The sequence below is a fragment of the Haliotis cracherodii genome, unplaced genomic scaffold (genome assembly GCF_022045235.1).
Source record: "Haliotis cracherodii isolate W230 unplaced genomic scaffold, xgHalCrac1.p SCAF_12, whole genome shotgun sequence".
Lineage (NCBI taxonomy): Eukaryota > Metazoa > Mollusca > Gastropoda > Lepetellida > Haliotidae > Haliotis > Haliotis cracherodii.
In genome coordinates this window covers 5,590,459-5,729,008 of record NW_027266267.1, presented here as the reverse complement: position 1 = coordinate 5,729,008, position 138,550 = coordinate 5,590,459, and the positions used below count along the sequence as shown (strand labels likewise).

The window sequence follows — 138,550 nt, the reverse complement described above, 5'->3', positions numbered from 1 at the left end:
CGAGTCAGCGAACTTGACCACCCGATCCCGTGAGGTACCTGTTACGACAACTGTTGATAAGCACGTTGGTGTTTCTTAATTCACTCATTTCAATAAAACGCCAGAAACTGCTATCCTAGAGGTGTAGGTACAAAAAAACTAACGGTGTCACAGTGTCACGAATCTAAATTTCTCGTTATTTCTGTTATTTTCTCGAAATTTAGATTTGTTCTCTTTGTTTTGAGATTACTCTCGTTGCTTCGATTATTTTCTCGTTATTTCGTCATTACATCACTGTCTGATAGTCTGTGTTATATCACTGTATGATGGTCTGTGTTATATCACTGTATGATGGTCTGTGTTATATCACTGTAAGATGGTCTGTGTTATATCACTGAATGATGGTCTGTGTTATATCACTGTATGATGGTTTGTGTTATATACCTGTATAATGGTCTGTGTTATATCACTGTATGATGGTCTGTGTTATATCACTGTATGATGGTCTGTGTTATATCACTGTATGGTGGTTTCTGCTATATCACTGTATGATGGTCTGTGTTATATCACTGTATGATGGTCTGTGTTATATCACTGTATGGTGGTCTGTGTTGATATCACTGTATGATGGTCTTTGTTATATCAGTGTACGATGGTTTGTGTTATATCACTGTATGATGGTCTGTGTTATATCACTGTATGATGGTCTGTGTTATATCAGTGTATGATGGTCTGTGTTATACCACTGTATGATGATGTGTGTTATATCACTGTATGATGGTCTGTGTTATATCAGTTTGCAATGGTTTGTGTTATATCACTGTATGATGATCTGTGTTATGTCACTGTATGATGGTATGTGTTATGTCACTGAATGATGGTCTGTGTTATATCAGTGTATGGTGGATTGTGCTATATCACTGTACGATGGTCTATGTTATATCACTGTATGATGGTCTGTGTTATATCATTTTGCAATGGTTTGTGTTATATCACTGTATGATGATCTGTGTTATGTCACTGTATGATGGTATGTGTTATGTCACTGAATGATGGTCTGTGTTATAGCAGTGTATGGTGGATTGTGCTATATCACTGTACGATGGTCTATGTTATATCACTGTATGATGGTCTGTGTTATATCATTTTGCAATGGTTTGTGTTATATCACTGTATGATGATCTGTGTTATGTCACTGTATGATGGTATGTGTTATGTCACTGAATGATGGTCTGTGTTATAGCAGTGTATGGTGGATTGTGCTATATCACTGTACGATGGTCTATGTTATATCACTGTATGATTGTCTGTGTTATATCACTGTATGATGGTCTGTGTTATATCACTGTATGATGGTCTATGTTATATCACTGTTTGATGGTCTGTGTTATATCACTGTATGATGGTCTGTGTTATATCACTGTATGGTTGTTTGTGTTATATCACTGTATGATGGTCTGTGTTATATCAATGTATGATGGTCTGTGTTATATCACTGTTTAATGGTCTGTGTTATACCACTGTATGATGGTCTGTGTTATATCACTGTATGATGGTCTGTGTTACATCAGTGTGCGATGGTCTGTGTTATATCACTGTATGATGGTATGTGTTATATCACTGTATAATGGTATGTCTTATATCATTGTATGATGGTATGTGTTATATGACTGTATGATGGTCTATGTTATATCACTGTATGATGGTATGTCTTATATCACAATATGATAGTATGTGTTATATCACTGTATGATGGTCTCTGTTATATCACTGTATGATGTTATGTCTTATATCACTGTATGATGGTATGTCTTATATCACTGTATGATGGGATGTTTTATATCACTGTATGATGGTCTATGTTATATCACTGCACGATTGTGTGTTTTATGTCACTCTAGGATGGTATTTGTTTTTCCATAAACTCAAGATTTCAAGTTTTTTCTTGTTGTAATTTCAATTATTTTCTCGTTATTTCGATTATTTTCTCGAAATTTAGTTTTTTTCTCTGTGTTTTGAGTGTATTCTCGTTGCTTCGATTATTTTCTCGTTTTTACAAGTTTATTTCAAAAACTCGAAATTTCGAGCGGCAATATGAGAGTCAGCAGTCAGCAATATTCCAGCATTGTCACAGCCTGTTAATAATCGAGTCTAGGTCACTGAAACCTTTCATGTAATTTAAGTGAATATGACCTTGGAATATTGACGTATCTCAAAACCTAGAAATACACGTGAAGATCCGGGTTAGAACATGTCTTCAGTAACCCATGCTTGTCACAAAAGCGACTTACGGGATCGGGTGGTCAGGCTCGGTGACTTGGTTGATGCAAGTCCAAAGGGATGGGGTTGTCAGGTTCTGTGACTGTATGAATGAATGAAGTGATTGTTTTTTAAACCTTATGTACATACATACTTACTTACAGTATAACAAATACCATCATACAGTGATATAACACAAACCATCATACAGTGAAATAGCAAACACCATCCTACAGTGATATAACAGAGACCATCATACAGTGATCTAACAAATACCATCATCAAGTCATATAACGCATACCATCATAAAGTGATATCACACAGACCATCACACAGTGACATAAAACATACAATCGTGCAGTGATATAACACAGACCATCATACAGTGATATACTACATACCATCATACAGTCATGTAACACAGACCATCATACAGTGATATTATACATACAATCATACAGTGATATAACACATAACATCATACAGTGATATAACACAAACCACCATACAGTGATATAACACAGACCATCATACAGTGATATAACACATACCATCATAGAGTGATATAACACATAACATCATACTGTGATATAACACATAACATCAGACAGTGATATAACACAGACCATCATACAGTGATATAACACAGACCATCATACAGTAATATAACACAGGCCATCTTACAGTGATCTAACAAATACCATCATACAGTCATATAACACACAGACCATCATAGAGCCATAGAACACAGACCATCATAGAGTGATATAACAAATACCATCATCAAGTCATATAACGCATACCATCATACAGTGATATAACACATACCAACATACAGTGAAATAGCAAATACCATCCTACAGTGAAATAACAAAGACCATCATACAGTGATATAACAAAGACCATCATACAATGACGTAAAACATACAATCGTGCAGTGATATAACACAGATCATCAAACAGTGATAAAACACATACCATCATACAGTGATTTAACACATACCACCATACACTGACATAACACAAACCATAATAGAGTAATATAACAGTGACCATCATACAGTGATAGAACCCATACCATCATACACTGACAAAAACACATACCATCATACAGTGATATAAACACATATCATCATACAGTGATATAACACATACCATCATACAGTGATATAACAAAGACCATCATACAGTGATATAACATAGACCATCATACAGTGATATATCACATACCATCATACAGTGATATAACAAAGACCATCATACAGTGGTATAACATAGATCATCATACAGTGATATAACACAGGCCATCATACAGTGATATAACACAGACCATCATACAGTGGTATAACACATACAATCATACAGTGATATAACACATATCATCAAACAGTGATATAACACAAACCACCATACAGTGATATAACACATATCATCAAACAGTGATATAACACAAACCACCATACAGTGATATAACACATACCATCATACAGTGATGTAACACATACCATCATGCAGTGATATAACACAGACCATCATACAGTGATATAACACAGACAATCATACAGTGATATAACAAAAACCACCATACAGTGATATAACACAGACCATCATACACTGATATAACACAAACCACCATACAGTGATATAACACATACCATCATACAGTGATATAACACAAACCACCATATAGTGATATAACACATACCATCATACAGTGATATAACACAGACCATCATACAGTGATATAACACAAACCACCATACAGTGATATAACACAGACCATCATACAGTGATATAACGCATACCATCATACAGTGATATAACACAGACCATCATACAGTGAAATAACACATACCATCATACATATGGTATGAGTATAGCCCCAACACAACCTGTTGACTTCCTTTTAACGTTAGTTCCACATTCACAAGGCAAAATAAAGATATATGACCCTATGTGGAGTTACTATCGCTTCATGCCGTTTGTTATTCTCTTGAAAATGCTTCGTTAACAACTGTAAATTTCTCATTTCACTCGTCAATTGAGACTGTTCTTTTCGCAAAGCACCATTTGTCTAACTTGACCAGTGTATTCTTTCGCTTCCAACAGCGCTCTTGTAGTTTTCAAGAATATTTTTGGTTAAAGTTGATTTTGTATATAACCATATTTATTTGTATGATACAGAACTTTCGTGACCCAAAGTATTTTTTGTTACTTTTGTTGGTATTTCTTTTAAAGATTTTACAAACATGAAATTACTTTTAAGTCGCAAGTACAAGGGGTGGTGAACCGCCCTTGTGTTTTATGTTGGAAGAATTTACGTTGGAAGAAGTGTTTTGCTTGTGTTGGGTCCGACTTGGCCCGGGCCGTCAAAATCAACTCTAAACATACACATGTTTCTTCAAATTGTTTACATCTATAGATTATTGTTATATCTACCTATATACTACTTTATAATGTCACGGTACATCGTATTTAAAGAAAACAAGGGGCTCAAAGTGAAGCATTTTTACTGTATTTTCTTAAGAAAATCCAAGTCAGAAGTGTTCGGTCCGACTTGGCCCGGGCTGTCAAAATCAACTTAAACCTCACAGATGTATCATCAAATGGATCCACATCTTTCGATTAGTATTATATCTACCTAAATACCACTTTATAGTGTCTCAGATAGCTGTACTTAAGGTAAACAAGGGGCTCAACACATACCATCATGCAGTGATATAACACAGACCATCATACAGTGATATAACACAAACCACCATACAGTGATATAACACAGACCATCATACAGTAATATAACACAAACCACCATATAGTGATATAACACATAACATCATACAGTGATATAACACAGACCATCATACAGTGATATAACACATACCATCATACAGTGATATAACACAGACCATCATACAGTGATATAACACAAACCACCATACAGTGATATAACACAGACCATCATACAGTGATATAACGCATACCATCATACAGTGATATAACACAGACCATCATACAGTGAAATAACACATACCATCATACATATGGTATGAGTATAGCCCCAACACAACCTGTTGACTTCCTTTTAACGTTAGTTCCACATTCACAAGGCAAAATAAAGATATATGACCCTATGTGGAGTTACTATCGCTTCATGCCGTTTGTTATTCTCTTGAAAATGCTTCGTTAACAACTGTAAATTTCTCATTTCACTCGTCAATTGAGACTGTTCTTTTCGCAAAGCACCATTTGTCTAACTTGACCAGTGTATTCTTTCGCTTCCAAAAGCGCTCTTGTAGTTTTCAAGAATATTTTTGGTTAAAGTTGATTTTGTATATAACCATATTTATTTGTATGATACAGAACTTTCGTGACCCAAAGTATTTTTTGTTACTTTTGTTGGTATTTCTTTTAAAGATTTTACAAACATGAAATTACTTTTAAGTCGCAAGTACAAGGGGTGGTGAACCGCCCTTGTGTTTTATGTTGGAAGAATTTACGTTGGAAGAAGTGTTTTGCTTGTGTTGGGTCCGACTTGGCCCGGGCCGTCAAAATCAACTCTAAACATACACATGTTTCTTCAAATTGTTTACATCTATAGATTATTGTTATATCTACCTATATACCACTTTATAATGTCACGGTACATCGTATTTAAAGAAAACAAGGGGCTCAAAGTGAAGCATTTTTACTGTATTTTCTTAAGAAAATCCAAGTCAGAAGTGTTCGGTCCGACTTGGCCCGGGCTGTCAAAATCAACTTAAACCTCACAGATGTATCATCAAATGGATCCACATCTTTCGATTAGTATTATATCTACCTAAATACCACTTTATAGTGTCTCAGATAGCTGTACTTAAGGTAAACAAGGGGCTCAACACATACCATCATGCAGTGATATAACACAGACCATCATACAGTGATATAACACAAACCACCATACAGTGATATAACACAGACCATCATACAGTGATATAACACAAACCACCATATAGTGATATAACACATAACATCATACAGTGATATAACACAGACCATCATACAGTGATATAACACATACCATCATACAGTGATATAACACAGACCATCATACAGTGATATAACACAAACCACCGTACAGTGATATAACACAGACCATCATACAGTGATATAACGCATACCATCATACAGTGATATAACACAGACCATCATACAGTGAAATAACACATACCATCATACATATGGTATGAGTATAGCCCCAACACAACCTGTTGACTTCCTTTTAACGTTAGTTCCACATTCACAAGGCAAAATAAAGATATATGATCCTATGTGGAGTTACTATCGCTTCATGCCGTTTGTTATTCTCTTGAAAATGCTTCGTTAACAACTGTAAATTTCTCATTTCACTCGTCAATTGAGACTGTTCTTTTCGCAAAGCACCATTTGTCTGACTTGACCAGTGTATTCTTTCGCTTCCAACAGCGCTCTTGTAGTTTTCAAGAATATTTTTGGTTAAAGTTGATTTTGTATATAACCATATTTATTTGTATGATACAGAACTTTCGTGACCCAAAGTATTTTTGTTACTTTTGTTGGTATTTCTTTTAAAGATTTTACAAACATGAAATTACTTTTAAGTCGCAAGTACAAGGGGTGGTGAACCGCCCCTGTGTTTTATGTTGGAAGAATTTACGTTTCAAGGTTTGACATTTGTGATGATATGAATTTATTCTTCCGTTAGACAACTTCACAAAAAGTAAATAATAAATAGGACATTCCATGTGTCAAGTGAATGTTTCATGTTTCTCTCATCTCGTGAGTGGGAAAAAGGAGATAATTTCACGAGTGCGTACACTTTCCCCCCTGCCCCCATCACTCGGTGATTGGAACATGGTATTTCACTCGACACGTGAAATATCCTCTATATATCCATTTCACACTTTTTACCAAGCAAACAAGCAGGCTTGAACAATACAATAGTAGCATTACATTAATAGATAAAACTACATGAAAATAAAAGGACAAATAGATAGTTAGAACGTTGTTCGTCCACTAGTATGATACTTGCTTCTAGGTACACGCAAGGTCTTTGGTTGATGATGGCAGGTGATAAGTGATGAATCACGAGACTTTAGAGCAAATGTTAAAGACTTAGGAAGTCAAAATCGGTGTTGATTATTCTCGGTATGCGTCACCACACACGGATAAGTAACTAGTTTAGTTCACATGCCGTCAATTCCATAAGTGATATAGGCCTTATGAATCACGGCATGCTGGGAGACATGGCACAGTCCAAGGGGGTCAAAATCCGTTATATTTACACGATGTGTGAACATATGAGTAATAAGTACAGACACTGGGGATGCGGACTCAAGGCGATAGTTGGCTAAGGTATCTAAAGATGTTGCCAAGGATTGGTTAAAGAAACAAGCACAATGGCAAATAAACTTCCCTTCCCCATGATATATACAGAGGAAAAGGTTTGATATTTCCATAACAAATACAGTTCATCAGACCGAACTCTTGTTTCTTCTGCATGATAAGGTTAGACGTAAAACATATAAATATATTTTCAGTGTAGTATATGCAGCTAGTCGGTACAAAGAGGCTGAACCGTTAACATCAAACGATGCAACTGAAGTAGCTAATGCACTGGGCCGTCCAGACCTAGGTCTGTCTAGGGCATCTATCCCCATACACTTGTGATATGCAGTACTTTTTCTGTGTTCATCTGGGCCCCTATCACGTTCAACTGGCTCTCACTAATATACAAACGGCATCAAAAGCCGGGATTGCCTAAAAGTCGGGCCGGGCCGGGCCAAGACGGGCCAAAGTGTTATTGGCTAATTACTTCATTATCGGCGATCATACTTACATATAATTGATGCAACATACACACATGACACTACTGAACAATCACCAATCCAAAACGTGCAGCATAATTAAGTAATTCGGAGTAAATCACTTAAAAACTAGAAAGTGGAGCTATGTGTTAGCGTCGCTGATCGAGGTAACATGTAAAAGAGCAATCGTTAAACGAAATAAGATTTGACACGTTTCAAATACTTCTAGCTATCGTGATACGAATTTCCATCTGTCGGCATAGCGTTTATATTATAGGAACGTACTATATATAGAGGATTAACCACTGTGTTCGGTTGTTACCGAAAAATCTACACACGAGTGATTAATCTGCCACGATTAGAACGAGTCGGTAACAACCGAACACAGTGGTTGATCCTTTTTCTCCCATAACAATACGCCATAAAATGTCGAGCTCGTAGTTGAAGATTTCCTGTGTTCAGTAACCACTCGGGATTCCCCCGAGCCTCGTTTTCAAATGTGCCCAGTAATACAACTGCACCGAAAACAAGTAAATAGGCTCTAGCGACGACAACCCACAGGAGTCTTCCCGTGACAGGCAAGGCATGCGCACTTGTTTGCATTCATGTTACGGGCTTTGTTAATTATTAAAAGATGATGGAGTAACGTTTTGAGAATTATTAATGTGACTTGATATCTATAAATGGGTTTGGATTAGAGTCTACCCGGACAATAACTATTTGTATTCATCTCGTCGCGACTATCAGTCCCAATGCGCAACACTAAATAGGTCCACCTTTGAGTGTATGTAAACACGTCATACGTTTATTTGTCCGCTGGAAACTAATGTTATAAACCCAAATAAGAGGAAATTAAATTATTTTTGATATTAAGTGTATTATCCTAATGTAGAATAAACCAAAATTAAAATCATCATAACAATATATTTAAATTTAGATTTGTATAATTACTTTGAAATTTAAGATGTTCAAATATTATGTGTCATCTATTAAACTAACTGTAATCAGATTGTTCCTAATTTTGGAATATATACTATACATTGCTATCAGAATGACAGTAAGTGAATGATGTGGATGTTTACCAAAATATTAAACTTCAATTTCTTTATCATGTTTGTTAACATCTGTGAATGTAATAGTGAAAAGTTGCCAATCTGAGGCCCATGTTTTTATAATATTGGATATTACTTTAATAATGTTTCTAAAGTGCGTAATTTTACCTTTAAGGGATGATGGTTCATAGTTTTCACCGTTACTTTTCCTGGCATCCATAAAAAACTTGCAAAGGTGACTGTTATGTCTGTGTGGAGGGATGGATTGAAGGGGTCTTGTTTCACCTCTTTTTTTCTCTAACCACTTGGCAAGTGTTGTCATGTTTGAATTAGTTTTCTTGCGGTGTTCTTATTTTCTTGTGCCTTGATGAATTGCTGTATTTCCTCCTGGCTACATGACATCCAGTTGTTGAACTCTTCATCAAACTCATCATCTGAACCATCTAGTCTAACATCTACAAATAAACAGCATGAGATTTAATAACAGTTATTCATCGATTTATGTGTGTATATTTTATTGTATATATTCATACTTGTGGTAAGTCATGGTTAGGTACTCGGCAAGCCTCGTTCCTATGGCTAAGTTCTCGGCAAGCCTCGAACCCAACCAAAATAACAAATTTTTCAGAATTTCCAAAAAAAAATTATATCATAATTTTACCTCTGAAAGGAGAACTCTCTCTTGATCTTTTCTTTGACCCATTCCTTTCTTTCGCTCGTGAGTTTCTACCTAAAATAATGATATGAAATTATTTTTTCACTGCTCCCTATAAGAAATCAAAATAGTTAAGAAAAAATATAAATACATACATTACTTTCTTGAGTTTTCAGAGATCAAGGTACTTATAACTTAATACATTCAAGTTTAAATGTGGTAATGTTGTTGTTTTTTTATTAAAAAAATGAGCTTCATAATTTTCCTGAAATTGTATGTTTCAATTATTGAAGTCTTCAAGGTAAAAAAACCCCAAATAAATATAGGCCCAAATAGATGAATTATATTGATCTGGATAAACTCTACCTGTTGTAAGGGGAGACAACTGCTGTGGTTGCAGTACACCCTGGTCGTGCGCTGTACGGTCCGGCAAAGTATGATCGTTTCCTTCATTAAAATGAAGTATTGCGTTAGATACAAATTATTTGAGTCTTTATTTTCTTGAAATATGAAGTTTATGTCTCTATTATTGTCAAATAACTATGAAATATGCTTTGGACGCTGGGTTACACAAACGATCGATCGGCTCCATATCAACACTTCGTTTATAACGTGATATTGCTTATGTGTTTGATGGTTAATTATTTAAAATACCAAAAGCAATATGGTAGTTTATTAGTATTTTTACATAAATTAATTAAGTATTTCATTAGCTGTTTTATTATCATTGAAAACGCCCAGTGAAGAATCTACCGGAATGGCTCACCTGGTCCCGTAATATCGAAGCGGTATCTTGCTTCGGTCACCGTCTTCCCATTCTGCGACTTAATCTCGTACATCGGGAAGCCGAAATTCTCAGATACATCTCCGCATATCACACCCCTTCCTCCTCCACAAATTTTCACTTGATCACCAACTTTCGGTGATTGAAACATCGTCACTAAGGTGGGGCCTAATGTTTTGACAGTTGAGTATTTCCTGCACCAGACGACCTCGGGAATCCCCGATTCGAAAATAGTGCCGGAATTTATTTTTAGACAGCCAATCAAAACACGATGACACAGCTCTCCACTCTCAGCCAGCCAATCAGATTGCGTAAATAAAAATAAACCACTACGAATAAACATTACATCTATAGATTAGTGTTATATCTACATAGACACCACTTTATAATGTCACAGATCGCAGTATTTACAGAAAACAAGGGGCTCAACGTGAAGCCCTTTTCCCTCTACATTCTCAACATATTCTCTATCAGAAGTGTTTAGCTTGTGTTGGGTCCGACTTGGCCCGGGCTGTCAAAATCAACTTAAACCTCACAGATGTATAATCAAATGGATCCACATCTTTCGATTAGTATTACATCTACCTAAATAGAAAACAAGGGGCTCAACGTGAAGCCCTTTTCCCTTCTACATTCTCAACATAGTGTCTATCAGAAGTGTTTGGCTTGTGTTGGGTCCGACTTGGCCCGGGCCGTCAAAATCAACTTTAAACACACAGATGTATCTTCAAATGTGTTTACATCTATAGATTAGTGTTAAATCTACCTATATACCACTTTATAATGTCACGGTACATCGTATTTAAAGAAAACAAGGGGCTCAAAGTGAGGCATTTTTACTGTATTTTCTTAAGAAATTCCATGTCAGAAGTGTTTGGTCCGACTTGGCCCGGGCTGTCAAAATCAACTTAAACCTCACAGATGTATCATCAAATGGATCCACATCTTTCGATTAGTATTGTATCTACCTAAAAACCACTTTATAGTGTCTCAGTTTGCTGTATTTAAAGAAAACAAGGGGCTCAAAGTGAAGCCCTTTTCCCTTCTACATTCTCAACATAGTCTCTATCAGAAGTGTTTGGCTTGTGTTGGGTCCGACTTGGGCCGGGCCGTCAAAATCAACTTTAAACACACAGATGTATCTTCAAATGTGTTTACATCTATAGATTAGTGTTATACCTACCTATATACCACTTTATAATGTCACGGTACATCGTATTTAAAGAAAACAAGGGGCTCAAAGTGAGGCATTTTTACTGTATTTTCTTAAGAAAATCCATGTCAGAAGTGATTGGTCCGACTTGGCCCGGGCTGTCAAAATCAACTTAAACCTCACAGATGTATCATCAAATGGATCCACATCTTTCGATTAGTATTATATCTACCTAAATACCACTTTATAGTGTCTCAGATCGCTGTACTTAAAGAAAACAAGGGGCTCAAAGTGAAGCCCTTTTCCCTCAACATTCTCAACATAGTCTCTATCAGAAGTGTTTGGCTTGTATTGGGTCCGACTTGGGCCGGGCCGTCAAAATCAACTTTAAACACACAGATGTATTTTCAAATGTGTTTACATCTATAGATTAGTGTTATATCTACCTATATACCACTTTATAATGTCACGGTACATCGTATTTAAAGAAAACAAGGGGCTCAAAGTGAAGCATTTTTACTGTATTTTCTTAAGAAAATCCAAGTCAGAAGTGTTCGGTGCCACTTGGTCCGGGCTGTCAAAATCATCTTAAACCTCACAGATGTATCATCAAATGGATCCACATCTTTCGATTAGTATTATATCTACCTAAATACAACTTTATAGTGTCTCAGATCGCTGTACTTAAAGAAAACAAGGGGCTCAAAGTGAAGCCCTTTTCCCTCAACATTCTCAACATAGTCTCTATCAGAAGTGTTTGGCTTTTGTTGGGTCCAACTTGGCCCGGGCCGTCAAAATCAACTTTAAACACACAGATGTATCTTCAAATGTGTTTACATCTATAGATTAGTGTTATATCTACCTATGTACCACTTTATAATGTCACGGTACATCGTATTTAAAGAAAACAAGGGGCTCAAAATGAAGCATTTTTACTGTATTTTCTTAAGAAAATCCAAGTCAGAAGTGTTTGGTCCGACTTGGCCCGGGCTGTCAAAATCAACTTAAACCTCACAGATGTATCATCAAATGGATCCACATCTTTCGATTAGTATTATATCTACCTAAATACCACTTTATAGTGTCTCAGATCGCTGTACTTAAAGAAAACAAGGGGCTCAAAGTGAAGCCCTTTTCTACCACTAAAAACTCAGGACAGCTAATTAAGGGCAAATGGTTGATTGATTACGCAACACCTACTTGATTGCAATTAAGCAAGGGGCAATTAAGCAAGCTGGTACAGGTGTAATTTGGATTAATACCACACATAACGTGCTTATACGGACGCAATGAGAAGGATCGATGAGACACAAGACTTGAAGTAAGGAAAAAACGTTTCTCCAGTATAATCGAAAAATCAAATTAGCGTATTGTGAGACGATGCTTGGACTGTAAAACCAAACATTAATGTTATCAACTCAAGTTCGGGTGCAGGAAGTGTTTTTCTTGAAAAAAAGATGTACATGTACATATGTTAAAGAAAACAAGGGGCTCAAAGTGAAGCCCTTTTCCCTTCTACATTCTCAACATAGTCTCTATCAGAAGTGTTTGGCTTGTGTTGGGTCCGACTTGGCCCGGGCCGTCAAAATCAACTTTAAACACACAGATGTATCTTCAAATGTGTTTACATCTATAGATTAGTGTTATATCTACCTATATACCACTTTATAATGTCACGGTACATCGTATTTAAAGAAAACAAGGGGCTCAAAGTGAAGCATTTTTACTGTATTTTCTTAAGAAAATCCAAGTCAGAAGTGTTCGGTCCCACTTGGCCCGGGCTGTCAAAATCAACTTAAACCTCACAGATGTATCATCAAATGGATCCACATCTTTCGATTAGTATTATATCTACCTAAATACCACTTTATAGTGTCTCAGATCGCTGTACTTAAAGAAAACAAGGGGCTCAAAGTGAAGCCCTTTTCCCTCTACATTCTCAACATAGTCTCTATCAGAAGTGTTTGGCTTGTGTTGGGTCCGACTTGGCACGGGCCGTCAAAATCAACAGATGTATCGAATGTATTTACATGTATACAAAGTGAAGCACTTTTTCGCATACGCTCACTCTCAAAGTAGTGGTTGTTTCGCCTTAGCCAAAATTCACCCTAACCTTATAGATTTAAACGTTGTATATGTCATTTTAAGTGTAACCTTTTGATTGAAATCCTATTCTTTTGTAAAGGAAAATAACTTACACGTTTAGAGTCCTCCCAATCGTAAATCCTTGGCAGAAAACGAATGACAAGGTAGACGTTACCCATAAAATTGTGTCTACCTTGTCATCCGTGAACTTCAACAAAGAGAAAACGAATGCGTTGATGTACAAATGTTTCAACTGTTAGATGAATGGACATAACACATCGTTCGATCATTGTAGTGGTCAGTTTACTGACCAGGTGTGTTGACATTTGTCATCAGCAGGTTGTCAGTTACTGACCAGACCAGACCACACCACGTGTGTTTGTGTCTACGTAAACATACCAATTGTGTTTTTAGATCACAGACCCCTTCGTATGAAATTAGTCCTTTATAATTGAAAGAAACGCCGGAAAGGATTATTCCAAATAATTAGATACTGGCAGGTTGCGTAGACGGGCCGTAGTTGTTGGCATCTAATTGTGTCACTATTAGTACGATGTATGTACTACATGCCATTCCACTTCCCGTTATTAGTTATACAATATTTATAATTCAAAAATAAGTGAGTAAATGCTTTTGACTTCCCCATTCTCGAGATTAATCTAAGCTTGTATACCTTGTTTGATCTCATTGTAGTGTAAGTTTTGCAGCTATGTGGCTGAATAAATTGTAACTTAAGCTGTTTATTCCAACAACAGATAACGTGTGTTGAAGTCTTGGCATGTTTATATGGTGTCATAAGCTATGATCTTTAGTCAAACGTGTTTTGAACTTGTAAGAAATGTAGAAAAACACTATTTCAAGATCAACATATGTTCCTTTTTTATGTTGATTCAGAAAACGCATCATTCATATTCATATTTATAGTAATGTGAATTTTAAACATGTGTTTTTAACGTTCTCAATTATGTTTTGCCATTTTACGCAATATTTGTTCAAACATCAGGTGTAGACACTTAAGTTTCTTTCCCGAACGCAAATTACAATCTCAGAAGATAACTAAACTGTAATTATGAATATACCGATGCGGGTTGAGAATGCATTTACAAAACTGATTCACATGTACTCATAGAACAAACGCATAATATTTCCAATTGAGAATTATTCATAACGTAGTACTGGTAAACACATGTGAACACATCTCAATGATGAAGATTATCGTGAACTGTTAGTATTTGTACTTACATCTGAGGTACCACTTAGGTACCAGGTTTTCGTACCTTAACATATGTACATGTACATCTTTTTTTTCAAGAAAAACACTTCCTGCACCCGAACTTGAGTTGATAACATTAATGTTTGGTTTCACAGTTCAAGCATCGTCTCACAATACGCTAATTTGATTATTCGATTATACTGGAGAAACGTTTTTGCCTTACTTCAAGTCTTGTGTCTCATCGATCCTTCTCATTGCGTCCGTATATGCACGTTAAGTGTGGAATTAATCCAAATTACACCTGTACCAAGCTTGCTTAATTCCAATCAAGTAGGTGTTGCGTAATCAATCAACCATTTGCCCTTAATTAGCTGTCCTGAGTTTTTAGTGTTAGAAAAGGGCTTCACTTTGAGCCCCTTGTTTTCTTTAAGTACAGCGATCTGAGACACTATAAAGTGGTATTTAGGTAGATATAACAATAATCTATAGATGTAAACACATTTGAAGAAACATGTGTATGTGTAAAGTTGATTTTGACGGCCCGGGCCAAGTCGGACCCAACACATGCAAAACACTTCTGATAGAGACTATGTTGAGAATGTAGAGGGAAAAGGGCTTCACTTTGAGCCCCTTGTTTTCTTTAATTACAGCGATCTGAGACACTATAGAGTGGTATTTAGGTAGATATAATACTAATCGAAAGATGTGGATCCATTTGATGATACATCTGTGAGGTTTAAGTTGATTTTGACAGCCCGGGCCAAGTCGGACCAAACACTTCTGACTTGGATTTTCTTAAGAAAATACAGTAAAAATGCTTTACTTTGAGCCCCTTGTTTTCTTTAAATACGATGTACCGTGACATTATAAAGTGGTATATAGGTAGATATAACAGCAATCTATAGATGTAAACACATTTGAAGATACATCTGTGTGTTTAAAGTTGATTTTGACGGCCCGGGCCAAGTCGGACCCAACACAAGCAAAACACTTCTGATAGAGACTATGTTGAGAATGTAGAGTGAAAAAGGCTTCACTTTGAGCTCTGTGTTTTCTTAAACTACTGAAATATGAGACAATAAAGTGGTATATAATTAGACGTAATACTAGTCTTTAGATATAAAGAATGTTAGGAACTTTAGAAGTGGACAGTTATTAACACGTGTCGTGTCAGTCCTTTGACTTTCGCGAATATCCACTTCGAGGAAACATCCTGTGTTGGTTTTACACGAATTAGTAAAGGTTAATTACCTTAACACGTTAATTAATGAAAGAAGAGTAGTCAAAACACTGCCGTTTCCTGCCCAGGACATCCCACCCCTACACGCTAAGGTCGGTGAGAAGCATTCTAATCAAAGAATACACACAGTCAAGACACGGACTTTTCTACGAGACTCACGGTAGGTAGTCATAATCATCAGTTTATTACATTGTTGAAGGTGCATTTTTATTCAAACTCAATTAAATAAGCAAAACTATACATTTGTGGACATTTGAGATCTGCCTAGATATGCGCGTTTCGTTTTATTATTCTGCAATCCATTTTTAGTATTACTCGCTGGCCCGGCCCGGCCCGACTTTTCTTGGCCCGACTTTTATGCAATCCCTCAAAAGCCCAAATACACTTGCAATGAATTATTCAGACAATGTACTACAATCACCAGTTCTCTTTGTTATGGTCAATAGTTGAAAGTTAGTCAGGCTTAGAACTTTTTGACCAGCTCTCGTATTATATATAAGGATTTATATCCTGCATTCGATGAAATATCTGATAAGATGCATACTGTTGATGGATTTTGATTACAACAAATAAGTGAAATTAAACAGCAGCAGGAGAAGGAATTTGGTTCTCGAATTGAATCATAGAACACTTGATGGAAATGATACTGGTCTTTCAGTTCCTAGCATGGGTCTTTGTGGTGTTAGTTTATTATCAACTTTAATCATTGCACCTTCTTACTTGGCATGGAAGTACCAGCATGAGTCTCTGACGTTGAAGGAACAGTTCTTACATATATTTCTCGCCGGATGCAAAAGAAAACATTAAAACATGGTGTTATTCATGTGCTGGCTTAATAAAAGTTAAATATCATTGAGGATCATATCTCAACAGGCCAAGCTAATGATAAGACATCTGAGGAAGAGTTGTTGTCAGAACTTACCAAATACAACACCATGAAGCAGGAGATTCAATGAAATTATCGTAAGACCAGTGGATTTAGTGAAGATGATAAAAACAAGGGCACACAACAAGCACACCAAGACTTCCCTGTCAAAACGAGAGATTAGGAATGATAAAAGGCGTCATCTTGATAAATATCGGTGTCATACATGACGATCCAATGATCATCATCACATAATTAATAAAACTAACTGGACTTGCTATAGGAGCATTGTCCGGAGCTTGGAAGAGGCAAATTTGCTCCTTAAGTTGACTATACATGCATATAACATTGAGGCAAAAGTTTAATTGGCTCTGTCATAGCATCATCTAATATTTATCATTTCGTCTCACTGTTTCAGATGTCATCTACGCATGTGGAAACCTTGTGTGAAAATGCTGCAAATCCTAATGACGACAAACACCTCAAGTGGAACAGATTACAATGGAACACATGTAATACAACTACACCCATGGAATGCATAAATAGAGAATCTCACCCGAGTGTCTTTTGATATCAAATATATCAACACGAGTTGATAAAAGTGGCAAAAATCCTCGGGAAGCCTCGGAATTTTTCCATTTTTATCAACTCGTGTTAATATATTTGATATCAAAAGACACTCGGGTGAGATTTTATTTATCATCCAACATCATTTTTTCAACTTTTTCGGTTTGTAGACAGTAATTAGCAGTGTCTTCAGTGTAAAAAATATTGCAAACAGCTTCAGTAGCAGAGCCATTAGTGATGTCATTTGATTGTGACGTCATGGTAACCAGTGATGTCACAGTGGTCTGCAAAGCATTGTGATGTAATTTGATGTAATCAGTGGATTGTCTTGATCTCATCCAAGCGATATCTCCTGTGGGAGCCAGTTTTGGATGATAAACACAGATAAACTAAATGGCACTTTTATATTGTGAACACAGATATTGACCAGGCTGTTAATATTCTAATGATGTGTTTCAGCAATGTGGTGAACGTTTCAAGAAAGGGGGACAATGTTCACTTGCATTGAAACAGATGTTGGTGGAATGATGGCTGTTGAGATCTAAAAAATGAAAATAAAATTTAAACCAGTTCCAAAATAACTATAGAAATTCTGACAGATTTTTGTGTGAAAGCAGGAAACAGACATATAGATTGCTGAAAGAGTAGATACCGTTTTAATTACGAGTCTATTTTAATACGTATCTAACGAGGATGAGTGGCTAGTGATAATCACTGAGTCAAATAAATAAGGGCGAGGATTACCCTTCCAGCCTGTCGTGGGCGATTATGGTTCTCATGTAACATAGGATATAGTTCATAAGACCATTCAAGAACTATGTAGATGTTGATAAAGATGCCAGTTATAATATGAAACAGAAGAAGTTACGACCCTTCTTTTGCATTATTGTAAAGCGCCTCATCCTCATTCGACCCGTGAAGATCCGAGGTAGAATAGGTCTTCAGCAACCCCTGCTTGCCGTAAAAGGCGACTATGCTTGTCGTAAAAGGCGACTAACGGGATCAGGTTCGCTGACTTTGTTGATGAATGTCATGATCCAATTGCGTGGATCGATGCTCATGATGTAAATCAGTGGATTGTCTGGTCCAGACTCGATTATTTACAGACCACCGTCATATAGCTGGAATATTGCTGAGTGCGGCGTAAAACAACAAACCAAGCCAAAAAAATCTTCCTCATTCAACTCTGTAAGGTTAGCTTCCCAGGTAAAGTTTCCTTGAAGAGGAAAAATACATCAATCAGTCTGACCCAAACAATCGAAACATTTCAAAAAGAAATACAAAAACCAATTTCTCCTTTTCCCATACATACTTAATCAAGACACAACACCATTAACATGTGTGATACAAGGGCGATTTATTTGCGTAAAGTAAAGGACAAAGATATTCATTTATACACATTTGTACATACATGGTCAGCAATCTGCTATGAATATCTATATTTTGCTGAAGCCCGACACGTAAAAGAAGATATAAAAACTTTTATAAGAACACCCTGGAACTGTGTTCCCTCAACGGATGCAGCAGCAACTACTGGAGGGTATACAGTATACTCATGTCATGTATATGCAAATCCAAACAGAAATACTAACAATTCATGAACATCATGTTACAAATGAATTTTATAATTTATTATATACAGTGCAACTCGCATAGTATATGCAGTATTGTCAAAGCTCTTCAGCTTAGTATATATGGTCTTATTTTGAAGATATGTGATTTAAGGGCTCTGCAGCAGAATGATAGTTTTAACAAATGTACAAATTACACACCACGCATAAAGCAACACTGTGTTATAAAGGCCCGCCGGCCAAGCAATATCATTGCACCCAACAATGCACACTTTCACGATAAAACATCGCTGTATTATAAAGGCCCGCCGGCCAAAAACTATCATTGCATCCAACAATGCACACTTTCACAATAAAACAACACTCAAATGAGCATTCCATTTCCACGATTATCTGCAGCACATGAAATCAATGTCATAAAATGAACCCCCAAATGAGCATTCCAGTTCCACGATTATCTGCAACACATGAAATCAATAAATCATAAAATGAAGAACAATTTATATATATATATATATATATATATATATATATATATATATATATATATATATATATATATATATATATATATATATATATATATATATATATATACATGTTCATCTAATAAATATAAGAAACAAGTGTGAGGCCGTGCATGCACAGTGAGCGAGAGAGAACAATTCAAAATTGTACTACCCCTAATATACCCCCTCAATCATGCCACCTTGGGGTACAAAATCACCTTGATTGACATTCCTCTGGGAGAAAATAATTTCTATGTTATTCAAACGAGCGAAATATTATTTCTCCTTATCCCCTACAAACTTAATCAAGACACAAGACCATTAACATGGGAATACGCTGTGTGATACACGGCCGTGATGTACAAAGAAAGTTATAGGCTTAAGGAAAGTGATACTTTCATTCTGTTATCAATACTGTAGCAGGCCTGGGTCCGGCGCCCACAGACCAAAGACACTACGGTGTTCGTCAATGGCCACTATTTATTTGCAGAAATTGTGAATGTGATGTAAAAGAAAACCACCCTGATACAATCAGGTATACAATATAGCACATATAAAACAATATACATATCATAAACACAGATATATACATACAATTCATATGCCTACTAGTATGATGAGATACAGTACATAGTTTTGTTGTAGTGAGTGAGTGAGTATGGTTTTACGCCGCTTTTAGCAATATTCCAGCAATATCACGGCGGGGGACACCAGAAATGGGCTTCACACATTGTACCCATGTCAGGAATCGAACCCGGGTCTTCGGCGTGACGAGCGGACGCTTTAACCACTAGGCTACCCGACCGCCCCTAGTATTGTTGTAAAAGCACAGGGAAGAATAGATTTATGTACATGTTAATTAGAAAAGTAGTCTGTCTTGGTATATGATCAAGTGCCTACACTAGAAAACGACATGTTAACGACAGGTAAACCTACCAGGTGTGTGGGCCTGGGTTGATATCACACCTGGGGACGATGCCGGGCTAAGTTACTGCACAGTAGTGCAAAACTCGTCTGCAGAGGAAATAACAATACCCAATAGTAATACTATTAAATGCCACAAGCATTCATGCATTCATACATTTATGTTTACTTTCATTCATTCATTTATGCATGCTTGCTCAGCCTTATCTTTTATATCACAAATAAACTCTATTACTTCTAAAACTACTAATCTTACTTAATGCTTATGCATGTTTTAAAGAATGTAGGATACTTATTTGGTTGCTAAACTCAATAATAAATATAGCTGCGGGCAGCGATGCGGGCTCTATGATTTCTAGAAGCACTGAGTCATTCGGTTTCAGCCTACTTGAATCCACTTTATAATACAGTGCATAACAGTATTGCATAATGTAATTAATAATTTGATATTTCACTGACTTCTTTGATAGACATTTAGAAGTTGGAGTACTAAGTAAGGATAAGAATTTATGGATGAACAACTTCTTTATTACAATTAAGAGTGACGTTTCGGTGTAGGTTCTATCACAGTTATCAAACAAGTGATATACAGAGTGTGGTTGACAAGTATCTATACAAGTAGGAGGCAATGTTTATGCAGTAGAGTAAATATTGTTATACTGGAGTAGAGAAGCCTGTTATGTACACACAAGGGTAGTGATGACAATCGTTGGTGAAATCAGTGACAGAAACAAAGGATGAAGCCAGTAATCTAAACAACGGGATTATGGCGGATTGGGGCCTTTGATGAGTTGATAGTACGCCGAGGGATATGAAAATCAAAATCAAATATGGCCGCAACTAATAACTATCCCATCAAATATATCAATGTTTGATGTGTTATGCACGGAGACAAATCTCAGAAAGTTTGTAGCATTTCATGTGGGGGATTCAGAGTCGTATGCTTTTGAAGACCTGTGTACCCCAAACACACTGTGAAAACCCTGAATCCAAAATGGTTGCCAAACCACGTGGCCAATGGCCAAAGTTAAAGAACAAAAGATGTCGGTTTCAGAGCAACAGGGCAAAATACATCTCATGCCAATAGTGAGTGAGTGAGTGCGTATGGTTTTACGCCGCTTTTAGCAATATTCCAGCAATATCACGGCGGGGGACACCAGAAATGGGCTTCACACATTGTACCCATGTCAGGAATCGAACCCGGGTTTTCGGCGTGACGAGCCCCTCATACCAATAAATCATTTAGTTTCAGTCAATTTGAATCCACTTTATAAATGCAGTGCACATGAGTATGCTATAGTGTAATTTATTACTTGATATGTCATTAGTCCGTTTTGACAAAATTGGTGGGAGCCAGAGCATCCTTGAATGTTATGAACCCATTCCAGTCCTTGTTCATATTTGAATCCTCAAATGGATTCTTTGTACCAATGCCGTCAAATAAGGACGCCGCTAGGTAATTGACGTGTACAAGGGTGTCCCAGGGCATATAGCCCTAATAATAAATCGAACGATTACAATAGGACAATATGAACACAATAATAATCTAGACGATCCCAATCTACATACACACACGAAATTTGGTCAAAATCGGACCAGTAGTTTCCGAGTTACAAGTGTTCAAAGGTCTGCTATTCAGAGGTCTGCTGTACGGCAGGGTGGCAGGCCGGTTGGCAGGCCGGGTGGCAGGGGGTCAAATAGTACGGGAGCGTAGCTCCCTTGTCCATTGAGCTACAGTCAAACGGATTAGTGTTCTGACTTCGCCAGGACCCGGGTTTCTGTCGCATTGCTTAGATAAAGTGCTGAACCTGTTTCCGACCTCGTCCATGTTCGAATCCCCAATTGGTTTGGTTGTACCGATGCCGTCAAAAGTAAGGAAACGCTTGCAAAACACATCCTCTACGAAATGGACGTGTCCTAGAACGTCCCGGGACGCTTGCTGACGGGGTTAACCTCTTTGATCATGTGGACAAGGCGTCCGACCTCTGATCAGGAGGTCCGTGGTTCGAATCCCATCACGGGACTCGGAAATGTTATGGCTGCTACATACAATGTTGCAAATACAAATAAATGAATAAAATCCTAAATTCAACAATAAAATACTCACCTTCACCATCCAAGAATCTGCCCGGCATTATATTGAAAGAGGCAACACCCAGAAAGTGATGCTTGATAGTGCAAAAGCTTTTGACACAGTCTGGCATGACGGCCTGCTATGGAAATTCATGAATTGGATATCCCAGGCCCAATATGGAGATTGTTGTCCCACTGTTTTGATGGCATGAAGAGCTGTATCCTTGTGAACAATGTTACATCTTACTGGTTTGAACTAAAAAAGAGGGTTAGACAGGGGAGCGTTCTTGCTGCAAAACTCTACCTCGTCTACATAAACATCCTGCTAGAGAATCTTTCATCCTCCAAGAAAGGGACAACGGCACTCGATGTCCACGTGGCAAGCCCAACACAAGCAGATGACATCACATTGCTAAGTCCTCTAACCTCCAACCTTCAGACAATGGTGCACACATGTGAACAATATAGCGCCAAGTGGCGCTTTACCTTCTCTGCCTCAAAGAGCAACATAATCTCCTTCAAGAAGTCTTCACCCCAGCCTACAACAATCATCCTCTACGGCAGAGAGATCCAGAATGTGCCTGAGCTAAAACATCTTGGTATAGAGCTTTATGAATCATTTAATTCGTGGAACAGGACAATAGCAGCTTGCTCGAAAATGAAGTCTACAGCATTCGCATTAATCAAATCAGGCTATCACACTAATGCACTGAGTCCCCTCACCAGTCTCAAGTTGTTTCAGACAATATGCCTACCTAAAGCATTGTATGGATGCGAGTTGTGGTCAGATTTGACAAAGAGGGAGCTGCTAGCAATTGAACGCTCACAAAGACTAGCAATAAAGATGGCACAAGGACTTCCCAAACATATCAGAACTGACCTATGTAACTCTCTTTTTGGGAACCTTACCTGCAGAAGCAGCAATTGATAAAAAGAAGCTGTTGTTCTTTGGAAAGCTTTGTCATACAAACCACACTAATATATCCCACAGCGTCTTCATAACCCGCCTCTTCTGCTACAAGAACAGCTGCAGTCCAGTTTCACTTGGATTCATCCCAGATGTCTATCGACTCGTGAAGAAGTACGGACTAAAAGAATATCTTGAAATGTTCATAGACTCTGGAAGTTTTGTGAGTTACATCTCCTGGAAGAAGATCGCCACAGAAGCTATCTTCACTTATGAAAAATAGCAGTGGGCCTATAGAATAGCTGCTGAACCAGACCTAAAACACTTCCAAAGAATCCATCCTGAAATTCAGCCTCACTTTGCATGGCAGATTGCCAAACTATTTCCCTTGATGAAGCCCCTCTGCAGACTAATTGTGAATCTGTGTGCCTGCTGGAGACCAGGGAAAGAAAAGGGCACCTGTGTCTTGTGTAATGCTGACATCAGTGACCCACTGGTCCACAGTGTGTGCTCGTGTGTGTACCGCACACATATACGTGACAGTCTCTGGGTGGACATTATAGACTGTAGTCCTGTAGAAGTGAGCGTCAGTCTCCACACTAAAAATGACACTGATCTTGTGTGTTCTCTGCTCTCGTGCAGACCTCCACTTCCTCTGCCAGAAGAAGATACAATAAACTATGCAAAGACTGTAATACAGCACTTTTCAGCATTCGCATCAACTCCTGAACTTTAAAATAACATGTATATTGTCCCCTAAATATTTTTTTCAATATTTTGCCCTGCATATTGTACTCTCCTTTGGAGGAATGAAAAGCTTATATATATGTGGAGTGACCACAGTCCTTAGGTGTCCAGCATACAGCATGGCTGAGTACCCAAGCTGGCCATATAGACAAAAGGCTTGAGTAGGGAGAGGGCTGGGGTTATTGTATTAGTTCACGGGGTGTGACATTCACAAATAAACCATGCAGTAAGCACGCTTAGTAAGAGTGTTGTGACTGATAGTTTATTGTTTAAAGTAGTTTGATCAATAAAATAAAATGACTACAACTGCATTTAATTATGTACATGAATTTTACTTAAAAGGTAAAATACAAGAAATATTCAAAATATGTAAATGCCACAATCTTTGATGTAACTCTCTTTAGCGTCTTCGCTTCTCCAACGGCCACATCGTTTCAACATACGATCTGGTATACCATTATTTGCAGCTGCAGTAGCACCACCACTGCGTAAGCTATGCAGACCATACTTCTTGATGTTGTCAACAAAGGGAGTTAAAGCATCAATAAATAGTTCCCTTATCCTGGTATAAGACAGTGGAGCATTGTCTTTTCTAAGAACATAGCCTGAACGACATTTGCTTACATTCCTGAATATGTACTGATCACAATCTGGATGAATAGATGCATCTTGTAAATATCTCTCCACACAAGCTACTGGACGCAGCTTGGAATCTGTCCTACTAATAACAAGCCATGTGCCATCCCTGTATATATCCGTCTTTGACTTTTCAATAAAAACGACCGTGTGTGACATATAAAACAAAATGTCAGATCGAGATATATGAATTAAATCTGCAGAATTTACAAATCCGTCGAAAGCTAATAAACACATACATATTATTCCCAGATCCATTAAAGATGTATTGATAATTTATTAATCATACAAACGGTCATGTATATCAACTGTGAGTGGCTCTTTTTTAACCACTGGCTTAGACAATTTGCGCCTAGCTCCTTCCAGAACATTCTTGACAAGGCTATTTTCAGTGGTACTCTCTAGTCCAATGCTACAATGAGCATGCCTTAAACTATAAAATGCCGTTAACACTGGTCACTCTGTTGCACAACAGACAACAGATAAACAGCACAATGCAAATGTGAAACGGGCAACTGATCACACATATTATTAGCTTATTGCCCACCTTTTCCAAGCAGCAATTCCATTGCTGTATTTTTTATAAGTAAAATATGCCCTGGACCATGCCAACAAACCTGGTAGCTGTCCAGCTAACTGGCGCACATTCAAAGGGAGTTCATCAAGTTCATCACTACACAACAAAATATTACCTAAAATCAACATAAAGTGCAATCATATCAAAATGCAAATCGTGTTCACCGAATAAACCACCTTTGATTCTGCTTGCAACATAAGCTTCTTTGGCCCTAGGCAAATATATTTGATGTTTGATTTGCAAAATACGCTCAGAATTCACATATAACAGTGGCCAAAAGCACGCTGAATGCCACTCTGGGACGACCAACGTTCCAACTGCATGACACTCTGCCACGTGTTTGATTACTCGCGGTATCAAACAAATAGGGGGAACAACCCAACTAATTGTACCTCTCAAGTTAACAGTGAAACGGTCCACTGCCTGGCATCCAGGATTACTGAAACGAGAGTTAAACTGGACAACTTTTGTGTTATAATATGAGGCCAGCCTATCAACTTGATGGGGTCCCCATTTCTCATCTAGTTCCTGAAAAATATTTTTTGAAATACCCCAATTATCGTAATCAATTAGCTTGCTAAGATAGTCAGATTACATGTTCTCTTAGCGAGGAATCTACTGGAGATGGAGCTCAACACTGTTATGTAAACATAGATCAAAGATCTGCAAAGCAAGCGATTGTAAATGGAGCTTCATACTACCTTTCTCAATAATACATACAACATTTTGATTGTCAGTAAACCATTTGACTCTCTGGTGACCTAGGGTTGTAACAAAGCTTTGGAGAGCCAGAAACACAGATTTCAGCTCTCTACATGTAGAGCTGCGATTGGTTCATCTCGGGACCACTGTCCGTGGGATACTACAGAGTTTACATCCACGCAGTATCCACCATAACCACTTCGGCTTGCATCCGAATACACCAATCTTTTTTGTCAATGCGGTTTGCAAAATCGTTCTGGAAATATACCTATGTATATTGCGACGCAAAAATGTCAACTGCTTGATGCTAGTATCTGACAAGTATATACGACTGTTCCATGATGAAGCAGCAACAATATTATTCTTGTCATGAGTTGTACAACTGGTCGAATCACTAATTTCATAGAAATTAATTGACCAACAAATTGATGCTACAGATCTAACCGATACACGTTTAGTCTTGTATTGTCACAGTTTAGTAATAGCTTGTTTGACCTTGTCAACCGTCCTGAGAGGTACAGTCATAGTCATGGAAGTAGTAGGGATACCAAAACCAAGCTATTCAAGAGATTGCAACGGTAGCCAAAGTGATTTCTCAACTTAAGGAACAAAGCCTGAAGAAAGCAGATCTCTCTTTATATCACACCCAGCTGTCTGCGCTCCAATATCCGTAGATACAGATAGAATGCCGTCGTCTAGGAAGGTAACTTATCTTATGGCCATCAAACCTCCACTTTTTGACTAGCTTTCTCATGCCTTTTGTAAAAACATATAGAGCAGACGTCAAACCAAAAGACAAAACCAAGAATTTGTAGTAGTATATTCTACCTGCTTCGTTAGACCATCCAAAACCCAGAAAATTAGTATGAGATGGAATTATGTCTATATGATGGTATGCTGAGTGGATATCAAATTTTATCAACCAATCATCCGTATTAATATATGCTAATGCAGTCTTCCAATCTTTATATTTAATACTCTGCTTGAAGTATCAAGGATTAAACATCTTTTTTCCTGACAACTGTACTGAAACAGACAAAGGACTAACAACACTAGGGGGAGCAACACATTGGCACACCAGGTCCTTCTTCAACAACTCACCAATAGCCTGCGAGACAAAATCTCTGTGTTTAATAGCAGACTTGTTATTCTTATTATGCAATTTAGTAGGAGTCGTAATAAACGGAATATCCATTAGCAATCCAATCAATAACACATTGAGATCCACTTATCTCACGCCAGTACTGTATATTACTTTTGAGACGGCCCCTGACTAAGATTTCAGTTGTACCTTGTTCATACTCAAAAAAACTTATCTGTGAACTTGCTATCATTGATGACAAAGTTATCATTGAAATACTTAACTGACAAATCTGGACGAGAACTACTGGCGTTGCTGACTTGAGGCAACCTGTCCGCCGGCTGTCGCCCCTTGACCTGTTCCGAAGTAAGGGCAGTCTTTCTAAAGTGAGAGAATTCACCGCATGCAAAACAGGCCCCAGATCTTTGCCCTTTTCCACGAAAAAGCTGGTTTGTGATTGGCTGCATATGATGTAACGTTGAACCAGGTTGAAGAGCAACTTGCACTGGATGGGTGACAGTCGCCGAACGTCTTGATCTATTTGTAGAGTACGGCGCTTGCCTGGCACGTTTCTGTTTGAGTTTTCGGACAGCTTTGCTTTCAGCTCTGTTGATACGTTTGTCGTCATCAGAATCATCCGCCAGCTCATGAGAAACATAGTTCTTAACCGTTTCCCACCCGAGAGAAATATTACAAAATAATACAATTGCTCTTAAATTAAATTAAATAATTGATCTTAAATGTTCTGACAGAGCACATTGCGCTTCAACCATTTTGCAACCTTTAATTCCTTTTGTTTCTTTTGTCCTTTCCTCCATTGTTTAGCAATGTCTGCAAACACTTCGGAGATACCACTTCCAGTCTTGGCTGATACTTCATGAAGGGTGCAGCAAGTCTCTTCACGCACAAAATCAGAAAAATGGTGTTGCTGTTCCAACCATTGGCTGGACTTGAGATCAGCCTTAGTTCCAGCAAACACAATGGTAACTGGACCTCTCGTTTCAATAATGTCTTTCTGCAGGGCAATGGCTTTCTCAAAGGACACGATATCATTCATGGCGTACACCAACAAAAATGCATCGCAAATCTGAAGAGCTTTCCTTCTTGCTGCATCAAAGCAGTATACACCTGAGGTGTCCCAGATGTCTAGATCAATTGTTTCCCCTGCAACCTCCAATGATGTGTTGTGTATCTCTCCGACCTTTACAACATATCTGTTCAGAAAGATCTGTTGAAGGTACTGGTTGATAATCGACGTCTTTCCGCATGCTGCACTTCCCATGACCGCCACTCTCAGGCAGTGTTCTTCCCCTTCAGCTCGTCTTGACTTAAAGTGAAACATGTTACTTGCAGCGATATCACATAGAGTGAATGTGACTTATGAAAGATGTTTCACGGAATTTTATAGCAATTTTCATGTATTTATCACACCTTCAATTATTATGCTGCTATGCATACTGACACCTCACCTAAACTGACGTCAAGAAACATTCTGTCAATCAATGTCCTTAATGCTAGTCCTTTTTATCAGATTCCAGCAATGGAGCATTTTATCCGAAACCGATTTTGATGCACGGCGTTGCAATATAAGTGTATATCATAGACTTAGAGAAGACCAATTCTAACCCAGATCTTGATGTGGATCCAGAAAGGATGACTCATCACACAGTCAGCTATATTTGTAACAGTGTCCGATATCTTGACATTACAAAATTGTACCTTTGAAATTTCATGGCCATGTCATCAAAGCAATGCATTCAATAACATAACCTGTATTGAGAACGTATATGTAACCAAGCAACAGTCAGTGGAATGTTAAACGCTTTTGTTTTAAATATTGCAGCAATGTCACTGTGGAGGACAATAGGAAAGAGCTTCACGCAGATTAACCATCTCGGGAATCGAACCCAAGTCAACGGGACGATAGGTTGACATTAAGTGTCATATTGTTCCTCCAAAACGATTTCAACAGTCATAAAAAGAATTAGTTTGTCAATCGGATTTTTCAAATCACAATAACAACCTCAGACCAGATGAGTTTTAAAGAATCCCCATGGCATTAACCCTGCTTGTCTCACATACTTTTCACAATGAAGTAACCCACTCTGAAATTCCTTGGCACACACCATGACAAAGATTTCAAAATTGTAATCCAAATTATTAGCATGTGGCGAATCAAAAGGCGAATTATCAAAATTTAGGTTTTGTACAAATATTTGAAAGTGGTGTTTCAATAATAGACAAAGATATGCATTTAACTCGGTTTCAGGGCTTAAAAGCTAAAGGCAAACTGGATTTATATCATCAGTTGAAGTCATAACATGCTGTCTTTTAATGTCATTGATAGCTACGAGTGACTGTAGGATCACATGGCTTATAGCAATATTCAGCTTGGGCCACGGTTGGGGAGACCATTATACCTGAGATGGTTTTATAAAGACGGGGCCTTGGATGAAGTTATCAGCTATAAATATTTGGGAGTTTATATTTCTAATAAATTATCTTGATCTCCTTTCAATACAAGCAGAAACATCAGCCACAAAAAGAAAACAATTTGGAATGCTAAAAAACCTTAGATTTATCGATAGTGTAAACCTCAAGATGTTCTTTAAAAATCTTTAACACAAAAATAAATGTATATATTTACATATATTTGCACAACTTAAAGTTACATAACATTGGCTGAAATTACTAATGATACCAAGTTGTGGCTATCCAAGAATCTCTTTAATATAATCTCGAAAGAATGTAGACTGTATAAAATGTAGATGCTCCAAATCTCGGTCACTTCTATACGTGTTGTTAGGTTTAGGGACGCGTGTCCATGCGTGTTTTATACCTCTACTATCCACACCATTTTAGAACAAATGTGACAGTCTGATCTGATCCTACAGTAATCGCTGGTGTTCATTCTCTAACCAAACCAGTGTATATAGCTCACTTCACGTGGCAGTTCTAATAGTGATAATTCTAATGATTATGCTACAGCCTGCATATGAATCACGCCACTCTGGGGGACTACCACATGTCCCCCAGAGTGGCGTGATTCATATGCTGGGGGACATGTGGTAGTCCCCCAGAGTGTATACATTCTCACGTGTCACACACCACGTTGTCACATTGAGTGAGTTGTTTTTTCATTGCTTCGATTTTTCAAAAGCATACTTTCTCTTTTTCTTAAGTAATATTCCAGCAACTTCATTTGTCTAAATTTCATAACTAAAAAGAGCCGTAAGCACAAGCGCACATGTTCTTTTCTACGAACATTTCAAACTGCGTCATACACAGACCCCTTCGTATGAAATTAGTCCTTTATAATTGAAAGAAACGCCGGAAAGGATTATTCCAAATAATTAGATACTGGCAGGTTGCATAGACGGGCCGTAGTTGTTGGCATCTAATTGTGTCACTATTAGTACGATGTATGTACTACATGCCATTCCACTTCCCGTTATTAGTTATACAATATTTATAATTCCCATATAAGTGAGTGAATGCTTTTGACTTCCCCATTCTCGAGATTAATCTAAGCTTGTATACCTTGTTTGATCTCATTGTAGTGTAAGTTTTGCAGCTATATGGCTGAATAAATTGTAACTTAAGCTGTTTATTCCTACAACAGATAAAGTGTGTTGAAATCTTGGCATGTTTATATGGTGTCATAAGCTATGATCTTTAGTCAAACGTGTTTTGAATTTGTAAGAAATGTAGAAAAACACTATTTCAAGACTCACATATATGTTCCTTTTTTATGTTGATTCAGAAAACGCAACATTCATATTCATATTTTTTGTAATGTGAATTTTAAACATGTGTTTTTAACGTTCTCAATTATGTTTTGCCATTTTACGCAATATTTGTTCAAACAACAGGTGTAGACACTTGCGGTTTCTTTGCCGAACGCAAATTATAATCTCAGAAGATAACTAAACTGTAATTATGAATATACAGATGCAGGTTGAGAATGCATTTACAAAACTGATTCACATTTACTCACATGAACAAATGTACATGAACAAACGCATCATATTTCCAATTGAGAATTATTCATAACGTACTACTGGTTAACACATGTGAACACATCTCAATGATGAAGATTATCGTGAACTGTTAGTATTTGTACTTACATCTGATGTTCCACTTAGGGACCAGGTTTTCGTACCTTAACATATGTACATGTACATCTTTTTTTTCAAGAAAAACACTTCCTGCACCAGAACTTGAGTTGATAACATTAATGTTTGGTTTTACAGTTCAAGCATCGTCTCACAATACGCTAATTTGATTATTCGATTATACCGGAGAAACGTTTTTTCCTTACTTCAAGTCTTGTGTCTCATCGATCCTTCTCATTGCGTCCGTATAAGCACGTTATGTGTGGAATTAATCCAAATTACACCTGTACCAGCTTGCTTAATTGCTCCTTGCTTAATTGCAATCATATAGGTGTTGCGTAATCAATCAACCATTTGCCCTTAATTAGCTGTCCTGAGTTTTTAGTGGTAGAAAAGGGCTTCACTTTGAGCCCCTTGTTTTCTTTAAGTACAGCGATCTGAGACACTATAAAGTGGTATTTAGGTAGATATAATACTAATCGAAAGATGTGGATCCATTTGATGATACATCTGTGAGGTTTAAGTTGATTTTGACAGCCTGGGCCAAGTCGGACCAAACACTTCTGACTTGGATTTTCTTAAGAAAATACAGTAAAAATCCTTCACTTTGAGCCCCTTGTTTTCTTTAAATACGATGTACCGTGACATTATAAAGTGGTATATAGGTAGATATAACACTAATCTATAGATGTTAACACATTTGAAGAAACATCTGTGTGTTTAAAGTTGATTTTGACGGCCCGGGCCAAGTCGGACCCAACACAAGCAAAACACTTCTGATAGAGACTATGTTGAGAATGTAGAGTGAAAAAGGCTTCACTTTGAGCTCTGTGTTTTCTTAAACTACTGAAATATGAGACAATAAAGTGGTATATAATTAGATGTAATACTAGCCTGTAGATATAAAGAATGTTAGGAACTTTAGAAGTGGACATTTATTAACACGTGTCGTGTCAGTCCTTTGACTTTCGCGAATATCCACTTCCAGGAAACATCCTGTGTTGGTTTTACACGAATTAGTAAAGGTTAATTACCTTAACACGTTAATTAATGAAAGAAGAGTAGTCAAAACACTGCCGTTTCCTGCCCAGGACATCCCACCCCCACACGCTAAGGTCGGTGAGAAGCATTCTAATCAAAGAATACACACAGTCAAGACACGGACTTTTCTACGAGACTCACGGTATGTAGTCATAATCATCAGTTTATTACATTGTTGAAGGTGCATTTTTATTCAAACTCAATTAAATAAGCAAAACTATACATTTGTGGACATTTGAGATCTGCCTAGATATGCGCGTTTCGTTTTATTATTCTGCAATCCATTTTTAGTATTACCCGCTGGCCCGGCCCGGCCCGACTTTTCTTGGCCCGACTTTTAGGCAATCCCTCAAAAGCCCAAATACACTTGCAATGAATTATGCAAACAATGTACTGCAGTCACCAGTTCACTTTGTTATGGTCAATAGTTGAAAGTTAGTCAGGCTTAGAACTTTTTGACCAGCTCTCGTATTATATATATGGATTTGTATCCTGCATTCGATGAAATATCTGATAAGATGCATACTGTTGATGGATTTTGATTACAACAAATAAGTGAAATTAAACAGCAGCAGGAGAAGGAATTTGGTTCTCGAATTGAATCATAGAACACTTGATGGAAATGATACTGGTCTTTCAGTTCCTAGCATGGGTCTTTGTGGTGTTAGTTTATTATCAACTTTAATCGCTGCACCTTCTTACTTGGCATGGAAGTACCAGCATGAGTCCCTGACGTTGAAGGAACAGCTCTTACAGAAGAAGAAGAAGAAGAAGAAGAAGAAGAAGAAGAAGAAGAAAATTATTTTATTATAGTGCCACCTGGTGTTTAAAAACAGTAAAAAACATTACACGTATACATACGTATGATATATAAAAACATCAGCCGACCCATGAAGGATCTATGAGGCACTTAAACTCATTAAATTATCCATTATATAAATTGGCAAGAATAATACACGAACATAATCGAAAGTACACACACACCCACGCACGCACGCACGCACGCACGCACGAACACACACACACACACACACACACACATAAATATTACACACATTTCATTTTCAATCCACTCAATATCACGTGCGCATACATCACATACAAACACTACCCACATACTCATCTATCACTCACAAAAACATACACATTATATACATCACTTTAATCAACTATCAACTTTAATCGCTGCACCTTCTTACTTGGCATGGAAGTACCAGCATGAGTCTCTGACGTTGAAGGAACAGCTCTTACATATATTTCTCGCCGGATGCAAAAGAAAACATTAAAACATGGTGGTATTCATGTGCTGGCTTAATAAAAGTTAAATATCATTGAGTATCATATCTCAACAGGCCAAGCTAATGGTAAGACATCTGAGGAAGAGTTGTTGTCAGAACTTACCAAATACAACACCATGAAGCAGGAGATTCAATGAAATTATCGTAAGACCAGTGGATTTAGTGAAGATGATAAAAACAAGGGCACACAACAAGCACACCAAGAATTCCCTGTCAAAACGAGAGATTAGGAATGATAAAAGGCGTCATCTTGATAAATATCGGTGTCATACATGACGATCCAATGATCATCATCACATAATTAATAAAACTAACTGGACTTGCTATAGGAGCATTGTCCGGAGCTTGGAAGAGGCAAATTTGCTCCTTAAGTTGACTATACATGCATATAACATTGAGGCAAAAGTTTAATTGGCTCTGTCATAGCATCATCTAATATTTATCATTTCGTCTCACTGTTTCAGATGTCATCTACGCATGTGGAAACCTTGCGTGAAAATGCTGCAAATCCTAATGACGACAAACACCTCAAGTGGAACAGATTACAATGGAACACACGTAATACAACTACACCCATGGAATGCATAAATAGAAAATCTCACCCGAGTGTCTTTTGATATCAAATATATCAACACGAGTTGATAACAGTGGAAAAATTCCGAGGCTTCCCGAGGATTTTTGCCACTTTTATCAACGAGTGTTGATATATTTGACATCAAAAGACACAAGGGTGAGATTTTATTTATCATCCAACATCATTTTGTCAACTTTTTCGGTTTGTAGACAGTAATTAGCGATGTCTTCAGTGTAAAAAATATTGCAAACAGCTTCAGTAGCAGAGCCATTAGTTATGTCATTTGATTGTGACGTCATGGTAACCAGTGATGTCACAGTGGTCTGCAAAGCATTGTGATGTAATTTGATGTAATCAGTGGATTGTCTTGATCTCATCCAAGCGATATCTCCTGTGGGAGCCAGTTTTGGATGATAAACACAGATAAACTAAATGGCACTTTTATATTGTGAACACAGATATTGACCAGGCTGTTAATATTCTAATGATGTGTTTCAGCAATGTGGTGAACGTTTCAAGAAAGGGGGACAATGTTCACTTGCATTGAAACAGATGTTGGTGGAATGATGGCTGTTGAGATCTAAAAAATGAAAATAAAATTTAAACCAGTTCCAAAATAACTATAGAAATTCTGACAGATTTTTGTGTGAAAGCAGGAAACAGACATATAGATTGCTGAAAGAGTAGATACCGTTTTAATTACGAGCGTATTTTAATACGTATCTAACGAGGATGAGTGGCTAGTGATAATCACTGAGTCAAATAAATAAGGGCGAGGATTACCCTTCCAGCCTGTCGTGGGCGATTATGGTTCTCATGTAACCTAGGATATAGTTCATAAGACCATTCAAGAACTATGTAGATGTTGATCAAGATTCCAGTTATAATATGAAACAGAAGAAGTTACGACCCTTCTTTTGCATTATTGTAAAGCGCCTCATCCTCATTCGACCCGTGAAGATCCGAGGTAGAATAGGTCTTCAGCAACCCCTGCTTGCCGTAAAAGGCGACTATGCTTGTCGTAAAAGGCGACTAACGGGATCAGGTTCGCTGACTTGGTTGATGCATGTCATGATCCAATTGCGTGGATCGATGCTCATGATGTAAATCAGTGGATTGTCTGGTCCAGACTCGATTATTTACAGACCACCGTCATATAGCTGGAATATTGCTGAGTGCGGCGTAAAACAACAAACAACGCCAAAAAAATCATCCTCATTCAACTCTGTAAGGTTAGCTTCCCAGGTAAAGTTTCCCTGAAGAGGAAAAATACATCAATCAGTCTGACCCAAACAATCGAAACATTTCAAAAAGAAATACAAAAACGAATTTCTCCTTTTCCCATACATACTTAATCAAGACACAACACCATTAACATGTGTGATACACGGCCGATTTATTTGCGTAAAGTAAAGGACAAAGATATTCATTTATACACATTTGTACATACATGGTCAGCAATCTGCTATGAATATCTATATTTTGCTGAAGCCCGACACGTAAAAGAAGAAATAAAAACTTTTATAAGAACACCCTGGAACTGTGTTCCCTCAACGGATGCAGCAGCAACTACTGGAGGGTATACAGTATACTCATGTCATGTATATGCAAATCCAAACAGAAATACTAACAATTCATGAACATCATGTTACAAATGAATTTTATAATTTATTATATACAGTGCAACTCGCATAGTATATGCAGTATTGTCAAAGCTCTTCAGCTTAGTATATATGGTCTTATTTTGAAGATATGTGATTTAAGGGCTCTGCAGCAGAATGATAGTTTTAACAAATGTACAAATTACACATCACGCATAAAGCAACACTGTGTTATAAAGGCCCGCCGGCCAAGCAATATCATTGCACCCAGCAATGCACACTTTCACAATAAAACATGGCTGTATTATAAAGGCCCGCCGGCCAAAAACTATCATTGCATCCAACAATGCACACTTTCACAATAAAACCACACTCAAAGGAGCATTCCATTTCCACGATTATCTGCAGCACATGAAATCAATAAGTCATAAAATGAACCCCCAAATGAGCATTCCAGTTCCACGATTATCTGCAACACATGAAATCAATAAATCATAAAATGAAGAACAATTTTATATATATATATATATATATATATATATATATATATATATACATGTTCATCTTATAAATATAAGAAACAAGTGTGAGGCCGTGCATGCACAGTGAGCGAGAGAGAACAATTCAAAATTGTACTACCCCTAATATACCCCCTCAATCATGCCACCTTGGGGTACAAAATCACCTTGATTGACATTCCTCTGGGAGAAAATAATTTCTATGTTATTCAAACGAGCGAAATATTATTTCTCCTTATCCCCTACATACTTAATCAAGACACAACACCATTAACATGGGAATACGCTGTGTGATACACGGCCGTGATGTACAAAGAAAGTTATAGGCTTAAGGAAAGTGATACTTTCATTCTGTTATCAATACTGTAGCAGGCCTGGGTCCGGTGCCCACAGACCAAAGACACTACGGTGTTCGTCAATGGCCACTATTTATTTGCAGAAATTGTGAATGTGATGTAAAAGAAAACCACCCTGATACAATCAGGTATACAATATAGCACATATAAAACAATATACATATCATAAACACAGATATATACATACAATTCATATGCCTACTAGTATGATGAGATACAGTACATAGTTTTGTTGTAGTGAGTGAGTGAGTATGGTTTTACGCCGCTTTTAGCAATATTCCAGCAATATCACGGCGGGGGACACCAGAAATGGGCTTCACACATTGTACCCATGTCAGGAATCGAACCCGGGTCTTCGGCGTGACGAGCGGACGCTTTAACCACTAGGCTACCCGACCGCCCCTAGTATTGTTGTAAAAGCACAGGGAAGAATAGATTTATGTACATGTTAATTAGAAAAGTAGTCTGTCTTGGTATATGATCAAGTGCCTACACTAGAAAACGACATGTTAACGACAGGTAAACCTACCAGGTGTGTGGGCCTGGGTTGATATCACACCTGGGGACGATGCCGGGCTAAGTTACTGCACAGTAGTGCAAAATTCGTCTGCAGAGGAAATAACAATACACAATAGTAATACTATTAAATGCCACATGCATTCATGCATTCATACATTTATGTTTACTTTCATTCATTCATTTATGCATGCTTGCTCAGCCTTATCTTTTATATCACAAATAAACTCTATTACTTCTAAAACTACTAATCTTACTTAATGCTTATGCATGTTTTAAAGAATGTAGGATACTTATTTGGTCGCTAAACTCAATAATAAATATAGCTGCGGGCAGCGATGCGGGCTCTATGATTTCTAGAAGCACTGAGTCATTCGGTTTCAGCCTACTTGAATCCACTTTATAATACAGTGCATAACAGTATTGCATACTGTAATTAATAATTTGATATTTCACTGACTTCTTCTTTGATAGACATTTAGAAGTTGGAGTACTAAGTAAGGATACGAATTTATGGATGAACAACTTCTTTATTACAATTAAGAGTGACGTTTCGGTGTAGGTTCTATCACAGTTATCAAACAAGTGATATACAGAGTGTGGTTGACAAGTATCTATACAAGTAGGAGGCAATGTTTATGCAGTAGAGTAAATATTGTTATACTGGAGTAGAGAAGCCTGTTATGTACACACAAGGGTAGTGATGACAATCGTTGGTGAAATCAGTGACAGAAACAAAGGATGAAGCCAGTAATCTAAACAACGGGATTATGGCGGATTGGGGCCTTTGATGAGTTGATAGTACGCCGAGGGATATGAAAATCAAAATCAAATATGGCCGCAACTAATAACTATCCCATCAAATATATCCATGTTTGATGTGTTATGCACGGAGACAAATCTCAGAAAGTTTGTAGCATTTCATGTGGGGGATTCAGAGTCGTATGCTTTTGAAGACCTGTGTACCCCAAACACACTGTGAAAACCCTGAATCCAAAATGGTTGCCAAACCACGTGGCCAATGGCCAAAGTTAAAGAACAAAAGATGTCGGTTTCAGAGCAACAGGGCAAAATACATCTCATGCCAATAGTGAGTGAGTGAGTGCGTATGGTTTTACGCCGCTTTTAGCAATATTCCAGCAATATCACGGCGGGGGACACCAGAAATGGGCTTCACACATTGTACCCATGTCAGGAATCGAACCCGGGTTTTCGGCGTGACGAGCCCCTCATACCAATAAATCATTTAGTTTCAGTCAATTTGAATCCACTTTATAAATGCAGTGCACATGAGTATGCTATAGTGTAATTTATTACTTGATATGTCATTAGTCCGTTTTGACAAAATTGGTGGGAGCCAGAGCATCCTTGAATGTTATGAACCCATTCCAGTCCTTGTTCATATTTGAATCCTCAAATGGATTCTTTGTACCAATGCCGTCAAATAAGGACGCCGCTAGGTAATTGACCTGTACAAGGGTGTCCCAGGGCATATAGCCCTAATAATAAATCGAACGATTACAATAGGACAATATGAACACAATAATAATCTAGACGATCCCAATCTACATACACACACGAAATTTGGTCAAAATCGGACCAGTAGTTTCCGAGTTACAAGTGTTCAAAGGTCTGCTATTCAGAGGTCTGCTGTACGGCAGGGTGACAGGCAGGGTGACAGGCAGGGTGGCAGGCCGGTTGGCAGGCCGGGTGGCAGGGGGTCAAATAGTACGGGAGCGTAGCTCCCTTGTCCATTGAGCTACAGTCAAACGGATTAGTGTTCTGACTTCGCCAGGACCCGGGTTTCTGTCGCATTGCTTAGATAAAGTGCTAAACCTGTTTCCGACCTCGTCCATGTTCGAATCCCCAATTGGTTTGGTTGTACCGATGCCGTCAAAAGTAAGGAAACGCTTGCAAAACACATCCTCTACGAAATGGACGTGTCCTAGAACGTCCCGGGACGCTTGCTGACGGGGTTAACCTCTTTGATCATGTGGACAAGGCGTCCGACCTCTGATCAGGAGGTCCGTGGTTCGAATCCCATCACGGGACTCGGAAATGTTATGGCTGCTACATACAATGTTGCAAATACAAATAAATGAATAAAATCCTAAATTCAACAATAAAATACTCACCTTCACCATCCAAGAATCTGCCCGGCATTATATTGAAAGAGGCAACACCCAGAAAGTGATGCTTGATAGTGCAAAAGCTTTTGACACAGTCTGGCATGACGGCCTGCTATGGAAAATCATGAATTGGATATCCCAGGCCCAATATGGAGATTGTTGTCCCACTGTTTTGATGGCATGAAGAGCTGTATCCTTGTGAACAATGTTACATCTTGCTGGTTTGAACTAAAAAAGAGGGTTAGACAGGGGAGCGTTCTTGCTGCAAAACTCTACCTCGTCTACATAAACATCCTGCTAGAGAATCTTTCATCCTCCAAGAAAGGGACAACGGTACTCGATGTCCACGTGGCAAGCCCAACACAAGCAGATGACATCACATTGCTAAGTCCTCTAACCTCCAACCTTCAGACAATGGTGCACACATGTGAACAATATAGCGCCAAGTGGCGCTTTACCTTCTCTGCCTCAAAGAGCAACATAATCTCCTTCAAGAAGTCTTCACCCCAGCCTACAACAATCATCCTCTACGGCAGAGAGATCCAGAATGTGCCTGAGCTAAAACATCTTGGTATAGAGCTTTATGAATCATTTAATTCGTGGAACAGGACAATAGCAGCTTGCTCGAAAATGAAGTCTACAGCATTCGCATTAATCAAATCAGGCTATCACACTAATGCACTGAGTCCCCTCACCAGTCTCAAGTTGTTTCAGACAATATGCCTACCTAAAGCATTGTATGGATGCGAGTTGTGGTCAGATTTGACAAAGAGGGAGCTGCTAGCAATTGAACGCTCACAAAGACTAGCAATAAAGATGGCACAAGGACTTCCCAAACATATCAGAACTGACCTATGTAACTCTCTTTTTGGGAACCTTACCTGCAGAAGCAGCAATTGATAAAAAGAAGCTGTTGTTCTTTGGAAAGCTTTGTCATACAAACCACACTAATATATCCCACAGCGTCTTCATAACCCGCCTCTTCTGCTACAAGAACAGCTGCAGTCCAGTTTCACTTGGATTCATCCCAGATGTCTATCGACTCGTGAAGAAGTACGGACTAAAAGAATATCTTGAAATGTTCATAGACTCTGGAAGTTTTGTGAGTTACATCTCCTGGAAGAAGATCGCCACAGAAGCTATCTTCACTTATGAAAAATAGCAGTGGGCCTATAGAATAGCTGCTGAACCAGACCTAAAACACTTCCAAAGAATCCATCCTGAAATTCAGCCTCACTTTGCATGGCAGATTGCCAAACTATTTCCCTTGATAAAGCCCCTCTGCAGACTAATTGTGAATCTGTGTGCCTGCTGGAGACCAGGGAAAGAAAAGGGCACCTGTGTCTTGTGTAATGCTGACATCAGTGACCCACTGGTCCACAGTGTGTGCTCGTGTGTGTACCGCACACATATACGTGACAGTCTCTGGGTGGACATTATAGACTGTAGTCCTGTAGAAGTGAGCGTCAGTCTCCACACTAAAAATGACTCTGATCTTGTGTGTTCTCTGCTCTCGTGCAGACCTCCACTTCCTCTGCCAGACGAAGATACAATAAACTATGCAAAGACTGTAATACAGTACTTTTCAGCATTCGCATCAACTCCTGAACTTTAAAATAACATGTATATTGTCCCCTAAATATTTTTTTCAATATTTTGCCCTGCATATTGTACTCTCCTTTGGAGGAATAAAAAGCTTATATATATGTGGAGTGACCACAGTCCTTAGGTGTCCAGCATACAGCATGGCTGAGTACCCAAGCTGGCCATATAGACAAAAGGCTTGAGTAGGGAGAGGGCTGGGGCTATTGTATTAGTTCACGGGGTGTGACATTCACAAATAAACCATGCAGTAAGCACGCTTAGTAAGAGTGTTGTGACAGATAGTTTATTGTTTAAAGTAGTCTGATCAATAAAATAAAATGACTTCAACTGCATTTAATTATGTACATGAATTTTACTTAAAAGGTAAAATACAAGAAATATTCAAAATATGTAAATGCCACAATCTTTGATGTAACTCTCTTTAGCGTTTTCGCTTCTCCAACAGCCAAGTCGTTTGAACATACGATCTGGTATACCATTATTTGCAGCTGCAGTAGCACCACCACTGCGTAAGCTATGCAGACCATACTTCTTGATGTTGTCAACAAAGGGAGTTAAAGCATCAATAAATAGTTCCCTTATCCTGGTATAAGACAGTGGAGCATTGTCTTTTCTAAGAACATAGCCTGAACGACATTTGCTTACATTCCTGAATATGTACTGATCACAATCTGGATGAATAGATGCATCTTGTAAATATCTCTCCACACAAGCTACTGGACGCAGCTTGGAATCTGTCCTACTAATAACAAGCCATGTGCCATCCCTGTATATATCCGTCTTTGACTTTTCAATAAAAACGACCATGTGTGACATATAAAACAAAATGTCAGATCGAGATATATGAATTAAATCTGCAGAATTTACAAATCCGTCGAAAGCTAATAAACACATACATATTATTCCCAGATCCATTAAAGATGTATTGATAATTTATTAATCATACAAACGGTCATGTATATCAACTGTGAGTGGCTCTTTTTTAACCACTGGCTTAGACAATTTGCGCCTAGCTCCTTCCAGAACATTCTTGACAAGGCTATTTTCAGTGGTACTCTCTAGTCCAATGCTACAATGAGCATGCCTTAAACTATAAAATGCCGTTAACACTGGTCACTCTGTTGCACAACAGACAACAGATAAACAGCACAATGCAAATGTGAAACGGGCAACTGATCACACATATTATTAGCTTATTGCCAACCTTTTCCAAGCAGCAATTCCATTGCTGTATTTTTTATAAGTAAAATATGCCCTGGACCATGCCAACAAACCTGGTAGCTGTCCAGCTAACTGGCGCACATTCAAAGGGAGTTCATCAAGTTCATCACTACACAACAAAATATTACCTAAAATCAACATAAAGTGCAATCATATCAAAATGCAAATCGTGTTCACCGAATAAACCACCTTTGATTCTGCTTGCAACATAAGCTTCTTTGGCCCTAGGCAAATATATTTGATGTTTGATTTGCAAAATACGCTCAGAATTCACATATAACAGTGGCCAAAAGCACGCTGAGTGCCACTCTGGGACGACCAACGTTCCAACTGCATGACACTCTGCCACGTGTTTGATTACTCGCGGTATCAAACAAATAGGGGGAACAACCCAACTAATTGTACCTCTCCAGTTAACAGTGAAACAGTCCACTGCCTGGCATCCAGGATTACTGAAACGAGAGTTAAACTGGACAATTTTTGTGTTATAATATGAGGCCAGCCTATCAACTTGATGGGGTCCCCATTTCTCATCTAGTTCCTGAAAAATATTTTTTGAAATACCCCAATTATCGTAATCAATTAGCTTGCTAAGATAGTCAGATTACATGTTCTCTTAGCGAGGAATCTACTGGAGATGGAGCTCAACACTGTTATGTAAACATAGATCAAAGATCTGCAAAGCAAGCGATTGTAAATGGAGCTTCATACTACCTTTCTCAATAATACATACAACATTTTGATTGTCAGTAAACCATTTGACTCTCTGGTGACCTAGGGTTGTAACAAAGCTTTGGAGAGCCAGAAACACAGATTTCAGCTCTCTACATGTAGAGCTGCGATTGGTTCATCACGGGACCACTGTCCGTGGGATACTACAGAGTTTACATCCACGCAGTATCCACTATAACCACTTCGGTTTGCATCCGAATACACCAATCTTTTTTGTCAATGCTGTTTGCAAAATCGTTCTGGAAATATACCTATGTATATTGCGACGCAAAAATGTCAACTGCTTGATGCTAGTATCTGACAAGTATATACGACTGTTCCATGATGAAGCAGCAACAATATTATTCTTGTCATGAGTTGTACAACTGGTCGAATCACTAATTTCATAGAAATTAATTGACCAACAAATTGATGCTACAGATCTAACCAATACACGTTTAGTCTTGTATTGTCACAGTTTAGTAATAGCTTGTTTGACCTTGTCAACCGTCCTGAGAGGTACAGTCATAGTCATGGAAGTAGTAGGGATACCAAAATCAAGCTATTCAAGAGATTGCAACGGTAGCCAAAGTGATTTCTCAACTTAAGGAACAAAGCCTGAAGAAAGCAGATCTCTCTTTATATCACACCCAGCTGCCTGCGCTCCAATATCCGTAGATACAGATAGAATGCCGTCGTCTAGGAAGGTAACTTATATTATGGCCATCAAACCTCCACTTTTTGACTAGCTTTCTCATGCCTTTTGTAAAAACATATAGAGCAGACGTCAAACCAAAAGACAAAACCAAGAATTTGTAGTAGTATATTCTACGTGCTTCGTTAGACCATCCAAAACCCAGAAAATTAGTATGAGATGGAATTATGTCTATATGATGGTATGCTGAGTGGATATCAAATTTTATCAACCAATCATCCGTATTAATATATGCTAATGCAGTCTTCCAATCTTTATATTTAATACTCTGCTTGAAGTATCAAGGATTAAACATCTTTTTTCCTGACAACTGTACTGAAACAGACAAAGGACTAACAACACTAGGGGGAGCAACACATTGGCACACCAAGTCCTTCTTCAACAACTCACCAATAGCCTTTTAGACAAAATCTCTGTGTTTAATAGCAGACTTGTTATTCTTATTATGCAATTTAGTAGGAGTCGTAATAAACGGAATATCCATTAGCAATCCAATCAATAACACACTGAGATCCACTTATCTCACGCCAGTACTGTATATTACTTCTGAGACGGCCCCTGACTAAGATTTCAGTTGTACCTTGTTCATACTCAAAAAAACTTATCTGTGAACTTGCTATCATTGATGACAAAGTTATCATTGAAATACTTAACTGACAAATCTGGACGAGAACTACTGGCGTTGCTGACTTGAGGCAACCTGTCCGCCGGCTGTCGCCCCTTGACCTGTTCCGAAGTAAGGGCAGTCTTTCTAAAGTGAGAGAATTCACCGCATGCAAAACAGGCCCCAGATCTTTGCCCTTTTCCACGAAAAAGCTGGTTTGTGATTGGCTGCATATGATGTAACGTTGAACCAGGTTGAAGAGCAACTTGCACTGGATGGGTGACAGTTGCCGAACGTCTTGACCTATTTGTAGAGTACGGCGCTTGCCTTGCACGTTTCTGTTTGAGTTTTCGGACAGCTTTGCTTTCAGCTCTGTTGATACGTTTGTCGTCATCAGAATCATCCGCCAGCTCATGAGAAACATAGTTCTTAACCGTTTCCCACCCGAGAGAAATATTACATAATAATACAATTGCTCTTAAATTAAATTAAATAATTGATCTTAAATGTTCTGACAGAGCACATTGCGCTTCAACCATTTTGCAACCTTTAATTCCTTTGGTTTCTTTTGTCCTTTTCTCCATTGTTTAGCAATGTCTACAATCACTTCGGAGATACCACTTCCAGTCTTGGCTGATACTTCATGAAGGGTGCAGCAAGTCTCTTCACGCACAAAATCAGAAAAATGGTGTTGCTGTTCCAACCATTGGCTGGACTTGAGATCAGCCTTAGTTCCAGCAAACACAATGGTAACTGGACCTCTCGTTTCAATAATGTCTTTCTGCAGGGCAATGGCTTTCTCAAAGGACACGATATCATTCATGGCGTACACCAACAAAAATGCATCGCAAATCTGAAGAGCTTTCCTTCTTGCTGCATCAAAGCAGTATACACCTGAGGTGTCCCAGATGTCTAGATCAATTGTTTCCCCTGCAACCTCCAATGATGTGTTGTGTATTTCTCCGACCTTTACAACATATCTGTTCAGAAAGATCTGTTGAAGGTACTGGTTGATAATCGACGTCTTTCCGCATGCTGCACTTCCCATGACCGCCACTCTCAGGCAGTGTTCTTCCCCTTCAGCTCGTCTTGACTTAAAGTGAAACATGTTACTTGCAGCGATATCACGTAGAGTGAATGTGACTTATGAAAGATGTTTCACGGGATTTTATAGCAATTTTCATGTATTTATCACACCTTCAATTTTTATGTTGCTATGCATACTGACACCTCACCTAAACTGACGTCAAGAAACATTCTGTCAATCAATGTCCTTAATGCTAGTCCTTTTTATCAGATTCCAGCAATGAAGCATTTTATCCGAAACCAATTTTGATGCACGGCGTTGCAATATAAGTGTATATCATAGAAGACCAATTCTAACCCAGATCTTGATGTGGATCCAGAAAGGATGACTCATCACACAGTCAGCTATATTTGTAACAGTGTCCGATATCTTGACATCTCAAAATTGTACCTTTGAAATTTCATGGCCATGTCATCAAAGCAATGCATTCAATAACATAACCTGTATTGAGAACGTATATGTAACCAAGCAACAGTCAGTGGAATGTTAAACGCTTTTGTTTTAAATATTGCAGCAATGTCACTGTGGAGGACAATAGGAAAGAGCTCCACGCAGATTAACCATCTCGGGAATCGAACACAAGTCAACGGGACGATAGGTTGACATTAAGTGTCATATTGCTCCTCCAAAACGATTTCAACAGTCATAAAAAGAATTAGTTTGTCAATCGGATTTTTCAAATCACAATAACAACCTCAGACCAGATGAGTTTTAAAGAATCCCCATGGCATTAACCCTGCTTGTCTCACATACTTTTCACAATGAAGTAACCCACTCTGAAATTCCTTGGCACACACCACGACACAGATTTCAAAATTGTAATCCAAATTATTAGCATGTGGCGAATCAAAAGGCGAATTATCAAAATTTAGGTTTTGTACCAATATTTGAAAGTGGTGTTTCAATAATAGACAAAGACATGCATTTAACTCGGTTTCAGGTCTTAAAAGCTAAAGGCAAACTGGATTTATATCATCAGTTGAAGTCATAACATGCTGTTTTTTAATGTCATTGATATCTACGAGTGACTGTAGGATCACATGGCTTATAGCAATATTCAGCTTGGGCCACGGTTGGGGAGACCATTATACCTGAGATGGTTTTATGAAGACGGGGCCTTGGATGAAGTTATCAGCTATAAATATTTGGGAGTTTATATTTCTAATAAATTATCTTGATCTCCTTTCAATACAAGCAGAAACATCAGCCACAAAAAGAAAAAAATTGGAATGCTAAAAAACCTTAGATTTATCGATAGTGTAAACCTCAAGATGTTCTTTAAAATCTTTAACACAAAAATAAATGTATATATTTACATATATTTGCACAACTTAAAGTTACATAACATTGGCTGAAATTACTAATGATACCAAGTTGTGGCTGTCCAAGAATCTCTTTAATATAATCTCGAAAGAATGTAGACTGTATAAAATGTAGATGCTCCAAATCTCGGTCACTTCTATACGTGTTGTTAGGTTTAGGGACGCGTGTCCATGCGTGTTTGATACCTCTACTATCCACGCCATTTTAGAACAAATGTGACAGTCTGATCTGATCCTTCAGTAATCGCTGGTGTTCATTCTCTAACCAAACCAGTGTATATAGCTCACTTCACGTGGCAGTTCTACACTTGACGCTTCAGTGACAAAAATTATTCCCTATTTTGACTTGTATCGTGTGTTCACGTGCTTTGTCAGGTGTACAACTGACTTACCTTACCCTGTGTACACCATGTGTATTCTCTTTTGTTAAATCTGGATTAATAGTATCACCCTTAATAAACAATACAAGGTATCACATAAATAAATAGACTATGCTTAAAAGTAACAAAACAAAACAAACTAATATTTCACTCGTGCCATTTCACATTCACTTACAGACAGTTCCGGAGCAACAATTATGCCATGATAGAAGTGAAGCACAGTTTACTGTGGCATTGATGCCAACTCACAGACACACAACATGTAAGAAGCAGATGAACATTACCAGCACATAAACATTATTATTATTTGTTTCACCTTACAATTGTTTATGCTGCCCTCACAAAATGACATGGATGGTGAAACAGTAAACTTTATAATCACTTTGAAAAAGAAAATTGTAGGGAAATGTCACTGTCAAATTTTAGATTTATAATATTTATAAGGACACAAACCAGGCCAAGATTATTTATCACCTGTTTATTGGCTTCATGCCCCTATTGGCTTCTAGCTATGTGTTTTCTGTCCATCGTGTTGCAACAGCATCATCCCTTGGTTGTAACACCTACCTATGTTATCCCACTCATGTATGCTTTGTTGTTACTGTTAATCCTCTACTGTTAATCCTCCACCTACTATATATATTCTGCACTATGTCCCTCATCACAACACACCCACACAGACTAGTTCAAAACTACTCACACCCAAGCCAAGCTCAAACAATTAGAAACTTTAAAAACCCTTAGCCAAACAAACAAAAACCTAATAAAAAAAAAAACACTCCTAAACCCAGCCGTTAATACATCTAAACACAGCTCACCAAACCTCCTCTCACCTGCCAAAGCACCCTCCTCCAAACACCCACACTCAACACCTCTAAACTCACCAAATCTCACTCACTTCCACCCTACCTCATCTACAACAACATGTCCGACGCACGTGTTATCATCCAGGCAGACATCCACCAACCCGACACCCCTACACCGGCCGAAGCACACAACACTTCCAACCGGACACCCAACACCCTCACACCTCACGATTACGGCACAGAAACTCCAGCAGCTTCACCTCCCAAACCTGCCAAATCGCCTGCACCCATTACGAACCCTAAGAAACGGAAGCTGGACACTTCCAACACTACACCCGCATCACCCACCTTCCCAGCATCCATAGTCACCTTCGCTCTGTACTTTTGCGCCGCCGGCCCCATAAACACCCTAAATAAAGTTCTCACAGCTAATAAAGTAGGCATTTGGTTCAAAAAACAAAAAATCAATTTCGATAAAATCAAAGAAGTAAATAAAGGATTCCAGATAATCTTCCCCGACCTACAATCCCTAAACGCAGCCAAAAAGATAACGCAAATCTTCCAACTTACAGTCACACATCAAACTCCAAACTGGCAGCTCTACACCAGAGGTGTAATTAGGGTTAACCCTAGAGAAACAGAAGGCGACTTAATAATGTACGCTAACGAAGCAAACGATAACACAGACACCTCCCCTCAACCCAAAATCACTAGCACTAGGAGGATAACTTCAAATAGGAATGGAAAGACCTCAAACACCCCTATCGTTATCGTCAACTTTCAAAAAACTGCTAAATATCCTGAAGCCCCAAAATTCATCTCTTTCGGCGCATCAACAAAACTAGAAGTAAAACCTTATATTAAACAGGTAAAACAATGCTCTAACTGCCTTCAATACAACCATACAGCAAACGGATGTAATTTTAAAAAAACCAAATGCAGGAAATGCGCCCAAACAGGATGCCCAGGGATTTGCGCACCATGGTGCATACACTGTAAAACAACAAACCACTCCTCACTCTCTAACAAATGCCCACACAGGCACACTTTCACACAACAGGCCAACAGACACATTAATATAGATACGGCCAAACACCAAACAAGAAAACTAACACAGCACACGAAACAACCACTCATACCCACACCGCAACCAAACATTCCCCGACATCTAAACTCCGCATGGGATGGTATCCTCCAGGAAGTACACCCAGCAATCACCACCCACACCCACTACTCACACCACCCCCAAACCTTCACCACCCCCAACCCTCTCACAACATCCACACCTGCACGCAAAACAAACCGCATTATACCTGCCATCACCCAACCTTCCACCACTCAGCCTACAGCCACCAGGGCAACAACAACCACACCCGAGCAGGCAAAACCCGAAAATCCAATCAGCAGCCAAGACACAGACACGCCCAGCACGCACACGCAAACACAACCAGAGACGCTACCAACCCCCATGGAGAGTGAGGAACTAAACAACGATAACTCAGACTATTACGAAGTAGAAACCGATGATGACGTAAACGAGATAACACGCTCAGCACCTAAAAGAACCAAAAAACTACAACGTAAACCCCAAACTCTCCCCAAAAACACGCTAAATAGTGTTACTCTCCTTCTAGCTTACATGCTAAAACAAATAAATCCAGATGCTAGCACTAAAGCCCTGCATAAAGTAGCATTCAAACTCAAACTCACCACCCAAAACTATAAAGACTTCAGTACAGGTTACCAACTAATTATCTCAGATATATAAAATAATCCCATAAAACAACCAATCTCCAAACACTAAAAACCCAAATAATGGCAGGACTAAATATTTTTCAGTGGAATGCTGGCGGGCTTAACTCGCACAGCCACGAACTAAAAGCAAAATTTAAACTAAACAAAGGACCGCATGTAGCATGCATCCAAGAAACTAAATTCTCAAATAAATCAAAATTTAACTTAGCCAACTATAACATAGTCAGAACAGATCGTCCTAAAACCAAAACAACTGGAGCATCAGGAGGCTTAGCCATACTAATTAGAGAAGACTTAAACTATGAAGAGATCAAAATAAACACCCCAAACCTAGAAACCAACGGTATTCAAATCACCCTAAACAACAAAAAAATAAACATCATAAATATCTACCACTGGCATCAACAAAAAATCCAAGCAGAGGATCTAAACATACTTCAACAAATAGGCAAAAAGTCAACAATTTTCCTAGGAGACTTTAATGCCCACCACCCCTCCTGGGGCACGGGGGAAAAAATAGATAATCACGGTAAAATAATCTCTGAATGGATAGAGGCCAACGATTTCGTATTACTTAACAATAACCAACCAACCAGATATGATAAAAGCAATAGAGACATGTCGGCTATCGACCTAAGTATATGCACCTCAGACTTAGCCCAAAGCACTCAATGGGAAGTTCACGACGCCCCACTAGGAAGTGACCACTTCCCAATAAACATAACCATAGGAAATACCAACGTCCCCGACAAACCCGAAAACTCAGAACCCAAAATTAACTATAACCAGGCTAACTGGGATAAATTCCAAAATATCTGCAAACAAGCCAATCTAAACGAGATAGAACATAATGACCCAGAAACCTTCTGCAAAAACCTAACAGAATACATAATCACCTCAGCTAAAAATTCAATACCCCTTAGAAAAGCAAACAAATCAGGCAAACCCTCAGTACCCTGGTGGAACGAGGAAATAGAACAAACCAGACAAAAACGTAAAAAAGCCTTCAATAAAGCCAAACGCGACCATAACTACATACCTATAGCCCACAAACTAAACCATGAGGTCCAAAACCTAGTCAAAATAGCCAAAACCAGGGACTGGAAAAAATTTTGCGAGGGATTAAATAACCGCACAGATGCCAGGACGGTCTGGCGCAAAATTCATGCCATTAGAGGCCTAAAAAGACACAAAAAAACTCCTAATATAAATAACTCAACCAACCCCAGCGAAAAAGCAAATAACCTAGCTAAACACTTTTCGACCATCAGCAGTAACAAAAACTTCAGTGATAAATTCCAAACAAAACTCAAAACAGAATCCAAACCTACCAAAGAATTAAACGATAACCTAGAAATAAACCAACCCTTCACAATAGAAGAACTAAACTATGTACTCCAAAACAGGAAAAAGGGAACAGCCCCAGGACTAGACCTAACATCCTACCAAATAATCAAAAAACTCCCTCCCAAGCTACTCCAGTCACTACTCAAACTCTATAATCTAATCTACCTAAACGGCCAGGTACCAACCTCTTGGAAACAGGCTCTAGTTATCCCTATCCCTAAACCCGACAAACCTACAAACCAAGCTAACTCTTACAGGCCAATATCTCTGACCTCAAACTTATGTAAAGTAATGGAATCTATGACCAAAAATAGATTACAACACTACCTAACTCTAAACAACACCATAAATACAGACCAAAGCGGGTTCACTCCTGGCCGCTCAACTCTAGACAATCTCGCCCGGTTAGAACAGGAGATCAAAACAGGACAACTCAACAAACAATATACTACAGGCATCTTCTTGGACTTCTCAAAAGCATTCGACATGGTTTGGCACAACGGGCTAATTCAAAAACTTAAAAAAATAGGACTAAAAGGACAAATCGTTAACTACATCCAGGACTTCCTAAATAACCGAAAAATCACAGTGGGTATAGACCAGGTTCTATCGGACCAGTGTCCCCTAGAAAACGGCACTCCCCAGGGCAGCATTCTTAGCCCAACACTCTTTAACATAATGATCAATGATCTCTTCGAGGGCCTATCCCATAAAATTAAAACATCCAAATTCGCAGATGACGGAGCCCTCTGGATCCGCACAAAAAGTATGTCAACTTCCCAAAATCTACTCCAAAAATCCCTAATTAAAATACAGCAATGGGCAGACAAGTGGGGCTTCTCCCTAAACTCCGAAAAAACTACAGGAATAGTCTTCAAACACCGAAAAATGAAACACACCACCCCAAATCTTAAATTAAACAATAAACCAATTAAGTTCCAAAAACAAACGAAATTCCTAGGGCTAATCTTCGATCAACACCTAACATGGGAGGCCCACGTTAAAAACTTAACAACTAAATGCAGCAAAGATCTAAACGCACTAAGATGCCTCACCGGCTCCAACTGGGGGGCCTCCAAAGATACTCTACTCTCTCTCTACACATCACTAATTAGGTCAAAATTAGATTACGGATGTGCGATCTATGATACGCTTAGCAATAACCTAACCAAAAAACTAGACTCAATCCAATACCAAGCTCTTAAAATAGTCACACGTTCCCAACATGGCACCTCTCTCACTTCACTTCAGGCCTTAACAGGAGAAATGCCACTAAACCTACGTAGGCAACACTTAACCCTTAATTTCTGGGCCTCGTCCCAATCAAACCCTCTCATCCAAAACCTCATAAACGAAAATATCCGCCCTCGTAACCAGGCTCTAACTAGGAAGAACCCTTTACTTACTCCAATATCTCAACGAATTTTCAACTACCTAAACGAAAACCAAATAGATAACCTCCAACAAAACTGCAAACCATCAAATATATTTACCCCAAAACTAAAAATCCCCAAAATAGACACATCTCTGGCAAACTCAATAAACAAACAAACCGATCCAAACATAGCTAAATCCACCACACTAGCTTACATACACGAAAACTGGCCAAATTGGTGCCACATCTACACAGACGGATCTTCCGATCCGATCACAAATCGCACTGGTTTCGGAGTCCACATAGCACAACCAAATAGGAACACTCAATCTTATCGACTCCCAAACAACCAATCCATCTTCACTGCAGAGTTAATGGGCATAGCATCCGCCCTCCATAACCAACATGCTAAAAAACATAAAAAAATCCTAATACTCACAGACTCACTAAGTGGACTACAGGCCCTCCAAAATAAAAACACCAAAAACCGCCCTAAACTCATTAACAAAATACTCAAAAGCGCAAATAACTTAACAGAGGCAGGCAAACAAATAGCATTTATTTGGATCCCAGCCCACGTAGGAATATATGGAAACGAAAACGCCGATCAAGCCGCCAAAAAATCCCTCAAAATTCCTGAAATAAGCCTTAATCTACCAATATCTAAAGCAGAGATCAAAAGCATTAACAAACGTAAAATCACCCAAAAATGGCATAAGACATACCTAAAAACAAACACACAGATAATCAAAATCCTCAAAAAACCTCTAACCAAACCTAAAATCCTCCATCCATCCAAGAAAATTGATAGAATAATCACCAAACTCCAAACAGGTCACACTAAACTAAACAGTCAACTCTTAAAAATAAAAAAACACGCAACCGGAAAATGCCCACACTGCCCACACCTGGAAACAATAGAACATGCACTCTTACACTGCACGCACTACCAAACCCACCGAGCAACACTCCAAACAAATCTAAAACTAGATAAAGCCATAACCCTAGAATCAATCCTAAATCCACATAACAATATAGAAAAATTTAAAGCACTAGGCGTATACTTAACTAAAACCAATCTAATGATCCGCATCTAAAAACACTCAACCACGCCACATAAACAAACAAACACACACCAACACACTCCCTTAGTACACTACCACACCCCTAGGCATGCATTCCAAATTTCAAAATCTCCAAAACTTATATAAGCAACCACTAAAACCCCCCTCTGGTTGCAACACCTTTATTTTCCCTTCAAAACCACGCTAAATGGCCCGACCGGGCCCGTGTGCGAAATACGCTCCAGTCGGAAAGCGCACGTTAAATCTCCAAACGTAAGTAAGTAAGTAACCCTCATCGAGTTGCAGTTTGTACCCCAAGCGAGCAACACCTCCCAAGCCAGCACAGAGCATTGCCTGATAGCCAGCCAAGGAGAACTCCAACATCGGTAATTATCACGTCATCCTTTCAGCCTTATTCACATACTCTTACAATCACTCTCACTGTTTGTTTGTTTGTTGTTTAACGCCAACCTAGCAGTGTTCAAGCTACAGGACAGCGGTTTGTAAATAAACGAGTCTTGGCCAGACAATCAGTTGCAGTTTGTACTCCGAGCGAGCAACACTTCCCAAGCCAGCACAGAGCATTGCCTGATAGCCAGCCAAGGAAACTTCACCATCGGTAATTATCATCACGTTATCCTTTCATCCTTACTCACATACTCTTATCACCCTCACCAAATTAATCACAAACCCCTAAATCCTTAAAAAAACAACAACAACACTCAAACACACCCTTTAGTCTCAAACCAACACCTTACCCTCCCCCATCTCCTTAACACAGCACGCTCTCCTTTCTATTCACTACCCACGCCCACCACTCAAACGCAACCTTTGACCCAACTCCTAAAAACCAAAAACACCTAATCCCCCCTTCTCCTAAACACAACGCACGCTTTTTCCTACTCACCACCCACGCCCACCACTCACCTATCACTCCACTCCTTCGACTAAATATTTCCTAATCCCAGCTTTCCACTTGTCTCACCAACCCCAGCCTTCCAGCAAAAAAAATAAATCTCTAGGGTTCAGGCACCACACATCTCAACTCACCCAAACCAAACACCCCAAAACATGACAGACACACGCATCATCTCACACGCAGACACCCCAGATCCTGACTTACCCACACCCGCGGAAGCGCACAACACCTCCGGGAGGACAGTCGAAAACATTGTTCCGGACGAGTATGGCTCAGACATGGAACATACCACCCCCACCAAACCAGCCAACTCACCTCCACAATACACAAACCCCAAAAAACGTAAGCTCGACTCATCCACTCCACCACCTTCTCCCACACCCACCCCGGCTTCCTTCATCACCACCTTCGCACTATACTTCTTCGCCGCAGGCTCAGCATCAATCCTAACTAAACAACTCTCAGCAGACAGGATAGGTTTATGGTTTAAACGCGAAAAAATCCATTACAGCAACATCAAAAAAGCAAATAAAGGTTACCAAATAATATTCCCAAATCAAGATTCATTCAATGCAGCTAAAAAAATAGTACAAATTTTTCACGTAACCGTAACAAAACAAATTCCAAATTGGCAGCAATTCACCCAAGGGGTAATAAGAGTAAACCCTAGAGAAACAGCAGAAGACCTAGAACTCTACACCCAAGAAGCAAACACAAATCAATACCCTCAACCCCAAATAACAAGCACCCGCAGGATAACAACAAACAGAAACGGCAAAACGGTCCCTACATCAATCGTTATTGTAAACTTAAAAAAAACTGCTAAATTTCATGAAGCCCCTAATCACATCTCTTTCGGTGCCCACACTAAACTAGAAGTTAAACCATACATCAAACAGGTCAAACAATGTTCTAACTGCCTTAGATATAACCACACGGCCACCCAATGTACATTCAAAAAAACTAAATGTAAAAAATGCGCCCAAACCGATTGCCCAGGTACATGCTCTCCCTGGTGCATCCATTGCAAATGCATAAAACATACATCACTCTCAAACCAGTGTCCGCACAGACATGCCCTAACACAACAGGCCAACAAACACATAAACATAGATTCGGCCAAAATCCAAACAAGAAAATATGCACCACCTACATCCAAACCTCTCCTCCCCACACCACACTCAAACACCACACACAAACTCTCGGATTCAATCTGGGGCAACCACATAGAAACCGCACCCACCACTTCCACACATCACCTCACACAGCCACCTACCAACTCCCCCATAACATCAACACCCGCATGCAAAGCAAACAGCAAAACCACAGACACACAACGACCCTCAGCCAGACACTTTACAGCCCACAAGGCAACAACACTTCCCCACAAGCAACCACAACAAAAAAACTCAAACACTGAGGAAACCACAGCTACACCCAACACGCAAGCACAAACTCAACACCCCACACCACAAACACCTCCACAGGCCTCCCCAATGAAAACTCAAACAATAAAAACCAACCTAACCGACGAAGACGAGTATTCTTCCACCGAGGAAATAAATGAAATCACTTTCTCAGCTCCTAAAACCAACAAAAACTTCAGGCGCAAAAATCCCCAATTAACCAGCACTAAAACTCTTAATGACATCACACTACTCCTAGCCTACATGCATAAGCAAAACTCACCAAATGCTAGTATTAAAGCTTTTCACTCAGTAGCACAAAAACTAAAACTCACAACTCTCTCCTTTGAGTTATTTCTCTCCCAACTTAGGGAAGCTACCAATTAAACAAAACCTAAAACTCAAAACAAACTAATAACCTCTCATCCCCCAAAATGGAAGGACTAAATATATTTCAGTGGAACGCCAACGGATTAGCCTCCCACGGCCAGGAATTAAAAGCTAAATTCAAACGAGACAAAGGTCCACACATAGTCTGTATACAGGAAACTAAATTCTCTACCAGATCTAAATTCACCCTACCAAACTATAACTCAATAAGAACTGACCGAGCCAAAACAAACCCAGGTAGAGCCGGAGGCGGCCTAATCATATACATCAGGGAAGATTTAAGCTACAAAGAACTAAAAATAAACACACCGAACCTAGAAGCAAACGGTATCCAAATAACAAATAACAACCAAAAAATTAATATCATAAATATATACCACTGGGTAGAAAAACAGGTCAAACCTGAGGATTTAAACACCCTCCTCCAAATAGGCAATAAATCTACAATCTTCCTAGGAGACTTTAATGCCCACCACCCTATCTGGGGTATAGAAGATAAAATAGATAAACACGGAAAACTCATCTCAGAATGGATAGAACAAAATGACCTAATACTACTAAATAACAACCAACCTACTAGATACGACAAAATACACCACAAAATGTCGGCTATCGACTTAACCATATGCACCCCAGATTTAGCCCAAAGTATTCAATGGGAAGTACACGGGGTACCACTAGGTAGTGACCACTTCCCCATAAATATAACTATAGGAGACGTAAACATCCCATCACCAGCCCCAAACCAGGAACCTAAATTCCACTACAACAAAGCCGACTGGGACAAATTTCAGGACATTTGCAACCAGGCTAACCTAGCTGACCTAGAAAGTAACGACCCCGAAATCTACTGTAAAAACCTCACTGACTATATAATAAACGCAGCTAAAAACTCCATTCCTTTCAAAACAACCAGCATAGGCAAACCCTCGGTTCCTTGGTGGAACGAGGAGATAGAACAAACGAGGCGTAAACGCAAATCCGCATTCAATAAAGCCAAACGTGACTTCAAACACCTAAAGATAGCACATGAACTAAATCACAAAGTACAAAGCTTAGTTAAAACAGCTAAAACAAGAGACTGGAAAAATTTTTGCGAAGAAATTAACCATCATACAGACGCCAGAACAGTTTGGCGCAAAATCCACGCCATTAGGGGCATTAAACGTCATAAAAAAACTCCCAACGTAAACAATTCAACAAACCCCACTGAAAAAGCTAATAACCTAGCAAATCACTTCTCGGCCGTCAGTAGCAATAGCAACTTCAACCAAAAATTCCAGGAACAACTAAAAGCAGAAACCAAATTTACCAAAGAGCCAAAAGATAATAACCTAGAAATTAATCTCCATTTCACAATGGAAGAACTACTCCACGTCCTACAAAATAGGAAAAAGGGCACAGCCCCAGGCTTAGACCTTACTTCATACCAGATAATTAAACAACTACCACCCAAACTACTCCAAACTCTTCTGAAACTCTATAACCTCATATATCTAAACGGACAGGTCCCATCACCTTGGAAACAAGCCCTGGTCATACCAATCCCCAAACCCAATAAACCAGCTGACCAGGCTAATTCATACAGACCAATCTCCCTAACTTCTAACTTACGCAAAGTAATGGAATCAATGGCCAAAAACAGGTTACAACACTACTTAGAACAAAACAACATAATAAATCCAGACCAAAGCGGTTTCACTCCTGGACGCTCAACCTTAGATAACCTCGCCCGACTAGAGCAGGACATTAAAACAGGCCAACTTAACAAACAATATACTACAGGCATCTTTCTAGACTTCTCCAAAGCATTCGACATGGTTTGGCATAACGGGCTAATACAAAAACTACAAAAAATAGGACTTAAAGGTCAAATAATTAACTACATCCAAAGTTTCCTAACAAACCGCAAAATCACCGTGGGAACAGACCAAACGCTATCGGACCAATGTCCCCTAGAAAATGGCACTCCCCAGGGCAGCATCCTAAGCCCAACACTCTTCAATATTATGATTAACGATCTATTCGAGGGACTATCCCCCAAAGTAAACACATCAAAATTCGCGGATGATGGAGCCCTCTGGATCCGCACTAAAAGCATTAAAATGGCCCAAAACTTACTACAAAAATCTCTAAATAAAATACAAAAATGGGCTGACAAATGGGGCTTCTCCCTAAACTCAGAAAAAACCACAGGAATAGTAACACAAAAAAATGCAACCCGCCACCCTAAACCTCCAACTAAACAACAAACCAATCAAATTCCAAAAACAAACCAAATTCTTAGGATTAATCTTCGATGAACATCTCACCTGGGATGCTCACATTAAAAACCTTGTAACCAGATGCAGCAAAGACCTAAACACGTTAAGATGCCTAACCGGCTCCAACTTGGGGGCCTCTAAAAACACCCTCCTCTCACTCTATATATCACTAATTAGATCCAAACTAGACTATGGCAGTGTCATTTATGACACCTTAAACAACTCTCTCATTAAAAAACTAGACTCAATCCAGTATCAGGCCCTAAAACTAATCACACGAACTCAACATGGCACCTCCTCCACCTCACTCCAGGCCTTAACAGGAGAAATGCCACTTAAACTACGTAGGGAACAACTTACCCTAAACTTCTGGGCCGCGTCCCAATCAAACCCACTAATCGAAAACTTAATAAAACAAAATATTAGCCCTTGAAACCAAGCCCTAGCCCGGAAACATCCAATTTTCCAAAGAATAACCAATTACCTAAACGAACACAAAATAAATAATCTTAAACGAAACAATAAATCATCCAATATCTTCACTCCAAAACTTAAAATACCAAAAATAGACACAACACTAGCCGATACACTAAATAAACAGACCGATCCTAACATCGCTAAAACCACCACACTAGCATACATACATGAAAATTGGCCAAATTGGTGTCACATATACACAGACGGATCCTCAGATCCGATCTCAAAACACACAGGTTTCGGAGTCCACATCGCACAACCAACCAACCAATCCATAATCACGGCCGAACTAATGGGCATGGCCTCAGCACTACACAATCAGCAATCTAAAAAACACCAAAACATCCTCATCCTAACCGACTCCCTCAGTGGACTACAAGCCCTCAAAAATAAAAACACTAAAAACCGCCCCGAACTAATAAATCAAATACTCAATAGCTCAAACAACTTAACTAAGGTAGGTAAACAAATAGAGTTCATTTGGATCCCCGCCCACGTAGGAATCTTTGGAAATGAAAAGGCAGATAAAGCAGCAAAATTATCCCTTAAACTCCCAGAAATAAGCTTAAACTTACCCAGCTCAAAATCAGAAATCAAAAGTGTCACTAAACAAAAAAATCAACAAAAAATGGCAAAATATATACCAAAACTCAGGAAAGTACTCAAAAAAAACCTAAATAAACCCCAAATACTACACCCATCCAAAAAAATCGACAGAATAATTACCAAACTACAAACAGGCCATACCAAACTAAATAATCACCGTAAAATAGCTAAACTACACACAACAGGAAACTGCCCACATTGCAAACAACAAGAAACACCAGAACACGTACTCATTCACTGCACACACTACCAAACACACCGAACAACACTACAGACCACCCTAAATCTTAAAACCGGACTTTCAATAGAATCAACCTAAATCCACAAAATAAATTAGAAAAATTCAAAGCCTTAGGCATATACCTGATAAAAACAGGACTAATTAGCCGCATTTAAACCCCAAATAAAATATTAACACCAAAACTACCTTATTTAATAACCACCCAACACACACAGCTCCCTTAGTTCGTCCCCCACCCACTCTTGGCATTCTTTCCAAATCTCAAAATTTCAAAATTACTATATAAGCAACCCCTAAAGCCCCCCTCCTGGGTTGCACAAACTCACTTTTCCCCCTTTTTGGAAACACATTAAATGGCCTGGCCGGGCCCGTGTGCGACATACGCTTGCAGTCGGAAAGCGCACGTTAAATCTCCAATATAAGTAAGTAAGTAACCCTCATTCACACGATGTCAAACACACGAAACACATTGTTTACTTCCGGCCTTATGATCGGACGCCATTTTGTCAAGCCTTAACCATCAACCATCAACGCCTTCCAAACCAATCTTGGGATTACGAACTAATCACAAATAAGGGATTCTGAACTTAAACCCCTTCCAAGGCTCCCTAGCGAACGACACGCTCGCCCCTCGGCCAAGCCGGCCATCGGCTCAGCCCACAAATCTACCAGCTCAACAGCAAAGTGCCATCTTTCTCTCACTGATAAGTATTCCTTGAAAGAATGATGTTGGATGATAAATAAAATCTCACCCTCGTGTCTTTTGATATCAAATATATCAACACTCGTTGATAAAAGTGGCAAAAATCCTCGGCAAGCCTCGGATTTTTCCACTTTTATCAACTCGTGTTGATATATTTGATATCAAAAGACACTCGGGTGAGATTCTCTATATCACCTACAAACACATAAACAAATGCGGCAGGGGCTACAAACTTACATTTCCAAACCATGAAACACTTACATATGCCAGCAGACAACCCATTATAGACGGACTAAACATTACATGGCAGGTGCCTAAATGGTTCACACAGATACAAGGGGTTATTTACATAGACTACAGGGACACACAAGAAGACATTCATGAATACATAAACATGGCAAACAAACACCACACCCAACCCAAAATCATAAATTTCAAAAGCATCAACAATCGTACACACATCATTTTCGGCACCCTCACCTACAAAGTCAACCCAGTAAGGAACCCCCACCCTCAATGCACCATATGCCATTCTTTCACCCACCCAACATCCACATGCAGACAGCCACCCATGTGCCAAAAGTGCGGCTCGTATAGACACGAAGCCGCAGAATGCACATGGGCCCCATATTGCATACACCGTAAAATAGAAGGCTACACAAAACACCTGCCCGATCAAACAGTCACACATTCTAAAGCTTAATAAACACATCACCAAAGCCCAATTACCCAAACCCGCTACAATTCCCACATACAACTCCATCCCTGACTTCATCGACCTTGACTCCATATCTGACTCCTTGTCCAGCTCCCTCCCAGAACCCCCCCCCCCACCCCCCTACACCCCGCCCCCAAAGGAAAAAACGTAAACAGCTCTTCGGAAAAGATAACCCCACCCAAGCTCCACCCCCCCCCCCTTCTACCCAACCCCGCCCCCACATCTTCCTTCTCCCCCCTCCTCCTACACCCCCCTCCAACCACCCATACACGCCCCCCACAGGCCTAACCCCCAAACAGTTCCCAAATCGGCTCTGTTACCCACCAATCCCCTTTTCTAAATCCCCCTGGCCAGGCCCCCCTCCCAACCCTCCCAAACCCCCCTATCCCAGCCCTCCTCTCCATTCAAACCGCCCCCCCCCACCCCCCCCCCCCCCCCCCCCCCGACCTACCCAGACCCTTTCAGTCCCAATCAGACCTATCCCTTCCCAAACCCCACCACCCAGCCAGATCAGCCATCCCAATCCCATCAAACCAACCCCAACACAAAAACAAACAAATCAACTACAGGATAAACACAACAAGAAAACAACTACTCTCTGACAAGCTTCAAACACTCAAATCGGCCCACCAACTGATAGTCACCCCCAAAAAAACTCCACTCAAACACACACAAACTCATTGAATTTATCTCAGCAGCCATTCTCATTAAAAAACCCACCACAAAGAAACTCCACTCCCTAGCCCACCAAGCAAACATCCACCAAAAAACCCTCCAAAATTTCCAGGCAGCCATAAGGGCCCTCAAATGAAACCCCGTCTACTCTATTCCAAATTAGCCCCGGAACACCAACCACTCAACTTCCCCCTCATTCTAAAACCAGATAATGGTGTTCATTCAGTGGAATTGCAACGGGATCGCCACCAATGGGCATGAGCTTAAGGCCCTCATTGCCCTTCAAAAAATCACTCCATTATTAATCACAGTCCAAGAAACTCTCCCCAAAAGAGGCCTTCAAAATCCCAGGCTATGTTTTCATTCGGAAAGATAGACCCCGACCCACTAACTTCCCCGGACCACCACATGGTGGCCTGGGCATCTTCATCAAAAACCATCTTGATTATGACACAATAGATATTCCCACCCCAAATCTTGAATGCCTGGCCATCAAAACAACCATAAACCAAACTAAAATTAGTATTATTAATGTTTACCATAGCAAAATCAAACCCTTCTCAGATGAAGATTTTAAAGTCCTAACCAAATTTATCGATCCAAACACCACCCTTCTAGGCGATTTCAATGCTCACCATCCACTGTGGGGCACGAAAAATTATTCAGACAAATTTGGCAAACTAATCCAAGAATGGACAGAATCAAACAACCTTATTTGCTTAAACGATAACCAACCCACTAGGTTTCCCACAAGCCATCTCCATTCCCCCTCAGCACTAGACTTAACCTTCACCACCCCCATCTCCATCCTAAACTCTGCTGGGAGGTCCATTCAGACACATGGGGCAGTGACCACATGCCCATCAAAATCTCTTTATCCATAACCACCCAAAACCCACCCCCATCTCACCCCCCTTTAGATCATTCCTCCCAGCAACCCAAACTCAATCTAAAAAAGGCTGACTGGAAATCATTCCATACACTCTGCAACCAAATAGACACTCGCCAAACACATAACACTGACAATAACATCTTCAATACAAACTTTACTAACAAAATATACAACATAGCCCTTAAATGCATCCCAACAGTTAAAATCTCACCGCACCATACCCCTGTCCCCTGCTGGAGCTCAGAAATAGAAAACTCTAGAAAACTTAGGAAAAAAGCACTAAATAAAGCCAAGCAGGACATAACCAAACTCCCCTTGGCGAAAAGTCTCAGAAACTCAACTAAAAAACCTATAAGAGCAGCCAAAAGAAAACATTGGGAAACATTTACCAATTATTTAACCAAATTTGGACTTCTGGCTCCCTCCCCCACTCATGGAAAACAGCCCTAGTGGTACCGGTTCTTAAACCAGGCAAGCCCCCCCAAGAACCGGATTCCTATCGTCCCATCTCATTAACATCCCATATTTGCAAAATAATGGAATCCGTCATAAACAATAGATTAAAATTCCAAATTTCATCCCAAAAAATACTCAATGAGGACCAGAGTGGTTTTATGTCAAATCGACAAACTTTAGACCACGTTTTACATTTAGAACATGACGTTAAAACAGCACTCGCCCAAAGACAATATACTCTGGCCATTTTCATTGACTTTAGTAAAGCATTTGACATGGTTTGGCATCATAGCCTAATTCAAAAACTTAAAGCAAAAGCCATAGATGGTAGAATTTTAAATTTCATTCACTCTTTCCTAACAGACAGAAACAATACAGTTAAAACCAAAAACACTGTATCTGACCCACATCCTTTAGTCAACGGCACCCCACAGGGTAGTATAATCTCTCCAACACTCTTCAATTTTATGATTGACGACATTTTCCCATCTAAAACTAAAAATATAACCACCGCAAAATTCGCAGATGACATTTCTTTCTGGACGTCGTCAACATCTCTAAAACAAATTCAAAAAAGAATTCAACCCCTTCTTAAACATATAGAACTTTGGGCAACCCAGTGGGGATTCCAAATTAACACTAATAAAACCATCGGCATACTCTTCGAAAACAGACACATGCCAAATTGTACACCCAAACTCACTCTTAATGATCAAACCATCTCATTCAAAAAGGAAGCTAAATTTCTGGGAATTATTTTTGACCAGCACCTAACATGGGCCCCCCATATTCATAATTGGGTCACATCTTGTCAAAAAGACTTAAATCTAATGAGAGCCATCAGCGGCACAGATTGGGGCGCTGACAAACAAACATTACTAAATATATACAAGTCACTAATTCAATCTAAAATTGACTATGCTGCTCCAGTCCTCAACTCCATATCAGAAACACTCAATAATAAACTAAACTCCATTCAATATAAAGCCCTTAAAACAGCCCTGGGCACTAGAACCGGTACAGCCCTAAACACTCTCCAGCTAATATCAGGAACATCCATCCAACTCCGGCGTAACCAAACCATTCTCAACTACTGGGCTGGGGCCCAACAAAACCCTATCCTAAAACGAATCATCACTAAATACAACAATCTTAGACCTGCAACCCTAAAGAAATTCAAAAACAATCAAACACTTGCTACCTATCTCACACATCTCTACAAACTCTCTTATGGGCACCTGCACACACTGGCATAACAGGCAACCAACTAGCACACAGCAGCAAAACTAGACACCACCCAACCATCACCAAGCATTAACTTCACCACCAGTAAAGCCGAGATAAAATCACTAATTAGAAGAAATACATTATCTCAAAATTTCAAGATTGTAAGTCAATCTTGACAAAATCCCTTTTCAATAAGCCAGTCACAAAGTGTCGGAACTTCACAAAGTCTATTTTAGCAGATAAAATCATAAATAGAATGTTAAGCGGCCAAACTAATTTAAACGAAACACTCCACAAACAAAACAGACACCCACATCCAAACTGCTCAAAAACTGACTGACTGATTTAATGATTTTACGTCCGCTTCGCATTTATTGCATTTCGCGGACGGGGTAGGTGTGGGAGAAATGCTAAATATATTGAATAGAAAAAACACCGTACCTATAAAATCCGGTAGTCCCGGGGGGGTGGGGAAATGGGGTGGGGGGGTGGGGGGGGGGGGGGTGTTGTGGGCTTGTGCTGGCTGGCTAAACGAGAGTCTATGTTTAGTGTGGGGATAACTGAGCTTTGGGCGCGGACGTCGGAGAAGACGACTCGCAGTGAGAATTTGGATCCCGATCCGAATGTGATAGGAGTTTACTGGCTAATATAGTAGTTGAAATTTTAATGTTTTATTTGGGAGGATCTAAATTTTGTCGAGTAGTTCGGCTTTGATGATGAATTGGGTTATAGCGTTGAAGATATGAGGGGGATTGGAGGGGTTGAAGAGTAGTGGGAGATTATGTTTGAGGTTAGGAGGGACAGCTTGGTAGAGTTCAGAGTGCAGAGAGTTGTAGAAAGGACAGCTGTTAAAAATATGATACAAGTCTTCTGTCTTTTTACAATATGTACAGGTTCCGTCTGGATGTCTTCCTTGTTTATAAAGAGTTTGGTTAACAGCTGTGTTGCCGCTAATAATTCTGGAGATGATGTTGTCTAGGTGGTTGGATTGGTTGAAATTGCGACATTTCAGATTAGGACGGGTAAAAATTGATCTGAGCCATAAGGAGTTGCTGTTTTGGATAATACTATGGTAATTTTGGAGTTTAATGGATCTCTTTATTCTATTTTTAATTTCTGTCTTGGACGTGTGGAAGTATATTTCTAGAGATGTTTGTTGGGTGGCTACTTTGGCTGCGATATGGGCTAGGTTATTACCTGGTATATTGATGTGTCCTGGGACCCAGAGTAAATTGATATGCTTGTTTTTATCTTTGAGTTGGTTGGTGAGGGTGATTATATTGTTGATAAGGTCGGGCCGGGTTCTGGAGTGTTTATTTTGTATTTGTTTAAGTGATGATAGTGAGTCAGTGATAATTAGGAATTTTTGTTGATTTATTGTTTTGATGGCGTGAATTGCTGTAAGGATGGCTAGTAGTTCACCGGTGTTGTTGTTTGTGTAGTTTTTATAGTGGAAATTAGTAGTTAGCGGGGGTGTTTGATCTATGTGTATTCCTAGACCTGTGGTGTTGTTAGATTGGGATGCGTCTGTGTAGATGTGGGTGTGTGTGGGCCAGTTATTATGGATGTGGGTAAGTGTTAGTTTAGCCTTGTTTTCAGCTGGGATGTCATTGTCAGGAGTGAACCGCTGGTGAAGGGTAGTATCTACAGGGGGGGAGGGGAGGTCTCCTATGAATTGATGTGAGGGTGGTGAGTGGGTTATACTGTTTAGATTATGTGTGATTAGTAGTTTGTGTAGGTGAGTGATGTATGGAGCCTTGTCGGTGGAGTTTTGAAATTTGTGTATCGTCTGCTTGTTGATGTTGTCGTATTTTTGTTTTATTGTTTTGAAGATAGGGTTGTGTTGGGCCCCAGCCCAGTAGTTGAGAATGGTTTGTTGGATTCGGTGTTTGATGGAGAGTGTATTGGTAATTAAAAGAAGGGCGTTGTGTGAGGTGGCTATTTTGAGGGCCTTATATTGTATTGATTTTAATTTATTATAGTTAGTGGTTGAGATGCCGCTTAAGACCGGAGCGGCATAGTCAATTTTTGATTGGATGAGTGTTTTGTATATGTTGAGGAGGGTTTGTTTGTCGGACCCCCAGTTATTACCTTTGATAGCTCTCATTAGATTAAGATCTTTTTCGCAAGAGTTGACCGTTTTCAGTACTTGGGGGCCCCATGTAAGGTGTTGGTCGAATGTAATACCTAGAAACTTAGCTTCTTTTTGATAAGTAATTATTTGATCATTAAGGTGAAGTTTGGGTGTGTAAATTTGCATATATTGTTTTTTAAATAGCATGCCAATGGGTTTTTTTGTGTTTATTTGGAAACCCCATTTGGAAGCCCAATTTTGAATGTTATTTAGAACAGATTGGATTCTTGTTTTTAATAGATTAATAGAGGCCGAGGAGCTCCAAAAAGAAACATCATCTGCAAATTTGGCAGTTGTGATTTTTTCCGTGTATTTGATATCTGAGAAAATGTCATTAATCATAAAATTGAATAGAGTTGGTGATAGAATGCTTCCTTGGGGGGTGCCGTTTTCAATGGGGTGGGTGTCGGAGAGTGTTTGGTGGGATTTAACTGTGATGTGTCTGTCTTTTAGGAACGAGTGTATGAAGTTTAGAATTCTACCATTGACTTGGTTGTTTTCAAGTTTTTTTAGAAGGCCAGTATGCCAAACCATGTCGAAAGCTTTGCTAAAATCTATAAATATGGCTCAGTGTGTATTGTTTCATTGACTGGGCTGTTCTAATGTCTTGTTCTAAGTGGAGAATGTGGTCTAGTGTTTGTCTGTTATTTGTGAAGCCGCTCTGGTCTGGGCTTATAAGTCTATTGTAGGAAATGTGATGCTTTAATCTGTTATTTATAATGGATTCGAGGATTTTGCATAAGTGGGATGTAAGGGATATGGGGCGGAAAGAGTCGGGGTCGTTAGGGGGTTTTCCCGGCTTAAGGACTGGCGTGTTTCCATGTTTGAGGTATGGTACCAGAGGACCATATTTGGTTGTAGAGCTGTAGTAGTAGTTGTTGTATTTGAGGTGGTACCTTGGGCTACTTGGTGATTGTGGGCCCTTTGGTGTGGTAGAGTGATTTGTGACGTTGGCTGGGTGGGGGGGTTGGAGGGGGGGTCGTTGAGTGTAGGAGCTGAAGGATGAGTCCAGATCGTGATCGGTGGCAGGGTAGGGATCGTCGGGGTTATCCTCCGAGTAGTGTTGTAGGAGGGGGATTTTTGCTGGTTTTGGAAGGTCCGTAGGCTTGAGGTTTTTGTTTAGATTAAGTATATATTTCTGTTTGGTTGGGCATGTGTTTTGGTTTGAGGTGAGGGATGCTTTTTTAAGAGAGACTGCGAATTTATTTGCCGAGTGAATTCAATCTAAAATTGACTATGCTGCTCTAGTCCTCAACTCCATATCAGAAACACTCAATAATAAACTAAACTCCATTCAATATAAAGCCTTTAAACAGCCCTGGGCACTAGAACCGGTACAGCCCTAAACACTCTCCAGCTAATATCAGGAACCACATCCATCCAACTCCGGCGCAACCAAACCATTCTCAACTACTGGGCTGGGGCCCAACAAAACCCTATCCTAAAACGAATCATCACTAAATACAACAATCTTAGACCTGCAACCCTAAAGAAATTCAAAAACAATCACACACTAGCTACCTATCTCACACATCTCTACAAACTCTCTTATGGGCACCTGCACACACTGGCATAACAGGCAACCAACTAGCACAGAGCAGCAAAACTAGCCACCACCCAACCATCACCAAGCATTAACTTCACCACCAGTAAAGCCGAGATAAAATCACTAATTAGAAGAAATACATTATCTCAAAATTTCAAAACAAATATTCAAAATTGTAAGTCAATCTTGACAAAATCCCTTTTCAATAAGCCAGTCACAAAGTGTCGGAACTTCACAAAGTCTATTTTAGCAGATAAAATCATAAATAGAATGTTAAGCGGCCAAACTAATTTAAACGAAACACTCCACAAACAAAACAGACACCCACATCCAAACTGCATCCACTGCAATACACCTGAAACCCTAGACCACATATTCAACTACTGCTCACAATATAAACAACAACAAACTCAACTATACAACTCTCTTCCCCCACAGCTCAAAAACAACATCCAACTGCTTTTAGACCCCTTTAACCATACCGCTAAATTCTCCCATATAGCCACATTCCTTAAAACAACAAATCTAATAAACAAACTTTAGAAAAATCCCAACAAATTACAGCCTAACAACTACATCCAAAGTCCACACTTTTACAATTTAGGATCGGGATCCCAATTCTCAGCGCGGACCGACTTCCCCGACGTCCGCGCGATATATTCGCCCAAATCCATACACTAATAAACATGACCGTTCAACCAGCCACCAACCCAAGCTCAGCTTCCACGCTCACGGCCAATACTCTCTCCCCCCCCCCCCCCCTCTCCTGACTCCCCTACCCCAGCCAGTAAGCCCAAACTTTTTATAATAGGTTTCTCACCCACCCCACCATTTATTTTCAATTTTATAGTTTATGTTATTACATAGCATGTCAGCTTAACTGATTATATACCATTCCAAGTCTCTATATTAGCTACTTCCCTTAGACTAGGTTTCTTACAGCTCTACATCACTACTGCTAAACCTCTCTCCCCTTCACCCTCCTTTACTATATTTCTTTCTTCTTTAACCCCCCTAATTTACATTTTTGGGGGCCAGCCGATTACTAACATATTTCCCACTATTGTTTATTACTGTCTAACCCGTCTGGCCCCGACTGCGAAATAGCCGACGGCTGAAACGGTCGTAAAATCCCCAATACTACTACTACTCATTCACACAGTTGCAAGCCTCCAGAGCCTCCTCAAGCCCACGCACAGCACCGCTGATAGCAAGCCCAAGTACTTACTTACTTACTTACTTTGGAGATTTAACGTGCGCTTTCCGACTGATGCGTATTTCGCACACGGGCCCGGTCAGGCCATCTAATGTGTTTCCGAAAGGGGCGAAGGTGGTCTGTGCAACCCAAGAGGGGGCTTTAGGGGTTGCTTATATAGAATTTGGGAATTTTGAGATTTGGAATAGATGCCGATGGGGTTGGGGAGGAGAACTAAGGGAGCTGGGTATGGTGGATGATTGTTTGTTTATGTGATTTTGATTTGGTAGGTTATTATGGTTTTAGATGCGTTTTATTAGTTCCGTTTTGATTAAGAATACGCCTAAGGCCTTGAAGTTTTCTAGATTATTTTGTGGGTTTAGTATTGCTTCTAGAGTGAGAGCCTTGTTTAGATTGAGGGTGGTTTGTAATGCGGTTCGATGTGTTAGGTAGTGTGTGCAGTGGATGAGTGCGTGTTCTGGGGTTTCTGGTTGTTTGCAGTGTGGGAAGTTACCTGTAGTGTGTTTTTTTAAATTTTTTTAGGTGGTTATTTAGGTTGGTGTGTCCTGTTTGGAGTTTAGTGATTACTCTGTCGATTTTTTTTGATGGATGGAGAGTTTTTGGTTTGGTTAGTGGTTTGCTGAGCACTCTTTTGATTTGGCTATTTGAGTTTAGATATAGGTTATGCCATTTTTTGTGATTTTTTGTTTGTTTACACTTTTAATTTCTGATTTTGAGATGGGTAAGTTTAAGCTTATTTCTGGGATTTTGAGGGATAGTTTAGCTGCTTTATCGGCGTTTTCATTACCGTATATTCCTACGTGGGCGGGTATTCACAAGAAGGTTATTTGTTTGCCTGCCTTAGTTAGGTCGTTGGAGCTTTTAAGTATTTGATTTATTAATTTAGGTCGGTTTTTGGTATTTTTGTTTTGGAGGGCTTGTAGTCCACTTAGGGAGTCAGTAAGTATTAGTATTTTTTGGTGGTTTTTGGATTCTTGATTGTGGAGGGCTGAGGCCATGCCTATTAGTTCTGCCGTGAATATTGATTGGTTATTTGGGAGTCGGAAGGATTGTGTGGTTTTAGTAAGGAGAACTTCAAAGGTAATTATATAACCACTCACCCATCCAGTCACAACAACCTACACCTCCTAAACAACGCTCACACCCAAGCCCAAACCTAAAACTACACTCACAAATCCCACCTAAACTACACTCACAAATCCCACCTAAACAAACTCAAACACTTCAAATTAAAACACAAGCCCTCTAACTAAACTCTTAAAGCTTTAAACAACTCACAAACCCAAAACAACCAAAACACCGCAAACACTACTCACCCCTTCCAAAACACTCCATCCACAACCCCTCACCTCAAACACCACAACTCACACACACATCCTATACACCCAATCCCAGCATGGCAGACCAAAGACAAATCGAGATAAGCGAAATCTCTGGCATTACATCCCCTACACCTGCGGAGGCGCACAGCACCTCCGACAGGGCAACACCCTCACTCATTCCCACAGGCTACGGCGATGAAGACCCTCAAGCCTCCTACATGGAAACTCAACCCAGCACCCCACCTCCCCAAGCATGCAACTGCAAAACGCAAACTAGACGCATCGGCATCACCTACCTCACACACCCTCTCACCCGCAGCCCTCATCACCACGTGGGCCCTCTACTTTTTTTCGGCCACCCCCTCAGTACATCTAACATCAAACGTAGCTTCAAAGGATATCAGATAATCTTCCCAAATCAGGAATCCTACATAGCAGCAACTAAAATTAAACAAATATTCCAATTCAGGATAAATAGCTCTAAACCTAACTGGCAGATATACACTAGGGGAATTATTCGAGTGCACCCAAGGGAAACTGACTCTCGAACCAATGCCCCCACAGACTATCACTCACCCAACAGGCCAACAGACATATAGACATAAACACGGCCAAAATCCAAACCAAAAAACCCACACCGCAAGCATACAAACAACTACTACCAACACCACCCCCAAACAACAACACTAACGCACGCAAAACAGTACACCCAATCTCCGTATGGGACCAAAATCAGCGAGACGCATATATCGCAAATGAAACAAACACCCCACACATCCCACAAACTCACACTCTCACCCTCCCCTCCTCTCACCCTTCAATTACCACATCTACACCCGCAAGCAAAACCCAACGCACAACGACCACCACACAACCAGTACCAACACAAGCCATCACAGCCACAAGGGCAACAACACTCCAAAACCTACAGGCACCCCCCGAACATCCAGTCAACAGGGAAACTACAGAAACCACTCAGACTCTCTCACCCAAACCCCGCGTGCAACCCACCACCGAAGAGAGTGACCAAACTAAAGATAACTTAACCGAAGAGGACGAGTACACATCCTCAGAGGAAATAAACGATCTTACCTTGTCAGCCCCAAAAAACAAAAGCTATAGAAAAAAACTCACCCAAAACGTAGCAAGCAAAAAACTAAACAACTTAGTCCTCCTACTAGCTTACATGTTAAAGCAATCTAATCCAGAAGCCAGCTCCAAAGCCTTCTTTGGTGGAGCACATAAACTAAAACTAGTCACCACCACTTTCGACCGTTTCAGCAGCAACCTTAATAACCTTTTAAAGTAAATACCTAAACCAAGCCTAAACCAAACATAAATCCACCCAGTTTCCCAATGGAAGGCCTAAACATTTTTCAATGGAATGCCAATGGCCTCGCCGGCCATGGTTCTGAACTTAAAGCTAAATTCAAAATAGATAAAGGTCCCCATGTAGCTTGTATTCAAGAAACCAAATTCTCACATAAAACTAAATTCAACCTACCAAATTATAACGCAGTAAGAACCGACAGGTCCAAAACCATCCCAGGCAGAACAGGATGAGGTCTAATCATTTACGTTAGAGAGGATATTAACTACGAGGAAGTTAAAGTAAACACTCCTAATCTAGAAGCTAATGGTATCCAAGTCACCATCAATAACCAAAAAATAAAAATCATTAACATCTATCACTCAACACTAAAACCAATTAAAGATACAGACCTAGATATCCTTTATCAATTAGGAAATAAATCAACCATCTTCCTAGGAGACTTCAATGCCCATTATCCTACCTGGGGCATTGCAGATAAACTAGACAACCATGGACAACTAATATCAGAGTGGATCGAAAAAAATGACCTAATACTATTAAACAATAACCAACCAACTAGATACGACAAAATCCACCACACCATGTCGGCTATCGACTTAACAATATGTACGCCAGACTTAGCACAAAGTCTGATGTGGGACGTCCACCCAGTACCTCTAGGCAGCGACCACTTTCCCATAAATATAACCCTAGGAAATATAAAAATACCAAATCAAACCCCTAAACAGGAACCTAAATTTCAGTACAAAAACGCCAACTGGGACCAATTCCAAGAATTATGCAACGAAGCTAATCTAAACGATTTAGAAACAACAGACCCCGAAACATTCTGTCAAAACCTAACTAACTTCATAATCAACGCAGCCAAATCCGCAATCCCCTTCAAATCATCCAACCCAGGAAAACCCACTGTCCCTTGGTGGAATGAGGAAATAGAGCTAACTAGACTAAAACGCAAATCAGCTTTCAACAGAGCTAAACGAGACCCCTCTCATCTCAAAACAGCTCATGAACTTAACCACCAAGTCCAAAACCTAGTTAAAACTGCTAAAACCCAAAACTGGAAAATATTCTATGAGGAGCTAAACCACCACACCGACGATAGGAAGGTGTAGCGCAAAATTCACGCCATCAGAGGCATCAAACGGCACAAAAAAAGCCCCGATATAAACAACTCAACTAACCCCACCCAAAAGGCCAACAACCTAGCCAAACACTTCTCTAAAGTTACTAGCAACAGTAACTTCAGTAAGAAATTCCAAGATAAACTAAATAAAGAAACCAAATTCTCCAAAGAAAACAGACAAGACAACCTAGAAATAAATCAACCTTACACCATAGAAGAACTAAATCACGTACTAAACAATAGAAAAAAAAGGAACAGCCCCTGGCCTAGACCTCCCCTCTTACCAAATAATCAAACACTTACCTACCAAACTACTCCAAACTTTACTTAAACTATACAACCTAGTCTACCTAAACGGACAGGTCCCATCCTCATGGAAGGAAGCTCTAGTAATCCCAATACCTAAACCAAATAAACCAGCAGATCAGGCAAACTCCTATAGGCCCATCTCCCTAACCTCAAATCTCTGCAAAATAATGGAACTTATGACTAACAATAGGCTACAGCACTACCTAGACCAAAACAACATCATAAACCCCGACCAAAGCGGCTTCACTCCTGGCCGATCAACTCTCGATAACCTTGCCCGACTAGAACAGGATATAAAAACAGGACATCTAAACAAGCAATACACCCTAGGCATATTCCTCGGCTTCTCTAAAGCTTTCGATATGGTATGGCACCACGGCTAATACAAAAACTAAAAAAATAGGACTAAAAGGCTAAATAATAAACTTCATCCAAGATTTCCTAAACAATCGCAAAATTACCGTGGGTATAGACCATACGCTATCGGACCAGTGTCCCCTAGAAAATGGCACTCCCCAGGGCAGCATCCTCAGCCCAACCCTCTTCAATATAATGATAAATGATCTATTCGAGGGCTTATTCCCTAAACTAAATACTTCAAAATTCGCGGATGACGGTGCCCTATGGAACCGCACTAAAAGCATTAAAATGGCAGAAAAATTGATCAAAAAATCTCTAGATAAAATACAACAATGGACAGACAAATGGGGCTTCTCCCTTAACTCAGATAAAACAACAGGAGTAGTATTCAAACATAAAAACATGAAACCTGCCTACCCAATCCTCCAGCTAAACAACTAAACAATCAAATTCCAAAAACAAACCAAATTCTTAGGACTTATTTTCGATCAACACCTCACCTGGGAGGCTCACGTCCAAAACCTAAAAACTAGATGCAGCAAAGACCTTAACACATTAAGATGTCTCACCGGCTCTAACTGGGGAGCCTCCAAAGATACCCTCCTCTCACTATATACAACACTAATTAGATCAAAACTAGACTACGGCTGCGCCATATACAATACCCTAAACAACTCTCTATCTAAAAAACTTGACTCAATACAATACCAAGCCCTTAAACTAATTACACGCACCCAACATGGCACCTCCTACACCTCACTTCAGGCCCTTACAGGAGAAATGCCACTAAGTCTACGCAGGGAACATCTAAGCCTTAATTTCTGGCCGCGTCCCAAACAAACCCTCTCATCCAAAACCTATTTAACCAAAACATTAGCCCAAGAAACCAAGCTCTAGCTCGCAAACACCCCTTACTCACCCCAATATCCCAAAGAATAACTAACTACCTCAATGAACACCAAACTCAAAATCTTAAACAAAACTGCAAAAAATCAAATATCTTCACCCCTAAACTCAAAATACCCCAAATAGACACAACGCTAGCTAACCAAATAAATAAACAAACCGACCCAAACATAGCTAAAACCACCACACACGAAAATTGGCCAAATTGGTGTCACATATACACTGACAGATCTTCAGACCCGGTCTCCAACCACACAGGTTTCGGAGTCCATACCACACAACCAGTTATATCCACACAATCTTACCGACTCCCTAACAAACAATCTATATTCACGGCCAAACTTATGGGCATGGCCTCAGCCCTGTATAACCAAAAATCTAAAAACAACAAATAAATCCTAATTCTCACTGACTCCCTTAGTGGACTACAAGCCCTCCAAAACAAAATTATCAAAAAACGACATAAATTAATAAATCAAATACTTAAAAGCTCCAACGACCTAACAAAAGCAGGCAAACAAATAACCTTCTTGTGGATCCCCGCCCACGTAGGAATTTACGGCAACAAAAGCGCCGATAAAGCAGCTAAACTATCCCTCAAAATACCAGAAATAAGCCTAAACCTACCCATCTCAAAATAAAAAATTAAAAGTGTAAACAAACAAAAAAGAACCACAAAATGGCATAATCAATATCAAAACTCAAATAGCCAAATCAAAAAAGTGCTCAGAAAACCACTAGCCAAACCTAAAATCCTACACCCCTCTAAAAGAATTGACAGATTAATCACAAAACCCCAAACAGGACACACTAACCTAAATAACCACCTACAACAACTTAAAAGACACACCACAGGCAACTGCCCCCACTGCAAACAACCCGAAACCACAGAACATGCACTCATCCACTGCACCCACTACCAAACACACAGAACCACACTACAAACCAACCTCAATCTAAATAAGGTTCCTACTCTAGATGAAATACTAAACCCTCAAAATAAACTAGAAAACTTCAAGGCCCTAGGCGTATTCCTAATCAAAACAGACCTAATTAAGCGCATCTAAAAACTAATTAATCTACCAATCCAAAATCCAATAAACATACAAACACCCACCTCACCAGGCTCCCTTAGTTCCCTCCTCCACCCACCTCGGCATTTATTCCGAATTTAAAAATTTTAAAAAATCAATATAAGCAGCCCCTAAAAAAACCCTCTTGGGTTGCACACACCACTTTCACCCTTCTTGGAATACGCTAAATGGTCCGGCCAGGCCCGTGTACGAAATACGCTGCAGTCGAAAAGCGCACTTTCAATCTTCTATATCAGTCAGTCAGTCCCTCATTCAGTCTTGCTTGACAACGGTATAAGGATCTATACCGAAACGTCGCTTTTCACAGTATTAAAGAAGTTGTTATCCATAAAAATATTGTGTCTATCTTGTCATCCGTCAACTTCTAAGTAATGCCTATCAAACAAAAACATTATTTATATTTTCATTTTAAATAAACTTCAAAATGATTTAACAAACAAAAAACAAAAAAAAGGTCTGGCGTAACTATGATGTTTTAATATTATTCTGTTTATTTCTAGGGATTTCTTGATGCTATTTAGCTGAAACAGAAAACAGAAACTAAACAGGCACTGAAATATTTGAAGTCCCAAACTGCATGAACACGTACGATAAGTTAACACTTTGACTTTAACAAATGTGTTAAAACATAACACTCTGTAACCCCCATAACTGTTCTCTGCATATAAAGAAGTTACCATCAATAAGAAAGTTCTCCACAACGTAACTTGATGGTTATGAGTGGAACCCAGTACAGGGAACAAGCAAACAAACAGACCCTATTGCTCCGAGGTTTCTGTGACTTCGTATTGTCAGTAGATCACAAGTTTGCCAGGTATTCCTCCATCACCCATGTAAGTATACTACTGTGTTAAAGAACACCCACAATTGGCAGGCTGTGTGGTAAAAACCCTGTGAGCCATGACAGATTACCAGCCAGAAAAAGCCAGGTGTTCTTAATCTTCTTTGAGTGGTAGGTAAGGATGGTTTGTCGTGTCATAGAGACACATGGCCATTGCTTACCACTCCTGGATGTCATACAGGCTCAGTATTGCATACAAATTGTGTTAGACAGACACATGACCATTGCTTACCACTCCTGGATGTCATACAGGCTCAGTATTGCATACAAATTGTGTCAGAGAGACACATGGCCATTGCTAACCACTCCTGGATGTCATACAGGCTCAGTATTGCATACAAATTGTGTCATAGAGACACATGGCCATTGCTAACCACTCCTGGATGTCATAAAGGCTCAGTATTGCATACAAGTTGTGTCAGAGAGACACATGGCCATTGCTTACCACTCCTGGATGTCATACAGGCTCAGTATTGCATACAAATTGTGTCATAGAGACACATGACCATTGCTTAGCACTCCTGGATGTCATACAGGCTCAGGATTGCATACAAATTGAGCGAACCCACTGCCTGACATTGGGGTAATGTGTAGAGTAGATGGACGCAAGGCTAATACACGTGTTGCACACATCAGTTGAGAAACATGACACTTTCAGTGATGGGATCACATTGCTCATCATTTCTTATAAAATACCCTCATTCTTTCAAGAAATGTTACAATTATGAAAAATTCAATTAATATTATATAACACAGACCATAATACAGTGATATAACACATACCTTCATACAGTCATGTAACACATACCATCATACAGTAATATAACACAGACCATCATACACTGATATAACAGAGACCATTGTACAGTCATATTACACTGAGCATCATACAGTGATTTAGACAGACCGTCATACAGTCATATAACACATACCATCATACATTGACATAACACATACCATTTTACAGTCATATAACTCATGCCATCATACAGTAATATAACACAGACCATCATACACTGATATAACACAGACCATCGTGCAGTCATATTACACTGAGCATCATACAGTGATTTAGACAGACCGTCATACACTCATATAACACATACCATCATACAGTGACATAACACATACCATTTTACAGTCATATAACACATGCCATCATACAGTGATATAACAAGAACACCATGACACATACAATCATACAGTGACATAACACATACCATCATACAGTCATATAACAAGACCACCACGACACAGACCATCATACAGAGATGTAACACATACCATCGAAAAGTGATATAACACATACCATTTTACAGTCATATAACACATACCATCATACACTGATATAACACATATCATCATACAGTCATATAACAAGACCACCACGACACAGACCATCATACAGAGATGTAACACATACCATCATGCAGTCATATAATACAGATGATCATGCAGTGATATAACACACACCACCATACAGTAATATAACACAGACCATCATACACTGGTATAACACAAACAATCATACACTGACATAACACAGACCATCATACAGTGATATAACACAAACTATAATACAGTGATATAACACATACCATCATACAGTTATAAAACACAGACCATCATACAGTGATATAAAACATACCACCATATGGTGATTTAGACAGACCGTCATACAGTGATATAACACATACCATCATACAGTGATATAACACATATCACCATACATTCATATAACACATACCATCATACACTGACATAACACAGACTATCATACAGTGATATCAGACAGACCATCATACAGTAGTATAACATAGACCATCATACAGTGATATAACACAATAAATCATACACTGACATAACACAGATCATCATACAATGATATAACACATACCATCATAGAGTTATATAACACAGACCATCATACATTGATATAAGACATACCATCATGACACAGACCATTATACAGAGATGTAACACATACCATCGAACAGTGATATAACACAGATCATCATGCAGTGATATAACACAGACCATCATGCAGTGATATACTACATACCATCATACAGTCATGTAACACAGACCATCATACAGTGGTTTAACACATACCATCATACAGTGACATAACACAAACCATCATACAGTGACATAATACAGACCATCATACAGTGGTATAACACATACCATCATACAGTGACATAACACAGACCATCATACAGTAATATAACACAGACCATCATACAGTGATATAACAGAGACCATCATACACTGACATAACACAGACCATCATACAGTGATATAACACATACCATAATACATTCATATAACACAGACCATCATACCGTGGTATAACACATACCATCATACAGTTTAAAAAAACAGACAATCATACAGTGATATAACACATGCCATCGTAGAGTGATATAACACAGATCATCATACAGTGATATAACACAGACAATCATACAGTGATGTAACACAGACCATCACACAGTGATATAAAACATACCATCATACAATACTATAACACATATCATCATACAGTCATGTAACACATATGATCATACAGTGATATAACACATACAGTCATATAACACAGACCATCATACAGTGATATAACAAATACGATCATACACTGACATAACACTGGCCATCATACAGTTATATAACACATACCATCATTCAGTGATATAATACATACCGTCATACAGTAATATAACACAGACCATCGTACACTGATATAACACATACCATCATACAGTCATGTAACACATACCATCATACAGTGATATAACAGAGACCATCATACACTGACATAACACAGACCATCATACAGTGATATAACACATACCATAATACATTGATATAACACAGACCATCATACCGTGGTATAACACATACCATCATACAGTTAAAAAAAACAGACAATCATACAGTGATATAACACATGCCATCGTAGAGTGATATAACACAGATCATCATACAGTGATATAACACAGACAATCATACAGTGATGTAACACAGACCATCACACAGTGATATAAAACATACCATCATACAGTACTATAACACATATCATCATACAGTCATGTAACACATATGATCATACAGTGATATAACACATACAGTCATATAACACAGACCATCATACAGTGATATAACAAATACGATCATACACTGACATAACACTGACCATCATACAGTTATATAACACATACCATCATACAGTGATATAATACATACCGTCATACAGTAATATAACACAGACCATCGTACACTGATATAACACATACCATCATACAGTCATGTAACATATACCATCATACGGTAATATAACACAGACCATCATACACTGATATAACACAGACCTTCATAACGAGATATAACACAGACCATAATACAGTCATATTACACTGAGAATCATCCAGTGATTTAGACAGACCGTCATACACTCATATTACAAATACCATCATACACTGACATAACACATACCATTTTACAGTCATATAACACATGCCATCATACAGTGATATAACACATACCATCATACAGTGACATAACCCAGACCATCATAACGGGATATAACACAGACCATCGTACAGTCATATTACACTGAGCATCATATAGTGATTTAGACAGACCATCGTACAGTCATATTACACTGAGGATCATACAGTGATTTAGACAGACCGTCATACAGTCATATAACACATACCATCATTCAGTGACATAACACATACCATTTTACAGTCATATAACACATACCATCATACAGTAATATAACACATACCATCATACAGTGATATAACACATACGACCATACAGTGATATAACACGGACCATCATAAAGTGATATAACACATGCCATCACACACTGACATAACACATACCATAATACAGTGATATAACTCAGATCATCATACAGTAATATAACAATGACCATCATACAGTGAGATAACACATACCATCATACACTGACATAACACAGGTCATCATACAGTGATATAACACAGACCATCATACAGTCATGTAAGACAGACCATCATACAGTGATATCATACATACCATCATACAGTGATATAACATATACCATCATACACTAGTACTGACATAACACAGATCATCATACTGTCATGGAACACAAACCATCATACAGTGATATCATACATACCATCATACAGTGATATAACACAAACCATCTTACAGTGATATAACACAGACCACCATACATTGATATAACTCAAGGTACAGGTGTTGATGATGGCAGGTGATACGTGATTAACAACGAGACTTAGGTTACAGATTGGGGAGATCAAAATCGGTGTTGATTATTCTCGGTATGCGTCACCACACACGGATAATTAACAAGTTTAGTTCACATGCCGTCAGTTCTAATAGTGATGATCACCTTATGAATCACGGCATTCTGGGAGGCAGTCCAAGGGGGTCAAAATGCGTTATATTTTCACAATGTAAAAAGTGTGAAATCCACGTTGTTCGTCCACTAGTATGATAGTTGCTTCTAGGTACACTCAAGGTCAAGGTGTTGATGATGGCAGGTGATACGTGATGAACAACGAGACTTTAGAGCAAAGGTTACAGACTGGGGAGAAAAAAATCGGTGTTGATTATTCTCGGTATGCGTCACTACACACGGATAATTAGCTATTTTAGTTCACATGCCGTCAATTCTAACAGTGCTAAATCAACCTACAGCCACCTTATGAATAACAGCAATCTGGGAGACTAGGCAGGGTCCAAGGGGGTCAAAATCCGTTATATTTTCTGGATGTGTGAACAGTACAGACACGGTGGATGCGGACTCAAGGCGATAGTTGGCTAAGGTATCTAAAGATGTTGCCAAGGATTGGTTAAAGAAACAAGCACAATGGCAAATAAACTTCCCTTCCCCATGATATATACAGATGAAAAGGTTTGATATTTCCATAACTAATACAGTTCATCAGACCGAACTCTTGTTTCTTCTGCATGATAAGGTTAGACGTAAAACATATCAATATGTTTTCAGTGTAGTATAAGCAGCTAGTCGGTACAAAGAGGCTGAACCATTAACATCAAACGATGCAACTGAAGTAGCTAATGCACTGGGCCGTCCAGACCTAGGTCTGTCTCGGGTACCTATCCCCATACACTTGTGTTATGCAGTACTTTTTCAGTGTTCATTTGGACACCTATCACGTTCAACTGGCTCTCACTAATATACAAACGGCCTCAAAAGCCCAAATACACTTGCAATGAATTATGCAAACAATGTACTGCAGTCACCAGTTCACTTTGTTATGGCCAATAGTTGAAAGTTAGTCAGGCTTTGAACTTTTTGACCAGCTCTCGTATTATATATATGGATTTGTGTCTTGCATTCGATGAAATATCTGATAAGATGCATACTGTTGATGGATTTTGATTACAACAAATAAGTGAAATTAAACAGCAGCAGGAGAAGGAATTTGGTTCTCGAATTGAATCATAGAACACTTGATGGAAATGATACTGGTCTTTCAGTTACTAGCATGGGTCTTTGGGTAGCTGGCGTTAGTTCATTATCAACTTTAATCGCTGCACCTTCTTACTTGGCATGGGAGTACCAGCATGAGTATCTGACGTTGACGGAACAGCTCTTACATATATTTCTCGCCGGATGCAAAAGAAAACATTAAAACATTGAGGATCATATCTCAACAGGCCAAGCTAATGGTAAGACATCTGAGGAAGAGTTTCGTTTAGTGTTGTCAGAACTTACCAAATACCACACCATGAAGCAGGAGATTCAATGAAATTATCGTAAGACCAGTGGAATTAGTGAAGATGATAAAACCAAGGGCACACAACAAGCACACCAAGAATTCCCTGTCAAAACGAGAGATTAGGAATAACTTGTTTCTTGATAAAAGGCGGCATCTTGATAAATATCGGTGTCATTCATGACGATCCAATGATCGTCATCACATAATTAATAAAACTAATTGGACTTGTTATGGGAGCATTGTCAGGAGCTTGACCTGGTCCACACGTCCATACCCCCATCGTCTATACTATTGAGTAGGTGACCTTTTGTACGTGGGTAACTTTAAAGAAAAGTGGGAGGCACACTGTTTATGCTTTTTTTTCGTGTACATAAGGACGCAAGTAATTACATCTGTTTATTGTTTGATTAGATGTATATCAATTTTTAACAAAAGCTTACTGTTCTGCTTTAATTACATGATTCCTGCTGGGTCAAACTCATATTTAGATAGAGTGAGTAAGGATGGTTTTACGCAGCTTTTAGCAATTTTCCAGCAATATCACGGCGGGAGACACCAGAAATGGGCTTCACACATTGTACCCATGTCGGGAATCGAACCCCGGTCTTCGGCGTGACGAGCCAGCGCTTTAACCACTAGGCTACCCGACCGCCCCCTATTTACATAGAGAAGAGACAAATGATATAAATGAACAGGAAATGTTCTGCTATCTATATCATGTGAGACATATTAAAAAGATGAAACTTGGCAAAACTGATCATAAAGGTTGACATTAAAGTGTCAGATGTTCTTAAAGTGAAACACAACACAAGTCTCTGAGAAAATGCCATCAAAAGTCAGTATCTCGTTTGTCCATCATGTGCATTGATGACTGCCGTGCAACGTCGATACATGGAATGGATGAGACGGCTGATGAAGGCCATAGGCACTTGAGAGGCTGGAACTCTGAGGAACGCCTGACGCAGTTCATCTGCAGTTGTCGGCCTTGGTTGGACGTCATTCAGTTGTCTTTGAATCTCGTCCCACTTGTGCTCAATGGGATTTAAATCGGGACTGAGGGCAGGCCACTGCATGGTTCAGATGCCATTCTGCTGGAGGAAGTCTCTTGTTGCTCTCGCAGTGTGGGCACAGGCGTTATCATGCTGAAACTCGTGGTTATGGCGAAGTGCTAAATGAGGTATGGCGTGTGGTCTCAAGACTTGATGAATGTACCGAGCTGCTGTGACACCGTTGCCTCTCTCGAACAGTTAGCGCACTCAGTCAGTCTACCCCTAAACAGTTCATTTCTGGTTGATGTAGCCGTCAAAAATCCGTTACGGAGGTGACGTAAGACAATCTGACGATCTTCTGCATGTGACGTCACACGTGGTCGACCTGGCCGAGGGCGATCAGCGGTGGTACCCGTTTGCTGTAGACGCGTCTGTAAATCATAAACAGTCCGTCGACTACAACCCATCGTCCTTGCGACTTCAGATACGTACGTTCCCGTCTGCAACATGCCGATGGCACGTTCACGTTGCACATTTGAAAGGCGTGGCATGACAAATGGCCGTAAAGAGTGTTGTTTTCTTGTGTTTTTCTTTTTTGTTAATGACTGCTAACAAGTATGGCTGAAAACACGTGCGGTATTATGGCCACGTGACCAGTTGCACGTGAAAAACCACTTTTGCCACTATAGTGCTGTGCACATGATTTTGATCGATTCACCTGCACAAAAACGGGTGTTATCTGAAGACAATACGTGGCCATTACTGTTTAAATACACAATAAGGGCCCACAATGATAACTGGTCAAAATGTTATAATTTTAGGATTGTGAAGTTTTTAATTTGGTTTAGTATATATCTATTCTAAACTCAGTTAGCCAGAAATATTTATCAGCAGCATTTACTGATTTTGCCGAACTGTTGTACAGGATTTTCTTCTATTGTGTGTATTTACGAAGAATAGAATAGCAGGGTGAACTTTTGATGTGCTTAAACCTATGTTTTCCAAGCTTATATCGTGTGTAATTATTGACAACAATGGTTCATTAAGTCAATAACCCCCCTGTTGCTAACCAGTACCAAGAAACACCAAGATCAAGAAAACCCTTTGCTGAGTTAAGTAGATCTCAAAAGTATAAGACACCAGACAATGTCCTTAAGAGACGTTGTTACAGCATTAGGTTTCCTGAAGACACTTGGATTCAACCCGACATCCTCAGAAATTACCTCTGCTAATGAGACAGATTTGAATTTATCTTTGAGTACAGCTTTTGATAGTGAAACTGACATGATACAAATGATCGGTTTTGTTCTGGACAAATTGATGCTTCTTATCAAGAAATAGCACAACTTGTGAAGTATCTTCCCAGAAAAAAAGACTATTTCTGAATATAGAAGAGGGCTGACGTCAGCGTTTGAAAAATCGAAGGACGCCAGGAAATGTCCAAGGTGCTTATATAAGTTTTTAATAAAACGTGTTTCTTCCTACGACGTGTTCCTTCCTACATTTCGGAAATCACAGAAAGCAAACCAATTACAGTTACGTCGGAAACAGATGGCACACGTGTCTGTCGTATTTCAAACTTTGTCGTTGTGTCATTTCACATTGTGGACTCATGCTTTGCAAGGAGATTGAAAAAGAATTGGAAATCAATGGAACTTCAAATTGAAACTGTAATTTGGCGCAGAGATGAAAATGCTCCAAATTGTGCTGGGTCTGGGCGGTTCGACAGTAACTACGTTTGTCCCTGGTGTAAGGTACACAAGACTGACAGGGGTGCATCATCTTGATTTGTATAATTTCGTCCTAGATGAGCTGCAGCTCCTGCGTAGAATAATGGATGTCCTGGAGAGGAATCTCATTGATGAGGCTCGAGTGAGGGTAGCTTGCCTCAAGGCAACTAAACAACAGCCATGGCGTTTGTAAGGGCCTTCTCAGAGACTGTGGGGTTTCCTTTGAGACACGCTCCACAAACGTGGCGTTCTGACATTTTGATGTCTCAGGCCAAACATATCTGCTGGGTGAAAACTGTAAATTTGTAACTTATTGTTCTGAACGCATTTGTATAATATTTGTGTTTACTGTACACATAATATATATCATATTTGTGTCTGACATATTTCTGTCTTTCTTATTGACTTGCTAAAACTCTCTCTTGTAGGTACTAGGTGGAGAGAAGAAATGCAAGAAGAAATCCATTAGCAAATATTACTGGTTGCCCTGGTGTTACAACAATTATATCCTTCTTACTAGTTAATTCACACTCAATCTAAGAAATAGAAAGAAACAGTTAAATGCATTTATTTAATAGGAGACAAGAATTCAAAAAGGTGAAAAGCGATCTTTATGCATTATTGGTCAAGCCGTTTTAATCATTATCATGTGACGTGTCAGTGAACAAATGTTTCTTCCAGTTGGGACTTGGCTAGCAGTTAGGTATTTATATAAATAGCCTTTATGTGATTGAAAACGTACACGTGGATACACATACACGTGGATACACATACACGTGGGTTATACCACATACAGGAGAAGCATACAATCCATGAATATGCATAATTAACACACCTATTTGCTTAGCTGTTATACACAATATATTTTTATTAACACTTGTGACAAGTTTCAACCAGTAGGATATGAGGTGTTAATTAATATTAACAGTTGGGTATTTATATAAATAGTCTTTATGTGAGGTTGTCTGGTCGGCCTGCCAATGCAATGTATTGATCATTCAAACGTTGAAAATCTGTAGAAGATTGCCATTGTCGAGCACATACACGTTGATTCGACCACATATAGGAGAAGCCGTTTTCGTCAACAATAATTGTAACAGATACAATACATGAATATGCATATTTAATACACCTGTTTGCTAAGCTGTTATACCCAGTATATTAAGTTTAAACTAGTAGGATATGATGTGTTTATTAATATTAGCACAAACAAGAAGTCACCATAGAGTTTCACCAAAAAGCATGTACAGTAAACTACGGTTATAGCGAACTCGAAGGGACTGCTAATTTTAGTTCGTCATAACCGTAGATCGTTATAAGCATATATACAGCATTTATACAGCATACTGTTGAAACATTGAAGCATACAAGTAATGGGTAAATGGAGATTTCTGGCCTCAGACAAAACCACAATAAACATGTCTTTCAGGGCTTGGTCACAAAGTGCCTTTATAATATAGGTGTAGTTTCGATTTCTGTGGAAGTTTTCACCTAAACGAACAAAATTATATACAATTTTAAGTTAATAAGTTAATAAAAACATGTCTACTTTTCCTTGCTAGACCTGATCCCAAAATTACTACCCGAGTTTTGGAAACATTAATTGTCAACTTTCACTGTTTTTCACATTCATAAAAGGTATTATTACAATGTTGTTGATCTTCAGGGTTGTCTGACAGTATATAGCAACAGTAATAGTTTAATAAAACCAACATGTTAAATATAATCCTAAAGAGCTTTCCGTGTATTCCATAGGAAAGGGGTTTCTGCCATAACCCAACTCCCAACATTTTTTCATGCTAGGTTACACTAAAAGGATATATACATATGGAGCCATTAAGGAAAATATGAAAAGAAAATTAAATCAGTGATTTAGAAACATGTTTTATTCTTATACACAACGTGAGTGAGTGAGTAAGTGAGTTGGGTTTAATGCCGCTTTTAACAGTAATTCCAGTTATATCACGGCGTGTCAGCTTAATGTGGGAGGAATGCCCGAAGTGATGCATGTCTCAGACGTTTACTACTTCGGTGAAACCCACGAGCACGGGTATGGTGCTGACAAACCTAGAAACATAATCGGGACGAACCAGGATTCGAACCCACAATCATAGGTTTCTGGCGTGCCCAAGGGACGCAACTCTGCACTCGTAAACAACGACGCAATTAATTGCAACTGTTTGTTATTTGATATAAAGTCTACCGATATTGACAATAGCTTACTGTTCTGCTTGTTTTACCTATTGCCTGAGTGATTTAAGCATGATTTAGATGGATAAGCGGCAAATGTCATAATTGGTCTGGAAAATGTATTGCTGAATATTTTTACTGATCATGGTCAGTTGGAGTTAGAGTTACAAGGATATAGAAATGAATGGACTGTACATGAAGGTGACACTCATCTCCCTAATTTAATCATCTCCCTTGTGGCTTTAAGCTACCAAGATGCTCCAAACACAGTGTGGCTAATAACTTTGATAACTGTCTATTAGAACTGTGTAGAACGCTAAATGTACACTTTGTAAATGGATCATATCTCAACAGGCAAGATGGTAAGATATCTGAGGATGAGTTGTCAGAACTTACCAAATACAACACCATGAAGCAGGAGATTCAATGAAATTATCGTAAGACCAGTGGAATTAGTGAAGATGATAAAAACATGTCACACAACAAGCACACCAAGAATTCCCTGTCAAAACGAGAGATTAGGAATAACTTGTTTCCTTGATAAAAGGCGGCATCTTGATAAATATCGGTGTCATTCATGACGATCCAATGATCGTCATCACATAATTAATAAAACTAATTGGACTTGCATAAAAAAGTTTAATTGGCTCTGTCATAGCATCATCTAATATTTATCATTTCGTCTCACTGTTTCAGATGTCATCTACGCATGTGAAAACCTTGCGTGAAAATGCTGCAAATCCTAATGACGACAAACGCCTCAAGTGGAATAGATTACAATGGAACACACGTAATACAGCTACACCCATGGAATGCATAAATAGAGAATCTCACCCGAGTGTCTTTTGATATCAAATATATCAACACGAGTTGATAAAAGCTACGCGGATTCATACAGTTTGCACATCGGTTTTTCGATTCATACCTCTATGAACCGAAAAAAATACACAGTCAATCCTTAAAAAGTATTGCAAACAGCTTCAGTAGCAGAGCCATTAGTGATGTCATTTGATTGTGACGTCATGGTAACCAGTGACGTCACAATGGTCTGCAAAGCATTGTGATGTAACTTCATTGCAGCGATATCTACAGTGTAGATATCGCTTGATCTAATCCAAGCAATATCTCCCGTGGGAGCCAGTTTTGGATGATAAACACAGATAAACTAAATGGCACTTTTATATTGTGAACACAGATATTGACCAGGCTGTTGATATTCTAATGATGTGTTTCATCAATGTGGTGAACGTTTCATGAAAAGAGGACCATGTTCACTTGCATTGAAACAGATGTTGGTGGAATGATGGCTGTTGAGATCTAAAAACTGAAAATAAAAACTTTAAACCAGTTCCAAAATAACTATAGAAATTCTGACAGATTTTTGTGTGAAAGCAGGAAACAGACATATAGATTGCTGAAAGAGTAGATACCGTTTTAATTACGAGTGTATTTTAATACGTATCTAACGAGGATGAGTGGCTAGTGATAATCACTGAGTCAAATAAATAAGGGCGAGGATTACCCTTCCAGCCTGTCGTGGGCGATTATGGTTCTCATGTAACATAGGATATAGTTCATAAGACCATTCAAGAACTATGTAGATGTTGATAAAGATTCCAGTTATAATATGAAACAGAAGAAGTTATGACATTCTTTTGCATTATTGTAAAGCGCCTCATCACCATTCGACCCGTGAAGATCCGAGGGAGAAGAAGTCTTCAGCAACCCCTGCTTGCTGTAAAAGGCGACTATGCTTGTCGTAAAAGGCGACTAACGGGATGGGGTGGTCAGGCTCGCTGACTTGGTTGAGGCATGTCATCGATCCCAATTGCGTGGATCGATGCTCATGCTGTCAATCACTGGACTGTCTGGTCCAGACTAGATTATTTACAGACCGCCGTCATATAGCTGGAATATTGCTGAGTGCAGCGTAACACAACAAACCAAACCAAAATAATCATCCTCATTCAACTCGGTAAGGTTAGCTTCCCAGGTAAAGTTTCCTTGAAGAGGAAAAATACATCAATCAGTCTGACCCAAACAATCGAAACATTTAAAAAAGAAATACAAACACGAATTTCTCCTTTTCCCCTACATACTTAATCAAGACACAACACCATTAACATGTGTGATACAAGGGCGATTTATTTGCGTAAAGTAAAGGACAAAGATATTCATTTATACAACATTTGTACATACATGTTCAGCAATCTGCTATGAATATTTATATTTTGCTGAAGCCCGACACGTAAAAGCAGATATAAAATCTTTTATAAGAACACCCTGGAACTGTGTTCCCTCAACGGATGCAGCAGCAACTACTGGAGGGTATACAGTATACTCATGACATGTATATGCAAATCCAAACAGAAATACTACAATTCATGAACATCGTGTTACAAATGAATTTTATAATTTATCATATACAGTTCAACTCGCATAGTATATGCAGTATTGTCAAAGCTCTTCAGCTTAGTATATATGGTCTTATTTTGAAGATATGTGATATAAGGGCTCTGCAGCAGAATGATAGTTTTAACAAATGTACAAATTACACATCACGCATAAGGCAACACTGTATTATAAAGGCCCGCCGGCCAAGCAATATCATTGCATCCAACAATGCACACTTTCACAATAAAACATCGCTGTATTATAAAGGCCCGCCGGGCAAGCAGCATCACTGCATCCAACTATGGACTTTCTCAATGAAGCAACGCTGTATTGTAAAGACTCGCCAGCCAAGTAATGGCATCACTTACAACAGTACACATTACCCTCAAATGTGTATTCCATTTCTACAATTATCTACAACACATGAAATCAATAAATCATAAAATATAGAACAATTTATTTGTATTTATATTTATATATATATATATATATATATATATATATATATATATTCATCAAATAAATATAAGAAACAAGAAAATAATTTCTATCTGATTTATTCTTCAAACGAGAGATAATACAATTGCTCTTAAATTAAATCAAATTATTGATCTTAAATGTTCTGACAGAGCACATTGCGCTTCAACCATTTTGCAACCTTTAATTCCTTTTGTTTCTTTTGTCCTTTTCTCCATTGTTTAGCAATGTCTGCAAACACTTCGGAGATACCACTTCCAGTCTTGGCTGATACTTCATGAAGGGTGCAGCAAGTCTCTTCACGCACAAAATCAGAAAAATGGTGTTGCTGTTCCAACCATTGGCTGGACTTGAGATCAGCCTTAGTTCCAGCAAACACAATGGTAACTGGACCTCTCGTTTCAATAATGTCTTTCTGCAGGGCAATGGCTTTCTCAAAGGACACAATATCATTCATGGCGTACACCAACAAAAATGCATCACAAATCTGAAGAGCTTTCCTTCTTGCTGCATCAAAGCAGTATACACCTGAGGTGTCCCAGATGTCTAGATCAATTGTTTCCCCTGCAACCTCCAATGATTTGTTGTGTATCTCTCCGACCTTTACAACATATCTGTTCAGAAAGATCTGTTGAAGGTACTGGTTGATAATCGACGTCTTTCCGCATGCTGCACTTCCCATGACCGCCACTCTCAGGCAGTGTTCTTCCCCTTCAGCTCGTCTTGACTTAAAGTGAAACATGTTACTTGCAGCGATATCACATAGAGTGAATGTGACTTATGAAAGATGTTTCACGGGATTTTATAGCAATTTTCATGTATTTATCACACCTTCAATTTTTATGCTGCTATGCATACTGACACCTCACCTAAACTGACGTTAAGAAACATTCTGTCAATCAATGTCCTTAATGCTAGTCCTTTTTATCAGATTCCAGCAATGGAGACTCATTTTATCCGAAACCGATTTTGATGCACGGCGTTGCGATATAAGTGTATATCATAGACTTAGAGAAGACCAATTCTAACCCAGATCTTGATGTGGATCCAGAAAGGATGACTCATCACACAGTCAGCTATATTTGTAACAGTGTCCGATATCTTGACATCTCAAAATTGTACCTTTGAAATTTCATGGCCATGTCATCAAAGCAATGCATTCAATAACATAACCTGTATTGAGAACGTATATGTAACCAAGCAACAGTCAGTGGAATGTTAAACGCATTTGTTTTAAATATTGCAGCAATGTCACTGTGGAGGACAATAGGAAAGAGCTTCACGCAGATTAACCATCTCGGGAATCGAACCCAAGTCAACGGGACGATAGGTTGACATTAAGTGTCATATTGCTCCTCCAAAACGATTTCAGAAGTCATAAAAAGAATTAGTTTGTCAATCGGATTTTTCAAATCACAATAACAACCTCAGACCAGATGAGTTTTAAAGAATCCCCATGGCATTAACCCTGCTTGTCTCACATACTTTCACGCAATGAAGTAACCCACTCTGAAGTTCCTTGGCACACACCACGACAAAGATTTCAAAATTGTAATCCAAATTATTAGCATGTGGCGAATCAAAAGGCGAATTATCAAAATTTAGGTTTTGTACCAATATTTGAAAGTGGTGTTTCAATAATAGACAAAGACATGCATTTAACTCGGTTTCAGGGCTTAAAAGCTAAAGGCAAACTGGATTTATATCATCAGTTGAAGTCATAACATGCTGTCTTTTAATGTCATTGATAGCTACGAGTGACTGTAGGATCACATGGCTTATAGCAATATTCAGCTTGGGCCACGGTTGGGGAGACCATTATACCTGAGATGGTTTTATAAAGACGGGGCCTTGGATGAAGTTATCAGCTATAAATATTTGGGAGTTTATATTTCTAATAAATTATCTTGATCTCCTTTCAATACAAGCAGAAACATCAGCCACAAAAAGAAAACAATTTGGAATGCTAAAAAACCTTAGATTTATCGATAGTGTAAACCTCAAGATGTTCTTTAAAATCTATAACACAAAAATAAATGTATATATTTACATATATTTGCACAACTTAAAGTTATATAACATTGGCTGAAATTACTAATGATACCAAGTTGTGGCTATCCAAGAATCTCATTAATATAATCTCGAAAGAATGTAGACTGTATAAAATGTAGATGCTCCAAATCTTGGTCACTTCTATACGTGTTGTTAGGTTTAGGGACGCGTGTCCATGCGTGTTTTATACCTCTACTATCCACACCATTTTAGAACAAATGTGACAGTCTGATCTGATCCTACAGTAGTCGCTGGTGTTCATTCTCTAACCAAACCAGTGTATATAGACAGACAGACAGACAGATTGTTTATTTGAGTCTCACCTCGCAGAAATAATTACATAAATACGTATAAAAGGACATAAAAGTGAGCCACCCGTTAAGGGTTACGAGAGACTTAAAAAGTATCACAGTATGTACATGTTAAACATATTGGTGTAAAAGGGGTATGAAAATAAACTACCCGTAACTAGCCATATAAAATATCTTTTCTTCGTTGGAGAATTAAAAAGCAGGTTTTGGCTGTAAATTATACATAATATTTAAAAAGTACAATACGTTTATCCGTATTGCATAACTCTAGAAAGTTGGGATAGCTAAAACTCACCTTTTCGTATAAACTTTCACGCAAATCATCGTACACAGGGCAATCAAGTAATACATGACATTCATCTTCAATACTTTCCTTACACTGAAAACACACTCTTTCATTCACATTCATATTCGTATATCTGCCTGTTTCCAACTTCAGAGGAGCAGTACCTGATCTAAATTTGGAGAAGGCAGAGCGGTAAGAACGAGGCATATACATACTTACATAACTTTCACATCCATACCCATCTTTAAACATTCTATACGTACGTAATTTGTTACTACCCGTTCTTCCGCCAGGCATGCATAACCGTTCATTCCAATCAGACACATACTTTCCCATGCAAATATCTTGCACACGTACAACTACACTTTTCACGCTAACATTCTCAGAAATATTCAGACCCCATTCGTTCAGCTTTGCCCTCACACGAAAATTCCAGTTTTTCACACGTCCACAAGCATAACGTTCAGACCACATAAAAACATACTTATTTAATCTAAGGGACATTTTAGTAAAACGACAATACTGTCTAACAATACACATCCACTGTCTAACTATCGGAGGAATCCATCCCATATCTCCATTAACAGCAACATTTGGAGCGTATTTACCCAACCCTAAGAAAAATCTCAAAGCACGATGGTGAACAGCATTTACAGAAGAAATTTCACGATGACCCCAGATAGATGCCCCATAACTCAAGACTGGCCAAACCATCGTATCATACAATTTTGAATAAGTAGTGGATTGCATACCTCCAATTGCCTTATATTTACACATAAGAAGACCTAATGCTCTGTTAGCCGATTTAGCTGCTGCTTTTGCCATAGCATTGTAGTCAAGATGTTACGTGAGCAGCAGGCCTAAATAATTATAACAATCAACAATGTCTAAAACAGAGTTACCAATATTAAAAAAGGCTGTTGTTCTTGGAACACTTACATTTCTAAAGTGTACAATCTTGGACTTGTCATTATTAATAAAGATACTATTATCAACACACCATGTATTCATAACCTGTAATAGACGATTCAAATCATCTGCCGATTCTGCAAGTAAGATAAGATCATCAGCATATGCTAAGGCTGCAATAGTAATATCGTCCAAAAAAAAATACCAATACCAGTTTCATTTAGCTTGTCAAGCAAATCATTAATAAAAAAGTTAAACAGAACTGGCGAAAGTAAACATCCTTGTTTTAAACCACGATTAACATTAAACCAGGGTGTAAGCATACCATTAATACGTACACTGCATTTCACATTATCATATAAAGATTGAAGTGCTAGAAACATTTTCCCTTTCACACCAATGTTACATAATTTCTCCCACAGCACACCTCTGTTAATGCTTTCATACGCTTTATGAAAGTCAATAAAAGCAGAAAAAGTGTCTTTTTTAATACATTTTCTAGTTTCAATAAAAGAACAAACAGAGTGAATGTGATCCGTAGTTGATCTACGCTTCCGGGACCCATTTTGTGCATCATTTAGAGCTCCTGTGCTTTCAGCCCAAGATTGCAGACGGTTATTTAAAATATTACAATATAATTTGTACATAGAATTGGTGAGGGTCAAACCTCTATATGATAAAGGATCCGCAGGATCTAAAGTACAACAATTTGGTATGGGATTAATAATGCCCTTTAACCACAATACAGGGATTTTCCCTGTGCTAAAACATATATTAAAGATATTGTGCATCGCCGAAATAACATTTTGTGATTTGAGACATTCCATCGGAATACCGTCAACACCAGGAGCCTTGCCACAGTGGCTTCTATCAACCGCTCTGGTTACTTCAAAGAGAGTAATTTTAGCGTCGAACAATATATGTGTTTCACCAGTCTCACTGTCACACTTAATATTCTGCATCCTGACGTCACAATTCAGCAGTTTACAATAATCATTCTTCCACTTATCTAGTACATCACTCCAATTCTCAGACACATTTCCATCCTCTAGAACCACTCTCATGGGGATCTGTCTTCGTCTCTCCCCACCTACCCCAATTTTACCAATCTTCTTCCAGAACTCTCTATCATTATCCTCACACATTTCATCCAACCGTTTTCTTTCCCCTGTCGCATACATTAGTTTAGCAATTTGTACTGTTTTGTCAAAATTTTTTCGCTTTTTAACAAAACTATGTTTCAGAAACATTCTCTCATTATATAGCTCACTTCACGTGGCAGTTCTAATAGTGATAATTCTAATGATAATGCTACATCCTGCATATGAATCACGCCACTCTGGGGGACATGTGGTAGTCGTTTGTATACATTCTCACGTGTCACACTCCACGTGGTCACATTGAGTGAGTTGGTTTATCATTGCTTCGATTTTTCAATAGCCAACTTTCTCTTTTTCTTAAGTAATATTCCAGCAACTTCATTTATCTACATTTCATAACTAAAAAGAGCCGTAAGCACAAACGCACGTTCTTTTCTACGAAGATTTCAAACTGCTTCATACAGCTCTTGCTCAAAATTTGTTTGATGAAAGCTACGGCAGTCAATGCCTCGGGAAAGCTTTGGAAAAGTTTTTAAGGTAGACGTGCTTAGGAAATGTCCACATTTGACGCATCAGTGACAAAAATCATTCCCTATTTTGACTTGTATCGTGTGTTCACGTGTTTTTTCAGGTGTACAACTGACTTCCCTTTCCCTGTGTTTGTGACAGAAGACGCCGGAGGGACGCTCACTTTTTAGCGAACACCTGATATCATCACTATTTGAGTGTTATTCGGAAACACAGGCCCACGATACAGTTTAAATCGTAAATCGACCCTGCTTTTGTAGGAATGGGCTTTGTCGATTTTATTTGAACACTATTTGGACACTATTTGAACACTATTTGAACACTATTTCAGTCACCTCGACTGACAGTTCAGTAGAGCAAAGCAAAACTCTTATCTGGTTGACCAGTATGAGCGATGTAACATGTATATAACCACATAATAACAGTGAAGAAAATTTCCACTCCAACATCATTGTCGATCGACAAGGACTGTTTTTCATTTGGAAATGTTTCAAGTCTGGTCAAGTTCGTTTCCACAAGTGGATGAAGCAATATGAGGTCGCCAAGAGCGTCTTTGTTTCCAGCCAACTTGTTAACTAATCTTAAAATGATAGGATCTTCCAGGTCGTGAATATATGCGGTACCATAACAGAAGTTAGATGTTAGATCATTACATAATTATAACATCGACGTAAAAAAAACATGTTAGCTCGTGTAATAACACTTGGAATAATCAAGCGTACGTCAGATGAAATGGCTATGAGCATCATTTAATTCGACAATAAATGTGAAGAAGCTTTGAGAAACACTAGAAAAATGTGTGTTGTGGTGTACTTAATGTAATTTGCTGAATGATATCGTGGTTTGCACTATGTCGAGCAGAACATTTTGCAGCAACATGTAAGAGACAGCACAGCAGGTAGCAGTGCATAGGACTTTTAAATCATCAGTTTACCCTCATTTTGTAGAGATGGAAGTGATCTGATGTTAGTTGAAATGTACCACACAAGTGATGAAATAGCATTGATTGTCGAGTAGTCTAAGGTTGTCAGCACAATACTAGTGTATGTGGGCTCAACCAATGTGCCAAACGTCAGAGGTCTGCATCACTTCAGGCTTCCTCCCAAATGAAGCTGCTATGCCTTGATGTCACTGAAATACAAAGCAGCATTTAACTAACTCGCCCAACAACGTTAAGCTGCATGCTAAGGACTGAGTGGAAGAGGGGTGTATTGGTGCTAAAATATCCCACTGTTCCAACTGCACGAACGTGAAATCTAACTGGGATAGGATGGAAAGATTACTACAGCCTCCCTTAGATCACCCATGGTGTAATAGCTCTATTTTTCCAGGATCAACACCAGGGCTCTAGCATTCAAGCTGTGGTCAAGGGCTACAATCTGGATTTTGCTGCAAATATTAACAGTGTTTACCCCTTCCAAGTATATCGTACATCTATGTCAAACTTTATGTGCAATACACTGCAAGCAGCATTCAGACAGTCATCCCAACATGTCGCTTATTGCATTCTGGCCGAATGATATGTTTTCTTTTTCAGTAGTGAATTTGATGAGATGTTGTGACTTGTTGCTGTAAAGTAATTCACGAAAAGGCTGTTTTGATGAATGATCAATTAGTTTCAGAATATCAGAAAAGGCATGTGACAGTGTGTCGTCCGGTGTCCCGGTATAAACTCTCCCCCATACAAATTCTACCCCCGGAGAGTTTATACCGGTACAGATTCTCCCCCGGAGAATCTGTTCTGAAATAAAAGCTCCTCCGGGCGGATATATTTCGCGTCCCCCTCAGTATAAAGTCTCCCCCCTGATTATTCGGTTTGTTGCAATGTCTTTAAGTACTATATTCTTTAAATAGATATCTTTAATGTAAGGAGGGTTGCTTTAAAAAATAGATTATGAAATATGGTCATAATGAATTGATATTTCAGTATATTTTATTTGGTAACTGTACCTTCCATCCTAAAATAATTATAAGATATATATCATACCAAACAAATTTGAATGAAATGACTTAATGTAACAAATACATGTACGGTTACTGTTGTAACTGAATTCAGAAATCTTATTAATCCTCGCAAACATTCGGTTTTAACACTAACTACTTAAAAACTGTCAACAGAGCGCGCCTACTGCTCAGGCTGTCCGTTATACTCTGGTTTAAGATCTAAAATATATTCCTTAATACAGGCTATACGATTTAAAAATGGTATCAGTGGCTAGAATATCATGGTGCAACCAGGTTTCTGTTAAACACCCCCACACATACAAGTAACTAAATGTATATTTAGATAAATATATAACCCAGACAAAATAAAGGAGAGAAAAAAATAAATAAAAAAGTACATAAACAAATAAACATTAAAACCTTGAGGAATGTGAAAAGCCAATGTGTAATGCTAAAGCACGAAGACTCGATAGATAAACTGTACCAACATTACAATGTTCCCCGATATGCATGCTTTACCTGGGTTACATACCGGTGATCTAAGTTAGAAATATATGACTGATATAAATTCTTTCAACACGGTAATATCGCATATGCTTGGATTATCTTTTTTTCTCAAATGTGCTAGCATTTGGTGAAACCGCGCAAATCGAAACAGTTCATTTATGGTGTTGTATTTCCATAGGCGCTGTTAGGACCGCTCGGCTAAAAACAAGTCGAACAGTGCTCGGTTATCTTGAACCGCATGGTAAGCCCAACATAGCGGTTTGACTAATCAGCACTGATTTTTACTCCATAAACTGTCATAAAGTATTCATAAAGTATCAGGGGTCATTTCAACTTGCAAAATGATTGACATAGTCCTTTATAGAGCGAGGATTGGGCTGTTTTCTCACCCGATTGACTGACATACAACATTCACATGGTTTAGAATGGTACAATGAATGGTAAAGCATGCATATTACACTATTACGCGATATTTCATAAGAAAATATCATCTCCGTTAAAACATAAAACCAATATTTATGAGTCCACATATTGATATAAGACTTTATCACTGTCTTCAATTCCAAAATGTTAGATATAAACTTTCGGGCAGTTCAGTTCAAAATTATTCAACCATTAACACACGCAATAATGCACGCAAGTAAAACTTGTTAAGAAGCTGATATTCTCCATCAAAATATACCACAAAGACACCACATAGCAAAAGCAGTTTTAGACAATTACAAATGTTGAACTGTACTTACTTACTTACTTTGGAGATTTAACGTGCGCTTTCCGACTGATGCGTATTTCGCACACGGGCCCGGCCAGGCCATCTAATGTGTTTCCGAAAGGGGCGAGGGTGGTCTGTGCAACCCAAGAGGGGGCTTTAGGGGTTGCTTATATAGAATTTGGGAATTTTGAGATTTGGAATAGATGCCGATGGGGTTGGGGAGGAGAACTAAGGGAGCTGGGTATGGTGGATGATTGTTTGTTTCTGTGATTTTGATTTGGTAGGTTATTATGGTTTTAGATGCGTTTTATTAGTTCCGTTTTTATTAAGAATACGCCTAAGGCCTTGAAGTTTTCTAGTTTATTTTGTGGGTTTAGTATTGCTTCTAGAGTGAGAGCCTTGTTTAGATTGAGGGTGGTTTGTAATGCGGTTCGATGTGTTAGGTAGTGTGTGCAGTGGATGAGTGCGTGTTCTGGGGTTTCTGGTTGTTTGCAGTGTGGGCAGTTACCTGTAGTGTGTTTTTTAAAAAAATTTAGGTGGTTATTTAGGTTGGTGTGTCCTGTTTGGAGTTTAGTGATTACTCTGTCGATTTTTTTTGATGGATGGAGAATTTTTGGTTTGGTTAGTGGTTTGCTGAGCACTCTTTTGATTTGGCTATTTGAGTTTAGATATAGGTTATGCCATTTTCTTGTGGTTTTTTGTTTGTTTACACTTTTAATTTCTGATTTTGAGATGGGTAAGTTTAAGCTTATTTCTGGGATTTTGAGGGATAGTTTAGCTGCTTTATCGGCGTTTTCATTACCGTATATTCCTACGTGGGCGGGTATCCACAAGAAGGTTATTTGTTTGCCTGCTTTTGTTAGGTCGTTGGAGCTTTTAAGTATTTGATTTATTAATTTAGGTCGGTTTTTGGTATTTTTGTTTTGGAGGGCTTGTAGTCCACTTAGGGAGTCAGTAAGTATTAGTATTTTTTGGTGGTTTTTGGATTCTTGATTGTGGAGGGCTGAGGCCATGCCCATTAGTTCTGCCGTGAATATTGATTGGTTATTTGGGAGTCGGAAGGATTGTGTGGTTTTAGTTGGTTGTGTGGTATGGACTCCGAAACCCGTGTGTTTGGAGGTCGGATCTGAGGATCCGTCCGTGTAAATGTGACACCAATTTGGCCAATTTTTGTGTATGTATGCTAGTGTGGTAGTTTTAGCTATGTTTGTTTATTTATTTGGCTAGCTAGTGTTGTGTCTATTTTGGGTATTTTAAGTTTAGGGGTGAAGATATTTGATTGTTTGCAGTTTTGTTTAAGATTTTTAATTTGGTGTTCATTTAGGTAGTTTGTTATTCTTTGGGATATTGGGGTAAGTAAGGGGTGTTTACGAGCTAGAGCTTGGTTTTTAGGGCTGATGTTTTGGTTTATTAAGTTTTGGATGAGAGGGTTTGATTGGGACGCGGCCCAGAAATTTAAGCTTAGCTGTTCCCTGCGTAGACTTAGTGGCATTTCTCCTGTTAAGGCCTGAAGTGAGGTGTAGGAGGTGCCATGTTGGGTGCGTGTAATGAGTTTGAGAGCCTGATATTGTATTGAGTCAAGTTTTTTAGATAGAGAGTTATTTAGGGTGTTGTATATGGCGCAGCCGTAGTCTAGTTTTGATCTAATTAGTGCTGTATAGAGTGAGAGGAGGGTATCTTTGGAAGCTCCCGAGTTGGAGCCGGTGAGACATCTTAGTGTGTTAAGGTCTTTACTGCATGTATTTGTTAGGTTTTGGATGTGAGCATCCCAGGTGAGATGTTCATCGAAAATAAGTCCTAAGAATTTGGTTAATGCTTTTAGTGCGGATCCATAGGGCTCCGTCATCCGCGAATTTTGAAGTGTTTAGTTTAGGGGATAAGCCCTCGAATAGATCGTTTATCATTATATTGAAGAGGGTTGGGCTGAGGATGCTGCCCTGGGGAGTGCCATTTTCTAGAGGACACTGGTCCGATAGCGTGTGGTCTATACCCACGGTTATTTTGCGATTGTTTAGGAAATCTTGGATGAAGTTTATTATTTGGCCTTTTAGTCCTATTTTTTTAGGTTTCTGTATTAGCCCGTGGTGCCATACCATATCGAAAGCTTTAGAACACAAGCCAAACACAAGTATTTATAAAACGACCGGGGGTGGTATTCTGGGGGTTGGGGGGTTGGGAGATTTTATTTCGTAGGGTCGGGGAGAGTTTATTTCGACAGGGGCTGAACTGTGCCAGTATAAATTCGCCTTATTAATCCTCGCAAACATTCGGTTTTAACACTAACTATGTAAAAACTGTCAACATATCCACACCGTTATACTCTGATTAAAGATCTAAAATATATTCCTTAATACAGGCTACGATTTGAAAATGGTATCAGTGTAATTACAGAGGCTAGAATATCATGGTGCAACCAGGTTTCTGTTAAACATCATAACTATCTGATTCAGCACTGATTAAATCTACTTTAAAATCTACTAAGACTGCGTACGTTTATATGTATAATCTTTATAAGCAAAGTAACCCAAAATATAGAGAAATGTGTATCATCTTCCCGAAATGATTAGCATGTAGAATAGATTCAAAAACACCTGTATTGAACAACATCAACCGGCATCGTCAAAGCAAAGTGTACATGTAATTGTTACAATGGGGCTGGCGGTGAATATTAATGAAGAACATCTTGTTAAAAAGACACACCGAAACTGATTTGCATAACTGATGACCACAACATATTGCAAAATATCAAAATAGTAAAAATGATACAGTTTAATCTCACACTGAAGAGAAAACAAGAACGACACAGAGAAGTAAAATAGTACTTCCTCAACCCCCCTTCCACACCCTTTAAAACTATTGGCAACTGCATGGCAAGTATTTATAAAACGACCGGGGGAGGAAATATTTTGGGGGGAGATTTTATTTCGTAGGGTGGGGGAGAGTTTATTTCGAGAGGGGCGGAACTGTACCGGTATAAATTCGCCGGGGGGAGATTTTATTCTGGGGGCGAATATATTTCGTGAAACCGGCAGTCCATAAGCTAAAATAAACTCTGATTTACAACATGACTCATGTGATAGAGCCAGTAGATACTTTCAATTGCTTTTGGAAATTGCTTTTGGGATATGCTCCGCATCGGTCTAAGAGATGTTTCCACCAGTTATGTTCAGAAGTGTCAATGATAGATGAGTGTCAAACTACAGATTTAGTGACAAACCGTGAAAGCCGTGATGACAGTCAGCCTGATATTTACGAGAAACTGTTGATTTAGTGCTGATCTTTGAGGGGGTACATTGCCTTACATATATATATATATACATAGGTGACATCACTGTTAGTGTCCTTTTGACCTGTGAGTGAGAACCTTTAATAACAGATTTTGCAACAGTGTAAAAATCTTCATCAACAGGTCGCTTTATGTAATAAACCAGAAATTGTACGTTTTCTTACCTACTCACCAGCTTCTAGAATGCCAATGAAACACTACCTTTGAACCAGATCAAGAACTACTCTGATATCCAATGTGAATGATAACTTGTGAGCAAATACACAAAAGCTCAAAAAAAGAATCTGCAGCCCTGAGCAAGTTGAAATCCAAAACAAAATCATTTCAATATTATAAAATGCGGTTTATTGACATCAGTTCGAATCATGATTATATAGGTGTACACTATGTGTATTCTCTTTTGTTAAATCTGGATTAATAGTATCACCCTTAATAAACAATACAAGGTATCACATAAATAAATAGACTATGCTTAAAAGTAACAAAACAAAAAAACTAATATTTCACTCGTGCCATTTCCCATTCATTTACAGACACAGTTCCGGAGCAACAATTATGCCATGATAGAAGTGAAGCACAGTTTACTGTGGCATTGATGCCAACTCACAGACACACAACATGTAAGAAGCAGATGAACATTAACAGCACATAAACATTATTATTATTCGTTTCACCTTACAATTGTTTATGCTGCCCTCACAAAATGACATGGATGGTGAAACAGTAAACTGTATAACCACTTTGAAAAAGAAAATTGTAGGGAAATGTCACTGTCAAATTTTAGATTTATAATATTTATAAGGACACAAACCAGGCCAAGATTATTTATATTTTAATTTTAATCAAACTTCAAAATGATTTAACAAACAAAAAAAAAAGGTCTGGCGTAACTATGATGTTTTAATATTATTCTGTTTATTTCTAGGGATTTCTTGTTGCTATTTAGCTGAAACAGAAAACAGAAACTAAACAGGCACTGAAATATTTGAAGTCCCAAACTGCATGAACACGTACGATAAGTTAACACTTTGACTTTAACAAATGTGTTAAAACATAACACTCTGTAACCCCCATAACTGTTCTCTGCATATAAAGAAGTTACCATCAATAAGAAAGTTATGAGTGGAACCCAGTACAGGGAACAAGCAAACAAACAGACCCTATTGCTCCGTATTGTTAGTAGATCACAAGTTTGCCATGTGTTCCTCCATCACCCATGTAAGTATACTACTGTGTTAAAGAACACCCACAATTGGCAGGCTGTGTGTTAAAAAACCCGTGAGCCATGACAGATTACCAGCCAGAAAAAGTCAGGTGTTCTTAATCTTCTTTGAGTGGTAGGTAAGGATGGTTTGTCGTGTCATTGAGACACATGGCCATTGCTTACCACTCCTGGATGTCATACAGGCTCAGGATTGCATACAAATTGTGTCATAGAGACACATGGCCATTGCTAACCACTCCTGGATGTCATACAGGCTCAGTATTGCATACAAATCGTGTCAGAGAGACACATGGCCATTGCTAACCACTCCTGGATGTCATACAGGCTCAGTATTGCATACAAATTGTGTCATAGAGACAGATGGCCATTGCTTACCACTCCTGGATGTCATACAGGCTCAGGATTGCTTACAAATCGTGTCATAGAGACACATTGCCATTGCTTACCACTCCTGGATGTCATACAGGCTCAGTATTGCATACAAATTGTGTCAGAGAGACACATGGCCATTGCTTACCACTCCTGGATGTCATACAGGCTCAGTATTGCATACAAATCGTGTCAGAGAGACACATGGCCATTGCTAACCACTCCTGGATGTCATACAGGCTCAGTATTGCATACAAATTGTGTCATAGAGACAGATGGCCATTGCTTACCACTCCTGGATGTCATACAGGCTCAGGATTGCATACAAATCGTGTCATAGAGACACATGGCCATTGCTTACCACTCCTGGATGTCATACAGGCTCAGTATTGCATACACATTGTGTCATAGAGACAGATGTCCATTGCTTACCACTCCTGGATGTCATACAGGCTCAGTATTGCATACAAATTGAGCGAACCCCTGCTTGACATTGGGGCAATGTGTAGAGTAGATGGACGCAAGGCTAATACACATGTTGCACACATCAGATGAGAAACATGACTCTTTCTGTGATGGGATCACATTGCTCATCATTTCTCATAAAATACCCTCATTCTTTCAAGAAATGTTACAATTATGAAAAATTCAATGAATGTGTTCAATGGTTTTACCTCTCGGAACAGATGTGACTTAAATTTTAAAAGTAAAATAAATGGTTGGTTGCAGAGGCAAAATTTAAATGCATTATTTGCATGTTGACATGGATGTACATGATAGAATACGCAATAAAATCATACCAACAGGAAGGCCTCCTCTTGCAATAGCAAACTGAAGTTTCTAAAACTCGATTATGAAACTAAAAACAATCAGGTTGAATGACAGATTTGATTTGATGTGACTACAAATCTACATAAATAATGCACAGATGCTTGATAGAGTTCGACAGTAATTATTCTTAATAACATCAATAATGAAATGATACATATAAAAATATCATGAAAATCAACAAAACCTCACAATCAATAAACATAATTCTATAAATACATGGTATGGCATATATATTAGGTTAAATAACACATGAAATATTATGAACAAAATGAGGTGTAAGGGAGTTTAACGCCGCATTCCAAGATTATTGCACTATTATAGCGACTTTGTGTGTGTGTGTGTGTGTGTGTGTGTGTGTGTGTGTGTGTGTGTGTGTGTGTGTGTGTGTGGAGGGGGGAGGAAGAGGTTGTACTAGTTTGGATTAATGCTGCTTTTATAGTGCTAGCACAGGGAGATGCCACACGACGTGTTAAGATGGTTACCCAACTCAGTCACATTATTCTGCCTCAGAGCAGACCAGTCCATGTTTCATCCCTTTGCCAAGCACCAGAACCAGGGTAACAACAAGTACCATCTTTTAACGTCTTCTGGTATAACACATCAGGGGAGAACGTACCACCGAGGCTCCCTGGGCAGATGCTCTATCAATGACGACACCACAGAGGCAGTCGTACGAACAGTAGGAACGTGTTGACATGACTAGAACAACCTGACCCTGTGAGTGAGTGGCATTTTACTCCAGTTTGTACTGGACCTCTTACAACCAGCACAGTTTGCAAAGGAGCCGTGAAACCCACAGGGCCTATTCTCACCTAAATGTAGGGCTTACGCTTAACTCCTCGTGGGGGATATGTCAGTTCTCACAAGAACAGGTCGTGATCAGTTGTCATCAACTTTCTGTCACTTCATTTGAAACATTGTTATAGCCTGTTAATACCCTTTTCAACTAATTAACACTCCCATTGACTCACAATCAGATGGTCAAAGTAGGTCACATTAAAATAGGTCAAGGTTACAATATACCATCACTATATCATCTCCAGGATATAAACGTAACACACACTGACTAGTTAAGTTAAACAAACAAAAATAAAACAAAGGCATATGACAAACTACCAACTATCTCCTAGCTTATCTGTACTCTTGTGTGCTCTTCTGAAGTACCTAGGTGATCTTCTAAAGTACCAAGGTGATCTTCTAAAGTACCAAGGTGATCTTCTAAAGTACCAAGTTGGTCCTCTAAAGAACCAAGGTGATCTTCTCAGCTTGGTTGATTTGTTGTTTAACGCCCCACTCAGCAATATTCCAGCTATATGACAGCGGTCTGTAAATAATCGAATCTGGACCAGACAGTCCAGTGATTGATATCATGAGAATAATTCCACATAATTGGGAATGATGACATACATCAACCAAGTCAGCGAGCCTGACCAGCCGATCCCGTATGTCGCCTTTTACGACAAGCATAGTCGCCTTTTACGTGAAAGCATGGGTTGCTGAAGACCTATTCTACCCCAGATCTTCAGGGCTTCTAAAGTACCAAGGTGATCTTCTAATGTACCAAGATGGTCTAATAAAGTACCAAGATGGTCTACTAAAGTACCAGGATGGTCTTCTAAAGTACTAAGACGGTCTTCTAAAGTACCAAGGTGATCTTCTAAAATACCAAGACGGTCTTCTAAAGTACAAAGGTGACTTTCTGAAGTACCAAGGTGGTCTTCTTAAGTACCTGGTTTTCAAATATAAAAACAATAGGGTTGTTTGCATAAGGACCTATAGTTGCTTCAGATTTACTTGGCCAGCAAATAGAATGGCATCAAAATAGTTTAAATAATCTTAATAAGAACCCCATGGAAATCCTGATACTGGTCAGTGGAGTCTGTATTTGCATGTTCACATTACAGATTTAGTTCAGTTCACATTTAAATTTATCTGTTCACTGGGGTGCCAAGAGGGCTTGTGACAGTGAATACAGTTGGCCTAGGATGACACACATAATCAGGCTGACCTCACAGGAACATGTCACTGGGGTGCCAAGAGGGCTTGTGACAGTGAATACAGTTGGCCTAGGATGACACACATAATCAGGCTGACCTCACAGGAACATGTCACTGGGGTGCCAAGAGGGCTTGTGACAGTGAATACAGTTGGCCTAGGATGACACACATAATCAGGCTGACCTCACAGGAACATGTCACTGGGGCGCCAAGAGGGCTTGTGACAGTGAATACAGTTGGCCTAGGATGACACACATAATCAGGCTGACCTCACAGGAACATGTCACTGGGGCGCCCAGAGGGCTTGTGACAGTGAATACAGTAGGCCTAGGATGACACACATAATCAGGCTGACCTCACAGGAACATGTCACTGGGGCGCCAAGAGGGCTTGTGACAGTGAATACAGTTGGCCTAGGATGACACACATAATCAGGCTGACCTCACAGGAACATGTCACTGGGGCGCCCAGAGGGCTTGTGACAGTGAATACAGTAGGCCTAGGATGACACACATAATCAGGCTGACCTCACAGGAACATGTCACTGGGGCGCCAAGAGGGCTTGTGACAGTGAATACAGTTGGCCTAGGATGACACACATAATCAGGCTGACCTCACAGGAACATGTCACTGGGGCGCCCAGAGGGCTTGTGACAGTGAATACAGTTGGCCTAGGATGACACACATAATCAGGCTGACCTCACAGGAACATGTCACTGGGCGCCCAGAGGGCTTGTGACAGTGAATACAGTTGGCCTAGGATGACACACATAATCAGGCTGACCTCACAGGAACATGTCACTGGGCGCCAAGAGGGCTTGTGACAGTGAATACAGTTGGCCTAGGATGACACACATAATCAGGCTGACCTCACAGGAACATGTCACTGGGGCGCCCAGAGGGCTTGTGATGGTGAATACAGTTGGCCTAGGATGACACACATAATCAGGCTGACCTCACAGGAACATGTCACTGGGCGCCCAGAGGGCTTGTGATGGTGAATACAGTTGGTCTAGGATGACTCACATAATTAGGCTGACCTCACAGGAACATGTCACTGGGGCGCCCAGAGGGCTTGTGATGGTGAATACAGTTGGTCTAGGATGACTCACATAATCAGGCTGACCTCAAATGTACATGTCACCGGTGATATTGTCTTACAGAATGTCCATGTTTTATGATAACAATAACCCCTGCCTAAATGCTTCCTCAGATCTATGAAGGACTCATTCTTTAATTGTCATGACAAGACTTTGAGATCAAATTAACAACTTTCATAAACACTGCAGATGCTCACACAAAAATTATAATCGGTAATTAAATGCAAGTTATGAATCAAGTGATCCAGGACTTGGTGTGGACACAACGCCAACCACCCAAGTCAACAGCCGACGACCGAAGAAGGATGAAAAGAAATTCTTGTCTCAAATGGACAATCTTACCACATTCCTATCACTTCCTGAATTCTCATCAGCAGCAATGCATTCCTTTCACCTTAACCTACCCCAACTTACAATTTCCACGATCATATTTACCAAACCCCTGGGAAGCTATTGACAGCACACCTTTAATAATAATTTCATAACCATAGCAACAAGATTACATTTAATAACTTGAATCATTAATTGTCTTCCTCAAAGTTTATAACAAAAATCTGAGCTGTATTTATTTCAGGCGGGTTTACATGATATGTGGATTGGGTAGGTAATTTAAAGGCACATTGTCCAATTTCAAAGTCTTTTCAAGGCACAATCTTTCAAGACGAATCGCAATATTATAGGATTTTTCAAGGCACATTAAACAAATCCAAGGCAGATTCCTGTATTCCTCTGTAAATCATAGGGACAGAAGATGTATACTAGCTGAATCCTTGCTACAGAAGATGTAGGACCAGTTGAATCCTTGTTACAGATTATGTAGGACTAGCTGAATCCTTGCTACAGAAGATGTAGGACTAGTTGAATCCTTGCTACAGAAGATGTTGGACTAGCTGAATCCTTGCTACAGAAGATGTAGGACCAGTTGAATCCTTGGTTCAGAAGATGTAGGACCAGCTGAATCCTTGCTACAGAAGATGTAGGACCAGTTGAATCCTTGCTACAGAAGATGTAGGACTAGCTGAACCCTTGCTACAGAAGATGTAGGACCAGTTGAATCCTTGCTACAGAAGATGTATACTAGCTGAATCCTTGCTACAGAAGATGTAGGACCAGTTGAACCCTTGCTACAGAAGATGTATACTAGCTGAATCCTTGCTACAGAAGATGTAGGACCAGTTGAATCCTTGCTACAGAAGATGTATACTAGCTGAACCCTTGCTACAGAAGATGTAGGACTAGCTGAATCCTTGCTACAGAAGATGTAGGACTAGCTGAATCCTTGCTACAGGTGATGTAGGACCAGCTGAATCCTTGGTACAGAAGATGTAGGACCAGTTGAACCCTTGGTACAGAAGATGTAGGACAAGTTGAATCCTTGCTACAGAAGATGTATACTAGCTGAATCCTTGCTACAGAAGATGTAGGACTAGCTGAATCCTTGCTACAGGTGATGTAGGACCAGCTGAATCCTTGGTACAGAAGATGTAGGACCAGTTGAACCCTTGGTACAGAAGATGTAGGACCAGTTGAATCCTTGCTACAGAAGATGAAGGACTAGCTGAATCCTTGCTACAGAAGATGTAGGACCCGTTGAATCCTTGCTACAGAAGATGTATACTAGCTGAATCCTTGCTACAGAAGATGTAGGACCAGTTGAATCTTTGGTACAGAAGATGTAGGACAAGTTGAATCCTTGCTACAGAAGATGTAGGACTAGCTGAACCCTTGCTACAGAAGATGTAGGACCAGTTGAATCCTTGCAACAGAAGATGTAGGACCAGTTGTATCCTTGGTTCAGAGAAGACTCAATTGTTTGAAGGTTGAATTAATAAAATAGTCATCAAAAGACAAATTCAGCCAAACAGCTGAAGTGATTCACTAACGCAAGCAACATCAACAATGAAAAACATAAAGAGCTTCACACTATATTTCCAATTGCTGGATTATCAAATGCAGAATTTGATATTAACTCAAAGTCCGAAAGTACAAGACTAGTGAAAATGAGGAAGGACATTTCTTAGTGGACAAAAACATGATTTGCTACTTTCCACATTCAGCATATAGCAGCTTTTTGTGAGCAGTCTGTAAATAATCGAGGCAATCCAGTGATTGATTTCATGAGCATCGATTTCAGCGAAAGGGATACGATGACATGCATCAACCAAGTCAACAAGCCTGACCAGCCGATCCCGTCAGTCATAAAGGCATGTCATGGTATACTGCATGAACATTATGTTAAATTTTATGTCAATATTGTATTGATAAAGATTTTGATCTTAACCTAATAATCACGGCCACAGAAACGTTTACATACAGAGAGATTACCATGATAAAAATGCACAAGGAGAGAGCAGAAAAATCCTAAACAAATAATGCCTTGTTCATAGTTATCATTAAGTTAATTAACTGCAGATCATCATTGGTAGCTTATCTCTACAAACAAACAGAATAATTAACATTATTATTGATCAATATATATCAACATATCGTCATATTTTTTAGTTGATATACTGACACCATATTTATTATATTATTAATTCATATATCAACATATCAGAATACTTTTGAGTGTATATACTGACACTCTATTTATCATATTATTAATTGATACATCAACTTTTCGTGCTACTTTTGAGTCGACATACAGATAATAGATAATTAAGTTTATCATTATTCAATATATTGATATATGGTGATGTATTGTGCTGACATATGGGTACAAAAATTTCCAATCAATGACAGCTCCAATTTTGTACCGTGAACAAAGTACCATTTTGCATACTCTGTGACTTGAGCATGACCTCAGTGTATCTTCAGGCCTTCAGTGAGTGAGTGAGTTCAGTTTTATATCACATCGGCAATATTTCAGCCATATCGTGACGAGCCTGTCTTTGAACCCCAGTGTTCAGACAGGCGCACGATCTGCTCACCAATCTAGCCTAAAGGAAGACTGTGCTGAAACTAAGCATCATTTTAGAGTTTTAACATATATGGACTTCTATTTTCTGAGCTTACTAGACCGAACAGAAATTTACTAGACTGAGGCTTCAGTCTAGTGCACTCTAAATTGTCCATCAGGCTCGGAAACAATGGCAGTTCCAGCACATTTGATTCAAGTCCTATAAAACTACTACTTATGTTTGCTAATATGAATTGAAAGACGTGATTAGTTATTGCCACTATGAGTGTTCAATAATATGGGGACCCTGGGATCCCCTGCAACAGTATTTAAATCTCTAAATCTTCAACTTTTACAGACAAGCATACCACGGACCAACTAACTTTCATACAGAGACAGACACAAGCTGTCAATGGCCCAACTAATTGTCATACAGACAGACACCAGCAGACAAGCAGACCACAGACGTTTAGTGATAAGAGTCAATTTAATGCAAAATATGTCTTAGACAATAAAAATGTTTTACTCTGCCAACTGTTCTGATCACTCCAATACAATATTTTATCAAAAAGGATAAACAAATTATGCAGGACCCAACACAACCTTCAATCAATACGTTCATTTTCAGATCAAAAGCCAAGAACTTGTGTCTTAACACAGTCTCTTTTATCACATTGGAGAAATAAGCGGACTTTTTAAAAGTAAACACATGCTCAGGCAAGCCACGGCTTCAGCCACTTGTCCAAGCCTGAAGTTAGTAAAAACAATTTGCTGTCAAATCATCGTTATATTTACAACAAAAAACTATATTGATGTGGACCCTGTTCCACAAAGCAATCATAGCACTAAGGTGATCGTAACTTCCATACTTGACATAGGCTTACGACAGTCTTAGTGCTACGATCACTTTGTGGAACAGGACCCCGTTCCACAAAGTGATCTTAGCGCTAAGTTGATCGTAACTCCCATTCTTTAACACTGACTTACAACAGTCTTAGTGCTACGATAACTTTGTGGAACGGCCCCGTTCCACAAAGTGATCTTAGCGCTAAGCTGATCGTAACTCCCATTCTTTAACACTGACTTACGACAATCGTAGCACTAAGATCGCTTTGTGGAACAGGAGACAAGATGGTGAAGGACGTTAAGCTTGTAGACACAGAAGGCCACCCTTAATATAAGAAAACATACCTCAAACAGAATCTCACAATAGTATCTAAGCAACATCATTGTCTAAATACAGTGTTCACAATTAAGGGCAGCATGGGGTTCTTATTGTTGTTCCTACAGAACCTCGAACGATGGACCCCAACATTTTCAACTTTTAACATGAACATAATGACATGGACCCCTTGAGTTTCATGCTTAGTTTTGAACACTGTATACATAGGTAAAAGTAATATAAATAATTCATACACTGACATCATCATATCATTGCATCCAAGCATCACATCTGAAAATTTTCAATCCGAAATTTTCACATCCCGTCAGCATTAAAACATTTGTATTCTTTCCACGTTTTCAGCAATTGGGAAACACAGCTTGGTTAGTGTACACACTAATTAAATAATTCATACATTGACATAATCATATCATTGCATCCAAGCATCACATCTGAAAATTTTCAATCCGAAATTTTCACATCTCGTCAGCATTAAAACATTTGTATTCTTTCCATGTTTCTAGCAACTGGGAAACACAGCTTGGTAAGTGTACACACTAATTAAAAACATTCACTTCAAAATCAGCTGATACTATTCCTCTCTCCTACACACTCATAATCTTTACACTGGCATTACTCAAACCATTTATGATGAAACAGCAGTTTTATAATTTTCTGTGCGTGCCATCTTCCTGACTCTTTCTTCCTCGATTGCTTCTTTAGCCTTCCTCTTGGCCACTGTCAGTATTGCCTCGGCGCCACGCTTTATCATCTTGCCTGCCAATTCGATGCCAACTGTCTCCGCAGCCAGGAACGTGGCCGGGTCGCTCCCTCCGACGATGGAGCAGTAGACGTGGGTATTGCTGCCTTCAGCCTGGAGACAAGATGGATGCCATGTTACCAGGGAATATGGACACATGTAAATCTAGCAGTGACATTTTGAGGGTATTTAAATGTCATAACTTGGTTTCTTTGTATATATCTATTTTACAATTATTGGATGTAACATGGTGTTTTATATTTTATGGTTTAAAGGTAAAATAAGAATTAAAAAAATGCATAAGTCATAAAAAGGTTGTTAAAAATATTGATGGTTGGTGGGAGTATTCTAATGTTGGTGGTTTTAGGCAAATGTCAGTTAGATTGACATTTGGTTTTGTTTATCTATTAGTTCATATGAATTTCATTCATCTGAATGGTTATGACGTCAGAGTTATGTAAAGTATAATGCTGGATCAAGAATATTGTCTCATTCTGGATCCAGGATGAAAGTTGTTTATCACCTGACTCTAATTCTAAGCTTCTCATTGGCTCATTTAAAAACTAAGATAGTCTTCTTTGCACCAATCTAACCACCTCACAATTACAGCACAGCACAGGCAACAGCAAGGTGGCAGTAGGATTCAACAGGTCAGTTAAATTATGTTTAGGTTTATTGGTTCTTTTACATGTTCATTATTTAATTTAAAAATAATGACAGTGAAGTTTGGGACATTTGGGGTTGAATGGAGCATTTGGATGGCCTGGAAATGAATGTTGCTTCGTATTGTGGTCGAACTCAGCACGAACCCCCCAGGGTACCTCTTTCCATCAAGCCCTCCTCCTCCCTTCTGAATTTGTTGACACTGATGAATTTGACAACAAATTAGGATAAAGTCACCATTGCCACAACGATTTCTGCCTTGTGTTAATCGCTTGCCGGTCAAGTTACGCGATGCCGTTATCTTGAGTATGAAGCATGTACACTGCTGACAGCAGAATATGTCACAAACCTCCTTGTTTATAGTAAACAATGTAGCATACCAATATATCTTTCTGTTAGGTGCTTTGGTGTGAATGAATGATGCTATTTTTCTATTAAGTTTCTTAAAACAGACTTATTTTTCACTAATATGACTTTCAAATAATTATTTTGTCCCCTCAAGAACTGTCTCCTGGCTGTTATATCCAAACTGGTTTGTCATTTGATATTGTGTGACCACTGTTTTCAGCTTTTAGCATGCCTGATGTTGACTGGGGAGGTATATGTGCACTCATCCAGAAGAAATAGAAGTTTTCACATCCAATTTGGCATTTGGAGAAGCCGATCCGAAGTCCGGTGTTGGCAGTGTGTGATTGACAACCCTTGTTTTGCCTCGCTGCGCTCTATTACCTTGTAGAAGTTGTGAAAATGGACATGTAGGTACATTAAGTACATTTAAGAACCCCAGTCCACTTGAGGCCCCTCTGTGTGTAACCTAGTGAAGGTATTGTTTCGACATTCCCTTGGAATACACAAGGCATGTGACATCCCACTGACCTGTGTCTTAGGAAGTTTCGGCAGTTGAGTTTCGGCCTCGTCCTCCACCACTTCCTTCCCATCAACACTGTAGACGCCCCCGCGGATCACCAGCTGCAGACATCACAGAACATGTTCAATAACACGCCAAGTCATCAGAAAACCATAAATACCAGATGATATTGGACTTAGTAAAAAGGCATACCGTATTCGATATTATTAACAATATGTGACCAGGGCGCTCTCAAAATTAGAAATAGGAGGCTCTTATTAGAATATTATTTTGGTGGAAAAAACAGAGTTGAAAGATAAATTTCGTGGTCTATGCTGACAGCCTGAAATGTTTATATACGACATATATATTTTTCCAGAATTTAATTGCCCATAATTAAGGGTGCATATAACACATGAGCAAATAAATAAGTCTTGTGTACATTGATCAATCTAATTGGGATTGTTCACTAGCCAATATATTAGCAAATATTGCCATGAGTGCTTATTGGAGCGGGACGCTTATTACGTCGAATACGGTATACCAATTCCCACAACATGTAAGAAATTAAGATCGAGTTGAAATTTGATGTTCTGTGATATTTAGGTCAAAGTTTCTTAAAACAGACATCCTTTCTTGCACAGCGGTGAGGTCAGAAGTGGCGATCCCTCACCAACCACTTAAAATTCCGTCAAATTAACCAATCAAATAAGATCATCCTTCAATGTCATGGTAAAATTAACATCATTCACCTGGTGAAGACGTCAAGCATGTTATTCTTACACACAAATCAAGTTTTGGGGCCCGTTCCACAAAGCAATCTTAGTGTTACGACTGTCGTAAGCCTGTGTTAAAGTATGGGAGTTACGATCATCTTAGCACTAAGATCGCTAAATTGGATTTAACTACAGCACCTTGTCGTCCGTGATTTCCGTGAATGTTGACACTGGCACAGTGCAGCCTCCCTCCTGGAAAACACAAAACATGACAGATAAATATAGAAATAGTTCTCTTTATTCAAATTTTGCTCATGTCAATGCTGTATGCCATAAGTATATTTACTTCACCAAACTCTATTAGACCCTGGGTCACACACTGTCAAAAAAAGATAGATGCCGGGCCTCACATAGATACTTGTCCATCATTTAAAGAAATTGTCCCCATCACATTAACTTGCTGTACCACAGTGCCAGCGTTAAACAGAATGGACGCCAGGCCTCTAATACACATCGGCATCTGATAAATGACGGGTCAACAGTTTGCACGAAACTCCTCAGGAAATTAACAGTAACATTCAAAATAGAAAAGAACTAGAAAGTAAAAACTGTTTATTGAGAAGCTTGAAAATGATTGTTTGTTTGTTTGTTGTTTAATGTTGATTTCCATGCACAAACTTGAAATTGTACGAGCGCTTCACCCAACAAGCTGGCTGCGGGCGAATCGTGTAATCTCATGGCGATTTAAAGCAGTGTTTCCAGCTTTGTACCTTTATTTGTTTGTTTGTTGTTTAACTCAGCAATATTCCAGCTATATGACGGCGGTCTGTAAATGATCGAGTCCGGACCAGACAATGCAGTGACTGACATCATGAGCATCGATCCACCCAGTTGGGATACGATGACATGCCTCTTTCGACAAGCACAGTAGCCATTTACGGCAGGCATGGGTTGCTGAAGACCTATTCTAACCCGGATATTCACGGACCTCAACCTAGAGAACTGAATAGAGTTGTTTGTTTGTTTGTTTGTTTGTTTCCGGTCAAATAATTTGTTTTGGGTCAAACACTATTTCTTCGATCCCCTGTTTATTCCACACTACAGACTTCGCTCAAACTGAGATTGTACGAGCGCTTCACCCAACAAGCTGGCTGCGGGCGAATCGGGTAAGGCATGCTAGTGATACTCATCGGTGACACTTGATTGACATGTTTACATAGCAGTGACGATGTTAGTTACAGTCGCGCCCGGGCACTGCACGAGCATGCACTGCTCCATGATGGCTGAGAACCTGAGCGAACCTGGCAAATTTAGGACGGGATTTGCGGAAATAGAGAACATGTGACATTCCACAACGGTTACAGGTCCAATGTCATGGCGATTTAAGCAGTGTTTCCAGCTTTGTACATATATTGTTTGTTTGTTGTTTAACTCAGTAATATTCCAGCTATATGACGGCGGTCTGTAAATGATCAATTCTGGACATGGCAATCCAGTCAGTCGTCTCTAATGACAAGTATAGTCACTTTTTACAGCAAACATGGGTTGCTGAAGACCTATTCTACTCTGGATCTTCAAGGGCCATTTTTTTTTTTTTAAATATAAAAAAAATATTAAAAAAAAATATTAAAAAATGAAAAAAAAAAAATGAAAAAAATGAATTAATAGAATTTTTTTTTAAATGGGGCGGTTGGGTAGCCTAGTGGTTAAAGTGTTCGCTCGTCACGCCGAAGACCCGGGTTCAATTCCCGACATGGGTACAATGTGTGAAGCCCATTACTGGTGTCCCCCGCCCTAATATTGCCGGAATATTGCTCAAAGTGGCGTAAAACAATACTCACTCACTCATGGGTAAAATGATTGACAATAAACTTTCTTAAAAGTACATGTTAATCAATACAAGTGAGCAACCACCCAATGACAACGGTCTGTCTGCCCATCCACTGGCCAAGAACTTTAACCCTTGTGACCGCCTGGAGATAGGAACAGATTTGCTGCCTGTCTCCCGGGACCTATCTTAACCATTATAGAAGATACATTGTGCAGCCAATGTCAGTACTATTACCAAACCGGAACCAACACTGTCCTACTTCATGTACTTATAGCAGAGCTCCAGATAAGCTTTTGGTGTTGTGGGTATTTTACCCATGCATTTTAAAATCATTGAGTATTAGTGATTTTATCTGGGTATTCAAATTTCTGTTAGCCACTAGTTTTTACACATGTGGGTATTTAAGTTAAATATTTAAAAACACTATTCATCGAGTCCCTGCAAACTGGTGTCGTGTGAGTTCGAGAGCTTTATAGGAGTCAAAAATACTGCGATACATCCACAAGAAAGTGTAATGGCAAATGATCATGATGTAACTGTCATCGTGGAGTTTGGCAAGGTTGACGGAATGTCTGTTTATAATTTCAAAATATGTTGCTGATTTGCTAATCGAATACGCAGGGTTACTTCTCAATATTTTGATGATACGTTTCATTTTTGTAGCGAATCTGTAATGTTCGTTGCGTATTTGATACGCTTGGATTTTATTTCACTGTGTATTTCTGCATTTTTTATGAGTATTTTACGCAGATACGCAGCTTATCTGGAGCTCTGTTATATTCATAACCAATCATATGGCTTTGTAGAGGTGACTTGTATTTCACTGAGACTCAAAAGAATTCAAAAGGCTTTAGTGCTTAGTCTTATATTATTGCATTAAATGCAATGATATAACACCAATTTTGCAAAAATATGAACTTTAACAAAAACTTGACATAACAAGTGACTGAACAGGGTTAGTTAAAGGGTATGATTTAACTGCTGTCCTGTTGGTCGCAGCCAGTTAAAATTACAAAGGGTTTGCTGAAACATAAAGTATGGCCTGTCTTGCAAGTCAAAGTTTCACTTCTTCTCTCTGTATGTTTAGTTGTTTCTAATGGTATCATCTTGGTAGAATGACAACCAGTCACCAACTTCTTTATTTGTTCATAAATCGCCATGAAATGAGGCAAATGGAAGCCAAGATTTGATCGCAGGAAAAAATATTTAAGGATGCTGAGTTCAAAAATGTTCAGACCCGTGAAGATTCCGGGGAGAATAGGTCTTCAGCAACCCATGCTTGCCGTGACAGCTGACTATGCTTGTCGTAAAAGGCGACTAACGGGATCGGGTGGTCAGGCTCGCTGACTTGGTTGATGCATGTCATCGATACCAATTGCGTGGATCGATGCTCATGATATCATTCACTGGATTGTCTGGTCCAGATTCGATTATTTACAGACCGCCGTCATATAGCTGGAATATTGCTGAGTGCGGCGTTAAACAACAAACCAACCAACCAAAGAAATCTGCTAGGTGGTTAGATGGCTACGTGACCCCATTTAGTGGAAGGCCAGTTAGTTTGGAGAAGGGCCAGTAACTTTTAAAAGGAACAAGCCGTGCTGGGCCCCATTCCACAAAGCGATCGTAGCGCTAAGATGATCGTAACTCCCATACATTAACATAGACTTACGACAGACTCAGCGCTAAGATCGCTTTGTGGAACGGGCCCAGGCTACATACAATCCTGTTCTTAAATCTACCCCTGCTGTCAGGGGAAAGCACTGTTGGAGTGATATGGTATTCTCACCAGCCTGCGGAGGAACGCCCTCTCGGCCACACATCGGAGTGCCGTGTCCCGGTGGTGGAGTGTCTGGAGGATCTCCAGCATGTCTGTGTCCGCAGCCCGACACTCCACGGCGATGGCTCCCTGGCTCACTGCGTACATGCACACGTCCGAGGTCAGCTTCTGCAACAAACACAACAGTGTAACTAAATCTTACCCAAAATTTGTAAATTAATGAAGTTCATGTTCATTCGTTCCTTCATTCGTTCCTTTGTTCATTCCTTGTTCATTCGTTCAACGCCACATCCAGCAATATTCCAGCTATATGGCAGTGTGTAAATCATCAAGTCTGGACCAGACAATCCAGTGATTAACATCAAGAGCATCAATCCATGCAATTGGGATACGAAGACATGCATCAACCAAATCAGTGAGCCTGACCATCTGATCCTATTAGTAGCCTCTACGGACAAGCAAAGTGGCCTGGGTTGCTGAAGACCTATTCTACCCCAGATATTTACAGGTCTTATGTTAACGGTGGATGGAGCCCTTGAAGACATTAGCCCGTCCTTGAATCTGAGAATCCCTCAACATTTTCTTTTCACAAAACGTCTTCACTTGAATATATAACAAATGTCTTGGTTTATTGATCTTAATGTGAAAAATCCTTTTAGGAAGGTGGAAAATGTCATTTTCAAAAAGAGCTGATTTTTAATTTGTTCTTACAAAGATCTTTTGGAGCTGAATGACTTGCAGACTTCCCTTAGTAAACACATATTTTGTGTCTAGTCTGGCATGACAGTACAATAATCACACCTAACTCTAACGTCACTGCAAGTTGAAAAAAGGAGGAAAATACCCCAAACAATTTACAAATTTAATCAATGGGTCCCAAACTTAGGGAGGTTTTTTTTAACATATAAGATGAGTAATTTCACCGACTTAAAAGTACTAGCACTGCAGTTGATTCTTCTAATGAACCTGTCTCTGACAAGTTTGATCAGCACACATCGATGACACCTACTTCTAAATGCTGACATGCTTAAGCTATGGTCCTGTATTGCAGGGATGTTAGTGGGGTATGTTTCAAATGGGGAACCTACTCACAAAACACTCTTACAGCTCTGTGTAGACAAGTCGAGACAAAATCGTTGACAGGGAGCACCATAGAGATATGGTTACTGCAGCTTTTTTTATTTGAAAGATATCAGAAAAATGAACCTGTGAGATGCGATGACTCCAGCCCATCCTGTCAAGTCCTGCAACTGCCAGGACAATGGCGTCATACACGTCGGCATCGTCCAGTTTGCTGAAGCGTGTGTTCAGATTGCCTCTCTGATGCAGGTAAGGAAGCTGACTACATACACGTCTTGAACCAGGGATAATACAGAACATTCAAGGCATTTTCAACATCTTTTCAAATCCCTCTCTTCCCCAAATTCAAGGCAATGAGAAGTTTGAATTTAAATTGCATTAATCTTGACCTAGTTAACTCCATGGAAACCATCAACCCTAAAAACTATTTTGAGTCAGCTCAGGGTCCGAAATAACTGCCCCGCCCTCCCGCCCTGCCCCGCCCTGCCCTGCCCCGCCCTGCCCTGCCCTGCCCGCCCCGCTAAATGTTTATTATATAAAACAATGATAAAAATATTTTTCAAAAAGTAAACTTGACAAGCAGTGAAAATGGACAGGAGGATTTAAAAATGAATCTTGCGATTGAGAATCGGACAGGGGGGTATCTGTCTCAGTGAAAAGGATAGGGACAAATAAGCCTATGGTTAAACATGGTGGATGAAACCAAAATGTATTGCTATTGGCACATTTAAACATCTAAATGAACGCCCCTGTAGCACACTTGAAAGAAAAATCATTTCTATTCCTGTTTTTTTTTTGTTTAGAATACAAGTTCTTTAATGTATCTGTTATGGGATTTAACAATACGGCGATACAGTATTGCATCCTGATACAATGCCAACGATACAATACATCGATATACAACCCCTGTATCACGATACATACTCTACATTACACTACCAGTTATATGGGCATAAATACATGCTAATAACAAAGAACTTAAAATGTTCAACTGAACTGTTCAACAATCAGCTGGTATTTCCCGGTCGGCTATAAACAGAATAGCATCCCTCTACTATGCTTCTGTTTGACAATATCTTACTTTTTTTATCTCTGACATTTAAGAACAAGTCTTTCAGGTTGTGTTTCCATTAGATGTGTAAAAGGAAAGATTATCAACTTATGAAATAAAAGTAATGTAACATACTGTATGACGTAATGAGATATTTGCTAATATATTGGCTCGTGAACAATCCCAATTAGCACCCTTTTCGATTGATCAATGTACACAATACTTATTTATTCGTGCTCGTGTGTTATATGCACCCTTAATTATGGGCAATTAAATTCTGGAAAAATATCTCTCTCGTATCTAAACGTTTCAGGCTGTCAGCATAAACCACAAAATTTATCTTTCAACTCTGTTTTTTCCACCAAAATAATATTCTAATAAGAACCTCCTATTTCTAATTTTGAGAGCGCCCTGGTCACATATTGTTAATAATATCGAAATTTTTTTCTCGACAAAATAATATTCTAATAAGAGCCCCCTATTTCTAATTTTGAGAGCGCCCTGGTCACATATTGTTAATAATATCGAATTTTTTTTCTCGACAAAATAATATTCTAATAAGAGCCCCCTATTTCTAATTTTGAGAGCGCCCTGGTCACATATTGTTAATAATATCGAATTTTTTTTCTCGACAAAATAATATTCTAATAAGAGCCCCCTATTTCTAATTTTGAGAGCCCCCTGGTCGCATATTGTTAATAATATCGAATTTTTTTTCTCGACAAAATAATATTCTAATAAGAGCCCCCTATTTCTAATTTTGAGAGCCCCCTGGTCACATATTGTTAATAATATCGAATTTTTTTTCTCGACAAAATAATATTCTAATAAGAGCCCCCTATTTCTAATTTTGAGAGCCCCCTGGTCACATATTGTTAATAATATCGAATTTTTTTTCTCGACAAAATAATATTCTAATAAGAGCCCCCTATTTCTAATTTTGAGAGGGCCCTGGTCGCTTATTATGTCGAATACAGTAATACAAAATCGTATCGCACCCATTGTGTCGCATCGTTTCCCCATCACTTTGTTACACATCTTACATCTCAGTGAACAGTTTGGGTACAGCCACAATAGATGCAGGCTGGTCTGTTCTTGGAAGGATACAATGTCTTTAATTGCCAGATGAGGGTACTTCCTCCGGATCTGGGATATTCTTCTCAGAGAACTTGTTCCTATAACGCTGGAGAATGGAAACACATTTAGGCTAAAAATATAATAGTCTTGGTTCTCAGGCACCGTCCGCATCATAACAAAGTCGGTATGTTTCGTTATTTTTCCACAACATTTCGGAGTATATGCTTACTCCTTCATTCACCTGATGAAGGAGTAAGCATATATTCCAAAACGTTGTGTTCCTCCTAATAAAGAAGTTGACATCATCAAATTCTTTTCCTTATGTGTATCACTTCAAAGACTTCAAATGGAAAGTTTTTCACGTTTTAGGATTTTTTCGCAATGAAAGTTAACCATTCTATGACATGTGTTTATCTAGACGTGTAGACTCATAAAAAAGGGAACAGATGAAAAATATATCCAATATCTTGAAGGGACTGTAAGATGTGATGTAGGCTGACCACGTGGAACTCTGGGTAGGAGAGTGAAACTTCCATTTTTGACCAAATATGACGTATTTCTCCTACTTCTTAACTGTTTGGTATATTTGAGTCCATGGTACTATGGTTACATAGATAATTGGTGAGTATTCTTAACTATGCCAGTCAGGGTGGCCTCTTTGGGATGTGGATTTTCAATTCCTAATGCAGGAACCGTTTTTTCGCGTGCATGGGCAAAGTCACTGAAGCGCGTGTAAAAGGACTTTGAATATCCTGTGTATTAGTGTCACTTCACCGTTAGTGCTTGGTTGATTCCCTGCCTTCATTACCACCAGGAGGCTCGTTTAGCTGTCCGCGGCCTGTGCGGTTAGCGGGTGAATGTGGATACATGGAAAGACGTGTGTGTACTTGAATGTGTGTGATTTAAAACTGACGTGTTGCACAATCAGGATTGTTTGAAAATTATTACGCGAACTTCACGGGTTTAGTGGTTTATCTATTCATCATAGCACACAATGAATGGTCTACGATTGGTATACGATGTATACTGTGCCATTACGTTAAATATTCTCCCTCTGCTGCTACCTAATCCCTGCATATAAAACAATGCATATACACTAAACTACGTTACAATGAACTAAAAGGGACCACTTATTTTAGTTCGTTATAATCGTAGTTCGTTACAGGCATATAACAGTATATATACAGCAAATGGTCGGGGCCAAAGGACCAGTTCGTTATATCTGTTAGTTCGTTATAAGCATGTTCGATGAAAACCTAGTTTACTGTATATATAGGCCTAGAAGAAGAAACACAACTGAAATGGTAAATCATTGGAGATTAAAGCTCACCTTCCCTCCGGCAGTGTTTCCAGGGTCCTGCCTTTGTTTTTCTTATGCATAACAACTGCATCGTAGGGATCATCCCGTCTGAAGTCACAAAATGTGTGAGTGAATATAGTTTTATTCCCCATCTTTAACAAATATCTGGGAATCTGGGATTCGAGTGAGTTTTGTTTTATGCCACTTTCAGTCACATTCCAGCCTTATCACGGCAGGGGACACCAGAAATGGCCTTCACACGTTGTACCAATCTCATTAAAATCAGATCTTAGTTTTCGCTGCTGAGACTACAGAATTGCAATATTTAACCAAAGACCATATCGTTATGGTCTCTGATTTAACAAACGCTGAAAGGGAGATAACTCTTGCTTCCCCTTCTGTCATAGATTAGAATAAAGTGGAAAATTACAAAATTACAATACAATACATAAATGATTAAAAGCATTTCAAAGAAATTGGAAATTTTGAATTTAATATTGATTCTTTTTTGAAGCCCCCAAGGCATGCATGTTCATACTTATTAACACATCCAATGACCATCCCCTCTGGAAGCACTGTCTGGAGATCCTTGAGTGAGTGCACTACAAAGTCGACTGTCTCGTCCTTCAGAGAGTCTTCAAGTTCCTTGGTGAACAGGGACTTCTCCCCAATCTGAAATTAATGTAAAACTTACATCATCAACCATTTCAAGCGAAACATGTCCGTTATAATCGGGTGGAGGTGGGGTGGTCCGGGGGGTGGGGGAGGTGGAGTGTCACCCCTACAGCCTATAGTGCCACTGCCTTCAGACCACTGATGTACTGTCTTGCCATCTCCCAGTGGTTAAAACATTTGCTCTTCATGGCGAGATCTGGCAGAGAACGAAATAATATTTTACAAGTTGCCAAGAAGAAATACATTTTGCGCATTTTGGTAATTTCTATGAGATACATAATAGTGAGTGAGTGAGTGAGTTGGGTTTAACGCCGCTTTTAACAGTATTCCAGTTATATCGCGGCGTGTCAGCTTAAAGTGGGAGGAAAGCCCGAAGTGATGCAGGTCTCAGACATTTACCACTTTGGTGAAACCCACGAGCACGGGTATGGTGCTGACAAACCTAGAAACATAATCGGGGCGAACCGGGATTCGAACCCACAATCATAGGTTTCTGGCGTGCCCAAGGGACGCAACTCTGCACAGCGAATCGCGGCGCCTTAGACGACTGGGCCACCCGTGAGCCAGATACATAATAAGCAACTATTGTTCTTCAAGTTTCATGTCAAACAAACATCACACAACATTTGCTTTTCCACAACAACTGTAAAGATTGAAAGTTTCTACACACAGGCAAACTATCACGTTTCGGTAATGTTGAAAACTTGGATCGAAAATTATATGAATAAAGATCGTGGATATAGTTAGCAACTGTATTAAAGACGGTTTGGCCCCCTTCCTTCATTACTGAGTTAGGTGGGTCTATCTATTGTAGAGTCCAGTGGTCTCTCATTAACGATTTCAGAGGTCCGAGACAAAGTTTATGAGAAACATGACTTCCATAATTGGTGTCATAATGCACACTTCACTTGAATTTAACATTGTACATGCTCGGAAGCCATAAATCTATCAAAGATCATCTTCTGAGGCAATTGTGTCAACTAGCTTATACAGTTGGCTGGTTGGTTGGTTTGTTGTTTTACACCGCACTCAGCAATATTCCAGCTATATGACGGCGGTCTGTAAAAAATCGATTCTGGACCAGACAATCCAGTGATTGACATCATGAGCATCAATCCACGCAATTGGGATCGATGACATGCATCAACCAAGTCAGCAAGCCTGACCACCCGATCCCGTTAGTCGCCTTTTACGACAAGCTTTACAGAGATAGAAACTAACTGTTTTAGTCCACTAGTCCTTATAGTAACATATAGCAAAACCCTTAATTATGGCAAATTTCTATTAGTCCTCATGATACCTGAACAATTGGGCAGTTTGGCAAGGATTATAGGACTAGTGCCACTTTCTAAAGCTGCTATATTAAAGTCTAGGCTTTGACATAAGTTAGCAGACTCTCTTGCCTTTGGGAAGTTGACAACAGGTAGGGACTTCAAAGTTAGACTGAAGAATATCAACCACTGACACTCTGCACATTGCCGATATCTCTTACCAGAATGTCAGTCACAGAACTCGCAATCTACATTTTTACATAGTTTTAATGATTCAGACACACGTTTTGCATCTCCCAAGATATGATGCTTAGACTAGTTGAGTCCATTCTATATTTGCATGCATCTAGGATGCAACGTCATGCATCTCGTAAAACCCTGCATTTAGATTGATAATACTCATTACATTCAATGTCCTACATCTTCCCGAGGCAAGTGAGTTAACTGACTATAAAGTCCAGTTTCCACCCTTGCCGAACTAGGCTGGTATTATGGAGTTACATTTTGGCTGGGCTAACAAGTCTATGCATAGTCCAATCAAAATCGCTGTCCGAAATCTAAATCCGGTTTTAATCAAGGTGCTCACGTGATTTCATGTTTTTCGCTATGTAAGACCCGTTTTATCACAATATAGATCTTGATTGCCAATCAGATTGTCCTGACTGGGCGCCACCATTTTGTGTGAAGCAAACGCAAGTGACACGAGAGGTGGAATCTGATTGGTCCATAGGAGAGGCTTAGAGGGGACATTACTCATAATAACCACTGGTGGCGCTACGATCGAGCCCAGGAATTCCAGCCTAGTTCGGTAAGGGTGGAAACTGGACTTTTATAGTCAGTTTACTCTCTTGCCTCAGGAAGATGAATGTCCCCATGTTCTCCATGTTCAACATGAAACACACACAATACTTGAGTTTGTGGGATCGTGATACGCTCTACGTTGAACAGGAACAGTTACCTCCCTTGATGGCAACTAGTAAGCATGGCTGATGTGTGGGCAGAGGGCCGTCTGACAAACTATTACATTTCATAACCATCCCTTCATTTACAACTGTTTTGTTCTTGTTATTTCTTTGTAGATAACGAGTTTTTGTTTTTTTGAGATGACCAAAATTAAATGTATGAAGCAAGAGGCTATAGAGTTGTATTTCACAAATTTCATCAATTCTTACTTTTTGTTGCGGTGTATCATGATACCAGTGGTAACGTCAGGCCGTATCATGATACCAGTGGTAACGTCAGGCCGTATCATGATACCAGTGGTAACGTCAGGCCGTATCATGATACCAGTGGTAACGTCAGGCCGTATCATGATACCAGTGGTAACGTCAGGCCGTATCATGATACCAGTGGTAATGTCAGGCTGTATCATGATACCAGTGGTAACTTCAGACCGTATCATGATACGGACTGTATCACAAGATACAAGTGAGCAAGTGCGTTTGGTTTTACGCTGCTTTTAGCAATATCATGCCGGGGGACACCAGAAATGGGCTTCACACATTGTACCCATGTCGGGAATCGAACCCAGGTCTTCGGCGTGACGAGCGAACGCTTAAACCACTAGGCTACCCAACTTCCCCTTAGCATACATTGAGAAAAGTAAGAGAGTTTGACTGCATGGTCGTTGATCCATCCCAGTGAACAAACCGAGAAAATACTTGTTCATCGATTTGAAACTCCAGTGAACTCATACAAAGTGAAAGTCATCGCTAAGTTACATGGAATTTACTGTTTCCTTCAGGGTTGTTGTTTTTATAAAGCGACATGCATTAGAAGTGGCTGGGAACAGTGGGAGGGGAGTGAACATAGAGTACGCTATCTTTATGATCATGTATAACATATGTTAAATTGGGCGCAACGTCTCGTTCAAGACTGTACTCTTTTAGCGATATACATGCGAAGGCAATCAGGAACAGTGGGAGGTAAGTGAAAACACTGCATGGTGTCTCAACGGTTATGAATAACAAGTTTACTTTCAAAGCTGAAAACTTTGCAAGAGTTATGAAAACAAGCTTCCGTATTCGACATAATAAGCGCCCAGGGGCTCTCAAAGTTAGAAATAGGGGGCTCTTATTACAATATTATTTTGGTGAAAAGATCATAGTATTTTGGTTGAAAGATCGTAAATTTCGTGGTTTATGCTGACAGCCTGAAATGTTTATATATGACAGATATATTTTTTCAAAAATTTAATTTCCCATAATTAAGAATGCATATAACATACGTATTATACACGAATATATAAGTCCTGTGTACATTGATCAATCGGAAGGGATGCTAATTGGGATTGTTCACTAGCCAATATATTAGCAAATATCGCCGTGGGCGAGGCGCTTTTTACGTCAAATACGGTACATACATTTGCTTAGATTTTAGCAAAGTTGTTTATTAACACACCTTTTACACATCATTAGAAAATGTAGATAATGTCAGAGATCTACACAGAAGTTTCAAACACTGATGATAAGAGACCGCTTACCTTTGATAAAGCTGAATCTAGAATCCTATCTCCAACTGTTGTCATGGAAACTGAAAAAGCAATAAATGTAATAAAAAAACACTTTAAACACAGTGACATAATATCATATGCTGCATTTATTTGTTTTTTAACACCTCACTCAGCAATATTCCAACATTTGTACAGGAAACAGCAGTTTAGAAGGCGCAAGAGTCTGGTAACTATTACAAAAATGTCATAATTTCACGATCTCTGAAAATTTAACATGTGTATAGTATGTATTTAGTGAGGGCTCCCCTTGACAATAATTTTCTAAGCACCCAAGGAAGTTATTACCAACTACAAAATGTGGTCACAGTGAGTGAGTGAGTGAGTGAGCTATGTAACTAGGCAACTTAGCAATATTCAAGCCATATGATGACGGCCTGTAAAATAATCGAGTCTTGACCACACAATCCACACCTCTTGCAACAAACATGACTTGTTGAAGATTGCAATATTCAAGCCATATGATGACGGCCTGTAAAATAATTGAGTCTTGACCACACAATCCACGCCTCTTGCAACAAACATGACTTGTTGAAGATTGCAATATTCAAGCCATATGATGACGGCCTGTAAAATAATCGAGTCTTGACCACACAATCCACGCCTCTTGCAACAAACATGACTTGTTGAAGATTGCAATATTCAAGCCATATGATGAGGGCCTGTAGAATAATCGAGTCTTGACCACACAATCCACGCCTCTTACGACAAACATGACTAGTTGCAGATTGTAATATTCAAGCCATATGATGACGGCCTGTAGACATGGTAGAATAATCGAGTCTTGACCATACAATCCACGCCTCTTACGACAAACATGACTTGTTGAAGATTGCAATATTCAAGCCATATGATGACGGCCTGTAAAAAAAATCGAGTCTTGACCACACAATCCACGCCTCTTACGACAAACATGACTAATTGAAGATTGCAATATTCAAGCCATATGATGACGGCCTGTAGAATAATCGAGTCTTGACCACACAATCCACGCCTCTTACGACAAACATGACTTGTTGAAGATTGCAATATTCAAGCCATATGATGACGGCCTGTAAAAAAATCGAGTCTTGACCACACAATCCACGCCTCTTACGACAAACATGACTAATTGAAGATTGCAATATTCAAGCCATATGATGACGGTCTGTAAAATAATCAAGTCTTGACCACACAATCCAAGCCTCTTACGACAAACATGACTAGTTGAAGATTGCAATATTCAAGCCATATGATGACGTCCTGTAAAATAATCGAGTCTTGACCACACAATCCACGCCTCTTACGACAAACACGACTAATTGAAGATTGCAATATTCAAACCATATGATGACGGCCTGTAAAATAATCAAGTCTTGACCACACAATCCACGCCTCTTACGACAAACATGACTAGTTGAAGATTGCAATATTCAAACCATACTATGACGGCCTGTAAAATAATCAAGTCTTGACCACACAATCCATGCCTCTTACAACAAACGCCTTCAATGAAGTAAATGCAACTCACCGACTTCAAATTTCAGATCTGGGTTTATGTCCTTGAGTTTGTCAATTATCAGGTTTGTCTGGATAAGAGCAAGCTGAAAGTTAAATATAACAGAGGTAAGCAAAACAGGTATGATACTGTCTACACAGTCGCTGTTGCCACTGGTCCAAAGGCCGAGTCTAGTCTTGCAAGCTCAACTAATATTACTGTAATGACGTAATAAGCGCCCCGCTCCAATAAGCGCCCACGGTGATATTTGCTAAGATATTGGCAAGTGAACAATCCCAATTAGAACCCCTTCCAACTGATCAATGTTCACAAGACTTATTTATTCACGTATAATACGCACTCGTGTGTTTTATGCACCCTTAATTATGGGCAATTTAATTCTGGAAAAATATATCTGTCGTACATAAACATTTCAGGCTGCCAGCATAAACCACAAAATTTATCTTTCAACTCTGTTTTTTTCACCAAAATAATATTTTAATAACAGACCCCTATTCCTAATTTTGAGAGCACCCTGGGCGCTTATCACGTTGAATACGGTAATTCACATAATATCACAAAACTCTGAAAAAAAAAATAAATACTGAAAATGATGCCAAGTTCTGGCCATCTCAAACGTTTTGGCTCAGACTGCCCACATATGCATTTCTGCAGTGAAGCAGTATTTCATGCAACACAATACCCCAGGAGGGCAGCAACGAATACAATAGGAGACGAACACGATACATAACACAAATAACAGTTAACTAATTCCGAATATTTCTTCACAAATACATTAAGTCGGCAGTTGATGTATTATTTATAATATTCAGTGAACAATAAAAAATAAATTATTTGACCATGTTGACAGTGTTAATAATAATTATCATATTATACATTTATATACTGCACCTTATCCAGGTACTAGTATCTGCTCAAATGCGACAATGACCAGGGACTGTATTACTGTCAAATTAAATATGTAAGAGAGTTTCCTTGAAGAAATCTACGCATGCATATAATAAGTTCTTATGGAAGTGGGGGCACGGTTGGTCCAGGCGTCTAAGGCGCCGCAATTCGCACTACAGAGTTGCGTCCCTTGGGCACACCGGAAACCTATGATTATGGGTTCGAATCCCGGTTCGCCCCGATAATGTTTCTAGGTTTGTCAGCACTACCCATCACTTTGGGCTTTCCTCCCATATTAAGCTGACGGGCCGCGATATAACTGGAATTTTTGTGTGTAAATATTCGATTCTAGTGACCATGAATAACAAATTCAATTTATGAAGGGATTCCGTTCGATTCACTGAATACGTGGGTGAATCGTAACAGCCCTAGCAACCAGAATTACCGTATTCGACGTAATAAGCGCCCCGCTCTAATAAGCGCCCACGCTGACATTTGCTGAGATATTGGCTAGTCAACAATCCCAATCAGCATCCCTTCTGATTGATCAATGTACACAAGACTTATTTATTCGCGTATAATACACTCTCATGTGTTATATGCACCCTTAATTATGGGCAATAAAATTATGGAAAAACATATCTGTCGTACATAAATATTTCAGCATAAAAAACGATATTTATCTTTCAACTCTGTTTTTTTTCACCAAAATAATATTCTAAAAAGAGACCCCTATTTCTAATTTTGAGAGCGCCCTGGGCCCTTATTACGACAAAGACGGTAACACTGGCCTACATGCCCACATAAAGTGATACATTTAAAGGACCAGCTGGCTTTGCTCCAAGGCTGTACTGAAAGATAAGACCATGGATGTGTTGCAATTCTATCCTTTTTGTAACTGTTCTTGATTTGATGGATAAAGTCTTTTTCACTCATCTACATGATGAAACATACTCTTCCTTACATAAACCTTGGCTGCAACACACTTCATTGAGGTTTATGGATTTATTACTGAGACCTGTCGTTGGCCCATAACAATGTTGTTAAGATTCATGAATATTAGGGTTGGGACAAGTAACTGGGGTACCCGAGTCAGGTGGGTACTGAGTAGGACCCGTGTACCCACAGGACTACCCGGACCCGTGGTTAGTCGTGTGATATATAGTTTAATGATAAAAATTATCTAGAACTCTATGGTTACACCACAAGTCACAAATGTTCGCATTTCTTTCTGACTATGCACCCATTCCTTCTGACTTTTCATACGGTTGAATAAAGATATAACTTAAGTCAACTTCAGTGTATGCATGACCAGCTTGTTTCGGTTTGTCAGCACATTACCCACGCTCGTGGGTTTCACCGAAGTGGTAAACGTCTGGGACATGCATCACTTCGGGCTTTCCTCCCACATTAAGCTGACACGCCATGATATAACTGGAACACTGTTAAAAGCGGCGTTAAACCAACCTCACTCACTCACTCACTTATGTCATAGGGCGTTGTGACATGTATGAAAAGTTTGTGGTACTGAATTCTCAACATGCTGCGGATAGGCGATCACTGGATATCTGAGGTGAGGTGAAATGGGGTTTAACGCCGCATCCAGTCCTTGTTGTAGCCCCTAAATGCCGAGCGCCAGACAAGGTACCATCTTTTAACGTCTTTTGGTATGATGCGGCCGGGGATCGAAACCTGGACCTTCCGCTCTCCGGGGGGACAATCTACCACTAGACCACGGAGGCCGTCACTGGATATTTGAAGGTGTGGAATAGTTCCTGCACTAATGATATTGTACCACCTTGAATATATAATGGCTTGTCTACAACACTATAGTTAATTAAGGGATTAATTACAGTTGAGCCATCATGGTAAATAAGTATAAGTATGATTTGTAGGACATGAGCTCATGTATATGTATCGTGTGATAATATATAGAATACAATTAAAGATATCAATATCATTATGAATAAATTTCAAGTGCTTTCATAATATGTCAGTTCACCGAAATGAAGTGTCCATTTGTTGACGTTCATCAGGTGATGAAGACAGTGCCTACGTGAGTAATTTACCATGAAACGCCTCGCGCATCGTGGAATTTGCTCATACAGGGCTAACTCGGGTACTCGGGTCGGGTGGGTCCTGACTACTCATTAACAGTATGTAGACTAGCAGTGTACTGTGGACTAATATTGATAAACTGTACATAGATCTTTATGTAGACTAGCTGTTTGGGCTGGGACGGCTACCTCGGGTACTCAGGTCGGGTGGGTCCTGAGTAGGACTCGGGTACCCATAGGACTACCCGGTCCCGTGGTTAGTCACGTGAAACAATGACCAAAATTACCTGAAACTCAATGGTTACACTAGAAGTCACTAACGTTCCCATTTCTTTCTGACAATCCACCCATTCCTTCTAACTATTATATGTTTGAATAAAGATAAAACTTCATGTAGTAAACTTCAGTGTATGCATGACCGGATCCTTTTACACATGTATCTGAATACATTTTGCCAGGACTATGGTCAAACTTTTCCAAATCGGACAGTTTGTACCTATCTCTTAATATCTACAGGTAGGGTCGGGTAAAAGGGTGGTGGGTATCCGGGTAGTAAATGTGGACTCATCCCACTAGCAGTATGTAGACTAGCTGGTACTGACTAGGGTAGACTACTGATAAACGCTGATCACAGTCGCTTGACAATGCATGTAGATCTATGGGCTGAAAGTGTATGGATGTAGGCGATATCTAGTGGACAACACCTTGATAAAAACATTTTCAATACCTAATACATTGGACTTGTAGTCTGCCTCTCAGTCCCTGTACCATATTATTTTCCCTACCGCCCAGCCGTCACTGTCATGCCATAGCCTTAAATGGAGCAAGTCTAGATTTCGAGGGGTTCACGTTCTCAATCTGCCATCCCAATGGGGCTACATTTCAATTTAAATGTAACTGCTTGTTTCCATGAATATTAAACATGTTCAAAGAGTAACTCCACGAAACGTCTAAACCAACTAAGTTCGTATGAGTCGGATCTTCGTCTCACGACATGCGTGCTTTTTTATCATTGATTCTCACAGAAACAAGGTCACTTGCTTGAGTCCGGGTGCATACGCGTACACAAACGTGACATGGCATTTTACCGACAGATGAATAGCACAACACAATCAGGGAACCACAGTAGGTCAGACCGGACACCGTCAGTACCATGTTCTCACCGGACAAATTCTGAGGTCACGACATCAATATAAAAAAAATATGAACACCAGTCTTACCTTGCTCTTGCGTGATCCGACATTGATAATCTTTTTCGACGACATATTGACAGCTCAGAACGCTCAAAGCCCCCGGCTTGGGATATGTAAACAACCGCTTCACCTCACACCAGTGTCAGTTCGCCATGCTTTTAGGCGAACGTCGTCTGCAGCGCAGTTCAGCGAAGACTCCTTGCAGTGGCCACCGCTCCCTATCAATGAATACAGATGATATGATTGTCATGTTTGGAGTTTTCATTCCGACAAATTCTGGTGTTATATACGGTATACGGGTGCGCAGCAATCGCACATATGGAATCGATAAAAAAGACAGGATCCGGTCACAAAGAGTGGTGTAAGGGAGGTAACTGGTAATGGGATTATTAAAAGTGATTTCACACACGAGTCATGTGACATTTCATCATCGGTGTACATATTGACTCTCTGACTCCACTCTCTTTTAATTCTACCGTCTACAACACACTACATTTGGTTTTAAAGTTTGTGTGGTGGTGGTGGTGGTGGTGTGTGTTTGTGTGTGTGTGTGTGTGTGAATCTGAATCCGCCCAACTGCCCGTATCTTGTAACGAACTTTACCAAAAACATTAACAGTTTTTGTACCCCATGCTTGAAATTATCCAATTGGTAATAAGATAAATTTAAATGGATTTCAAATAATCAAGGATTTTGCAAACGTAACATGGCATCGAGGAATTTTATGACAGCATTTGTATTTGAAATTGATGTCATTACCAATATTGGAGCGAATCTTGACATTTTTTAGAACGAAATTATTCACCGTCTCAGAATCTTAACCAATTTAAAACCCCGCATCAGAGACCATATAATAATAATCTATTATATGGTCTCTGCCCGTATGGATATATAACGGTGTTCCGAAATTACCTTTTTTCAGACAACTATATACGTTTTGATTGGTGTTTTTAAACCTAGATCTAGATAAATCGGCTTAAGTTCTGTCTCTGGTTTTCTAGGCTCAAGTATATCTTCCAACGGAAAAGTCGTAAACATAACATTGGCCATGCCTTTACTGACAAGTGCAGATAAGCCGTGACCCAGCTGTGACTTGGCGCGTGTTGCCTTGTGTTTACAGGCCTAAATATAAAGCTGTTAGTTGCAGATTCAGGCAGATGTGGATATCAGTGACTGTCACGGCCACAAAAGCGCAACACCACGTGATATTCGGGATTAAGTAACAGGCGACATTATTAGCCGCGCACCTGTTTAACGTTCATACAGCTATCAGTTTCAATAATGAAACACGCACTTGTCTGATGCTGTGATTGACAGCCCGTGCATATCGTGAAGCACAGCGTGGCCTCATTTGCCGGGAATTACAGCCTGCGGCTTTATTCCGCTTGAATCGGATATCTGCACTGCTACTAGCACATATGCGTGACGTCATAAAAAGACTGACCGAGGGAGTCGTACTGTTATTTTTTTAATTAAAAAAAATATTAATATATTTTATCTGGTATAATGAACTGTTAAGGACCGCCGTCATATGGCTGGAATATTGCTGAGTGCGGCGTAAAACAACAAATAAAGATAGAAAAAACAATTGATAAGGGAGCGTTCTTTGATATTCGGAGGGAGGGGGATTTTATCGCAAAAAATAAAGTGTCCCCGAATTTGATATTCTTTAAAAAAGTAATTATGCTTCAGACTGATGAAAAAAGGGAGGCAAGGAAAACATCTGGTAACAATAAGCTTATACATAATAAGTCATACCCTAGAGAATGCATTGAAATGTGAATCTTAATCAAGTCTTGATTGATTGTCCATTTCATGTATTATTTTGGCTCCTTTTGGATTTTTCTATTTATTTGGTACATATATATTATTAAATAAGATAAATAGGTTTCTGGAACAACATGTTAGTCTCGGTGCAGAGGTGAGAACGTGGTAAAAACTTATAGGCGTAGTACAACATTTCACATCCATGCATATTTTGTAACAAACTCTATGTTGAAGCTGAAAAAAAATATTCACGATACATTGCACTTTTTTAATACCAAGGGTTGTGTCCACGAGAATACATACATTATATGGTCTTTGAAAGGCATTTAGTTGGCATTTAGCCATCTGTTGGCTTCCTTTGTTAGCTTCTACCCTTTGTTATTTCCCACCTCTTGTTATCTTATTAATTTTGTTGTCCTTGCATGTACACAAACATGCTCTCTGCCTCATGGCATTCATCACCTGATGAATGGTGGTCGGGTAGCCTAGTGGTTAAAGCGTTCGCTCGTCACGCCGAAGACCCGGGTTCGATTCCCGACATGGGTACAATGTGTGAAGCCCATTTCTGGTGTCCCCCGCCGTGATATTGCTGGAATATCGCTAAAAGCGGCGTAAAACTATACCCACTCACTCATCACCTGATGAAGGAGTAAGTATATACTCCGAAACTTTGTGTTCCTCATAATAAAGAAGTTGATATCCATATATTCTCTTCCTTACACATATTATACATTAAAAAAAAAACCCAAGTAAGATGAAACGACAGGAAATTTAGTTTAATGCATTTGCCGTGAGTAACATCGCTTCTGCTTTTAAATATACTGAGGTAAGACGTCAATAAAATATATGTCTGAATGGTGTATATATACTATCAAGTTCATTTGTTTTTTGCTGAATCTAATTTTCTAAATTTCTTGGCTTAATTTGAAAGGTCTTGCTTGCCAAATTCAACATCGGGTGAAAATAAATAGATTTTTTAAGGAAATTATGTTATTAAAGTGTCACAATTTGTAAAATGCATGTATGATAGTAAAAATATTCATAATATATAAACAATGTCAGGCCATATAGTCTATCATAAACACAACACAGCAATTATATATGAAGAAAGGATAAGATATAAGGATGAACATTTTTTATTACAATTGGGAGCGACGTTTCGGTGTAGGTTCTATGTTGGTTGCGGTGATCACTTGCTTGATAACACTGATAGAACCGCCACCGAAACGTCGCTCCCAATTGTAATAAAGAAGTTGTTCATCCATATGTCTTATCCTTACTTAGTACTCCAACTTCTAAAGATGTTGTTTATACAAATATGCTTCAGAAAGTAACGCATTATCTGCAAATAGCGGTTAGCATTCTTGATTGATTTAAAACCCGAAATATATTTTTTTTAGTTCCGTGTCGGTTTGATGAAGATAACCCGCTTATGTCACCACGGACACCTTAGTCTTGGGTTTTAGCGCTGATTGCTGAAAAACACTTATTCTTCGATTCTGGACAACATTAATACAGCTTTTGGTTGTTTGTTTGTTTGTTTAACGCCACACTCAGCAATATTCCAGCTATATGACGGGGGTCTGTAAATAATCAAATCTGGACCAGACAATCCAGTGATTGACATCATGCGCATCGATCCACGCAATTGGAATACGATGACATGCATCAACCAAGTCAGCGAGGCTGACCACCTGGTCCCGTTAGTCGCCTCTTACAACAAGCATTGGTTGCTGAAGACCTAGTCTACCCCGGACCTTCACGTGCTTCAATACAACTGACGTCCCTTGTATCCCAGACAGGTTATCCATAAGATAAGCAGGACTAGATTACCATACACAATAAGCCAAACCGTTAACTGATTTAAATTTATGTATCAAAAAAAAAAAAGCGCTGAATTTGCATATTTAGCACTCTCCTTAGCGGTGAAATTCAAATCGAGGTTTTCGTGTAACCAAATTAATATTTATAAGTCAAGGTAAGTCAGGTTTATTCTCATAAATCACATATTATAGAGAAGATATAGAGAAGATATAGAGAAGATATAGAGAAGATCTCGAAGGTTACTGCAGACCGCCCGCGGCGGAGGCAACCAGGCTGCCGACAGTGTTAAATAAACAAATGTATGCACCGTTGTGACAAAGGCTGAATTTTTGGATAACACTTTCTTAGGAGAGAACAGATTCTAGCACTTTTTGAGGTTGAGTCCGATCCGGGATTCGAACCCACACTGCCAGAGTGAGGCACCTAATCGCCAGCACACAAAGTCAGCGATCTAACCCACTCAGCCGCCGAGGCTTCCACATAATTGAAAGGCCGACAACTGCTTGTGTAGGTTACGTACTTTGTGTACCCCTCTGACAAGAGAAAATAAATGAATCGTAAAGTCATTCATATGTATTTTTGGTTTTCTGAATTACGACAGTGGGACCCGTGAACATTCCGGGGTAGAATAGATCTTCAGCAACCCCTTCTTACCGTAAAAAGCGACTATGCTTGTCGTAAGAGGCGACTAACCGGATCGGGTGGTCAGACTCGCTGTCATCGTATCCCAATTGGGTGGATCTATGCTCATGATGTCATTCACTGGATTGTCTGGCCCAGACTCGATTATTTACAGACCCCCGTCCTATTGCTGAAATACTGCTGAGTGCGGCGTTAACGCCAGCCAATTCGTTGCACTCTTTTCGATAACCGATGTTATCACATAACACTATTTTATCAACCGCACTTAATTTGTTTTTAATGTTTTAAAATCATTTTGATGTATGTATGCTATAAATATTAGAGTCCTAACAATATTTGGTTGGTTGTTAAATATACTATATTATTCCAATAAATGAAAGTCATCTTGAATAAGGAGCACTTTAATAAGTTATCTATTTTCGCTTTAAGTCTTGATATACATACAAACATTGGATGGCTGAGTGGGCTGGATCGCTGACTTTGTCGGCCAGTAGGTGCCTCGCTCTGGTCGTGTGGGTTCGAATCCCCGACGGGACTCAACCGGAAAAGGTACAAGAATCTGTACTTTACTGAGAAAGTATTATCCCAAATATAACACTTGGTTTGAATACAATTGTACTAATAACCTTCCCCAAGTTAATTAGAAACTGATCGGAAGCATGGGATAAACATTTGTAGATTTCATAATTATTTTTAGTTTTTTTTAAGTTGGTCATGGTATATAACCCGAAGCCTAGTTTATAAACTGGAGGGTGTCCTACCTAATGACTCCAGTTACCTCTCTTCACTCATTCCACGGTATGCAACGATTACAGCGCTGTCAATAATACCGTTAGAAGACTCCATAATTATCACAGCAATAAATGACCAAATAGATTTAACGAATGAATTTATAAAAAAATCATATCACTTACCTTTTTGAATCGCTGACCAGAGGTAAAACGTAAACACGAGGGTGAGAAGGATTGCAGGCCACCTGTCAGTCAAATCGCTGAACGTTGTCGATTTCCCATGAAAAACGTGCAGTACCGTACGTGCATGCCACGTGGATTCAGTCGGAGATTCGTGGACACACTGCCCGAATCACTGCCGGCAACACCTGGCACATCCCGTTGCACAGAGCGAGTTGGATTGTAAATAACCCCAATCAGGGCTGATGAGGATGTTTTTAAAGCCCTAACTATGAATATATATATCGGTGTTTAGACTTGTTGCGGTTGGCCGAGATGTGTGGGGGATGTCATGCGTGACACATGGCCTCCGGAATTAACGTATGTATCAAACATATGAGGTGGTGGACTATTGTCAATCGTTCAACAGAATGTTGAAACGTAGTCTTAAATTAGAAAGTGTAGAATAAATGTACAGTAAAATATCGATAAAAAAACAAGCAATACAAATTTGTTGTTCAGAACACGAAACAGCGAGTCGGCGATTGCCACGAGTCCCTTAAACCTGACGTCAGGGCTGGCCTGTTTCATTGGGTTTTAGCATTACGTGTGAGGTTGGTATTTGTGGAATAATGAAAATGACATGTTGAACCAACACTATCAGATAATTCGGCCTTTCTGCAAAATTGTCTAAGTGTATGTAGATCATGATATATCACATGAGTCTTAAAAATGTATGGATGGGCTGGGACGAGTCCAAATT

At 39.2% G+C, this 138,550-nt stretch overlaps 5 protein-coding genes across 6 annotated transcripts; 1 reads left to right on the top strand and 4 right to left on the bottom strand.

Annotated features, from left to right (window-relative positions):
- Positions 1–28,137: 28,137 nt before the first annotated feature.
- Positions 28,138–28,743, bottom strand: LOC139456939 (dexamethasone-induced Ras-related protein 1-like). Its single transcript, XM_071238406.1, has one exon. It carries the CDS (start codon positions 28,741–28,743, stop codon positions 28,138–28,140), a length of 606 nt encoding a protein of 201 aa, XP_071094507.1.
- A 16,164-nt stretch (positions 28,744–44,907) lies between these two features.
- LOC139456938 (dexamethasone-induced Ras-related protein 1-like) lies at positions 44,908–45,513 on the bottom strand. The gene has a single exon (XM_071238404.1). It carries the CDS (start codon positions 45,511–45,513, stop codon positions 44,908–44,910), a length of 606 nt encoding a protein of 201 aa, XP_071094505.1.
- Positions 45,514–48,118: 2,605 nt separating this feature from the next.
- Positions 48,119–87,809, top strand: LOC139456937 (salivary glue protein Sgs-3-like). The gene is made up of 4 exons (XM_071238403.1): positions 48,119–48,436; positions 49,199–49,580; positions 85,267–85,378; positions 87,734–87,809. Exons 1-4 carry the CDS (start codon positions 48,119–48,121, stop codon positions 87,807–87,809), a joined length of 888 nt encoding a protein of 295 aa, XP_071094504.1.
- Positions 87,810–90,386: 2,577 nt separating this feature from the next.
- On the bottom strand, positions 90,387–90,992 carry LOC139456936 (dexamethasone-induced Ras-related protein 1-like). The gene has a single exon (XM_071238402.1). The coding sequence runs from the start codon at positions 90,990–90,992 to the stop codon at positions 90,387–90,389; it is 606 nt and encodes a 201-aa protein (XP_071094503.1).
- Positions 90,993–102,213: 11,221 nt separating this feature from the next.
- On the bottom strand, positions 102,214–137,887 carry LOC139458148 (porphobilinogen deaminase-like). Of its 2 annotated transcripts, XM_071239466.1 has the most exons (12): positions 137,812–137,887; positions 132,692–132,882; positions 128,539–128,611; positions 127,002–127,051; positions 123,112–123,245; positions 122,604–122,681; positions 121,304–121,379; positions 119,272–119,385; positions 118,075–118,233; positions 114,653–114,706; positions 113,768–113,860; positions 102,214–112,342 (listed from the first exon to the last, which is right to left on the bottom strand). In XM_071239466.1, exons 2-12 carry the CDS (start codon positions 132,734–132,736, stop codon positions 112,115–112,117), a joined length of 1,104 nt encoding a protein of 367 aa, XP_071095567.1. In that variant the 5' UTR covers positions 132,737–132,882; positions 137,812–137,887; the 3' UTR covers positions 102,214–112,114. The 2 variants fall into 2 exon arrangements, with proteins under 2 accessions (XP_071095567.1, XP_071095568.1); XM_071239467.1 differs by lacking the exon at positions 128,539–128,611.
- Positions 137,888–138,550: the final 663 nt, after the last annotated feature.

Coding starts and splice junctions, on each gene's coding strand:
- LOC139456939 (XM_071238406.1), bottom strand. CDS start 28,743: ATGTTTCACTTTAAGTCAAGACGAGCTGAAGGGGAAGAACACTGCCTG.
- LOC139456938 (XM_071238404.1), bottom strand. CDS start 45,513: ATGTTTCACTTTAAGTCAAGACGAGCTGAAGGGGAAGAACACTGCCTG.
- LOC139456937 (XM_071238403.1), top strand. CDS start 48,119: ATGTCCGACGCACGTGTTATCATCCAGGCAGACATCCACCAACCCGAC. Junction 48,437..49,198: donor AAGTTCTCACAGCTAATAAA/GTAGGCATTTGG, acceptor GGTATCCTCCAG/GAAGTACACCCAGCAATCAC. Junction 49,581..85,266: donor AAGAACCAAAAAACTACAAC/GTAAACCCCAAA, acceptor ATTTCGTCCTAG/ATGAGCTGCAGCTCCTGCGT.
- LOC139456936 (XM_071238402.1), bottom strand. CDS start 90,992: ATGTTTCACTTTAAGTCAAGACGAGCTGAAGGGGAAGAACACTGCCTG.
- LOC139458148 (XM_071239466.1), bottom strand. CDS start 132,736: ATGTCGTCGAAAAAGATTATCAATGTCGGATCACGCAAGAGCAAG. Junction 118,234..119,271: donor GGAGTCATCGCATCTCACAG/GTTCATTTTTCT, acceptor TGTTTGTTGCAG/AAGCTGACCTCGGACGTGTG. Junction 112,343..113,767: donor CGAAACTTCCTAAGACACAG/GTCAGTGGGATG, acceptor TCTTGTCTCCAG/GCTGAAGGCAGCAATACCCA.